Genomic DNA, 144,179 nt, shown 5'->3' with positions numbered 1-144,179 from the left:
CAGTCAAAGGCATTTGTGGAATAATGTTGATTATTAAAAAACAAACAAACAAACAAAAAAAACATCTAACCGTTCCTTCATCATCTTATTAAAAAAATAAATGAACAAATAAATACAATTACAGTGAGGCACTTAGAACTTAGAGTTAAATATGGCCACTTTTTGGTGGCTTTAAATGCAGAAATGTGAAGCTTATATACAGTATATATACTGTATACTATATTTTATAGTTGTTTTAGAGTTTTAGGCATTACGTTAACACGACAATGAAGTAAAAATGGATAGACCTTTATACAAGCAATTTTTTACATAAAAATCATATTGACATGCACATTGTTTACATCTTGTGGCTACCTACATTTGATACAGGGAGAATGTTTATAGATTGACCACTTCCATAATTGCCTCACTGACTTTGCTTTTTTAATAAAAGGAGAGAAAGTCAAAATTATTTTTGTGGTAATCAATACTATGCCACAAGTCCTGCTTACTGAGTTTAACTTGTATTAAACCTGAAATATCCCTTTAAAAACAATGAGTGAAAACATGTTTAAAGGTACCACTGCATTATTGCTACAGGCGAGACAATGAAGTGCTCTGCCATATCAAATGTACAGAAAAAAAACAAAACCATCTTCACAGGAAGACAACATAATTAAAAGAAGATTTCGGTCAAGTACTCAACAAATTCAAGGATCTTATTCTTCTCGATCTCTAATGAGAATCGCTGTTTTAGGGGAGAGCAGATTTGCTTTGACCTCCCTCACCTCTCAGCATTTGCTCTACACCAGAGCCAATTAAAATCACACCAAAGACACACTTTCTCATAGCACCTTCCCCCTTAGCAACAATTACTTCCTGAAAGTAAATAATACAACTCTTTTCACACCCCGAAGCATGGCCAAACAAATGTTCCTCTGTCTGTCCAACTATTTAGCTCATGGTAGGGTTGTTTTTTTTTCTAAACGCGCTGACTAACTGAGCTTAAGATCTCGCACACACAGTCTGTCTAATTTGCAGCACTATGAATTACATTGGTGACATAATGAGACCAGCTGCGTCTCTGTCAGTCCAGAACGTCCACAAACACACAGTCCAAAGCCGTTGCTGGACCAATACTGAAGAGATTAAATGAGGAAGAATTTTGAAAGAAGAAAAAGAACTGAGAAACGTTCTGCTTCAGTTGACAAAAGAGGTGAAAAAAAGTGTCAAATGTGTGAGGGCAAATCTCTTAAGATTAATTTGAAGCTTGCTGGATTGTGATTTCGTTTTTTTAATTAATTTTAGAATTATTTTAACTGCTTTGTTAATGCATTCCTAAAGGGATTGAGCTGTTAGCTATTTTTTTTTTCTCTTTACTTCCTTTTTTTTTTCCAAGCAGTGAACAAAAGCTCTACACATCTCTCTTGACATTCACACAACTCTAAATTTGCCGGTGTCGGCGTGCAATCGTTCATGTCGGGTGAAATTTGTCTCGCAAGAACACCGTGTTACTTGGAGATGATTTCTGTGTTCGGGTGAGACAACTTGACAGAAAATCTTTGAGATTTCGGGAATAATAATGATGGAAGCAGAATTAAGTGAGGGGTGTTGGAGACTACATCCCAGCACTTTGAGATACTTTTAACATATAAATTGCTCTTCATCCATCCACCCGCTCTGTTAAATCCATCAAAGCCGCCTGCAAAATGACACTGAGTTTGTGAAGACGTAAAAAAAGAAAAAAAAAAAAAATCAAAGAAACCACAATTTTACAATCACCTCCCTTTTTAAAGGATTCATCCAGAAGGTGCAGCACCCTGCAGTGGTCCGAGTCATTGTTGTTTCAGAGGTGATATTATAGCAGATGAGAAATATCGCCACTCAAAGTCAGCGTAAAAGCATTTTTCAGGGTTTAAGCCCATCATGTGTCTGTGTTAGTGACGATATAGGGGTAGAAGCCGTAGGACCAATAGGCTGATCCTCTTTCCCTCTAATGTGTTTTGAAAGGGCAGTTGAGCTCCATGCTGGAATGAGAGTGACATTTAGTTTCAGTCCCTCAGACACATGTTTTTGTCAGATGGCCCACACAGCGAAGCTCCTGAAAATCTAGACCATGCTGCTAAAGGTACAAAAATCCAAATAAAACAGGCTGGATACTTTTAAGGTGCTTCCAAAGCCAGCTCTCTGAATTTGTGGAGCCTGCAAATTAAAATAAAAATGCAATAATCATGAAAAAGGACCCCACAAGTATAAAAATGAGTGCTTAAAAGAATACATGAGACCACTGTAATTGTGAAGAGCTTTTGTAAGAGACATTAAAAAAGCAATAATATAAACTTTTCTCTTAATTCATTTCATTTTTAACACTATTTTTCACACATCCAAACACCTACAATAATTTTTATGTTGTAAAAAATGTTGTAAAATATACAGTATTGTAAAATATAAATAAAATTATTTTTATATTGTAGAAAATATACTCTATCCCCTATGCCTAAACCTAGTCCTCACAGAAAACATACTGTGTTTGAACATTTTATATATAAAAATAACAATAATATAGTATGATTCATTAGCAATTTCAGATTTTAATATCCTTGTGGAGACACATAAAAACACAATATATATATTAATTAATTTCAGGTAACACTGCACAACACTGCTTGTAATTTTATTTTACTGAATTTTATTTTATTATTTTATTTTATTGAATTAAATTTTAATTAAATTTATTATTTTTCGGTCATTATTTTCCATTAACTGACAATGAATGGTGACTGTGCACATGGTCAAATTATGCAGAATTACACTATGCAAAATCTCTATGAAATCATAATTAACACATAATTAAATTATAATTAAATAATATATATATATATATATATATATATATATATATATAAAAACTATAATTAAAAATCTTGTGTGCAAGTCTTCTGAAATAATATATATATTTTTAAATTATAATTAAAAACGCGTACCCGTCGACTGAAGCTATATGATATCTTTATGTGAGGAATAGACCCAAATGTAATTTTCACATATTTCATGTTTCTGTCTGTGTGTGTGCGCGTGTGTGCTTTATATATTAAGGAATGAATTGCTTTAAATTTCATGTCAATTTTAAAGAATGTCTTGGCAGTTGTTTTCCATTCAGTGACAATGAATGGTGACTGAAATGACTGTGTCAAAATGTATGCATAATCACTATAAAATGATTAGTAAAACAATATTGTGTATAGCTATATAATAGCTTTGTGTGAAGGAAGAGACCCAAATTAATGTAAATTTAATTGTTTGGAACATCAGAATTTTCTTTGTGTGAACTAATCCTTTACTGTTCTCTGATTGTCACTCTTATTGTAGCATCAAGCTAGTAGAGGTGTAATAAGTTCACCTTACATGAGCGATGTCATGTTGTGCGAGTAAATAGTGAAATAATTTGACCCTGGTTTTGCCCTGTTGCAATGCTCGCTGTGAGTGCATATTGTACATGAATCTTAAGTTACAACGTGCTCAGTAATTATGGCCCAAACTTGGGTGTTGGCCTGCTTCAGCTATGAGTAAAAGACAAGACGTCACCTTCCATGGAGGGTAAACCAAAGAAAAAAACACACATGGTTTTAAAATGGGATAAAGGAGCGATCTTAGAGCATCACATTACCAGCATATAGCGATTCCCCATCCAGGCCTGTCCTGCATGATGTACGTAACACGGCCGTATCTTCCTCCAGCAGAGCTCTGATTGTTTTGATACTTTTATTAACGTGTCCTCAATCATAAATCACCAGCAGAGGCTGCAGCCAACTGCAGCTCTCTGCATCAGATTACAGGTAAAAGACAAAGTTCTCTTCTCTGGCTCATGCAGCCATGCCTAACCCACAACACCCAAGAGGTGACTTGGTAATATTTAACGTACAAATATGCAGTGAAAAACTGTATTGAATTGTAATCCATCAAGTTTTTTTATTTAGATACAAATATATAAAAATGCGCTGAGCTGAGGAGGATTTTTGCGTCTGCGATGATTCAATGACATGCTTGCCCTCCGAGCTTCATCTGTTTTTATCAAACTCGGAGACAAAACCAAGGGGACAGGCTGCAAGGACTTTCTGCAACGTCAGGCCTCAGTGTCATATTGCTTTAAATGACCTCTACGGACATCAGCCCCTGTTACTGTGGATCTCCTGATGGTATCTGGGCAAGCCGTGCATCATTTTAGAACTGTTTAAATCGCAATGGCGCATCTATTTGCATCACAATAAAACTACAGTGTGCTCTTGAGCTCACCTGGTAAGCAATGAGAGGTCAGGCAATTAAATTTAGGATTTTGGAGGTGGTGGACCCTAAAATCTGACTTCTGGTTATTTTGGTCACTCCTTTGGTAAAAAAATACTTTTTTTGTGAAAATAATATACTTTGATAATACTTAACTAAACTAAAATTGTAATTTTTTTTATTTACAATACTGTTTTTAACTGTATTTTTAATCCAATAAATGCAACACTGTTGAACATCAGAGACTTATTTAAAAAACAAACAAACAAACAAAACAAAAATAGAAAGTAATGTTTATTCTTTTTTATTTTTAAATATAAAAGCTAAACACCATTCTGGATCATTACAGCCTAATCTAACCCTTGTGCACAGTCAATCCAATAAACTAATCTGACCATACATTTCGTAGTGCTCAGATATAATCTGTAATTCCTTCAACGCTGGGCCATGCAGACACGCTATCATTGTAGTAATAGCATGGCCACACAACCTCATATGCCTCTGTACTCAAACAGACACTGGGTAATTTGTTTAATTTACTCATACTGGACAGAGGGCCGAGAACAGACTGCTGGAAATATCACGTTGTCTTCCATTTGCATATATCACGCAACAATATGCCATGCACGTCACAGTTAAAGGTCAATAATGATGATTTTGTGGCCACTCATACATGCACATATTAACAGAGATAATGATACACATTTAACTCTATTACAGTAAATAGTTTTGGATGGCAAGCCCAGTTATAGCAGTGATGCTCTTCGACTTTTGTAGTGCTGGAGATCTATTTTCTAATTTATAGAGAGAACTTATATTAGAGAAAATTGCACATATATTTTTGCTATTATTTATTTTTTATTTTTTTATCTTATCTTAAACCTTTAAAACATGTTTCTAATATCACCATATTTTGGTAATAGCTTATATTGTATTTTTGTCAAGATGTGGTATATGGTTTATATGTTGTAACTATATATATATATATATATATGTGTGTGTGTGTGTGTGTGTATGTATGTATATATATATATTATAATAATTATAAGAAAAATTCTGATTATAGGGATAGTTCACTCGAGAAAAAAAAAAAAAAAAAAACTTATTTAGTCATTATTTAGTCCACCACATTTCATCTCAAACCCACATGAACTTTGTTTTTTTTCTTATAATTATTAAATTATATTATTATTATTAAATTGTAAATATTAATATATTATTATGAAATATTCATCACAATAAAAAATGAGAACTAGCCCTGGTTCTTTCCTATAAGGACTGTATTGAAAAGATGTGTTCATTTGTCATGTGTCAATAAGACCCTTTCATTCATCATCCCGTGAAACTTAATTATCCAAACCTTTTTGGTGTGAAATGACATTGTAAACAGAGGGCATAAACAGACTTTCTTTCTTTTTTTAACTATAAACCATTGTGTGGGTTTAACTGATACCTTAGCAGATCTTTTATCCTTCCTACTTTGTTTTTCGGAGATCTGGGGAGCTTGTCTGAGAGGATCTTCAAACACGTCAAACAGAATGATGGGATGCTCTTTAGAAAATCACTCACTTTATTTTAGTGCTGTGAGGAGGTTTTTGCTGTCAAGCCAAGCGGCAGGTCATTTGACTGAGATAGCCACAGGGTTTTACACATCAAATGCAAATGCTATCTGGCTTTTGTTTAATCCGCCTCATCAGGTAGCTGAGCACAGTGCAGATCAAAACTCCCCCACTGCCCTGGACATTTGGCACCGAGGACCCCTCTGCCAAATCTGCACTGAAGCTTCAAAGCGACCTGCTATGTCACCTGTGGTTTAAACACAGTGTGTTTGTCCACCTGGACCTCACAGGCTGTGCCGAGGTGGCCCTATCTGTTTATCACTGATAAACCCAGCTAATTAGTCTTAAAAGTCTAAAGTTTGCCCACTGCTAAGAGCTAAGTTACTTTAAATAGTTGTCCATATCATTGATCTTTTTTTAAATAACAAATCTGGCTTCAGTTATTGTTGATGATTCTATTTTACATAGATATGATATACATTTAATAGATATAAGTGACTCATTGTTAGCTTAAAATGGTGTTTACAACCTATTTTACTTCCATGATGTGAAACAGGATAGTATGATAAAATGAAATGGCTGAATAATAAAAATGGCTGGATATTTCATATATATATACAAATATAAAAATATATACAAAGCAGTATATGCTATACTGTGTGTGTATGTATATATACAAATATAAAAATATATACAAAGTTAATGCTGTCACGGATCAGTCAGGCCTTACACCCCACCAATCACAGCGTTCCACCTCACCAGAGTACTAACCAAGCACACCTGCACCTGATCACAGCCTCATCAGCACCCACTATAAAGATCCTCACCAACCACACCACACTGTCCGATCTCGTTTATGACAACGTGGACGCTCTCATCGCTGGACAAATTACCCAGAGTTATATCCTTCCAAGTTCACCTGTTCAATAAACGCCATTTCTGTTTCACCACTTACCTCCGTGTCCGAGCCTGAATCGTAACAGAAGATCGGACCGCATACATTCACTAACACGATGAGCACTCCGGACCCTTTTCAAGAGCTGGTGGATTCCTTGAAGAAGGTATTATTACAATCGCCCACACCAACGGCACCACCAGCTCCACAACCACCACAGCCCTCTCCCGCCTCTACGAGCACTCCTTCACCGATCGTCTTCGCCAGTCCCATGGCCCGACCAGCGCCCTTCTCTGGTTCGGCGGAGGAATGCGATGGCTTCATTATGCAGTGTACCCTGACAATAAATCTACATCCCCACGTGTTCCCCACGGATCAAGCCAAGATAGCGTTTGTTGTCACCTCCCTCACTGGTCCTGCTCTCAGATGGGCTGAAACCATTCTCAACCAAGCTGGACCCACTACCCACACCTTTGCAAACTTTATCCACCACTTCAAAGAGGTATTCAGCAGCTCGCCTGGAGATTCATCCGTGGGTGAAAGACTATACCAACTTCGTCAGGGTACCACCCCCATCCATCAATACGCACTACAATTCAGAACCCTTGCAGCCGCCAGCGGATGGAATGAGCCGTCGCTCATCACGGCCTTCTGACAAGGATTAAACCCCCGCCTACGTCTACATCTTAGTGCGTATGATGACACCTACGGTTTGGAGAAATTTATCCAGCTAGCCATCCAATGTTCCAACCGTATTCAGTCTTGCTCCCTGGATCCATCTTCAGCCATCGCCACTCCTCCTCCTCGCCGACCAGAGACTAACGACCCTCCAGAACCTATGCAAACTGACTCGACTCGCTTACCGTTACAAGAACGCCAAAGAAGGATTAACCAGGGATTGTGTTTATACTGTGGAGATAACGGACACCGCATTCTGGAATGTCCCCTACGACCACAACGAATCTTGGTGAGTTCAGTACTTCCCACCATTCCTAAACTCAAGCCTCTATCCACACGTGCTCTGCTTACTGCTCGCTCATATGTCCTTTCAGTTACCGTCCTCCTCGACTCTGGTTCCGCGGGGAACTTCATCTCGGGGAACCTCCTCCAGCAGCTCCGACTCCCTACCTCCAACACGCCGAATGCTTATGAAGCACAAGCCATAACTGGTCAACCACTAACACAAAGCTCCGTCCACCTCTGTACCGGACCGGTACAGTTACAAATTGGTCAATTACATCGGGAGGCGCTCCACTTGCTGGTTCTGGAGGGTTCTACAGTGGACATCATCTTGGGTCGCCCGTGGCTGGTGCAGCACGACCCACATCTGTCTTGGAGGACAGGAGAAGTCCTAAAGTGGGGTGAGAAGTGCTTTCCTCACTGCTTCCCAAACTTACCTCAACCTACCCATCAAGTGCCGGCACAGAAACCAGTTTACACCACTTCCATTGAAAGCCCTCAGGAAAAATTATCCATCGACATCCCTTCCTGTTATTCCCACTTTAGAGACGTCTTCTGTCCAAAGAGGGCTGCCCAGCTACCACCACACCGGCCATGGGACTGCACGATTAACCTCCTTCCGGGTGAGCCAGTACCACGGGGAAGAATTTACCCCCTTTCACCACCAGAACAAAAGGCCATGGAGGAGTACATTAAGGAGGCGTTACAACAAGAATACATCGTACCATCTACCTCCCCTGCTGCCTCCAGCTTTTTCTTCATTGCAAAGAAGGACGGCGGCCTACGCCCCTGTATTGACTACCGGAAACTCAACGATATCACCATCAAGTATCGCTATCCTCTTCCCCTTGTCCCAGCAGCCTTAGAACAACTACGCGGCGCCACCATCTTCACAAAATTGGACCTCCGCAGCGCCTACAACCTCATCCGCATAAGAAAAGGAGACGAGTGGAAGACCGCCTTCATAACCCCTACCGGCCATTATGAATACCGGGTGATGCCGTATGGGCTAGTCAACGCTCCCTCAGTGTTCCAGGGATTTATGCATGAGGTGCTCCGGGAGTTTTTAAATCGTTTTGTGATCGTTTATATAGATGACATCCTCATCTACTCCCGGAGCCTGGCCGACCATCGCCACCACGTTGCAATATAAAACCGACAATATTAATTTTACCTCAAAGCCGAAAAATGCACCTTCCATCGCATCCCGGAGGATCCCGGAGGATATTGTGTCAGACAGAGGACCCCAGTTCATTTCATGAGTGTGGAAGGCCTTCTCCCTCCTAGGTGTGACCGTCAGTCTCTCATTCGGTTATCCACAGTCCAATGGGCAGACCGAGCGCAAGATCCAGGAAGTGGGACGTTTCCTGAGAACCTTCTGCCATAGTCGCCAGAACTCCTGGAACCAGTTTCTAGGCTGGGCCGAGTACGCCCAAAACTCGCTTCGCCAACAATCCACTGGACTCACTCCCTTCCAGTGCGTACTCGGTTTCCAGCCTCCCCTGTTTCCCTGGTCAGGTGAACCATCCGACGTCCCCGCCATCAACTACTGGCTCCGGGAGAGCGAGAGAGTCTGGGACGCAGCACACCACCAGCTCCAGCAGGCAGTGCGCAGACAGAGAATAACAGCAGACGTCCGAAGATCGACAAACCCCAATTACCAACCAGGGCAAAAGGTCTGGCTGTCAGGGACATCAAACTGCGCCTGCCTAGTAGGAAACTCAGTCCCAGATTTGTTGGCCCCTTCACCATCCTGGAACGCATCAACCCAGTCACCTATAAATTACAGTTACCGCCACAATACAGAATCCACCCAACATTCCACGTATCACTACTCAAACCCTTCTCTCCTCCTGTCTCCACAGGGCCTGACTTGGACGAGGAAACCCCTCTCCCGCAAATCCTGGACGAAGGAGCAATCTATCGGGTCAAGGAGATCCTGGAATCCCGGCGTCGTGGTGGTAAACTAGAGTACCTCGTTGACTGGGAGGGCTACGGTCCTGAGGAACGCTCTTGGGTACCCAGAGACGACATCTTAGATCCAACTCTGCTCGAAGAATTCCACTCAACACACCCAGAGCGCCCAGCACCCCGAGGCAGGGGCAGACCACCACGACGCCTCACCAAAGATCCTCACCAACCACACCACACTGTCCGATCTCGTTTATGACAACGTGGACTCTCTCATCGCTGGACGAACTACCCAGAGTTATATCCTTCCAAGTTTACTACTTACCTTGTGTACCTTACCTCCTGTGTTCTACCTCCCTTGTGTTGTCCTCTCCTTATAGAGCGCCGATCGTCAGAGTGTGTGTGTGTGTGTGTTACGACGGATCCCCTCGTCTCGTCATCCCGAACGCTGTGGGAAAAGAACACTGTCATCATTCCTCATCAATTACTGAGTCACACACTTCAAGATCATCTACTCACCTCTTTATCAACTATTCACACTGCAGTGCTTCACCTGTTCAATAAACGTCATTTCTGTTTCACCACTTACCTCCGTGTCCGAGCCTGAATCGTAACAGATGCACTATGAACTAACGTGAACTAACCATGAATGACTGTATTTTTATTAACTAACATTAAAAAAATGAAATGTGATGGACTAAATAATGACCGATTTTCTTTTTGAGTGGTCTATCCCTATAATCAGAATTTTTCTTATAGTAACTGTGAGATTTTAATTTGATTGAGTTGGGGAGACGTGAAAGATAAGAAAATAAAGAGGAAGAGAGAAGGAAAAACAAGAGGTTCTCTGCTCGTCACACAAGAGATTGTCATCTGTGGGTTAACAGCTAGTTATGATGTCTGAGCCCATCCAAGACCCAAGCTGATTACATATTTGACCTGCAGTTTAATGGTGAGAGCATTTTTGTTACATTTCCAAGAGGAGAGTCTGCACTCCATGGAAATTGAAAAGCACTTGAGCCACATGACCAGTTTATCTCACCAGTAATGGAGGGGAATGACAATGCAGGTCATCCCGCAGAATTGGCCAAGAGACAATACATATCAAGCATGCTTCATCCTGGACACAAACAAGCTGTATGCTGCACATGTTCTATTTAATTACGATTCCTACAAATCACATTATCTGTTGTAGTACACACTTCACCAGACACAGTTTTGGCTTATTAAGTTGATAGCACAAAATTTAATTATATGGTGTATTAAAGTGAATGTATTGTTTTAGGAGCCAGAGTTTTGTAATAATTTAAGAACTTTAACGTTCTTGAACTTCTTGTCTAATGGACTCCCCACAGTCCTGTCAATTAATCACAAATTTAAAATACTAGGATTTACCTGTAAATATGTTGAAATAAAGATATGCATGACAAACTATTTTAAGGAAACAGAACCTTTCACACTTCCGCCAGGTATGAGACATAATCCTTATTATTCTTTTATTTTTATTCAGCCATTATCAGCCTTTATACTGGCAATAAAACGTTTATCAAGCCACGTTGCTTCAATCCCAGTATACATTTACCCAACTATTATTAAATGTATTTCTAAATAAATACAACAAAACATTCTTGTGACCTTACATGAAGTATTATGACAAAATGCATTATGAAGAAGAATTGGACCTGTTCTGCAGGTGCATTAGAGCTAATATTAGCATCATGTTTCATAAGAAAATTGATGAGATTAATAGTACACTTTTACTCAGAACTCACTTCAAACCACCATCGAGTGTTTGTAATAACTTCCTTTTGCGATCACATGTGGAATTTGGTCGTTTACTGTTGTTAAAATATGCTATTTATAGCCTTTTATATCGCTGCACAAATTAGCATAGATGTACACTTTAATCTCAAGAAAATCACATACAAATATCCTATCGTAATCGTGTGTTTATTATCTTATCTATAGCGGCTGTTATCAAGTTTATTTCTGCTGTGTAAAAGCCTTAACATGTATGCTCTGGCTGAAACTCACATTATTTGTGATGTTACAACCGCCTCTCTGTTCTTAAGTTGCCAGGGATACATTCCAAGAATAATACACATTAGTAAAAGTATCTATTTTAGTTTTTATTTGTCTATATACACCTTGGGTGGCCGTGGTACATTATAAAAGTAGCCCAAAAAACCGCAACCTACGGCTCTGTAATTTTTCCCGGGACTGTATTTTCAAAATACCACTTGTGCCGCAAACCCTGGCAACACTGATGCTGTACCCTAATCACACAATGATAGATAACCTTCCGCGATGCGATGACCTGGGGTCAAACCTTATCAAACGATTAGTTTGCATTAAAAAAATATTAACCCGTTAAAATTTTTAGATTAATCGCATGCGTTAACACGTTAACGTTGACACCCCTAATATAAAAGCAAAATTTCAAATTCCGAACTCTAAACAACTACATTTTCACATAAAAATTACATTCTGTAACACAACAACGATTATATTCATAAAATTTTAGTGGGTTTGCTCCTTCTCTTTGACTCTGCAAGCGAAAACCGTTCCCATGCTTATACTCATAGAACATTGCATGGCTATAAGACCTCTAAGCCAATCAAATTCAAGTACCAGTAGTATGTGTGGCTATATTTCTTTCACCGTAGCTCATAATTTCTGTTTCAAAGTTCTGTTTCACAATCTAAAACAGAATCTAAATCTTTCCAAATATCCTCTAGAGTGCACGTACCCCTGATTATGATTTACTGCTTTAGGGCATTAAAAAGGAATGTGCCTGTAATCAAAAATTAACACATCACTTCATAGAAGCATGACAATACTGTTCCTTTATCTGAGAATATTAAGGAGGTCAAAGGCCTGCTTGTTTAACTCAAAAGTAGTTAGGCTACCTCTATATAAATGGCAGAGTGCTTTGCAACGGTCCTGCGGCTGTAGTGGGGACATGTGACCTTTTCATTTGGCATTTGTGCCAGTGCCCTGCTGGAGAGCACGGCTGTCATATAGGCATCCTTGAAGAGGGGGTGGCAGCGCCCGCCCGCCTGCCTCTTTCTCCCGCCGTAGTCTGCTGTGCCATGTGGAGACCCAGATGTAGCAGGCAGAGTAATCCACGCTCACACACTCATGAAAGTGCCCATCTGGCCCTGTACGTGCACACTAAGCCCTGGGAGTACACACACGCAAAGCATGGGCGGACGGGAGACCACCATGATATTAGTGGGTATCCTGTGGCATTTACTGACCTCTGTAAGATGACTTTCTGATGCATGTCTACATATACAACAAGACATATACATACATATGTGCATTATTACATACAAAATAAGACTGTACATGGCAAAAAGTATGTAGACCCCTCCCTAGCAGATTCCATGCTTCTAGAAAGGCTTTCCACTGGATGCTGGAACATGGATGTGGAGATATACTCCAGACATAAGGATCAGTGAGGTCAGGCGATGGGGTCTGGCTTGCATTCGGCATTCCAATTCATCCCAAAGGTGTTCAGGTCTGGGCTTTATCTACAGTAGGTCAAGTCTCACACCAGCTGCGGTAATGCGGGAGGAGAAAACATTGCCACAAAGATAAAAGCGCAACATTTTCTATAATGTCACAGTTTGCAAAGTTTCTCATTATGGGAATTAAGGGGTCTAGATAAACTTGTCAAATAGGAGGGAACGTTGACATACTTGTGGTCTTGTAAAGTATATGTATTGAAAACAAGTGTGTGAGAATTCATATAGATTCAAGGGTTGTCCTTTATTTTTTGGCTAATTATATACGCTAATTAATGTCTTGAGTGTAAAATTCTATTCGAGTTTATATTAATTATTGGCACTTTATTACTATTGTTAATATATATATACACACAGTGACCCTGGACCACAAAACCAGTCTTAAGTAGCACGGGTATATTTGTAGCAATAGCCAAAAATTCATTGCATGGGTCAGAATTATTGATTTTTCTTTTATACCAAAAATCATTAGGATATTAAGTAAAGATCAAGTTCCATGAACATATTTTGTAAATTTCCTACAGTAAATATATCAAAACTTAATTTTTGATTAGTAATATGCATTGCTAAGGCCTTCATTTGGACAACTTTAAAGACGATTTTCTCACTATTTAGATTTTTTTTTTTTGCACCTTCAGCTTCCAGATATTCAAATAGTTGTATCTCGGCCAAATATTTTCCTATCATAACAAACCATACATCAATGGAAAGCTTATTTATTCAGCTTTCAGATGATGTATAAATCTCAATTTCGAAAAACTGACACTTATCCAGGGTCACATATATTAATCACTGCTTTTGCTGTATGTGTAAGTGCTTTGGCATTTGCATGTACACTGCCATTCAAAAGTTTGGTTTTTGAAATAATTCAGCTAGGATGCATTAAATTGATCAAAAGTGACAGTTTTGCACTGTTACAAAAATGTCTATTTTAAATAAATATAATTATTTTGAACTTTCTATTCATCAAAGAATTCTGAAGAAATGTCATGTTTTCCATAAAAAAACAAAAACAAACAAACAAACATTAAGAAGTACTTTTTTCAACATTAATAACAAGAAATTCATGCTCCTTGAACATCAAATCGGCATATGTGACCCTGGACCACAAAACCAGTCATAAGGGTCAATTTTTTAAAATTGAGATTTATACATCGGCCGAGATACAACTAAAATCTGGAATCTGAGGTGCAAAAAAATCTAAATATTGAGAAAATCGCCTTTCAAATTGTCCAAATGAAGTCCTTAGCAATTCATATTACCAATCAAAAATTAAGTTTTGATATATTTACAGTAGGACATTTAAAAAATATATCCATGGAACATTAATATCCTAATGATTTTTGGCATAAAAGAAAAATCCATAATTTTTACAAATATACCAGTGCGACTTAAGACTGGTTTTGTGGTCCAGGGTCACATATCAATAATGATTTTTGAAGTATCATGTGACACTGAAGACTGGAGTAATGGCTGTTGAAAATACAGCTTTGCCATCACATGAATAAAGTATGTTTTAAAATATTGAACTTAAAAAAAGTAATTTTTAATTGTAATAATTTGTATCATTAATATTTTTTACAGTAGTACTGTAATTTTGATCAAATGCATGCATTCATGGTGAACATTCAAAAAATAAAACATATTGACTGCAAACTTTTGAACAGTAGCATATCAGTCATGCCAATAAAGCACTTTGAGTAAAACTAAGTACAAAAACACACGCTGGAACTTTGGTGAGTCACATTACACTGGCCTTTCGGGGAAAACACAGGAGAAAGCCCTGTGAAATAGGAAGTACTGAAAGATATCAAATAAAGAGCATCCATTTAAAATACACACACTCTGTGATACATGTACACACTCTGCAGATATAGAAAAAAGATCACTAACTGCTCCCACTCAGCTCTCAGCACTTTTATTAACATGCGGGAGTACAGTAACTGAAGTACAGCGCTCCACCTTTCCTTTTATGAACAAGCTCAACACCTGTTACCATGGTCTCAATCCTCATTAGTCATGTCATTAGAATATTGCTACATTATTCAGTGCTGCAAGCATAGTTTAAGAATGTTACACTTGTTCTGAGTGCAAAGATGAAGGACAGACAAGAAAAAAAATCTTTATACATTTTGTTAAATTGTCACAGAAAAACAAAGTTTATTATGAGGACATTAGCACTGCTTGCTCTGGCAATTACATTTTTATAAGGAATTTGACTGGATTATTAAGTTTGTCTCTGGAAAGGTGAAAAAGAAGAAGATATTTTCATACCTATACGCTGGTTGAAGAAATACAAAAGCAATCCAAAAGAACAACAAGAAATGTATTACATAAAAAGTGTAAAAATGTTTACTGAGTAAAAAATACTTTTTATATTTGGATTGTCTCAGCACTGTTTCTAAAAGTCCTTGACAAATGGGCTCAGAAGTTCAGAAAATCAGAAAAAAGTCAGACCATTAAAAAGTGACATGTGCAATGAATTATATAAAACTATTATATGGCAAAAGTGCTTTAGGATATTGATAAAGTAAATTGATAAAGCTTGGTACCGACTCAACTGTACTGATTAAACACTGTTTTGATCATAACCTCAAAATCCATCCAAGAGCAATAGAGCATCCATTCATTTTCAACCCAGCAAAACAGAGCTGCAGCATCATCCATTTCAGTTTTTCTGCCGCTTATGCTGGGTTTTGTCTGCTCAAACTCTGCCTGTATTGGCAGCAGGATCTCCCCAGACGTTCAAATAAGTCAGTCTTTTTTCTTTTTTCTTTTTTTTTTTCTTGCACCACAGGTCTTATTCCCTCCGGTCATATTTAACAGTGGAAGCCCTGATCCTGTCCTCTCAGAACTTACAACCAAGTGGTTCCTCTCTCCCGCCGATGTCTGTGAGTCCTAACCTTTGACCCCTGCTGTGGCACGCTGCCTCAGATTGGCTTGGACTTCATGCTCCTCAGATCTGCGAGGCTGGAGGCTAAAGGAGCTTTGCTCTGCTCGCTGGAGTCGGTGGCTGAAGTAACTGCACAAGCACCTTTGCAAAAAAGAAAAAGGAAAACAAGAGTGTCAGCATGTGGAGGAGCATTTAGTAACAAGTTAACTAGATATCCACAAGTCAAACGTAACATTTCTATGCACTACTGTTTAAAAGTTTGGGATTGGGAAGATGTCTCTTATGCTTAATAAAGCTGCATGTATACATGTATACTGCAAAAATACAGTAAAACTAGCAATACTGTGAAATAATATTACAGTTAAAAATACCCTCTTTCTAATATATTTTAATATATTTTAAAATGTAATTTATTCCATTAGTCTTCAGTGTCACATGATCCTTTACAAATCATTCTAATTTGGCTTTCAAAAACCAAACAACAACAACAACAAAACACTTCTTATCATCAATTATACAGATTTTTGTGGAAAATAATATGACGAATAGGCATTTATTAGAAATAGAAATATTTTTTAACATTATAAATGTCTTTACTGTCACTTTTGCTCAATTTAATGCATTCTTTATGTAAGTATTAATTTCTTTTAAATAAATAAATAAATAAATAATGCTATATTCCAGTGCCCTTCCTTTTGCGGAGATTGCTGCAACAGTTTTGTTTAATTGTTGTTTTTTATTTTTTTATAAAATTAATTTTTATATTATTGTGGTACAAACTTTTTCAGATAAAAGCACTGCAAAATGGCACGTAAAAATAACTAAAAATAAAATTTGTTGATTTCTTTACACATCAGTCAGATGGTCTCATTCTTCCTTGAGCAGTTCTAAACCAAAATTGTAGTAATGAGGATTAGACTTTGGTTCTCTTAGTTAAAAGTCTGACTCGACTCGACTAGGGCCTACTACTAATGTAGAAATAATTGTTCATACTGATTGCATGAAGTTAAAACTAGCGATAATGCAGAAAGGACATGGTTCTGTAACAAATACAGTAACTGGTCTTGCATGTTTAAGCAACCTTAATCTCATTATTACCCAATTTGCCTTCCCTCTCTCTTACAGGTCCCATGGGAGCCCTGAAAAACCCTCTTGAGATCCATAAATGACCAGATATGCTTTTCTACAACTATTTATTCTCTGCTTTCTTACTTCAGGCAGAACGTAGCATATTGGATTTAGGCAAGCAATCGTCTTCAAAAGGCATATCGCGGACCTCTAAGTGAAATATCACCCAAACTGTCACTTTGCCACTTTTATGTAGCTGTATAATTACAGAAACAGTTTAGAAAGTGTTGAGGAGAGATAATAAGAAAGGTAGCAAAGCTGAAAGAATCTGCTCAGAACACCTTCAAAGTGAGACACATTTATGAAGTGCTATCAAAGTGCCAATTACTACAATGCTTGGATGACTTCAGTTACCCTGCAAACTCAAATATTTGAAAGTGCAATAAGTGAACGGTACATACGAGGCTGTTTCTTTCACGTTATACCTCTCGTATTTTCAGTGTGATCTGATATAAGCTAAGTTCTCGGTCAAAAAAAGAACTTGTACTAAGCATATGGGATCGCCATGTCACGAATTGTCGTAAAACAAGTCACCTTGAAGTCTCTGAGGCCTCAAGGGTGGTGACAACTAAAAAACATTCAGAGAAGCATTCTGAGATTCATTTCAACAGTCACTCAGCTCAACAATCAAGGGCCTCTCCATCTGAAGAGCCGGGCCACTCACATGTTGCCAGGCAACCTCAAAGAAGAAGTGGCAGTGTCACAATCGAGAAGAGTCATTTAGACACGATCACTCCCAGGTTACAGTGCACTTCAAAAGCTTTGATAAAGTGTTTACTTCATCTGAAATTGTAATTAATGGAGTGTCAATTTGCTATTCGATCACTCTTGACCCTGAAAAACATCGCCATTGCATTAGAATGTCTCTTTTCCCGTATACCCGGCCCTTGAGTAATGAAATTCACAGGGAAATTCACAAATGGCAAACCACATTTGAATAGAATCTACAGATGTCAGATCATAATTAGCACACATTAATTCACCCTGGCAAAATAAGATAAAAAAACGAAGCAATATGTTGCTGCATTTGAACGTCCATCTGTGTATGCGGATATTTGTCCTTTAAAAGGCGACATTGAAGCTCAGGAACGGAACTTTAATTGTTTCGCACATTTCTGTTGAAAAGTCCCCGGCAAACTTTGTAGCCAATAAATAATCCGAATCAGAGACCAAATCAAGTGTTCTTCCAAACTCATTTTCAAGGCCAGTTATTTGAGAGTTATCAGGTCCGATCGCACAATCCCGTAATGCAGGTCTATGGGGACAAAGAAGAGCTCCATTCTCACTGAATTGAAAAACACATTTCTTGTTCTTAACGGTAACTAAGCTGTCAACAGATAAGGAAGTTCACAGTATCGCCTCCCTGGTAATCCATCTCATGATCGCTCCCCTTGTATTTTCTTTCTAAACAGCTTGGAAATATGGTTTGAGGCCTTTGCCAAATGTCACTCCAAATGCTTCCTCCAAATGCTCCCACAATGAAAGATTTAAAATTGTGGAATGAAAACTGGAGCACACAGAAGGAGCAAAGGAACACAATGTAACTATATGCTAATGGCCGCCATGCCCATATTGTCACATTTGTCCCAAAAATATCTCAACTGCTCCCAGCAAACTTGCTCCTACTGTATATAGTAAATCCCTTGATAATAACTGCTTGATTATTTCACAAAAATAGTCACAAAATGTAAACATATAAAAAGTTGGTTTCTGTTGGACTACATAACTTTATCTGCATACAGTATACCCGCGTAAAGTATTATATACTATATAAACAATTTAGGCTGCCTAATTGTTTATATAAATTGCAAAATGTAAACCATATTATTGCACAGCTCTCTATATAAAGTTGGATATACTGTATATCAAACTTTATCTTCATGACTGTTTACATCGTCACAAGATGTAAACTATATTATTGCACTGCTGTATATATAAAGTTAGATACTGTATATAGTACATCCAACTTTATCTGCATATACTAAAATATAAACATACTATATAACAAATTTCAGCTTTGTGATTGTTTATACTGTTGCAAAATGTACACTATATTATTGCATAGCTCTGTATATAAAGTTTGATAGATCAAACTTTATCACACATGCATACATACAAGTACATATGCATAGTATATTCACAAAAAAGATATTGTACTATATACAGTAGCAAAATCTCAGCTGCTTGATTGTTTATATATTCGCGAAATGTAAACTATAGCATCACCCAGCTTTATTCCGCTAAATTCGACTGTAAGGCATGATGATAATAAGATATTTTAAACATTAAAGGGATAGTTTGCCCAAAAATGAATATTATGTCATTATTTCATTTCATTTCATCAGCAGCACTACATGCACGTGTGGCACACTCCTGAACATGCGTTGAAGACCAACACGGAGCAGAAGAAATTGTTGAATAAAGTCATTATTTTTGTTTTCTTTGCACACAAAAAGTATTCTTGTAGCTTCATAACATTACGGTTGAACCACAGATGAGGTTGACATGTCAATTCCGTTGCTGTCTATGCAGGGTCAGAAAGCTCTTGGATTTCATCCAAAATATCTTAATTTGTGTTTTGAAGATGACCTATAGGTGAACTATACCTTTACCATCATGATTTCTTGTAAAGCTGCTTTGTGCATAATCATATGATTCCATAAACTATTTACATGCTTTAAGGTTGTTGCTCTAAGCTTGTTTCTGTCAACATGGCTTGCATGATCAATAGTGGTAGACTTGGAATAAACTGAAAATAAATTTCTGTATCATTCTGTATATCAGACACCATCCTGTCAAATATAATACCTTAAGAGTAATTTATTCAAGTAAACAACATCAATTCCCCCCATTCCCACCCCCCGAGCACACATGCTTGCACACGCAGATCCGACACCAACCCTCCCCCTAGTTTGTCAGCTCCCCCCTCCAAACCACAAATGCTCACCGCATTATCTGTCAATGCTGATTAAATAATGTAATTAATGACTTAATTAACATTTCTATAATCTATTTTAATAAATCTCAGGCGGCGTAATGAGCGATTTTAACCTCCGGGCTCTGAGTATGAAAATGTGCAGCGCCGGTTTGGAGCGGTCGGGGGAGTTTTCGTGCATGACAGTGAGACAGTGGGACTGAGAGGGGGGCACATGAGCAGAGCTCAAGGCCAGTGTCATCAGACTTGCTGTCTGTGCAAGATGAGAAACCTGTGGCAGCACCCTGTCCTCACTCATCACAACTGACACAGAGGCCTCCCTCATGTGAAGTAAAACCTGCATCACCACACCTCAAGCACCATCATTTCTGTCTTGGTGTAATAGTATTTGAGCTCATCTAAACAGTTTGTGCTGAATTATCTATATTTTCCACTGTGGAGGACTGACAGCTGTCAGAAACACTCCCATACATGTATAATTGTCAACAAACATCCTATACAAATGCATTCGAAACAGATCTGGAGTGAATGTAGTGTGTACACAAGTTCTATCTATCTATCTATCTATCTATCTATCTATCTATCTATCTATCTATCTATCTATCTATCTATCTATCTATCTATCTATCTATCTATCTATCTATCTATCTATCTATCTATCTATCTATCTATCTATCTGTCTGTCTGTCTGTCTATCTATCTAGCTACCTATCTGTCTGTCTCTCTTTTTAACTTATATATATGTGTGTATATATGTCTGTGTGTGCCACTACAGCACTAATACTACAATACTACTAATATATTATATATCATTTATAATATACTTAACTAGTCATACTTATGACTAGTTATACTTTATAACCCCAAAATGTTGCAATGCAGTGCCCTTCAATAAAATATTATAGAAAATATTAGTGCACTCAACTTTCATTCAAAATATTCACACACAAAAAAAAAAAACTATGGAAAGAAGTATTAAGTGAAATAAATATTATATATTCCCATTTATACTGTACATTTTTAAGTTCACATGAGTATTATCACCCAGTGTAAGCAGTAGGTACTAAGCAATGATTTCCTATACTATATCTGATGCTATATATTTATAGCAACCAAAAATGACGTATAATATAAGAAGACCTTTCTCCCAACTGCAATTGGTATTTTAAATAGGATTTTAAAATTAATTTATGTATTAATATAGATGTGTGTTTTTTAGGGGGTGCATGCAATGTGTTGCTGTGATGGTTATTTGTATTGTTTGTGTGTTTTTGAGCCCTTTGTCTAAAGACAATTTTCTACCCCCTTTGGGGATAGACAATAAAGCTTTTGAACTGAATTGAATTAATGTTGTTATATGTAATCCATTTGTATACTGACTACATTGTGAAAAGTGTAAGTGTGCATCACTCTGTTTGTTTAAGAATCCCCATCAACCCTACACAGAAAACTAGAGCATGTACCAAATTTTCAAATAGTGGCTATAGAGCAGTGTTCAGGGAAACCTGTTGGAAAACAGTCATTACATGTACAGTTCCATTAGGTGACAAAAATCCAGATTACAGACTTCAACTAAGGTTTCACAAAATTAACAAATTATTTTTTGCCAGTAATTGATTGTTGCCAGCCTTGTTTTTTCTTGAAGATGGATGTGGGTTCAAAGAGTGAAGAGAGGGATGGAAAAGCCTCAGCCCCTTCAACCGGACCCTGACCATAACCCTGAGTAATTGGTTGTGATAAAGATCTGACTCTACTTGTTCACAGCCTGGGGACTCACGAGAACCTTATTGTTTATCTCTCAGTGCTGCCTGATCCTAACAGACCATCAGCAAAAGCATTACAATTACAGGCCTTACTCAAACAACATGTAGATACAGCGCAATGCAGTCTGTGTTTGTTCAGTTTTATGAGGTGGAATTTAATCACGCAGATCTCGGGATATTTTCTTTTATCATAGGGCTTTATTACTTGTTGGAGGATCAAACAGACGGAGTGGCCTCAAGCCTGGGGTGAATCTGTATCAGTTAGGACAATAGAATCAAACAACCTTTGTTATTCAGAAAGCCCAAGACACCGTTGATCCTAGACAAGAGATTACAGCAGATCATTCATTATCTTCAACCTGAACAGAAGTGCGAGGGTCAAACAATCCTGACTGTCACATCCCCATATAATGTCTTTCCAGATATCTTTAATGTCACTGCAATTTTATTCTGCCTTGGGACAAAATGTGCATATTACCACTACATCCCCCTACATTAATAAGCTATTGTGATAAATAAATAAGTAGTTTCCTAAAATGAGATGAACATAACAGGAAAAGGTCAAGAGACATGCAGGGAAGAGGGTGTTTTTTTCTTTTCTTTTGTTTTCCTAAACGGTTGTCTCCAAGCGCTTTTCCAAAGGTTAAGATGACAGAAGCTCAGATGAGACGCTGAGGGTGGGTAGGAGGGGCCGGTCCCTAAGCAGGGCCTCCAGTCCCCCAAGGGTCCTCGCTGACTGAGACGCACCCTGACAGTAGGCAGCAGGACACTGGCACACCGCGGGCAGCATGGGCACCATGGGGCAAATCCCCTTCTCTGTGCCTCTCTTGCACACACACACTCACACACACGCACAACACATCTCCCAACTGTAGACACAGTATGGAAAAACAAGACTGAAAATGAGAGGATAATTGTAGGGGAATGGCATAAAAATCCAAAATGACCAAGACGGGAAGAGTGCCAATGAGTGAAAGTTAAGGAGAGAAACAGATTGTGACAGTGTATCATAACCCAATAAAAGAGTGCCATAACACAGCCATCGGGAACATTATGGGGCCTGTTCCAGTGCCTTCCTGCTTGCAGCACCCATTCTGATATCTAATTCAACTCGATTGTTTGATGATGATTAGTTGACTGGAGTTTCATTTTCATACGGCAAGAGAGAGTTTAAAGTCAAGGTGGAGTTTCCTAGAAATGGAACTGCTCTAGAGCAGTGGGTTGTGATACAAAAATGAGTTGCAGGGCAGCAGGAAAAAAAAATAAAAAATTGATAAATGCAAATAATAAAAAGCAACTAACCATATAATTGTGTATAATTAGGACAGGCTTATTGGGTTTTAAAAAGGACGAGAAAATGTTTCCGGTACCTTTTGTTGTCGACATTGAAGGCCATATGTCTGATAAAACTCTACAGTGCATCTGTCACTTCCACAATTTAAGTAAATGGGTCAATGATGTGATGCTATGTGATCTATTCATTTGTTTAATTTTTTTCTTTCTTTTTGTATTAAAATCTATTATTAAACTCAAATGTTAAGGTTATACAACTGTCCTGATATTATAATTATGAAAGAATGAAACACTTTTGAACAGAATTATTAAGTAATCATTAATTTAGTGTAACTTTTTTTAATATATTTTTTTATAACAAAATGCTCTCAAAGGCATGCAGTGCAACCAAAAAATTAAATAAATAAATAAAAAAATCTCGGGAAAAAAATATATAATTCATTAAAAAAATGTTTGAAATGTACATTTTAAACTAGAAAGTTGTGAACACTCACATGTACTAAAATATATTTTTTTAATATTTGGTTGCATCTCATGACTTCTGTAGAGTCATTAAATTTAATCTTTTCTTTAAAAGTGTCTTGAAATGATACATAAAAACACACTTATACAGTATGTCAATATGCCAAAAGTTGCTTGACAATATTCATTATAAAAACCATGAACAAAACTATGGAATGAACAAACAAACAAACAAACAAACAAACCTAGATTGTAATCAATACGGGCTAAATTTTTATTTGGTGTTGGGCTGGTTCTAATTTACTAGAGTGCCATGGACAGTAAAAGCGAGAATAATATGTATCCAGAAAACACTGCACGCTCAGCCAGTAGAAAGATCTGTGGACATTTCAAGTTCCCAAAATAGGGGGCTCTTGCTCCATACAACATCCTTTATGCAGGCTGCACTTAATGAGATGGGATGTCAACTTGTTACACAAGGCTGATCTTACACAAGATATCAGATAGCTTTTTGGTAATAAATAACTCCCATGCAATTATTAAGAGGTGGAATTCGTTATATGAACATGCTACAATTGTCTGCTCATTTGCATAGATTGCACCTGGGGTGTAATGCATCAAAATGGCACTCCTTCTGCCCTGCTGGTAATCACATACATATGCACATGCAGATTGGTGCACACATATATAAATATAATTGCAAGAGAAACATTCTACACTTGCGTATGTTGTATTTTACATACTGTACAGGTACAAAGATACAGTATAAATCAGGTTTCCCTTTGAAAAAAGTATGTATGTTATTTTATTTATTTATTTATTTAATATCATTAAGATGAAATGATAAAATGATATAAAAATGATTATTGTATTAATTGTAATAATTTCAATTATTTTATGAACACAATTAATTAAAATAGCTGTTTAAAGGTAGAAAATTTGCCTCTTTAGCAGTAAAGAAACTGCAAGTTACTTGCGTTTTGCTCTTCAGCATGGATAAATATGATGGTTTGAGACATACCAGTGTACTCGCGTACTCAACCCTTTCTAAAATAAAAGCTGTAACATAAAAAAGAGATGCATATTCATAAATAATATTCTTTGAAAGAGTCTTTCATTGTTGCTTCAAAAAATAAATAATAAAAAAGATAACAGAAATTAGACCACGCTGACATTGGCGATTACAACATAACAAGAAGACAGTTCTGAAAACAATTATCCATACTGTTGTTTTAAATTAGTTTAAATTGTTTTAGAGAATACATGAATTGACAGTATTCCAAGTGTATGTTCTAAATGTAATACATATAGTGCTCTACATCACTGTAATGAGGAGACATCCCGCTTTATCTGGAATGTGAAAGACATTTTGAAAAGAATAAAACCAGACACATTCTTTAATACCAGTTCTTTTGAATTATTTCTACGCATTGAAAACACATTAAGCAAAATGCACGTCACTAGTTTGGAAGAATGATAGACCTACAGTGAAGGTGTTGAAATAAATGGCAATTTATATGTCAATGGAATAGATCTATAAGTTACATTGCGAGATATACATAAAGGAAATATGCAGTTTGGGAATGTCTTAATGAACTTTCTTTGATATGTTTGATGAAGGAAGGTATTTTCAAGGTTGTAGCATATATAGTCTAGATAACTTAAAAAGTTTGGCTGAATTTACTTATACTTTATGTACTAATATATATTAAAATGTAATTTATTCCTGTGATGGCAAAGCTGAAGTTCCAGCCTTCAATGTGATGTGATCATTTATCAATGAAAACAGTCGCTTAATATATATATATATTTTAATGCTTTGAAATATTTTTCTAATATAAATGTCTTTTGCTGTCACTTTTGGTCAAGTTAAGGAAAGGACGTGACGTGTGGCCAAGTATGGTGACCCATACTCGGAATTTGTGCTCTGCATTTAACCCATCCAAGTGCAAACACACAGCAGTGAGTAGTGAACAAACACATACACACACGAAGCAGTGGGCAGCCAATGCTGCGGCACCCGGGGAGCAGTTGGGGGTTCGGTGCCTTGCTCAAGGGTCTCACCTCAGTCGTGGTATTGAGGGTGGAGAGAGCGCTGGACATTCACTCTCCCCACCTACAATGAGATTCGAACCTCAGATTCGGTTACAACTTTGGGTTACAAGTCCACTGGGGCACGACTGCCCCAATTATACTGTTGTTCCAGCCGTTATCCACACTAACTAATTCTTATACATTCCTATATAGTTATATACACTATTATACATAAAAAAGGTACAAAAGCTGTCATTGGGATGGTACCTTTTAAATGGTATACCTTTGTACCTAAAGAGTGTATATTTGTAGCTTAAAGGTGCATACTGTATAAGTAAGCAAAAAGGTACAAAAGTGTACTTTTTGAAAATGTACTGCCCAGCTTTTGCACCCCCCCAAATGTAAAATGTACATATGCTGGCTCTTTATTCTTTATATTTTCTTAGGGTTTGATTTTACTGTTAGTAATTTTTAGACAGGCTGTTGATAATACATGAGAAAAAAACTACATCTCTAAGGTTTAGGTATAGCTGTCTGTTTTATTATTATTGTAGTAATATCCATCTAACATGGGAAAGTGTATAGAGGCACTATAAAATGTAAATGGGGTATTTGCAAATATATGCTGTAGAACAAATTACCAGTAATGTGTGCAAAAGGTTTTTTGCCGGCCTTGCTTTTTCTTGAACTAGTGTACATAAGTGTACTTATGAATATAGGCCAAATGTTTGATAACACCAAGATACAACATGTTGTCCCTTTGGTAAACCTGAACTTAAAACAACATCATAATATATTTTAAAAAAGCTTTCCTGGGCTAAAACATAAGGTGAGTTATATAAAGCAATGCAGCACTTCAGCCTGATGCTTCTCTCTAACAATTTAATGTGTTGTTTAAACATAAACCAATTTCCCGTTGTAAAATTACAGCTCATTACTAGTGTGGATAACGGCTGGAACAACAGTATAATGGCGCGAGAGCAAATTACCAGCCCAGCCACAATATTAATTACCAGTTCACAAGGCACATTCCATGCTGAAAAAGTGTTTAATAAGAAAACCTATGAGCATTATTTCCTTGATTACAAACAGCCCTGAGTTTTTTTTTTTTTCCCCAAACAATAAAGAGGGAGGGGGTGTGTTGGAACAATTACTGTACATATCACAAAATTTAATTTACCTCATTATTCTAAAAAGGCACCCGAGGTGATTTTGTATTTGCATCACTGTTTCCACAAATATCATCTTAAATGTACACATTTCGCTCAATGACTTGACTTAATTGTGGAAGTCAAGCAACGTAATTTTTTCCATTATGAGTACAGAGCAGTGTTGATCATGTTTATTTCAGGAGTTTAATGCATTATTTACAAGTCGGATGCTAATAAAAGCAGACTGCTCATTTACTAATGACTTGAAGCACCCGGAGCATTTTTCCAATTACTTATATTAAAACTGAAAAACACTCTTATAAAACCTAGCAGGATAAAGAGCGAGAGAAAGAGAGAGGGGGAGAAAGCATGTGTATCCTGTTTTTCGCTTTAATTGAAACAGTTCAAAGATTATTTCGCTGTATTAAACAGACAAACCTGAAGGAATCGAATACAAATGTGATAAATGAAGGCTTGTCTTCAAATAAAGGTGAAATGAACAGCGACGCTCAGGAGCAACAGGATGAAGCTGGTTCTTTTCACAAACACCGGGCCTCTCTTTATGACCTGTTCATTTCAGATCTTTATAAAGCGATTCAGAAACAGGCAAGAGAGCACTTGTCATAAGTTAGAAATGAATGTATTTTATGAACCTGTTCTCTGAGGAAAATAACACTTCAGATTAAATTTGTTTTCTTGTCAGTTGTTGACAGGACGAGGCCAGCAACTTATTACTGTTCGATCTGAAAATGGGCTTAGATATAAATTACAGTAATTTTTTTCAGGGAAAATGAAAGACATTACATAAACACAAATAGTGGATAGTCAGACAATCAGACATGAAAACGCTATCCACCGTTATTAGATTATGGATTTGTCACATGTTTTGGAATCAGAGGGGAAGCATGTGAACAGTTTTGCAGCCACACTGCCCAATTGGCTGAAACATAAAAAAAGGCATTTTTATTATTGTTGCAGCTTTTATAGTAATGGATGCTACTCTCATAGGTTTGATTGATTGTATGGATTGTTCTTTTTTTCTCGTTTTATTCTTCAAAAGAATAAAACATTGGTTTCATTTCTCTCCAGCTCTGAGGTTTTCAACAGAGAGCAACACAACACACTCCTCGTTCAAAGTGAGTCATTCCTAAAAGATTTCAAAAGACCTTATGCAACGAGAAAGTTCATTTCCCATCATTATTTTCAGACCAATCCTTTAATAACGTCAGTTTATGACACACTAGATGTGACACATCCCATGTGGACAGGAAACACGCTGCCATTTGTTTTTGTTTTTTTGTAACATGTTTAGATAGTTATGGAAAGCAATACTGTAATACATTATTATTAAAATGTTGCATTTGTGTTTCCCAATTTGTGACATATTTATAGGCTTTTTTTTTTAAAGCGTTTATCGAGCAGGCTCAGATTTCTTGTGAGCTGCATGTGTCATGTATTTTATCTAATGGCTTGTCATTACTGATAACATCTAAATGAGTTACCCATTAACTTCAAATGCTACACTCATTGGAAAATACAGAAAATTAGTTAAGCTTGGCTATCGAGTTGCCATATATATGTATAACAAATGAATGAAGGGGAAATGCGATCAATATAGCTTTTAATTTTACACCTCATTGATAATGTCAATATTTCACACACCTTCAGCAATCAGTGGGAAAACTGACTTTTTCCAGACTAGATTTCCAAGCTGACTCTGTATAACCTCTGAGAATGCATATGCAAGAATGCATATCTCCTTTAAAAGAAATAAAGATTGTATGCTCGCCGCTCATGCAATAATAATTTGGCTCTATAATGCTAATAGACAACAGCTGAAAACACACTCAGGGACCTCTTGTGATCTCATTTCCCTTACAGTTGGCTTATTGCTTTACAGATTATAATGGTAAACATAGAGAAGTAAATTAAGAGTGAGATAGTAAAGGGCTGATTGAAATCTAATCAAATTGATCTCAACTTTAATCAAGCATTAGTAATGACTTGAAGCAGCAGTGGCCTGTAACAAAGACGGCGTACACACACGCAAGTATACATGCACACATACATATAACAGTCTGAGAAGCCATCTGGCCATGATGAAATATGAAAAGCCTTGTTTAATCCAACACACACTCACTTTTAACACACACACACACACACACACACACACACAGATATGAATTGCTTGAGAAGAGCAAATGTGTTTGCTGGAACAAATAAAACAGCAGTGGTCTCGATCTCCCCTTCCCATTCTCTGATGTCACAAGGTAGTTAGAGTTTGCAAATGGTGTCACATGGTTTATTGTTATTTCTATAATTAGACAGCCACAGATGTGCACACCTCCTGCCAACTCTGAGCCTCAGTTCCTAAATTAATTTTAGTCTCCCTATTCATCTCTAAAACAGGTTGAACCGGAATAGGGAGGGTCGTTTTTTTTTAAAACTGAGAACATTATCAGTTAGGTGTTTAGCCACAAGACAGGTATCAACAAAGCCCAGGCGGTACTCACTTGATCAACAGGGCTTCACTAAGCAGGCCAAAGCCAATTGCAGCTGACTTGAAGAGCGAGTGTGGAGGGGGATTGTCAAAAGCAGTCATCATCCGGTACACCACGTATGGCACCAGAGCCAGCAGGAGAACAACGATGGCTAGAATGGGCCAGGTCTGCCACTGAGAGACCACAGTCCTCCAGGGTGCACATCTCTGCAGCTGATACTGAGGGAGACACGGAGAGGAAATCTCATTAATGAAGGATAAACAGGAAGGGGGCAATCAAAAGAGGAGATGCTTTATCTAGTTTAGAGAGTGGATTTGTCATAAACGTGCAATATTTTTGAAATATTATCTAACAGGAAAGGGACAAGTGAAGTGTTCAGGAAATCTGTTTAAAATCAGACATTATTTCGTATCGGTAGAGTAGTGTAAAAATTGTGAACGCTAAAGGGGTCAAGGTTTGGCTGGTTAGCATGACCCTGTTAGCCCCTGCTGGTAGATGCTGTAATTATACCATCTGGACTAAAAAAAGCATCTTCATTGATGACTACAAAAAATAACACTATATATACACTAACGTTCAAAAGTCTGAGGTCAGTAAGAATTCTCTTCTTTTTTTTTTTTTTGGAAATAAATAAATATCAGCAGGACAAGTATAACGTTCCTGAAAAGAATCCTGAAAAGAATCCTGAAAAACAAGTATCACAGTTTCCACAACAATAATAAGCAGGATAATTTAAGCTGCTTATTTAAAAAAATAAATAAATAAAAATAATAATAATAATAAAAATAAAATAACAATTGCTTGAGCACTATATCAGCATATCAGAATGATTTTTGAAGGATCATGTGACACTGAAGAGTAATGGCTGCTAAAACTTTTTAAACTTTTAACTCAGCTTTGCTATCACAGGAATAAATTACATTACTGTTATTATTATATTTTTATCAAGTATGCATTTTGTATTTTTTTTCAGAAATGTTTTTAATTTTACCCACACCAAATATGAAAACATGTAAAATGAACTTACATGGTTTCCTGTCTACTGACTGTGCACCCTGTTACTCCCTACGACAATCAAAAGTAAAGTTTTTAAGGTGTGTGTACATGTTTATGTTATGTCATCGGTCAATAATTGTTGTCAACTGTCTTGCAGCACCGGAGTGATTAATAACATGGCATTTACAATTGCCAGAAAAAAAATGTGTCTGAGTAGTAAAGCTCAAAGATGGCAGATTTCAAATGGCATACTTCCGGGGGTCATGTGCCTACCAACCAACTGCCATTGAGATAAGTGGGAACAGTTTTCTCCAAATATTACAGGGTCAGATCAGGCCCTTATCTATAAGAAAACAAGTACACATATTTACTGTTTACATTGTAAACCGTTGCTTGTTTCAGAAAATTAGGTCAAAATATTCAATGGCTATTTAAACAATAATTACAGGTAATTGTAACACAAGAAATTCTATTCATTTCAGCAATCAAAATAGTTCTGATAGCATATCAGAAAAGCTTGTATAAAAGTATGCTGTTCTGTTTTCATTCCGTATCCTGAGGCCTAGTCATTAGGGCTCCACAGAAAACAAACAAGCAGCCTTTGTGAGGCTAAACATCCCTCCTGACTACAGCTTGTGGCTTCACACCTGTTCTCTCTCTCTCTCCTTGGCTTCCGGCATGGAGAACTCTGTCACGGCCACACATTGCATGTGTATGTGTGTGTGTACACTCCCGCGCCCTCAGGCACTTTGTCGCTGACATTTTGTTTTATAGCCTGTTTTATTAATATTCTTGCCACTTACCAAATTAATATCCGAGTTGGTGAGAAATTTAATAACCACAAAATATTTTACAGGAAAGTATTTACTCTGAGGAAGTAGATGAATAGATCGCCACATCCTCAATTCATCTCAGAAAATAAACCAATCAGCTATTATTTTTCCAGTGGATTTTTGTAGGCCACACAGAATGCTAACCTACAGAGTACACTGTTAAAAAAAAAAAAAAAATTAATAAATTTAAAAAAAAAAATTCTTTGTAATTAATTGTGAAACTTAGTAGCAATTTCTGGGTGAAAATGGTTCTTTTTTTAGTGAATAAGTGCTAAAGTCATTCCTCCTACAACTTCAAATCTCGGTCCTCATGTGCTTTTGTGGATGAGGATTAAAAAAAAATTGCCTAGAAAAAACAAACTTGAGAAAAATAAAAAAAAGCCTGACAAGCTAACCACTCCTGGTGTGATATCTGGAACAGCATTTAATTAGTGTCCCTGCCTCATCTGCAAATGCATACCGCCGCCTCACTTGTGTTAGAACAGCCATTCATTAATTAGATTCTTTGTGGCAAGTGCCACTGAACTATCTGCAATGTTTAAGGTTGCATCAAGCCGCAGTAAGTGCTTTCCTGATAGTGGGACGCATCCATCTTCATTTCTCAGCCTCTATGTTTGACTCTGCCCTTCAGCCAGACGCAGAAAAACAGAGAGAGAGAGAGATAGGAGAGAAAGAAAGAGAGCTTCAGAGGGACCTGATACGATTCATCCCAGGCAGACCCTGAACTTTCACCTGCTTTTATTTCCACACCGAAGCTAATTAATTTACAAAGGTAAAGTGGGTGCCCACTTGTGGAGGCGTGCGAGAGCTGCCATGATCTGAGGCACATGCGGCAACAGATACAAACCAACATGTGGAGCTCTTCAGGATCTCGCCGGGAAAAAATCAACATCAAAGTCGGACAAATATAAACAGGCCAGATTCCTACAGCAAACAGATATGGGCCGTGAGAGGAGAAGCTGTCCCATAGCACACAGACACTTCCTGAATGGCCTTTTCTCCCTCCCTGTGGTTCGAACTACACAGTGTACCTACACAACCCCCATGCCTGCCTAATCTTCATCCAAACAGCCCTCTTTCACCTGAATGTAAACACTAGATTGTCTGTACATCATGAGCGGCCTTTGCTCCTCTGGGTGTTTTGCATTGCTGTTCTCCAGGTGTAATATTAGGGTTTATTTAGTCAAGGAAGGCATGTGACATTAGTAGCACAGTTAGACGGGTTTCTATATGTGGATGCATGATTGCCTAGTATTCCCACAAGAGTACTGATGGATAAATGGATTTATGTTTGACTTGATGATGGTTTGAATCTGCTGTTTTTAATGGGAGCTGTGTGTTTTGAGTACATTTAAGTGGGTATTTACATAACCCAAGAATAGGGGGCATTGAAAAGTTCAGGGCCTGTGTGGACCGTCATGCTCGCTAATACGCTCTGGAGTTTTAATTTAGCTGATTTCCTTCACCCTCATGTACCTCTTTCCCTAAGCTAAACTCGGGTTCAGTTTCTACATGTCATACCCAAATGTTTTTTTTTTTTCGTTTTCTTTTCTTAAATGTCAAGGTGGTCAGTGCGTTTCTATTTATATATGCACAGCATAGGGATTTTGTCTTTATTTTTTCACAGTACCTTTTCGACTTCAAAAATTAAGTGAAAAAAACAATTGCCTGCAAGTCTTCATTCACATTTCTTGTTTAGTCTCACATGAAATTAACAACTAAAATATATTTATTATACTGGACCGTTCAACAGTTTGGGGTCAGTAATATTTTTATTAAAAAAAACAAAAAAAAACATATATATTATTATGCTCAAAATATAATAAATTCTGGTAAAACCTTAAGGCTAGGTTCAAAATTAATAAATTATTATGAGATGGCAAAGCTAAATTTTCAGCATCCTTTACGCCAGTGTTCAATGTCCCATTATTCTTCAGAAGTCATTCTAATATGCCGATTTGGTGCACAAGGAACATTTCTTATTATTATTAATGTTGAAAAAAGTTTTGCTGCATTTTAAATGTCAGTATAATTGTCTTCACGGTTGCGTTTTATAAAAGTAATACATACTTGCTGAATAAAAGTATTACATTTTTTTCTATTCAAAAAACAAAAAAAAAGTATCTTACATACTGTATGTCTTACAATTTTTTTCTAACTTTGCATGCCATACCATTATTACCCAACCCTAACTTGAAGTAACCAAGATATTGCAGCTATGAATACATACTTTCTGAGAATTCTCAAGGAATTTAAATGAAAAACGTTTCACTTTGCTAATGCACTAGCATGACGGTATTGTCATTTTAAAGTATTATACACCAAAATAGTCCTGCTTTTATTTTTATAAACTCTAGCTTATTGAAGGAAAAATTCTGCCTTTGTGCTTGAGCTGAATAGATACCAAGAGCTGAGATGCTACTTTGTTAAAAATGAAACATAGTTTTCCATCATCTAAAGATAATGGACACAATTCCCAAGGTAAAAGCTTTTCAGGGCTAATATGTTGTTGAACAATGTGATACTTCTAATGGAGGGACAGTAAAAGAAAAGGGACACACAGAGGAAGAAAAGAGTAGAGAGAATTGGTCAGTCCCTTTGTCTTAAATAATCACAGGCAAGATGGCAAAGCCTGTTAAAAGTTTTTAAATGGGTGAGCACTGAAATGGAGCACTACTGTGCAGCTGTTACCGTTGTATCTCTGTCCTCTCAGTATATGCCCCTGGGCCCCTGTCATATTTGTATTTAAACAATACCTCTATTAAGGCTAAGGAGACGCGGTTTGGGTTAAAAGCACCACAAAAGGGTCACAAAGTACAGCAGGAAAATTTGATTATCCTGGAAGACCCAAAGAAAAGAAGCAGCATTATTGAGACAAGCAGTGGAAAGATGGGCTTGTGGGTTTCCATGTTTGTCTGTTTCTTCTGGAATAGAACTATTGGATGTAAACAAGATTTTTTGTGGAAAAATACTGTAGCTATTTATTAGACAGATAATAAAAAAATGCAATTGTATTAGCTTTTGTTAAATGAAAATGCAAAAAAAAAAAAAAATCTAAATAAAGAAATCAAAACACTTGACTGCGAGTGGGACATCCTCATATATACAGTCACCACAACAATAAACATCCCCCTTCTGTTACAACAGCTGGAGCCTCATACATGCTTAACCTTAATAAAGCAATTAGTTGCCTGTGTGTTTTATATCCAAATAGGACAAATTCAAACCATCAATAAGTTGATATAGATTAGCTCTTTAAGCTATAATTTGAATAATTTGAAAATTGTTCTCCCGGCTTTTGATACATGACCTCTTTACATGTTTTGAATGCATATGTGCAATAAAGTGGATGTAAAGGACAAATGAACTGGGTCAGGCATCTGTTTTGATAAAAGAGATGCTTTATATGTAATTAGGTATTCAAAACAGTGGTGGATAATTAAACATCATATTATCCCAAATGGTGCGAATTTGAAACATCTTTAGTAGGTAATTCAGTATAACTACATAGTTAGTATGCCTGTTGTAATAAATTAACTCTTGGTTAACAATCGCAGACAGCGTTGTGTTCATCACCTCCTAATGTTTTATGAAAATGACCTTTAGGAGCCATTCCAATCAATCAATTAGACGACACAAGGCCTATTGGGATTATTTAAAAGCCAACATCTCGGAAGTAGGACACTACACATTCTTCTACGATCCATATTAATAAGGCAACTCAAATATATTTTCTACATTTGTGCATTACGTATATATGACATAATTTTTGGAAATGCATTTCACCTGAGGGCCTAACTACACATCTATTATAAATTTGTTTCTATATTTACAAGACGTACTCTTTGCACTAGTGCATACAAAATCAAGCATGCAAACAAATAAAACTGTGCACAAGCTTTGACACTGATGTGGTACAAACAGCACAGATCCACTGGCAATAACACTGGGATACAGAGTCCACGGAAACAATCACAATAACATTTCTCTCAGGGGAAGCCATAATGACTGATCAAATCTACAAGAGGGCCACAGTTCATCTTTAACATGCTGTAAATGACATCGGCTGAAGAAAGGAAACAAAAAGCACAAACGGTCAAGTGAATAGAAAGATAAAAAACACCCTGGAAAGGACAGAGTTGGGGGAAAAAGGGTGGAGGAAAAAAGGCATGAATATATTTTGTCCTCTCCCTCCGGCTGCTGTTTTGCATAGACATTGCTGTGTTGGCGTGGGAGTGGAGGACTCTGTTAGACCAGCATTAGCATAAGTTGATCAGAGGGTCTGTCTAAATCTGACAGGAAAGAGGATGGGCCCTGAAGTGAACACTTTGTGACCACCATGAGATGCAGACTTTACTACAGCATCAAAGACTCATGCTCATTTCCTGTAGCTAAGTGAATACTGACAGCTTGCTGAGAGCTTCCACCTGTTTTACAAAGTTGGTGGTGGACAGAAAGAACCAGAACATTATCATAAAAAATAGCTTTGCCTAACAATAACATCCACATTTAAGTCATTATTCACTGATAATATTCCACTGGATTTCAATGATTTGAACTCGAAAACTGGATCAGTCAGATTTGTGAAAAAATCATTCAGGCTGGTTTTGTGCACTACTGTAGATCAACCATTCCACTGAAAAGATCCAACTCAAATAAACGATTCATTCACGAAAATTTTTAGTCAGTAATGATTTTGATCTATTCCCCAAACAAAGATGTTATATGGCTTCAGAAGACTTGGGAAACCGTATTATGGACCATTTTTTAAATATATTTTTATGGTTCTTTTTGGAGATTGACAACCCCAGTTCTCGTTTACTTTCATTGAAAAGCATGACCAGGATATTCTTCAAAAAAAACTGACATGATGGTAAATAATGACAGAATTTTCCATTTCTGGTCAGCTATTCCTTTAAAAACATTATATGAGAGTTATTTCACAAATATACACTTGACATCTGATTTAGCAGTGCAGTAACAAAAACAATGTCAAATGACAGATTTAATAAAAATGATGCTACAATAATAAGGCAGAAAATGTAGATAGAGCTCAATGAGCGGAAAGAAGTGATTTTTAAAAGATTCTTTCCATTTAAGCACTGAAGTGTCAATTTTGTTTTTATTTTCCACTTTGAAAAAAAAAAAAGAAAAAAGAAAAGAAACTGTTCTAAGCAATTGCTTTCCATAATGATTTACGGTTCGTTAGTCAATTTAATTTATAATTGAATCGGATGGTTGTGGCTCTGTCTAACTCGCTGTCTCCCAAGGATGAGAGCACGTTCAAACTGTTTCATTAACACCAGGGGCCTATAGAAAAACGACCCCAGAGCGCACCGGGCTGTTCCAAGCGCAAGTTGTTCTGCAAAACATACAGTGCTAATGGAACATATCCGAGTGCTGTAAAATACTACTGGGATCCAGAAATGACAAGTTTCATAACAGCTTTGCCTCTTTGGCTCACTCACAAGCAGCCTGTCATAAAAAATAAAAATAAACCTTTAGTCAAATTAATTCAACAACTGGCAACGCCTTGCTAAGCCACCCAAAAGCACCCGAAAGCTCCTCCCTTTGGCGAAAACCTACCACAATTTACCCATAAAAGCTAATTAATATAAAAATATCCTCAAAAATGTACTGCTTGCGTACAAAGGAAGCTTTATAGTCACATTACTAATTTAAGATTTTAGCGCATTTTCCTCAGTTGTGCTCCGAAACGGGCTTATGTGTTGTTTGCAGACCGACGGTCTAACGTTCCTGAAGCATGAGAGTAGAGTCCATTAACTAATAGAGATTAAAAGCCTGATGCCTCTCCCCCTCCCTCGGATTACACTTCCAAAGCACACGGCTGATTGATGAGAACCAGCAGGCTGCCTGGAATCTCCGCTTTCATTAAGGTTTCCCTCCCTCCTTCCCTCTTTCCATCCACCCATCCCTCCATCCGCTTCGCTATACCTCCGTCCGTCTCAGTGGGGGAAGAGGGAAGTAAACAGATGGAGAGGTCTGGAGGAGATAAGTGGCAGCACTTTAGCATGAGCACTATAAGGGTTCTGTGCACCGAAGGGTCATTTCTGCCACCTGATGTGATCTATTCTGACATGAAAGAACTCCACCTATATGTCATCATCCTCTTTGTGCAGGTTCTCTCATGAGCGGGGCCGGAGTTGACGGAGTTCCTGGACCAAAAGGCTTGACTTTAGGATCTTATAAGGTGCTCAAAGAGTCCACAAGACGGAAGATTTCTGGAAAAAGCAGTCTGAGATGGAGATGGAGGCACCTTGGTAGAAGTGGGTGTGTTTGAGAGGGGCGGTTATGTCATTCTCAGGAGGATAAGGTGCCCTGACAAGGCAATCAGGAGCGAAGTGATTCTGCAGCCACACGGCCTCAGTGCTCTCGTCCCTCACTCTGATGAGCTTTTGACAAATGGAGAGCAGCCGAAATTGGTTTTGTATGAGCGCTTTCAGATCTGTCTCTTAGCAGGATTATTGCCACCTGTCTTCATTGGCTACATGAGTCCGTCTATTGAGCGCACTCACAGGTTTAGAGGCTGGTCGTTCAGGATAAAATGGCAAAATGGCTCAAAAAAGCCCCACTAACCTTCCATCTCGGCCTTATAACTATTAATATTCAAGCCAGCCCTCCCCTCTCCTATCTGTGCCCAGGTGACCAAATTGCAGAGGTCAACAGCGCCACTCCAAACAAATCTGTTCATCGCATATCGTCCAAATGTCAAGCAGAAGCTGAAACAGGAGGCTTGTGGAAGTGTGGGACCTATTACCAAAGCCCCATCACAACCCTTACAATCTGCTCGTGCTCCCTATTAAATTAATGACAGATAGTGCATCGCAATCAAGTGAACCTCCATAATCGGATAAGTTACTCAATTCAGATAATGAAAGCTGAGGGAAAGTTTGTCTTGGGGACAGTGATATCTCCAGTGATCAATCAAGGAGCAGCTGCAGCACTTTAGAGATTCTCTTTTGTCTAATCATTAATACGGCAACAAAAGAGAAACTATTATTTTAAGCCTGGGAAACAGAATCGATAGTCATGATCGATAGGCAGATTCACAGACTGTGTCACATTTACAGGATGAGAGTGTTGGATTGCGGTGACTCAGCTCTGTTTTTTGTTATGTGAGTATTTCCACATCAGGGACTGGAGCGAAATAGGGGAACAAAAATACTGTAAGGATATAAACGGAGGTTTGTAACGTATACCATTGTACTGGGAACGCTGTCTCTCAGGGGCTCACCAAGTCCTATGAAAAACATTGTATTTATTTAATAACAAACATTAATTTGTGGTAGCTAACCTTTGTGTTATTCCAAAGTCATTAACTTTAATTAATCTTCAAAGCACAAAGGAAGATAATTTGGTTACACTTTAGTATAGGGACCCATTCTCACTATTAACTAGTTGCTTATTAGAATGTCTATTATTAACATACTGGCTGTTTATTAGTACTTATTAGTCTGCATGACCATATCCTACATCCCTAATCCTACTTAATACCTAAACTTAACAACTACCTTACTAACTATTAATAAGCAGCAAATTAGGAGTTTCCTGAGGCAAAAGTTGTAGTTAATGGTCCGTTAATGGCAATAATTGGACCTTAAAATAAAGTGTGACAGGTATTTTGGTAACACTTTAGAATAGGGAACACTTATTCACTATTAACTACGACTTTTCCCTCAATAAATCCCTAATTTGCTGCTTATTAATAGTTAGTAAGGCAGTTGTTAAGTTTAGGTATTGGGTAGGATTAGGGATGTAGAATAAGGTCATGTAGAATAAGGCATTCATATGTGTTTAATTAGTACTAATAAATGGCTAATATTCTAGTAATATGCATGCTAATAAGCAACTAGTTAAGAGACCCTAACATAAAGTGTTACCAATATTTTTAATGAAACCTGAGAGATTTCTGTCCCTACATTGAAAGTCCATTATACCCAAACGTTTAAGCTTCAAGAAGTACATGCGAACATTGTAAAAAAGAATATATATGAATCAAGCTGCTGAAATTAACATTGAGCAGCCACATATACAACATATGGTAACACTTTAGTATAGGGACCAATTCTCACTATAACAAGTTGCTTATTAGCATGCCTGTTATTAATAAATTGGCTGTTTATTAGTGCTTAAAGCACATATTCTGCGTGACCATATCCCCCATCCCTAATCCTACCCAATACCTAAATTTAACAACTACCTTACTAGCTATTAATAAGCAGCAAATTAGGAGTTTATTGGGAAAATTCGTAGTTAATGGTTTGTCAATGGACCTTAAAATAAAGTGTGACCCAAAATATTAATGTTCTAACTTGTTTTATGACATAAAACCAGTTAGAAATAGTCTATTATGACACAAATATAGTCTATTATGTCTTCACCTGAGACCAAGTGTGTGACAACATACCTCTGTTATTGTACTGGCAACACCCACAGTTAGTATATCAATGGTGAAAAACTAGAAGCTCCGCTTAGATACGTGATCACAAAAATGGCTTTGAACACCACTATAGATGGTATAAAAATAATAATAAAAAAACACTATGAAACACTATTTTTATCCGGCTTTTACATCTTTACACAAATTGCATTTGCAGGTGGCATGAAGGAGAGGGCCGCACTCATAGGTCCCAAGTGGCAGCCACCCAAAAGGACCCGAAAGCTCCTCCCTTTGCTCCCCCTTGCAAAAACGTACCACAAATGACTCATAAAGGCTAATTAATACATGGAAAAATTATCCATGGAAATGTACTGCTCGAGTACAAAGGAAGCTTTATAGTTTTATAGTCAATGCAAAAGCCAGTTGACCTCAGCTGAAGTGATATGTATAAACACGCAAAGATGAAAAGGAGTAGTATTTACTCAAGGTTAGTCTGACACCTGTGGCAGATTGTAAGCTCTGGGATTTTTTAATTAAAAAGGAATGCCCTCATAACAAATGGGACAGGACAGAAACATCAGAGATCCATTAATTAATATGCGTCAGTATGGTATGTTTGGCACAGACTGAGCTTATCAACTGTGGTGAAATGAGAGCTATTACACAACCTTAAGCTGTGGTAAAAACATCAGAGCTAGTGAAATGAAAGGTGCAGAGTGAACGAGAGATGTACTGTCTGTCTGTATATATGTGAGTGTAAATGTGTGTGTGAATTCAGTAACAGAGTGGAACAGGTTGTTCCAAAACTCTGGTTTATTCGATAGGCCCTTGTGTCTGTTCTGTGAATAGCTTAGCTTGGAATCCACTGTATTGGGAAGAAAATAAAACTTTGAGACATTTCTTAAAATATCTCTTTTATGTTCTACAGAAGAAAGAAAGAGTGCTTAAATGATGAAATAATATACATTTTTTGCATTATATTAATTATAGTTTAACTGTTCATATACTGTATTAAGTCACCAATATTAAGCCACAAATTTGTGAGTTTGATCTACACCTGACGATTAATATGTCCATACCGACTCCTAAATCAGAAGCAAAAAAATCAAAAAACAAAAGGCCTTTGTGTAGTGCTATTTCTATATATAGCCCTACAGTATTGTAGAATGTATTATTGCACATGCAGTGTCTAGATTTAAACATCCATACCCATCACTACAGAATAGTCTACACTTCTGTCCCAGAAACTTCTCAAAAATATAGTCTGCCAGACTTTAATTCATTCACGTTCGTAAAATAGAACTTACATCTGACATTTACACAAGTAAGTGGGACATCAATTATGTAAAATTAAACCAATCCCTTGTGTTTGACTTTGGATGAGTGCCTTTAAATACCTTATGGCAGTAATTTTGCAAATGATTAGGCAGATAACTCATGATGGAATGGTAATTTCAATGATTAATACAAATAAGGAGGGATTGGTTGGCGCCATGATCTAAAAAGTCATTCTTGCATTACTATTTTTTTATCATTTAATTTTTTCCCCCCTTTAGGTACACTTTTAATGATAAGGGATCTATAATATGGCCATGCATTAATGTGCTTTAGATGTACAAATAAACAGCCAATATGCTAGTAATATGCATGCTAATAAGCAACTAGTTAATAACTGGTGTTAGCATAAATGCTTTAGAAGCATTTTTCATTGTTAGTTCATGTTAACAAATGGAATCTTATTTTAAAGTGTATTGTTTAAATCATATACTAATCACACACAGAGTGAAATTTCCAACCTGGAACTAAAATACAAGATAATTTCAGCAATACTTAAGCAGCACTAACAATAACAGTTATCGCTCTAAACACAGTGTATTCTTCACCACAGACTACACAGATCAGTGATCACATTAATAAATAACAAAGCAAATAATGTTTAGCACAAATTTCCCTAAAGACTGTCAGTGAGCGTAATCAACTCTTTTAAGTATGTGTTGATTAAAGTAAAAATGAACTGTTTTGTCCTCAGGGATGTGTTTTCATACGAGGCAGACTCTTCTGTTCTCTCTCTCTTTTAACACATTCTCTTCAAACCAGAGCCCTGCTTTAGTCTTCCATAAGTATAATCATCCAGAAAATTAATAATCATTTTCTAACACCACAATGAATCATTACGCTTTGGACAATTAATAATGGAGGAATGAACCAAGATCTATAATTACAATGCTTATGATGCATATCATCAAAATTTTAATCCAACATTCCCCCGTTTAATTTAGCCCAGGTTGTTGGTCATTAGTGGCTTTTCCGGTTGACTTGAAGGTGTTTCAATCAGCAAAATCATTGCTCATTTCAAAAGCTGTATGTAGGTTGATTAATTCTGTCAAAAGAAGCCATTGGGAGTTTTTTTTCCTCCTCTTTCCCAAATAGAAAACTAAAGCCCTAGTTCTTATTTCTAAAATGTTAAATGATGTTAAATAAAATTAGGTGGGCTACTTTTGTGTGTACACTGTGCAGCAATATTGATTATAAGATAAAATGTAGAATATTGACTTAGCAATATTGATTTTTATAAGAAAAATCAAAAATTAATTTCAGCCTTTGAATTTCTTAAAACCAGTTAAACTGTCAACCCCCACATGAAAAATGTAAATACTGAGTGAACCTTTTAACGGTTCTCTTGTTGGGTGTGTCTTGAACGTTCATACAAGCTTTAGGGCAGAACAGTCATCCGTCCCCCATGGCCTTGAAAGTACCACTCAACAAATTAATTAACATTTTTTGATGAAATAGTTCAAGCTTGTGCTTACTTCAAACAGTGAAGGGCCTTTTGCTCTGCACCCAGGCAAATGGCATGTTTCTTCATTTACTCACAAGAATGACAGGATAAAAAAGTAGGGGGTGGGGTGGCACTTCCTGTTGTGGTCCTCTTTCTCAAGCCAATAGGTCAAGGCGAAAAGTAGCCTGAGATGCTGTGTCATTTCCATAAACTCGAGAGCAAGCCCTCACATTGAGTGCATATCTGTTCAGCTCAAAATATCAGCACAATTGCAAGCTTAATAAACCCATTTACTCAACTAATCATGAAGAAGAAAAGCAGTTCTTCAGCCTGGTTCAGAGGAATCCAGGAGCACTCGTTCTCAATGGGCTCATTACAAATTGTTGCCCACTCTTCTACAATTCCTCATTGCTGCTCCATGGTCAATGACAAGAATGGCTGCGATAAAGAAAAAAAAAAAAAGAAGAAAAAAAAAAAAAATTTTTAGAAATGCACTCTTTGTATTTAATTTTTTTTTAAATGCAATTTTCAGAGTAACAATTAACAAATGTCATCTGCATGGAGGAAAAAAAGTAAAGTAAAAAGTAATAATTAATTTTTTCTTACACCTTGAAATCATATGAGTGCACACATCTTAATCACTACTTAAAAAAATCAAAATCAAAAATCAAGGAACAGACTTTTTGTTTATTTGTTAATTTATTTACACATACCTGTAGCACGGACTATTCATTTAAAATAAAAAATACATAAAAAAGATTAAACTAGTTAATAAAGTCCGCTTTCTAAGAATGTTATTCATTTTGTGAGGCTTTTATATTCACTGTGATATGAGGACAGTTGAATCACCCTGGCATTTTTACTTTATGTTGTAAGAAGAAATATAGAGATATTTTTTTAATTAATTATATTTTCATTCCTATTTAAATTAAAAACATGCTAATCTTAGAATGCTGTATGTATAAATTGCATTTATCATTTATTTTTGAATTTGAAGTTAATTGATTTGACATAAGTCCATGCAAATGGCTGTACTCAAAGATCTTGAGCATAAAACACATGTTGGTAAGTTTCATTGCTGTCATGTAGATGTAAATATTAAAAGATAAAATGTTCAAGGCTTTGCTTTGTGTTTGTTTAACTAATTAGATAAACTTCAGGAAACAAGACGTATGCAGTTAGAAAAGCTAGTCATAATATATGACGTCTTTTTAAACACAGCCACTCATGATCAGTACTTGCATGTATGCGGGCACACACACACACACACAAAAAAATGTTTTAATCAGTATCTGGAGATGCCGACTGAAACATCTCTGCATTCAAGTGGATGAGGAACGTCCTTGAGATTTTGCAGATTTAAATAGCCCATTCTTGCAATGAGAGGAGCTTCATTAAACGAGCTAGAAAAATGTCTTTTAACATTCTGAAAAGAGGAATTCTCTTCTCCTCAGTAAAGCGGTGCGCTTTCAGAGGTCCACATATTCATTAGCACATAACATTACCGTGCCTTCTGACAAAATAGCAAGGTAATTTGGTCGCTTCTAGTGTAACAGAAAACTGATCCCTGAATTCCAACTAATGACCTCGTCTCCTTTTCTCCAGTAAGGCAGCAACCATTGGCACTCAAAAGTGCGCGCTAAAACTTACCGGACCTCGATGAATGACCAATTGTAGGTACAATATCAATGATATCATTGTTAAGTTTGATTTCAGCTGAAATGAACACAAGTGGCGCATTTACCAGAAAACCAGATGTTGTCTAAGCACAGGCAAACTGGAACGTATATCTCCACAACTGAAGACGGTATACATGTACCTACAGAAGTGATTTTGCAGTAAGCTTTCTCATGCATTCAAGCCCATCTGTTTGGAAGAAGTGAGCAGCACAGTCTTTAGCCTGTGATAACATACTGCTTTGTAAAGGCTGACTTGTTTTACCATCGCTGAAATATCCTGACAAGGAGAAACGAATATGACAACTATCAGAACAACACTTCATTAGATCTGCCTTTGCTAAAATTAATCAACGGCAGGCGGAGGGCTGGGAACGCGCGTGAAAGGCAGGAACATCAAATAGAGCGCCGTCCCAGAGCCTATGCCTTTGTAGAACTTGTTTACTCTCCCCAAGCCATTCAAAATGTCAAACTTATTTATTCTAACTTGAAGAGGCACTGCGGCCTTCTTTTTATATTTGTCAACACTGCAAGCCACCAAAGCATTATTTGAGGAGAGAGAGAGAGCAGGAACAGGAGAAAAAAAACAGAGAGAAAGAAAGCATTCCAGATAAAATCCTTTTATTTCTCCATTTCTCTTTCGGGAAAAACCACCCTGACCACTTCATAGTTCTCGCTCTGCCATGTCAGGGCAGAGTGTTATGCTGAAAGCACAAAAATACCAACGCAAATCATGACCACACACAATGGGCATGTGATTTATTTAAACACACTGTGACTCATTTTGTCCCCCCCCCCTGTAAGCAAACTCCTCCTTGCACTTCACAAACCTTTAATGAGCTGACAAAAAAGTAAACAGATCTCACTTTGCGAATAAATCTTTTTTTTTCGGTTTCATTTTGCTGATCTTTTGGTTCTTTTGTGTGTTTCTGTCTTACTTTGTGTCCGTGTTGAAATTCGTAGCGCTTGCATCCGCTATCAGCACTGGCCACACCTTGGCAAAGACAGCGAATGGTGAGCGCTGGAGAGAGCAGGCGGAACCAATACAACAGGCCATATGCCTCAACATATGTACTCTGAGCAGCAGGATGGATGAAGGAGAAAAGGAGAGGGAGGTGGGGAGAGCTAGAGAGACTTGAGGAATGGAAGAGAATAAAAAGATAAATGTGGAATATGGGTGAATGAGAAAAGGAGAGAGAAAGAGATGGAGGGAGGGAGGTGGGGGGGCAGGTATGTCCTGACAGGTCTTAGCTTGTCACGCTTTGAGAGTGCTCCTCGGCCATTAGCAGTGGCAGCTTGACAAACTCCGGCTCGTGATTTATTCTGCTAAGGCATGTTGCGAGGCTGTCGGAATTCGTCACGTTAAAATCCTAATTAAAACTGTTAATCACAGATTCCTGTTTGTTCAGCACACCGTGTGAAATGAAAAATGCATTCAAATTATTCACTAATGCTCTTTTTAGACAGGTAAGCCTGCATACCCTCAAGCGTCAATATGCACAGGAACTCTGCAAAGTTTTCAGTGAAGCTTATGAACACCTTGGGGCTTGGTTTTATAGTTTTTTCCCCTCTTTCTCATCACTTTCATGTGCACATCTGCAGTTTTAAAATTACTTCAAACAAAGATACCTTGTTTTTCAGTTAAACAAAAATCTGTGTCAGAAACGCAATGATTAAAAGCATACATAACTGTTATCAGCATGGACGTAACTAAACGTATCAACATATCATTTTCAGGATCCTTCAAATACATATGTGTAAAAATGATTTTAACAATGAATAGCTACATACAGATGGTATTTTCTTTTTCTTCAAGAGGCCCCAGTTGTCAGCCCTGTGTCGTGTGTTGCGTGTTTCCCGCCCTCTTGTGTCCTCATATGGTCTTTTTCCTGTCCTTGTTTAGTTTGATTATGATTCTGTTCAGCTGTGTGTGTTTAATTATCCTGTGTATTTAGTTCCTGCCTGTTTAGTTCCTTTTGGTCTGGTCTACTCGTTACGTTCCTTGTGTTCCTGTGTGTCTCAGCCTTGCCTTGTTTTGCCCTGTTTGAGTTTATTAAAGACTGTTATTTTGAAAGTTATCCTCGTCTCCGTGGTCCTCGTTCCTCCCCGCTGTGTGCACCATGACACCAGATCTGTGTTTCTAAACTTGTTCCTGCTATATTAGTGCATTTGCAAGTTTTGGTTCAATTTAAACCGTTACTGTCATATATGAACCATTTCCTAAATAATCTTATATTGCTTTTATTTTATATTATTATTTATATCATCAATAAGTAAACATTCAGGGCTGTTTCTAGCCAATTTGACGCCCAGGCGAAATCCCTATTGCCCCCATTATATATTATATAAAAATAAATAAATAAATAATAAATAAATTAAATAATTAAATAAATAAATATATATATATATATATATATATATATATATATATATATATATATATATATATATATATATACATATATATATATACTGTATATATTCTTTTCAGACACCAGTTTCTTGTTACATTCAAATTGGTTGTCATAGTAACGGTACTAATTTGTGGAGATTGAGTTCCACAAATCTGAATGCATTATTTTTAAATTGACTTAAGATAAACATTTTGCACAATTTATTATCTGTAATATCATTGTGTTGCCACTAGATACCTGTATAGCCCTATGTAACAATCCCTAGTAGCTAAGACATTGCACATAATTTACACATGAATCACACATAAATAAATTTTATTACATTTGGATTTGGATACATGTTTAGATGCTATCAATGGCTATTTTTTGTCTTTGTCTGTTTTTTGTTCAATTGTTTTGTTGTTGTTGCTGGAAACATTGATTTAAAGTGTCGGTTATTGCATTATTATTTCAGTCAAACCATTTGTTGCCCGAAACTACATATAAAAGCCTGATCAGTGGCATAAAAGTAATCAATGCAGCTACTTAATCCTTTGCTACTCATTAACGCGTGAACTTCCCCTTTAAATAACTTGACGCTCTGCCCTCTATGTGTGTGTGACGCTTCTCTCATTAAGTGCTGTGTTAGAAGTGAATGAATTGATCAGCATTTCGACACCTCCATAAGGATTTATTAAACTCAACAAAGCAGTTTAATAAAGGATGTATTGATCTCATGAATTAGCAAATTTTACTATACCAATATTTTTTAATTGGCTGTTAAAGTTTATATAGGAATATTACCTGACACGCTGATCCTTTAACAATGGTGCAAAAACGCACACTTTTTGGACAAATCTCGCAACACGATTTATCAACTGCCACAAATACTGCCTAAACAAAATACTGATTTTGTGCACTTTATTTACTGTACCAATATTTTAAATTGGCCTTTGAACTTAGCTTTATTGCATGGCAAAAAAACAAAAAGACAGAGCCCATTGATCTAATGGTGTTGATGAGCGCTCCAAATGCAAGCATGCAACGATCAGGCAGCAACTGACAGCGCTCTGATCCAATGGCATACAGGCATCGTCAGGTTGACAGTACTCTAGCCCAATGATGTTGGGGATCCAGTGGGGGCGGCAGTCATATTTCAGGGTGACCGTGCCACTCTTTATCACAACCCTGCTAAAATGTAGTACCAGTACGTGCGCTCATTGGTGCCCCTTCAGCTGGTGGCGCCCTAGGCGACCGCCTAGCTCGCCTATGCCTAGAAACGGTACTGTAAACATTACATTGAAAATTACAGTCTTTCATTACTTTATCGTATGTACACTATTGTTAAAAAGTTTGGGGTTAGTTAAATTTCTTTTAAATAAATTGATACTTTTATTTAGCAAAGACATGTTAAACTGATCAATGTGACAGTGAAGACATTTAAAATATTACAATATACTCTTTTTAAAATAAATGCTGTTCTTTTAAACTTTCTATGATGGTTTCACAAGAATATTAGGCAGTGCAACTGTTTTCAATTAAAATAGAAAACAGTAATTTTGAAAAAAAAAATGCAGCCTTGATGAATAGGAAATGTCTCTCAAAACATTTACAAATATTGCCAAGCACAAACTTTTGAAAGGTAGTTTATGTTTGTCACTCTCCTAAAATGTCAGTCCTATCACCATGATTTTGAATATTAAATAAATAATATTTGAAAAGTATAGATATTTGTAGAAATATCAGCATTAAATTCTTTTCCAAGAGGTAGCTTCGAATTAAACTATAAAACTGTCAACACTGTTATTGTCAACCCAGAAGTAATCTCTCAACATATGTTAAAAAGTGGTAATTTTGCTTATTCTATAAAAAAGGTTCTTTAAAAATCGTCTTATCAAACAGAATAAAAACTGTTTGTTTAATAAAATGTTTCTTCATTTCTGAGATTTTCATTCTTTCTTGTATATGTAATTTCATTCAGTTAGAATCAGTCGCATTTTCATGAAAACTTCACAGCAAGTTTGTTTCTTGGTTGGTAAGGCAGCAGAATTCTCAATATCTGAACTGACCACACAGCTCTTCCACAAAATGAGTAAACGAGGAAACATCTCTAGATGTTTGAATGAGGTGTGAGGTTACCATCTTCATGAGTAACATTTTCCACTCTATAAACAGAGAAGCTTTTCCACACACCAGCATCCAGAACATTCCAGGCCTCTACTGAAGCATGTTCAAATAAAGCAGACGAATAGAAAGGAGAATAGAAGGAAAGTTCAGACAGGTGTTGGGGTTAGTGAGGGCCTCAAGTTGAAACAATAACAGAATAAGAAAGATAGTCTTTTTGTTTGTTTTCTTTAGCTTTTAAAGACTCCCATGCAATATGTTTGACGAGTGTACACTGTTAGACATCTCTGTAATTTCTGCAGTTATTTACTGTATATCACCCAGTATAATACTGCAAATTCCCTTTACAGTAAATAACTGTAATACCCTTTGCATCATGGGAATTTTCTGTGACGTCAGACCCCACATACAGAGACTTACTGTATTTTTAAAATTTGCTGTATACTACTGTATTTGCTGTAACGGCCGCTTTGGCGCCATTTTATTGAGGTTGTTTTATTTTCCTCATTTCTTACATTTGGATTGACACGATTTGCCCAACACTGTGTCTATAACGCCGCAACAGCTTGGGACTGACTACTGGATGTGTTTCATCGCTTGTAATGATTGGAAAAATCCGTTTGTACTTCGTGTCAGAAACAGCGCGAGTGCTTGGAGTACATCTGTACATCAGAAATATACCTGGGCATCACTTTACTGTCCGCATTCACTGTAGATAGTATATAATATTACTATATAATGGGTTCTATATTGTTTTGTATCGAGTCGCACCGCGCCACGCCACTCGCGTCCGAGGAAGACACGGATCCAGGGTTTTTCCCGGGAATGAACCCGCGAGAGTGGGAGAGCTCCGGAGAACATCTGCGCTGTGTGTCGATGCACCTTACGAGAGAATAAGACCAGCAGGCAAGGTAAAAATATATGTACGTTTGTCTGTGTGTTTGTGTCAGATTTTTGCATACCAGTTTACCTAACGTTAGTAACATTTAACGTTACCCGTCAACATGGCGGTAACTTACTATGGTAAACTGCGGGCTGTTGTTTCAAACGACTTTTGTCAGCTTATTGACTTAAGTTACTGAATTAAAATTATTTTTAACGAGCAACGCTTATCTTATATTAACATTAGGTTAACTAATGTGAAATTATGTTCAGTGTTAGTAGTTAATGTTGGCCAACTATGGTTTTGAAAGGTTTGTGAATTCTATATGGAGTTTTCCTTTTAAAAGTGTGTCATTTCTACTTCTTGTTTTTCAGAGAAGACATTTCTGTCACTAACAAAGTGGATGGTGAGCAAAGATGGTGGCCACGTTTTGGAGCAGCACCTGGGTTTTGCAGATGTTTGTCTTTTTCCCCATTATGTTTCTGTTGCCTAAAGATTCTTTGTGAGGATGAATCCAGAGGACACAACATAATGCACTGCAAAACGTCCTAAGACAGGAAAAATGGTGAAGATGCACTGTTCCAGCATTGGAAGACTGTATTTTTAAGTGTTATACATGCAATGTTTTAAATAAAGAATTTGATATTTTGTAATTATTGTGTCTGTTTTAACTCAATGCCAGTAGTACCTATGTAGAGTAATAATAAAATGAATTCTATATAAAAATAATAAAATCTAATGAAATCTATATTAACATGAATAAATTACAGTAGCATACTGATGAATTGGATTTCTTTACAGTAATATACTGTAAAACAGTACAGTTTGCAACTGTAAATCAAATGCAGTTTGCTACTGTAAGTCTTAATTACAGTAACTTACTGGCAACAGTGTTGCCAGTAAGTTACTGTAAAAACCCTTTGAAATGTCTAACAGTGTAGTTTTCCTCTCTGCTTTTTCCTTTCTTCTTTCCTTTCTGCTTGGCCAGGACATACCATATATTTGTGTATCATGTATTTATTTTAAGATTAACATCATAGCTATGAACATGATTTGCTACTTGCTAGCCAGTTATAGTATTAGGGGAGGGACTTAATCATTCAATCATACATTTATCTTTTAAATTGTTACCTCATTGTTTCTATTATTTATTTTTGATTTCTGTTGTCTTGTCAAGCACCAAGACAAATTCCTCGTACATGTACTGTACTTGGCAATAAACGTGATTCTGATTATGATTCTTCTAAAGTCCATTTGATTGGATACAAATCAGTTAGAAATAGTTAGTATGAAAGAATTTCTGTATTGACTGTGATTGTGAGTGATTTACCCATATTTTGGAATTTGCATTACATTCCATAAACTTAACAGAAAACCTACTGGTAATTTTCTGACAGGACATCTGTTTTATATAGTTTTTAATTTTTATATATATATATATATATATATATATATATAATGTGTTTGATATTACATTCTACCGTTGAAGATGCCAGTCTGAAAAACCAGACCGTGAATTGAAGTGCCAAGTAAAGACAGCAGCAGAGAATGGGGGCGCCAAAGATGATTCTAGAGGGAGAGAGAGGGGGCGGGATAAAGGGAAGTAAGGGGGACTGGTGAAACACAAATGGTTCTGTGGCTGCCTGCTGTGAAGACCCCATTAAAAACAACAAGGGAAGCAGCAGGCAGTCGGTCCACACACCTCTGCGCAGCTCTATGATGTATCTGTCAGATAACCCAGCACTACCCAATGAAGGAACATCAGATGGAAGTTTGACTGGACAAGGAGCAAGGCAGAGGAGATTTGGAGGTGGAATTTTGGCATTTGGAGTGTTCGCATCTTGTCGTCATCCCTCTCTTTTGTTGTCGGATGTCATTTTGTGCCACCCACAGGAGAGTGTTTTTCCGTTCCCACTTCAAATGCTAATAAAGTGTTCAGGCCAGTGACTTTGCTCATATGATCAAATCTGATTCAAAGTTCTAATATAAATCCTAACCTTATCTCAATCCCCATATCATTTCTGTCCAAATTCATTTTCCCAAATCATTCAGGCCAAATGCCAAAGCGGCTGCACCATGACTCCTATCAAAATAGTGCCTCCATCTTCCCTCCTTCACTCGCTGTAATCCTCTCGCTCAGAGAAGCCCACCAATTTTATCAAGCCTTATATGATGAGCGCACAACAGCTGAAGCTTACAACTTAAACCAGACCAGCGGGACAGAGTTAAATCTTTCAGTTCCCATCTGAATTACACAATAGGTTACGAGCCCGATGGATTTGCATCACACAAGATGTGTGTACGACACTCGCTCTTAAAAGCATGATTTGTGGCTAAACATGAACAACATTCACTTTTAGCAAATATACTCATTTTAAATACTGGTAATACTTTAAAACACAATTTGTTGACATTTCTTAGTTTGCATTAGATATCATGAAGAATGAATAATAATTTTACTAATCTTAGTTAAATGTATGTTCTGCATACACAAATAAATCTTAACATTTAAAGTTCATTATTGTGGATAACATTAACCTAGATAAATTAAAAGTGTTGTTTAATGTTAGTTCATAACTAATGCATTAAGTGGTGTTATTTTTTTACAGTAAATCCTTTTTCACTGCTGTGACACAACTAAAAAAGCAAGAAAGCAAGAAAGAAAGAAAGAAAGAAGGGAGAGATGAGACCTTCAATATGTCGACCCAGGCCTCCTGTTTCAATTCAAAATGCATCAGCATAGAAAGAAAACTGTGCTCGTCAAGCAATTTCATAAGATCCTGAAATTAACTTAAAATGCATAATCAGAGAGTGATTTTCTCACTGCACAAATAATGGTGGTTGTTGGTTGGAAAGCATTTAAAAAAGGATAGAAGAAATTGAAAGAAAAGAGACTATGGGCAGTGTTGATTTAGGCCTGTGACAGGCTTTTGCTACACTTAAAGTTGCAGAATAAAAGGAAAACACTGCTTTACAGTCAGAGCAGGTGTGAAAAAGCCTTAGCATAATTCATTTGTCTGCCTAATTACTCCAAGGACAGGACTAGTGTTTCACCTACAGCCAACGCTAATGAGCAAACGTTACCTTCCACCAAACTAATTCATTCTTGTTAATGTGCGGGGAAGCAGCCCCTCCCACACTGAACTGCCTCTCAGATGAGCCCCCTCTTTTCAGTAATTGGTGGTCACCATCCCTCTGTAATGGTCACACTGACCCTGCGCAGTGCATAAGCTGCATCGTCCTGGCTGTGAAGCCCTTTGTTTAGCTAGATCAAGAGCACATTAATGCGGGAAGATGAAACGGAGCGTGCCACATTCACAAAGACAGCCCTCCAGCAGGAAGCAGGAAGTCAAGAAAGATACTAACTACACTGGCTTTTAGACATGAGCAAAAACCAGCAAACCACCTCTGTTTTGGACAAGAATATGTTCCAACAAATAGAGTAACTTACCATTGTAATATAATATAATATAATATAATATAATATAATATAATATAATATATAATATAATATAATATATAATATAATATAATATAATATAATATATAATATAATATAATATAATATAATATAATATAATATAATATAATATAATATAAATTATGTTATGTTATGTTATGTTATATTATATTATATTATATTATATTATATTATATTATATTATATTATATTATATTATATTATATTATATTATATTATATTATATTATATATATTATATTATATTATATTATACTTTCCAGTCAAAAATGCTAAAAGGTGTGCACATGCCACAAACTCAAATAGGGCTCAGGTGCAGGACAAAAAAGGCAAACTAAAGCAGCATACAAAAGAAATGTCTGCACACTGATATTACTGCCCAATAATTTATTTATATATTTTTTTTTATTGCAACGTTTCGACCATCAATTTTTATGATATTCAGTGGTTGTTCACACTCTTAGCCATCTGATATCGGTTTATACTAATATTTTTACCATTACATTCAACATGTTACCATAATGTAAGCTTACATAATGTAAAAGTTAATAAAAGTGTCTCTACAGTTTCCTGTGAAAATCACTGACAATCTGTGCTGCAAATACTTAACTCTGCCATCTTCCATCCCTAAAGTGTCTGTGAACAATTACAGCTGAATTTCTCATTCTCATTTTTTCAATTAACAAGGACACATGGGAAATCAACTGTTGCCCCACAACAGTTTGGGAAAGTTTGTATATTCATCCTCACACTCAAAAGCTCACACATGCTGAGACAGCCCTTATAATATGAGTAATGGACTAACTGACAGAGCGAGTAATTGATTTGAAATATCAACAGGGCTGAATAACCTCTACATGTAATTCGAGCCCATGTAACTTTAAGTGGATGGCACTTGAGTTGAATGCTCTGCGATATAAGAGCCATGCACTTGAATCATCTGTTGAGATGCGTAATGTTTACAGCTGAGGTGATTTATATTTCATATTTACTGTAAATATGCAGCCACATCATGATGACAGAATTTGTTTAGTATAAATGAATTAGGACTGAAGTGAAGTATGGAAGTCAGTGTTGCTCAGCTGGAGGTAGTGTTGGATGTGTGGTTGTGTTTTTATTAAAAAAAAAAAAAAAAAAAAATCTTTACCACTCCGCGTGTTGTCTGAAGTAGGGATGTGCCTGAAGCTGAATACCTAGATAATGACTTTAAAGTAAATAACAGAAACAAAAGAGAAAGTATTTGTAAGATGCAGTCACTCCTTGTTTGACAGTACAATAGTTTAGATAAACAACTAAAATTATAACATACATTTTATAAACACATTGAGTGTGTAAGTGAATGAGTGTAAACTCTATGAATGAAAATGAAAGCATTGCAATAGTGTGTGATGCCACAGCAGCCAAATACCTCATTGCATTGCTGATTTCCTGTAAGTGCTACCTTCACTCTAAAAAAAAAAAAAACCTGTAAAAAATAGGGCACAATATACAGTCTAATTTGAAGGAATTTTTCCGTATTTATTTGTTACAGGTGTTTTACCAGTATTTAGAATTTTACACTGCATTGCATTGTGTTTTAGAGTTAACAGAAATGTCTGTAAAATTAATGGATAATGTTGTGTGTAATGAGCTGCCAGTAATTTTTCTGTTATTTTATGGATTTATTTTTTACAGTGTTGAAAAGGTAGCTTGAAGTATGAAATATATAACTTAAAGCCTCATTCATTAAGATGTACGTATTAGGACTTCATCAGTGTCTCTTCTTACACACACATAGCACTAGTTTTGCAGTTCATCGGATCTGTTTAAACTGACCAATGATTCACCCACCGAAGTCCGGTGCAAATGTATTTTGTGTTACATGGATGAAATAAATTGTGGAGAATGAGGAATTGGAGATGCTTCTTGTGTTCTGTATGAGTTCTGCAAGCAAGAAGATTTCAAAAAGTGGTGGGGACAAAATCATGATTCGCAAACAACACTTTCTGCTAAAGAACTTTTCATTTTATTGATTTGAGTTTTTTTTTTTTTTTTGGCAACATTTTATTTCGATAGTCCACTTTAGACATTCTACTAACAGTAAGTAACTTTGCAATTACATGTCAACTAGCAGTCATTAGAGTATTAGTAGACTGTCTGCTTAATATCTACTAACACTTTATTTTGATGGGTCCACAACATATAACGTACTGAGTATTAGAAACTTTGCAAGTATATGTCAACTTATTCTACTAACCCTAAACCTACCCTACTGAGAGTTAGTAGACATGTAGTTGCAAATGAATGAGAATTAGTTGACATGTAGTTGACATGTCGTTACAAAGTTACTTATAGTTAGTAGAATGTCTAAAGTGGACTATCAAAATAAAGTGTAACTTTTTTTTATTTTTTATTTATTTAACCCAGATAACAAATTAGGATATAAAAATGTTGTGGGAACATTGTTTTGAAATGTTTCTGACATGTTGAAACATCCAGTATTCTTTTCAGAATTATAATGTTGTTTAATGGTTACACAAACTTTTCTTACAACATTCTACTAAATTTATTTTCACCCAAAATATAAACTTTAAAATATCCAGTTTTCTTGTTGTGATTACAACATTATTCAAAGGTTGCAAAAATGTTTCTTAGAATTCTTAGAAAGGACACTTTGAACATACTGTTCTAAATATTTTTCTCTCAACATTATGAGTATGCTCATCAAGTACATATAAGGACATTCAAAGAATGTTGATCTCAGAATATTTTCTCTCAAAATTGAGAAGGCATATCAAATTTTACTTATAAAAAGTTACGAGAATGTTCCATAAACATTTCTTTAAGAAAGTTGTGAGTTACACTTTATCTTAAGGTGTCCTTGTTACAGTTTAATTGTACATTTAAATACTGAGTAATATTAATTAACTACATGTTCTTACTATATGGTTAGAGTTAGGATTTGGGTTTGGTTTAGGGTTACTTGAAAGTAATTATGCATAATTTATTGTTATTATAATAGTAAGTACATGTAATGTGTAAAAAGGACACCTTAAAATAAAGTTTGTCCTAACATACTATAACTTTTAAAAAATGTTAGTGAAAGTTGAAAATATATTGAGCCTGTATTAACCACAGACCATATTTCAGGCATGTAACGAAAAACTGCTTCAAAAACCATCCAGAAGTGCTAAATGGCAACTCATTTCAGGGTTTTGGCCTACAAAAATACACTATAGCTGCAGCACTCTAATCTGTAGTTCAGTTAAGCGCTAAACTTGATGGTGCAGTGCTACTAACTGCAGTTCTCCTCCTCAAGAGGTGCATCCCGTGCTAACAGGCCCCACTACGCTTAGCTCCACTCGCTGACCTTTAATTCCACTCAGACGGTATACAAATGACTTCAGTCAAGCCCACTCAGAACGCGCACGCACAAGCGAAGATACTCTGAGTCGATTGTTGCCACTCCACTCTCGCTTTCTCTCTCTCTCTCTTTCCACGGCATTATCTCCTCGCCTCCGCTCTAATGACTTCCCGCCGAGAGAGGCCCTGGCGAGCAGCTCCGGCTCTCGGCCCCTAAGAATAGCATTAGACACAAGGTTATCTGGGCATTACACTCACTGTAACATGCAATTAGCTCGCCTCCTCCATTTTCATTACACAATTATTCATTAATGTCAATTTAATTTTATGCATTGTTCTACATGACCGAAGGCTGATTACTGGGCCCTTGCACTCCAATATCCCAAGTTAACCGGTGGCAGACTCACTCGCCGGACAGCTAATTGCAATTTAGCCCCAGACAGCACCTCCCCTCTTTAGTCCGGCTTTAATGGAGGAACTGATTCTGAGACAGGTAACGATTGGAAAGACAAAGTGCCTCTAGCTGAATGGAAAACAAATGCCCCGCTGCTAAGCTGTTTTCTTTGCGATAGCACATGAGGTAAAGCCTTTGTATTCAGAGGGTGAGGGATAAGAGAGTAATATGCTCGGTGTTTCTGGCTTGATACCCTATTCGTCTCTTCCCTCCTTCCGACTGTAATATGACTCAAACTGGGAAAGTGTGGCCGGAGTTAATATGATAGTCAGGTGAGGCCACACTGTGGAGTGTCATCTGCTACGGCCATAAATTAAATACTGCTTCGTATAACTGTCGAAAGATTTAACAATGCAGCCAGACGAATGAGAGAGTCCACAATGTATTATGACCAAAACAAATTCTTGGTAGATTAGAGGAGCAGCATGTGCTCGCTGCATGCTGACTGCATAGTGCTGCTCAATATGTTTCAGGAGCATCAGCACACCTTTACCTTGCTGTTGGATAATGTAAAGAGAGTTTCAGGAGGTCGAAATAAATACAGCCTTGTATATTGATTAACAATATGTAGCTCAGCATGAGCATTTGGTTTGTATTGTATGTCTTCAGGTCATTCTTGACTTGTTTTCTGTAAAGAATGCACTGTAAATAACATAAAATACCATTTTTGATATTGGAAACAAGCTTTGTGACTTTGTCTAGAATATCTATAATAAAAATCATTTTTTCCCCCAGTCAAATCAATTTCTTTGCCAGTCAAATCTCTCAGTAATTGATAATTTAATACAATAATACAATAATGTAAATTTATACGTAGAATGTGGGTTCACTGATCCAGTCTAGTTCTGATGTTAAGTAGTTCAAATAATAGCTGCAATAAAACACACAAGATGTGATGCAATGTCAAAAGTGAAATCCATGCACCATGGAAAGGGTTTAGCGAAAGTTATGTTTGAAATATATTAATTATATACGATGAATTGTATGCACCATTCAAAAGTTTGTGGTCTGCAAGATTCTTTTTAATCTTTTTAAAATTTTCATGCTCATCAAGGTTTATTTTATTTTATTAAAATTTAATTTATTCCTGTGATTTTCAGCAGCCGTTACTCCAGTCTTTAGTGTCACATGATCATTCAAAAATCATTCTAATATGCTGATTTGGTACAAAAGAAACATTTCTTTTTATTATCAATGGTGAAAACAGTTGTGCTGGTTTATATTTTTGTGGAAACCAAAAAATAAAAAATAAAAAAATTTACTACTGCGGAACCATCAAGAAGTCAGAGGCTTTCATTTGACCCGAGAACCACAGGTGGGATAAGTTTCTTAGAACAATGGTGGGACATTTTAAGTACATTGAATCAAAACTGGCATTGCAAAAAGTGTCAATAGTTTTTAAGGTGGATTGTTCTAAAAAGAGAAAATGTCTTAACAGTGCTTCATTCAAGATCAAACAACAGACACCTCAGTGAGCTCATGTTCCTATGGCATCAAGACTGTTCCGCAATCCTCTCTTCTCTTAATGATTTAACTATGCAATTCAGATAAGTGGCCAGCTTCAACTGACATAAACAAGAGTTTGTTTCATACATCAGAGAAAAGCAGTTCCTCACCTGCCCGACGTTACCGAGGGCAGAGCAAAACAAACCACTGTGCATTGCTTTGGGTGTGGTATGAGGCCAGCAGAAATCTTATCAGTACAAAATAGATACTCTCTTCTTCCTCCTCACTCTCACTATATCAGAAAAGGGGCATCATTAACCTTTTGCTTCTCTAAAGCTGATGGTAATCAGGTTCTGCCATCTTTGGCTTTAATAAAGCATTAAAACAACAAACCACCTCAGATTTTCCCCACAAAGCCCCTTCAGCTCATCTCTCCGCTTCGTGCTCGCACAAACCCGCACCGGAGGGGGAGAAGGGTGTGTCGCGGTGATAATGAAATCTCCTTTCTAGAGCAAGAAATCGTTTCACACCATTCTGTCGCGGTGAGTTAGGAGACTCCTCATCCTGGAAATGATAAACTAAACGGGGCGGTTTGCGCTTGACACACACCTGGTGGAGCAGGCGAGCGTGCGATTATAATGTGTAAATATCAGCAAGTACCTGCGGGCCAGAGTGGACCCGTCTTTCATGAGCTAAGATCCACATCAAAGTGACTCCGGCAACAGAGCTCCAGGCCAACCTGTTCAAAGCATGAGGCCTCCTCTGAATTCTGTTTTATGCTTGTTGTGCGTATTATGTCTCTGAATAGAGCATGTATGATTCACGGCGTAAGGGAAAGGGTAAAAGGGTTTAATCCAGAGGAGAGATGTGTATTGGGAGCACTGAAACGAGACACGGCAGAAAGAGATTCATTTGCCTGCTTTGTTGTTCCTTGAATAAGAATGATTTTGGCCTCTTTCTGCCGCAGACCTTTTGTAAGCAGTGGGGCAGTAATTACTGTCCATTTTCAGACGAAGTGTAATCAAGGCCTCAAAAAGAAAATTAGATAATAAGCATCAAATGTGAAAAGGAGGGAACAGCGAGAAAACTAGAATCTTAATTTGGAATAAAAGAAGATTTGATTAGCATGACCAAAGGTTTACAACATCTTGTTTGAATATAATAGATAGTAATTACTTTCATATTGAATCAAGTTCACTTCAGAGCAAATTATTTAAATGAGAAGATAAAATGTATCTGGATTAAAATGAGTATGACAGTCATGTGCTTTCAAGTCTTTCCTTTTTTCAGGGCTTGACCAAATTAGGCTAATTTACAGACTACGCACATTAGAGTGCATCAGCTTTATGTAGTTTATCTCAAAGCACTGTGTTGAAAAGGAACGCTGGCTAAAGCAACATCCATTCTCTTATTATTGTATCTAGGAGAGAGCTTTGTTTTCGCCATAGCCAGCGAATGCTGCCGTTTTAACGTCAGAAACTCCCGTGAATGGAGGATGTGATCTTTCTTGATGCCCTGACGAAGATGAAAATTAGATGCATCATCTATTCTCAGGTCATTTGATCACATACACTACCATTGACAAGTTTGGGATCAGTCAAATTTGATTTATTTATCGATTTGTATTAAATTGGTTAAAAGTGACAGTAAAGTTACAAAAAAATATTTATTTATTTTATATATCAGCATATTGGACTGATTTCTGAAGGATCATATGATACTGAAAACTGGAGTAATGGCTGCTGAATATTCAGATTTGCCATCACAGGAATAAAGTGCATTTAAAATATATTTTAAAATAGAAAACTGTTATTGTAATAACATTTAACAATGTTACTGTTTTTTTTTTTTTTTAAATAATAATAATAAAAAAAAAAACTTACTGACCACAAACTTTTAAACCTCAACTACATTCATGTAGCTCAAAGAGAGCACCTCACCGACCAACACTTGAGCCGTTTTACCTGTTTTATATAGAAGTTTAATACAGAAGGAGTTATGACTCACTTTTTAAAAGCTTTGTAAAGTGAACTCAGGTTAAACGGATTAGTCGAGCGAAAAAGATCGTCATAATCCCTGGCCCACCTTACCTTTCATATTTCCATAAATTATCCAATAAAAGTGCTATTATCAATCTCATAATCAGTAGTACCTAATTGACTTGCATTTGGGTCTCATGAATTATTAAGCAAGATGATATTGAAATAATGAATATTCTGGGAAAAAAAAGGTTGGATAAAGACATGGAGCATTAAGATGATTAGAAGGAATGAGAGAATCTTCATTATATTGTCTATTTAACCTCTAAGTCTCATGTCAGGCGAATCATTTCCACAGTATATAGCGCAGAACGTGTTCAGCAATATGCAAATGTCCAGTATGGGCAGCTTTACTTCATAGATTCATCAACAAACTGACAGTTTAAACTTCCAGGTCTTTGCTAAAAACATGGCTCCATAAATAAGCGGCACCAGGAAAACGAGGGCCTGTGAAATTAGCTGTTTGACAGGCACAGCAGTTTGGGGAGGTTAATGTCTTTAATTCATTATGTCATTATTTGCGTGCCCTGTTTGCAAAACAGCGAGAATAACATCAAAAACTTTTAAATGACTATTGTAATTGCACCTGTTGCCAATTACAGCACGCAGGATGCATCAATCATCGCACATCATTGCCCAGCGAAGCAGCAAGTGTGTCGTTCCTGTTTGCTCATGCAGATATCTGCGTGCTTATCAAAATCTCTTTTAATCAATCCAACTCCTACATGAGGAAACGTGATGGAACTCCTTGAAGATAAACCAGTATTGAGCAGCAGGTTACATTAAACTCCAGTGAAGGCAATCCAACATCACAGGCTTTCGGTACAGAGCCGGCAGACCCCAATTCAATGGATGCTGACCATCGAGAACATGTACTTGAAGATCAAGAGAGACAGACATAGCCTTACTTTCAGAACCTTGATAAATTCATTAGTCAATGGTCTTGTTCTGAATAATTAGATTTCCATCTCACAGAATGTTCTTAGGCTATAAAGCTGAAACAGTCTTCACTGTCAAAACTTGAGGGGACAGGAAGAGGACATTAAAATACTGAAACACACAAAGTTCATATCCTTTCCCTCACTGTTATTATTATTAGTCCTCTTTAATAGTTGAGAACCTATTCATTTTGTTTAAAAAAGTGCATTCTTCTGCTGATGAGGACAGAACACCATTCATAAATACTGAAAAAAACATTCCTGCACTACTTCAGTAGCACCGCAACACCGCTAATGACGTTACAGCCACAACCTTGTAGTCTGATTCCCAAATGAATGAATCTTGAATAATTTATTTTGTAGTGAATCAAAAAATAAATAATGTAGTCCAGATATAGAACGAATATTAACCCGTTCTTTTTAGTGAATCACAAACACACTGGGCAAACAGTGTAGTCCAACTCACAGGAAATTATTTGCAGTAAATCCCAACATAAAACGCAAATAATAGTCTGATTCCTAAATGAATGACTCTATGGAGCTGGTTCATTTTACTGAAACAAACATGTGCAGTTTACAAACCACTGGAGGCCTAAATCAGCGTAGTTATTGACTTGTTGTTAAATATGCACATTCTTACAGTTTTAACAGTAATGGTTTATACATAAATAAAATAAAATAAATATATATTATATATTTATACAGATTTCCACATTTTTTGTTCAGTATTTCTGTTTAATATAAAATGAATGGTCCCTCATTATATTAAGTGGCCTTGACTACTTGTATCAAAAAAATAAGTACAATGTACTTATTGTGTTCATATTGTATTGAAAAACATGGTAACACTTTATTTTAAGGTGTCCTTGTTACAAGTTACGTGTACTTAATACAATAATAACAATAAACTATGCATAATTACATGCAAGTAACCCTAGGCTAAACCCTAATCCTAACCCTTACCACATTGTAAGTACATGTAGCTAATTAATATTACTCAGTACTTAAATGTGTAATTACACTGTAACAAGAACACCTTAAAATAAAGTGTAACCTAAAACACTTTTGCTGCTATTGTGCAATACTTATTGAAATGTGCAACGTAAAACATATTTGTACAAAATAAATGCATTGTATCAAATGATTAATTTAAATGTAAGTAGTAAGTAGTAAGTAGTAGTTAAGGCCACCTAATATAAAGTGGGACCCAATTAATTACCTGGATTGCAAATATAGAAAAGATTGTGAAAATTCACTAAAAAGTGTATTTAAACACCTTTTAAAAGCAAGTTTTAAAAATGAATTATTAGTAAAAAAAAAAAAAAAAATAGCTTCATCATTTGTAATTGAAATTGCACTACTTTTCAGAATATTTACTCTTTAAAAAAAGTAAAAATTTGAAAAGTACAATTTATGGAACCACTAAAGTTGCAATTTAATGAAAGCAACAGATATTCCCTTTCTTATTGTAATGTACATCCAAGTGAAATGGAAAAAAAGCAGAGCGGGGACTTGGTACTATTCATTGGTTGTTGATTACATGGAGGCATATCTGAATACAAGCTTGAGGCGGATTTTAAGAAATGTGTGGGGTTTAAGCAGACTAAATTATTGGAGAAGACTTATGTCACCAGATCTTCCACATTTTACTGGAAGATCGAGCTTATGACATTTTGATTAAAAATTATGAGCTAAAAAATAAAAACATGCATGGGCAAATTGTTCTCAATAAAAGATGAAAATAGGTGAATCGGAATTACAGCAATCTAAATTCATAAGAAAAATCAGAACCAAACTGAAACTGTTACTATAAACTGTAAACCCTCCATGAACCCAATACAACATGAACTTAAGCCTGAATGATATAAAAATAGAAATAACCAGGACATGCTCAGTGGCATGGGAGGGATGACGCCTTCAGTTGGTTTACTTTGTGATCCTCAAATCATCATTAGCTCAACTTCCTCTCCAGGCTGTTGACGCACATGCAGTTAGCGAGCTGGACTGTGCTGGATTGTTGAGCGAAATAGCCATCCATTTCTTTCACCATAACCCCCATCATTGCTTCAAGGGTCAATTTGGAGAACAAAATAAAAACAAAACATGTGGTTCGTTCTCCTGACAAGGCCCAGTGCTGGTGACGAGTCTAATCATTGTCATCCAAGAGATTCAAATTAATCTACCTCATCCTAGTTTAATTTCTTTCTGTTTTAATTAAACGCTTGTTATATTTACCCCTGACTGCACAGCTTTGAGTGTAGCAAAATGAATGGAGAAAAGCCCAAGGGTAAAAATCCTCAGAAGAAACTTAATAATAAGGAATAAAAGGACAAGATTTTGTTCAACATGCCTATGTGATATGTAGATTCACTCTTCCTTGAACACTGCTATGCCCTCCTGCTAAAAGTCTTGACATCTGAGGACAAAATGTAATCTAATGTTCATGTTACAACTTCATGTATGAAGAGCCCACTGGGAAAAGCAACCTAGATAATCACAGAGAATTCAAAATGGCTCAAAGAAGTCATTACATACTTCAAATGCATATGCAGTTTCTTTGCAATTTGACGTTACAAACAAATGGCAACATTTCCACCAAGAAAAATGGTTTGACAGGACAAAAGACATACGTAGGCTCCAAAGATCCTTTCATCAGCAGACTGACACAACCAAACGGAACTTCTCCCATCTGCTGAGGGCTGGACGCAATGATCGTCCACTGAGGGTTGTTTACATTTCTTCAAAAGCCCCATTTAGTTTCCCCTGACAAGGTAGAGTAAGAGAGTGAGGCGAAGATGGATGGAGGCACCTGCCCTAATGGAGGCTCAAACTGTGCCCACTAGTGCACGTTACATTGATAAATTGACAACAGTTGGGACATGCTCTACTAGTAGGGAGAATGAGGCTACTAGGACACTGGCTTGTTCTCTCATTTGATCCTTCTGTTCCTCTCTCTCTTCCTCTGTACCTGAGAATAATCCTTTTCAATGTCACGTGCGGTCTGGGTTGTACCACAATGCACCAAACCGGAACCTCGTGCCCAACTGTATACCAAGAAATTGGATTTTGTTTTGGGAATTTTTGGCCTAAACAGAACGGCAGTACATGTATGAAGGAAAATCGTTTTTTGAATGTCCTGCTGAAAAAACTAGATTATGCCAGCATGAATTTCTATTCAGACTGGTTTGTTCTGATTAGTGATTGTTTAGTGCTGATATTTATGGAAGCCTGTTTCCAACTTTTTCTTTCTTTTCTTTTTTTTTGGTTGTTTTATGAATGAATGAATGAATGAACGAATGAATAAATAAATGTCAAATTTCATAGCTGTAAGCTTATGCAAGTTAATTATGCAAAATAAAATCTAAATTTTGAGAAAGAAACTTGTAAATTTTGAATTTATTTCTCACAATTGCAACTTCATAACTCACAAATGTAATATTATTTCTTATAATTGTGACAATTGTGATTTTTTTCTTTTAACTGATTTTTATATCCAATTGTGAATTTATTCTCCTAAATTCTGACTTTATATCTTGCAAAAGCAATTCTGTTTCTCACAATATGACTTCAAATATCGTAATACAACTTCATATCTCACAATATAATTTTATTGTAATTTCACCTGTATTTCTTGTAATTGTAACTGTATTGTATCTTAATTATGACTTTATAATTGTTACTTTATAACTCACAATTACCAGTTTACTCCTAATTCAGAATTTTCATCTCATAATTGGGAATTTGTATCTCACAACAGCAACTTTGTGTAATGAAATATAGTTTTTGTAAATACTTTACTGCATAAATATGCATGCAAATTACAGCAAAAGTGCAACAGTTACTGTGAATTGTTTGGCAGTGGGCAAAAAAGGATTTAAACAGTGAATTTTGAATCGATTTCTTCTTGTAAACTCAGAGATGTGGATTCAGACAGCAATTGAATTACCACACTACCTTGGTTTTTGTCAAAAAATAGTAGGTAATTCGGCTGGGGATTTTTACGCGGGTGGTGAGAGAAAAGCACAGACATTCTGGATTCGGACTGCAATAAAATCACTGACTAACTCCTGTCATCTCCATGAGAAACAATAAAATGCCCAAATCAGGTGACTTCAAATATCACAATATAACTTCATATTTCTCAATATAACTATTTATTGTAACATCACCTTTATTTCTCATAATTGCAGTTTTGTATCTTGCAATTATGGCTATTTCTTTTAAATGTGACTTTATCTGACAATTGCCACTTTACTCCTAATTTTGTAATTTTCTCCTGTAATTGTGAATTTATATCTCACAACAGAAATTTCGTGTCTTGCAATGAGACTTAATATCTAACAATATTACACATCTAACTCCTTGTAATTTTGACTTCCTTGTAATGGCGACTTTATGTCTCGTAACTGCGCCCTTGTTTCCATAATTTCAACTAATTAAACAATTATTTCACATATTATTTCATGACTGTACTACAACTTTTTTTCTCATGATTTTCACTCACAATGCAACCGTAAAACATACAATGTCACCTTATAACCTACGTCTTTTAAAACTGTATCTTACAATTACCTGTTTTGTTTATTACTCTGAGGCAGAAACAGTTTTATGAAGAACAAAAATGCTGCTCAACAGGGTTTTTAGGCTCAAGATGTAAGATGAGCAATCTTCAAAATGAATCAATGTTCTGTCATCTGAGTGCCGCCTACTACGGCATCTGCGAGGAATTAGTGAGGGGAAATACATTTAGTTAAAATAACACTGGAAAATTTCCTCACTCCAACTGCAGCAGGCTGTGAATAATAAGTATGGTAATTTTAGAAATAAATGGAAACAGAGACACTGTCGATCCCTTCTGAGGTCAGAGGTCAGGAAACTGTTAAAGCCCAGGCTGAATGTGAGAATGCAAGGTAAACACATATACAGAGACACACAGCTAAAGGCTGTGGATACCGTAAGCAACTGTAACCACTCCAACTATGTCTCATTACTGTTCTACAGAGTTAGGGCCACATTTACTCAGTCTGGATCTGAAACAAGAGAGTGAGATGACAAGAGAGAGAAATCAAGGCTACGCAGGGCACATACGCACACATTAAAGAGTTATGTGTTCGGTTTTAAGTCTTGCCCAGCACATGTTGTAACAGCTCTTCGGGCCTCGCTGCGAATCCTTTTCTAAGTTCGTACCTAATAAGCAACATTTTGCTTCCCTCCCCAGCTGAGCTGTGGTAAGTCAGCTCCTGGCTCCGCTCCTCTCTCTGACGTCTGGTTTGCCTTAGTGTGCTCTGGGTTTCTAAACAATCAGCAATGGTCTAATTAGTTTTGGCACTCGTACTGCTCTCTGAAGGGAAGAGGACCAATTTAAGGACCTTAAAAATGCCTAGCCTGTTTTAAAGAGCCAATTAGTTAGAATATCCAACCATGTAGCCTGGTATTACTTGGCATCGGTGTCACTTCTCTGCAAAGCTACCAATTATTTACAATTATAGAAAATATTCTCTAATGCACATGGGTTGAATCCAACTGTCTTGGTTTCTCCTACTGGTTTTCTCACTGATCATATTGAATCTTCATCCCCTGCTGTCACATGCTGTCTGCTTTAACATGATCAGAGAAAATACTCTAAACCCCTCTCACACTGATAGGAAGAGGACAGTCTAGGGAGAAATCGAAAGAAAAAAAAGTGGTAGTGAGACAGTAATTGCTGTATTGCAACAAATTTCATCAAAATGGCTTTTATTTTTTAAGCACCTGTTTAGATCTGGTTCTGGTCTTTCTTTGGCTCATTCCTGTCTAATTGCCTTGTAGAAGCTATGCAGGTCAAATGAACATAAATAATGTTATAGTGCTCTGAAAACAATACCAAGATATTCACAAGATGATTTCGCCCTTGAATTCATAACAAGCAAGTTTAAAAACATAATTCTGTATTAGTGTTGCAGAAGCAGCAAGGTGTGACTGCTTGTTTTACCTGGCCTGACTTGTATTTCATCAGAACTGGAATGTTCTCGAGCTGTTTGTTCTCATCACTCAGTGAGCTCACGGTTTAGACCTGGCACTGATAGGTGGGACAAATTGTTCTTGAAATCCCAAAACCAAGACCCATCTCCCTGAATTATGATTAACGCCCGACACATGCTGATAGCTATGACATGAGTCTGTCAGAACAGTGATATATGGCCTTCCCAGCTCCACTATTTAGGGCACCGAATATCAAATGTACCTAATACCAGCATTATATAAATTGTAAACATAAAGGTTAAATTGAACATTAACAAATTACACATACTGTATATTTTAGATTTGATGCATTTTGCTTTACATTTCAATTTAATGTTTGGTTCATTTATCTAATACCTTTTCATTCAGTAAGTAAGTAAGTAAATAAATAAATAAAGGCTATACTTGTGCATTTTCAGGAAGTATTTCTATAAAAGTTTATATTAGACTTTCAAAAACAGGGGCACTTTATTATTAATGTTATTATTATTTTACATTTATTATTATTATTTATTTATTTATTTATTTTTACTTGGTTACTTACAGTGGTTAGGGGAAAAAAGTTATTGAGAGTTAAGTAATTTAGCTTATCTCAAGTTGCACGTATGTGTGTTTTTACTGAATTGGTAAACAATCCTGCCAAAATTTCTACAAAAGTTAATTTCAAAGTACATTTCATCAGTACATTTCATTCATAAGTAACTTGCACACTTGTGCCAAATAATCATAAACGTAATACCAAATTATGCCATCAAAAAAAAAAAAAAAAAGCTTAGCCAGCTCAGGCTTGTTTAATATGTTTTTTGTTGTTGTTGCTTTTTCCAGCAAGGTATTAAGACTTGAACACATTTTAATTTCCTTCAAACCTCTGAAAGTTCCAAACAACAACAACAACAACAAAAAAAAGCAAATCAACAAAAAAAAAAAGTGCAAGAAAATGAGCTACTAAGAAAATGTTTTCCACTCTCACTTCTCTACAAGCCTCGATGGTGCAGAGGCTGGAAGGTTTGCGACTCCCCCAAATGATGTTGTTTTGAAAACCCGCTCCCCGCAATTATCTCACATCTGTGATAGTTTACCTGAGTTACTCTAGCGATTACTGAGAGTCCTGCAGCCTTATCCAGATCAGATCCAGATGGCCTGACTCGCTCGCAGCTGAGGAAGCACAACCCTGTTTCAGCACCCGAGTCTCAGCTATCATCAGCACCTTTATTAGGTGTAATCCACTCCCTTTCCTGTGATAGATGAGCAAAACAATCCCAGTATATGGGCGTGTTGCTGACTGTGTGATGAAATGAGCTATTCAGAATGCGCCATGAAGTTCCAAAAGACCCTATATCATTTTCTTGATGCCGGATATGTGACTATATTTGTACAGAACAAATGTTGTTGCAAGGAAGATGAGATAATTAGATCAATTAAACACCAAACTTGATCAAATTTCAGTGTCTTCGGCAGGGGGTGCTGATGAGACCCTGATCAGAAGTGGGGCAGTACATGTTGTCTAAGCCGAGGCTAAAGTTATACTGATTAATCTGCTATTTAGAACAGTACAAGATGCCGAAGAACACCCTTGTAGTTTAAACCAAGGTCATTAACAAAACTGAGGGGTCATAAAAATTAGGACACCAGTCCTCAGGGAACACCTGCTACCTGACTAGCAGATCACAGCTTGTACAGAACTGACAGAGAGGCTGCTAATGGCTCCATCTCATTTTCTGTTTCTTCATCTCACAGTTCTACACTTTCGTACAGCCCACCGAAGGAATCTAAGAGCACTTTTGTCCTCTTCACTCTCTGTCTCTGCTGCCATGCAAATCTGCACCTTTTTAACCAAACAGATTAATCATGGTATGTTTGAGATTTAGACAGCTCAATTTGTGGCCAGCTTGTTTCAATTGCAGGGGCCATTTTTATCTCGGCTCAACACCTCCGGTATCTTGAAAAGCTCTCAGATTGGAAATAAATCACAGACATTATCTAGGTATTTGAAATGCAATCTAGGTTAAAGTAACGATAGCAAACTTAAATATGAAACAATCAACTACACCATATTTTCAGTTTTCAAGTTGTGAGTAATATATTAATCTATAAAAACAAAACATAATAGAAGGAAATACATATACTTAGATTTTTTTCTGTATGATATAATGTGTTAAACTACACGAAAAAAAAAGTTAAATATTACAGGAACATTACTGGAGAATAGTTCATGTTTAATTTATTTAATATATTAATTTAAATAAATACAATTTCAAAGTGTTCCAGCAACTTATCTTTATATTTTCTTATATATATTGCATTAAATTCCTTTCACAGCCATTCCATAAACTATATATATATATATATATATATATATATATATATACAGGTGCTGGTCATATAATTAGAATATCATCAAAAGTTGATTTATTTCACTAATTCCATTCAAAAGTGAAACTTGTATATTATATTCATTCATTACACACAGACTGATATATTTCAAATGTTTATTTCTTTTAATTTTGATGATTAGAGCTTACAGCTCATGAAAGTTAAAATCAGTATCTCAAAATATTAGAATATTTACATTGAGTTTGAATAAATGACCATCCCTACAGTATAAATTCTGGGTATCTCTTGTTCTTTGAAACCACAATAATGGGGAAGACTGCTGACTTGGCAATGATCCAGAAGACGAACATTGACACCCTCCACAAAGAGGGTAAGTCACAGAAGGTCATTACTGAAAGGTGTGGCTGTTTACAGAGTGCTGTATCAAAGCATATTAAATGCAAAGTTGACTGGAAGGAAGAATTTGGGTAGGAAAAGGTGCACAAGCAACAGGGATGACCGCAAGCTTGAGAATACAGTCAAGCAAAGCCAATTCAAACACTTGTGAGAGTTTCACAAGGAGAGAACTGAAGCGGGAGTCAGTGCATCAAGAGTCACCACGCTCAGACGTCTTCAGGAAAAGGGCTACCAAGCCACTTCTGAACCAGAGACAACGTCAGAAGCGTCTTACCTGGGCTGTGGAGAAAAAGAACTGGACTGTTGCTCAGTGGTCCAAAGTCCTCTTTTCAGATGAAAGTAAATTTTACATTTCATTTGGAAATCAAGGTCCCAGAGTCTGAAGGAAGAGTGGAGAGGCACAGAATCCATGTTGCTTGAAGTCCAGTGTGAAGTTTCCACAGTCTGTGATGATTTGGGCTGCCATGTCATCTGCTGGTGTTGGTCCACTGTGTTTTCTGAAGTCCACAGTCAACGCAGCCATCTACCAGGAAATTTTAGAGCACTTCATGCTTCCTTCTGCTGACAAGCTTTATGGAGATGCTGATTTCATTTTCCAGCAGGACTTGGCACCTGCCCACACTGCCAAAGGTACCAAAAGCTGGTTCAATGACCATAGTGTTACTGTGCTTGATTGGCCAGCAAACTCGCCTGACCTGAACCCCATAGAGAATCTATGGGGTATTGTCAAGAGGAAGATGAGAGACACCAGACCCAACAATGCAGATGAGCTGAAGGCCACTATCAGAGCAACCTGGGCTCTCATAACACCTGAGCAGTGCCACAGACTGATCGACTCCATGCCACGCCACATTGCTGCAGTAATTCAGGCAAAAGGAGCCCCAACTACGTATTGAGTTCTGTACATGCTCATACTTTTCATTTTCATACTTTTCAGTTGGCCTAGATTTCTAAAAATCCTTTATTTGTATTGGTCTTAAGTAATATTCTAATATTTTGAGATACTGATTTTTGACTTTCATGAGCTGTAAGCTCTAATCATCAAAATTAAAAGAAATAAACATTTGAAATATATCAGTCTGTGTGTAATGAATGAATATAATATACAAGTTTCACTTTTTGAATGGAATTAGTGAAATAAATCAACTTTTTGATGATATTCTAATTATATGACCAGCACCTGTATATAATTTAAATAATAAAATAAAATGTAAATACAAAAATAAAAATATTAATAAAATACAACTATTATTATTATTATTACAACTACAACAATGTTTGTTTTATTTTATTTTATTTCGCTTCAAATGTTAGAAAACAACAAACCTTTAAAAATTACAAAATTATAAATTACTACCAGGAAGATGTTTGGCATGTTGCATTTCATGTTAATTTTATATATGTGACCCTGGACCACAAAACCAGTCATAAGTAGCTCAGGTATATTTGTAGTAATAGCCAAAAATACATTGTATGGGTCAACATTCTAAATTTTTATTTTATGCCAAAAATCATTAGGATATTAAGTAAGGACTTAATTTAAACAACTTTAAAGACAATTTTCTCAATATTTAGTTGTTGTTTTTTTTGCACCCTCAGATTCCAGATTTTCAAATAGTTGTATCTGATGTATAAATCTCAATTTCAAAAAAAAGAAAAAAGAAATAAGAACCTTATGGCTGGTTTTGTAGTTCAGGGTCACATGTAAAAATTAATTTCATTCATTGGTCCAGTTGTTTACAGAATTACTGTTGGGATGGAAAAGATAGATAATAAGACTCAATGATATTAAAAACTATTCTACAGTACATACTGATTAGAGCTACATAAATAAAGGCCCTGAAATAAAGGTCTTCATTAATTTATGCATCTACAATCTATTGTCTCCCAAACCAAACTTGAACTAAACCTGCATGAAAAAACAGCCCCCTTCCACCCTGCGTTCCTCCCACTCCCTGCAGGGTCAGAGAGCTCGAGAGAAACATGTTGTCGAACTGTTCTTTTCCCAAGCAGTGAGCATGTTATTGGACAACAGAGACTAATCTGTAGTTGACAAGCCTGACCCAACTTCATTTAAATAAACGCTGGGAGAATGCTTGCGGGCATCGTCTCAGCTAATTCACTGCATTATTTAAAGACAGTCTGCAGGCATCTCAATCACCCAGCATTCACACAAATGTGATTGGGCTGAACTTTCTCTACAGCTTGTCTTGTTGGATTGCCCTCTTATCAGCTCACACTTACATATTGCCTTTTTTTTCTTCTTTCACTCGCAAGTGAAATTACTTAGGGTCTGGTTTTCAGACTTCCAAATTCACACATGGCGTTCTCTTACCTTTCTTGAAGCTTATTTTCAGTAGTGAACCTTTGAGTGGTGCCTGCCAATCATCTCCATCAATCAGCCTCTTTAAAACGACAGAGAGCCGAGAGCCATAATCGCTGGATGAAACAAGAACCCAGAGTTCTCCTAGAGTGCAGGTTGTTAAGTGAAAGAAAAATATACCAAAGAATAACATTCTTCATTATAACTGTCCTTTTCTTTCCGATGGAAAAAGACTGACATATTTTTGAAGTGCCTTAAGTTTGAGATTTAATTTACAAAAGTGGAAACTCTGAAGTCCTTATTGTATAAAAGTGCTGTGAGATATATACAGTATGTATATGTATATATAACCCGAATTCCGGAAATGTTGGGATGTTTTTTAAATTTGAATAAAATGAAAACTAATAGACTTTCAAATCACATGAGCCAATATTTTATTCACAATAGAAAATAGATAACATAAAAAAATGTTTAAACTGAGAAATTTTACAATTTTATGCACAAAATGAGCTAATTTCAAATTTGACGCCTGCTACAGGTCTCAAAATAGTTGGGACGGAGGCATGTTTACCATGGTGTAGCATCTCCTCTTCTTTTCAAAACAGTTTGAAGATGTCTGGGCATCGAGGTTATGAGTTTCTGGAGTTTTGGTGTTGGAATTTGGTCCCATTATTGCCTGATATAGGTTTCCAGATGCTGAAGAGTTTGTGGTCGTCTTTGACGTATTTTTCGTTTAATGATGCGCCAAATGTTCTCTATAGGTGAAAGATCTGGACTGCAGGCAGGCCAATTCAGCACCCGGACTCTTCTACTACAAAGCCATGCTGTTGTAATAGCTGCAGTATATGGTTTTGCATTGTCCTGCTGAAATACACGTCATCTGGAGGGGAGCATATGTTCCTCTAAAACCATTATATATATATATGTAAGGGAGCCAGTGGTGTGTCAACTGCAGAAAAAAGAGCCACAAAGATGTTCTGAAGAGCATACTGTAAGCACCACTGTTCCAAATGTACCGGCAGATGGAGGCGTAAAAATAAAGTGACGTGACAATGGAGTCAAAAATTCAGAGTGTTTATTCCCAGGAGTGCAAAAATGAAAGTTTCCCTCTAGTGTCAAATATATTTACAATGAAGAAGAAGAAGAAGAGGAAGAGGAAGAGGAAGAGGAAGAGGAAGAGGAAGAAGAAGAAGAAGAAGAAGAAGAAGAAGAAGAAGAAGAAAAACTGTTCAAACAACCATTTGGCTATGTCAAACGAATTGACCCAAAAGACAGCGACTCACAACTCACTCTACGAGTTCCGCAACAAATCTGAGAGGCCATCTTAAAAAGACAAAGCGCCTCCTACTTGGACTAAACCATTTGGTAATTAAAGGTAATAAAGAAACTTAAGAAAAACAAATAAATGTACCCTAACAGTAACAAAGAGGTAAACTGTTATAATAACACAAAACACAGAAATTTGGAACAAAACAAACTCAATTAATTATTAATGCTTAACAATGCTCAACCCAGAGTTAAGCAGATCACCAACATCCCCCTTCCTACATGAGTACAATGAACCATGCCATCTATTGGCGGGAATGGGATCTTCAAAATGGTGAGCATTTACTGTGACCGGGTTTTGTCTGTTTGGCATGGGAAACTGTTCCAGTACGTAAGTATGACTATTTATAATATGTAATTTGTTATACAGAACCAATAAACATTTAACCTGATCACCGGTCTCGCTTTACTTCTTAACACAACACAATACATAAATAAACATAAAATTTATGAATCATTAAATGTCCAACTTAGAAAGAAATGACAGGAACAGCATTACATAACACATGACCAATGACCAACATATCTGTGTTAACTGGCGTTCAATTTGCGCAAAACAGACAGGGAAACGTATGCATATATGTTCACAGTCCCATGTCAATGTAAGAGTCCTTTTCATAATACAAGTCTCTAGTCACAGAGCCTCACTGTGACAATATACCTTTCAGCATAATGCCTTCCAAAACATGGAAGCTGCCCATACCGTATGCACTTATGCACCCCCATACCATCAGAGATGCTGGCTTTTGAACTGAACGCTGATGACACGCTGGAAGTTCTCCCTCCTCTTTAGCCCGGAGGACACGGCATCCGTGATTTCCAACTAAAATGTCAAATTTGGACTCGTCTGACCATAGAACACTTTTTCACTTTGAAACAGTCCATTTTAAATTAGCCTTGGCCCACAGGACACGACGGCACTTCTGGAGCATGTTCACATATGGCTTCCTTTTTGCATGATAGAGCTTTAGTTGGCATCTGCAGATGGCACGGCGGATTGTGTTTACCGACAGTGGTTTCTGGAAGTATTCCTGGGCCCATTTAGTAATGTCAATGACAGAATCATGCCGATGAGTGATGCAGTGTCATCTGAGGGCCTTACGCACAGAGATTTCTCCAGTTTCTCTTTGTTATGTTTCATGCTATGCACTGTAGATGATGAGATTTGAAAAGCCTTTGCAATTTGACATTGAGGAACATTGTTTTTAAAGTATTCCACAACCTTTTATGCACTCTTTCACAGATTGGAGAGCCTCTGCCCATCTATACTTCTGAGAGACTCTTCCTCTCTAAGACTTCCCTTTTATAGCTAATCATGTTACAGACCTGATGTCAATTAACTTGCTAGATGTTCTCCCAGCTGAATATTTTCAAAATGTCTTGCTTTTTCAGCCCTTTGTTGCCCCCATACCAAATTTTTTGTGACCTGTAGCAGGCATCACATTTGAAATGAGCTCATTTAGTAGATAAAAGTGTAAAATTTCTCAGTTTAAACATTTGTTATGTTCTCTATGTTATATTGTGAATAAAATATTGGCTCATGTGATTTGAAAGTCTTTTCATTTTATTAAAATTTAAAAAATGTCCCAACATTTCCGGAATTCGAGTTGTGTATATATATATATATATATATATATATATATATATATATATATATATATATATATATATATATATATATATATATATATATATATATATATAAAAGTAACACAGACTATGTGACTGTGAACTCAGTGTAATATTTTATGCAATTAAATGAAAATGCATGATAGTTTTAATTTAGATTAAATGCAATTACTTGAGCTTTACAGTGTTTTTTGACCCACTTAAGTAGAACTGAAGTACATCTTTATATGTAATTTCACAATTACTTCTATTGTCCATTGCTGAAATAAGGATAAGTGTGCTGTCATAATGTACTGACAAGCATTTATTGTAAACTAACATACAGGTGCATCTCAAAAAATTAGAATATCGTGAATTTTTTTTTTTGTAACTTATTTCAAAAAGTGAAACTTTCATGTATTCTAGATTCATCACATGTAAAGTAAAACATTTCAAAGTTTTTTTAATTTATTTATTTATTTTATAATTTTGATGATAAGAGCTTGAAAGTCTCATGAAAGTCAAAAATCCAGTATCTCAAAATATTAGAATATTTACATTTGAGTTTCATTAAATGACCATCCCTACAATATAAATTACGGGTATCTCTTGTTCTTTGAAACCACAATAATGGGGAAGACTGCCGACTTGGCAATGGTCCAGAAGACAATCACTGACACCCTCCACAAAGAGGGTAAGTCACAGAAGGTCATTACTGAAAGGGGTGGCTGTTCACAGAGTGCTGTATCAAAGCATATTAAATGCAAAGTTAACTGTAAGGAAGAAATTGGGTAGGAAAAGGTGCACAAGCAACAGGGATGACCACAGGCTTGAGAATACTGTCAAGCAAAGCCGATTCAAACACTTGGGAGAGCTTAACAAGGAGTGGACTGAAGCTGGAGTCAGTGCATCAAGAGTCACCACGCTCAGACGTCTTCAGGAAAAGGGCTACCAAGCCACTTCTGAAACAGAAATAATGTTTCATAAATAAGATAAAGCATCTTACATGGGCTAAGGAGAAAAAGAACTGGACTGTTGCTCAGTGGTCCAAACAAAGTCCTCTTTTCAGATAAAAGTAAATTTTGCATTTCATTTGGAAATCAAGGTCTGGAGGAAAACTGGAGAGGCACATAATTTGGCCTAGCTCTGTCAGGCCAAAGAAGATGCTTACAGAAAGGGGGATAAAGTCTTGTATAAACAGGCCAAATACACACTGGAAAAGGAGATCATAGTGGCAAAGAGGAATTATTCTGGCAAGCTAAGGAACAAATTATCTTCCAGTGATTCTGCTTCAGTGTGGAAAGTTATGAAAGATATCACCAGTTACAAGACACCATCCCCCAGCACTCTGGAGAATCAACAACTGGCAGACGATCTGAATGAGTTCTACTGCAGGTTTGAAAAAAACACCCCACACCTGCCCTGAACACCTCTCCACACAACCATTAACACCTCCAGCAACCCCCCTCTCCCCCAGCGAAGATCAGCGAAGATGACGTGTGCCAGGTCTTCAGGAAAAACAAAAGAAGGAAAGCACCAGGCACAGACGGTGTGTCACCAGCCTGCCTAAAATCCTGTTCTGACCAGCTGTCCCCCATCTTCACACAGATCTTCAACAGATCACTGGAGCTATGCGAAGTCCCTTTATGCTTCAAACGCTCCAAACGCTCCAAACATCATCCCCGTCCCAAAGAAACCCAAAATTACTGGACTTAATGACTACAGACCTGTGGCTCTAACGTCTGTGGCCATGAAATCATTTGAAAGACTGGTTTTGGCTTATCTGAAGGACATCACTGGATCCTTACTGGACCCCCTGCAGTTTGCCTACAGAGCAAAGAGGTCTGTGGATGATGCAGTCAACATGGGACTGCACTTCATCCTGCAGCATCTGGACAGACCAGGGACTTATGTGAGGATCCTGTTTGTAGACTTCAGCTCCGCTTTTAACACCATCATCCTGGACACCATCCAGAATAAACTGACACAGCTCGCCGTGCCCACCTCCGTCTGTTAGTGGATCACCAGCTTCCTGATAGACAGGCAGCAGCTAGTGAGGCTGGGAAAATACACATCCAGCACCTGTACGATCAGCACTGGAGCTCCTCAGGGATGCGTTCTCTCCTCACTGCTCTTCTCCCTGTACACCAACAACTGCACATCTAAAGACCCCTCTGTCAAGCTCTTGAAGTTTGCAGATGACACCACACTGATCAGTCTCATCCAGGGTGGTGATGAGTCTGCTTACAGACAGGAGGTTAAGGAGCTGGCTTTCTGGTGCAGTCTTAACAACCTGGAGCTCAACACGCTCAAAACAGTGGAGATGATCGTGGACTTCAGGAGAAATCCCCCTGCTCTCCCCCCACTCACCATCATGAACAGAACTGTGACTGCAGTGGAGTCATTCAGATTCCTGGGCACCACAATTTCTCAGGACCTGAAGTGGGACAATCACATTGAGTCCACTGTGAAAAAGACCCAGCAGAGGCTGTACTTTCTTCGCCAGCTGAGGAAGTTCAACCTGCCACAGGAGCTGCTGAAACAGTTCTATTCTGCCATCACTGAATCCGTCCTCTGCACTTCAATAACTGTTTGGTTCAGCTCAGCTACCAAATCTGACCTCAGAAGACTACAGAAGGTAGTCCGGACTGCTGAGCGAATCATTGGTACAACCCTCTCCACTCTCCAAGAACTGTACTTATCCAGAGTGAGCAAAAGGGCTGGCAAAATCACTCTGGACCCCTCACATCCAGCACACTCCCTCTTTGAACTGTTACTGTCTGAGCTCTGAGCACCAGAACGACCAGATATAGAAACAGTTTCTTCCCTCAGGCTATCCATCTCATGAACACTGGACATTAAACGTGGAACACACAACACTATTATTATACATTATTTATTCACCACACATACTTATTTTTTTTTTATTTCAAATTTGCACATATCAGACCTGTACACACATAACTGTCTATATTATATATTGTGTTGTTGTTTTTTTGCTATTGTGTACATTGCCTATTTGATTTGTATATTATTCTTTTTTTATCTGTGTCGTGTCCTGTCCTGTTGCTGTCTTTCTGTTGCACTGTAGAGCTTCTGTCACTATAACAAATTCCTTGTATGTGTAAACATACCTGGCCAATAAAGCTCATTCTCATTCTCTCATTCTCAATCCAAGCTGCTTGAAGTAACAGTGTGAAGTTTCTGAAGACATGTGATGATTTGTGGGGTGCTGTGACGTCTGCTGGTGTTGGTCCATTGTGTTTTATCAAGCCCAAAGTCAATGCAGTCGTTTACCAGGAGATTTTGGAGCACTTTATGCTTACATCTGCTAACAAGCTTTATGGAGATGCTGATTTCCTTTTACAGCAGGACTTTAGCACCTGCCACAGAGCACTTCCAAGTGGTTTGCTGATCATGATATTACTGTGCTTGATTGGCCAGCCAACATGCCTGACCTGAACTCCATATGGGTTCTATGGGATATTTTCAAGAGAAAGATGAGAAACAGTCGATCCAACAACACAGACGAGCTGAAGGCTCAATAGTGCCTCAGCAGTGCCACAGGCTGATCGCTTCCATGCCACACCTCACTGATGCTGGAGTTTGTGCTAAAGGAGCCCCTACCAAGTATTGAGTGCATAAATGCACATACTTCAAAGAACTTGAACTTTTCTGTTTTGCAAATCCTTTTTTTTATTATTGATCTTAGGAAATATTTTAATACTTTGAGATACTGGATTTTTGACTTTCATGAGCTGTAAGCTCTAATCATCAAAATTAAAAGAAACAAACAAACAAAAAAACTTTTGAAATGTTTTACTTTATATGTAATAAATCTACAATATATGAAAGTTTCACATTTTGGAAATTTTCAGTTTTTGAAAAGTAAAAAAAAAAAAAAAACCTTTTCACGATATTCAAATTTTTTGAGATGCACCTGTATATTTGAATATGATTTCGATTGAAACCAGTTAGTTACCTACTTTTTATGGGCAAATATTAACTATTAAAAATGAGTAGTTGCGCAAGCCTTATTGACACCTTCATAATTTTATGCATAATTTTATTTTTTTTTATTTTGTATTAATATTAGTGTATTTATAATTATATAATTGTATAAGAACACACAAACACACACCGTTCTTATACAATTATATAATTATATTAATAAGTCTATAATATTAAAGACACACAGATTTCTTATACTGTTATATAATTATAGTAATTGTACAATATTAATTTCTTTTTCAGAAGGGATTCTTATAAGAACTACTTCCAAATACGGTTTGTTGTCATTTAGATTTAGAAACATGCCGTGTTTACTAGCCAGTACAAAACTAACAAGTCAATTAGCAGTGTCGTTTCAAAGGACACAAAGTAATATGCCAAACCTTAGATTGTTTTTTTTTTGTTTTTTTTCATCTTTGATTTTTCTCCATTATTGGACTGGGAAAGCACCCCATTAGATTAGCATGCTTAGGTTACATCTCGTATTAAAGCATTAAATAGTTCGGCTCGTAAATGTACTTATCTCTAACAGAGAGATTCACCTCTTACAACACACAGATGGGATCATCAGGGATCAACTAATGCTTCCATGTATTTTGATTTCCCCCTTTTTTCTCCACATAAAATAGAGTTTAATAAAGTCTTAATTTCCTTAGTACATCATTATTATCTTTTGATATGGATGTGCCATCTGGCAAATGTTCAAGTGAAAGGAGATAAGAATGCGTAATGAGGACGTGGATGACTCTCACAGAATCACAGGTGTATTGTGGTTAGTGGAATGAGGACACAGGCAAATGAGATCCTCATATTCTCAATAACAATAAAACGTGCACTTTGCTTCCAGAGGTAAAAGTTATGCGTTACACATAACCATATGTTATTGTGTTGGACTCAAAAATCAAAAATTCAAGAGATTAGCTGGCAATCCATTTTGTGGTTTTGACAGCTGCTTTGACAGAATATGATGTTTCTCTGACAAACTCTTGGTTCTAACAGCAAACAGATGATAGCATTCTATGTTTATAAATTATTACAAGCATGAAATAATGCTCACAGTAGGAATCGAGTGAAAAATATTGCAATCCTTGAACAACAACAAAATGGTTTAAAGGGATAGTGCACCTGAAAATTAAAATGAAATGACTTTTTTCATTTGTGAATGTTAGTGACCAAACATTTTTGGTCACCACTAAATGGACAAAAACACGTTATCTTATTTCATGTTCCAATGAAGAAAGTAAGTCATACAGGTTTAGAACGCCCTGAGGGTGAATAAATAAATACAGAATTAAATTTTTAAAAAGAAAAAAAAAATTATTTATTTTTTTAATTTTTTTACCCTTCAAGTCATCCCAAACCCAAAGGAACTCACAGTTTTGGAGAATAATTATGCTACTCACTCCTAAACAATAAAAGTGGATCAAGCTCCAAACAGAACAAAAAATATGTACCATATTCCAGTTTGACACCATATGAGAGGTTTGAGAGGTGAACGAATTGAAACCTTAAAAATGTTGCTTAAGCACCGTGGTCACCATTCAAATCCAGTCCTGGAAAAGAATAGCTTGGGCATTCTGATAAATAGCTCTTTGTGTATTCCAAAACACATGTGTGTGTAAATTATGACAGAATTTGTATTTTTAGGTGAACTATTCCTTAAATGTTACATAAACAACATCATCGTCCAAAAATAATGCATTTTACTTAAGTAGAAACAACAGACACCCCGCAAGGCTGTGTGATGCCACGGTAAAAATATTTACCTAAATGTACTGTATAGCGGAAAGAAAATGAATCTTATCTTTGTGTCTCTGTGACAGTTGTTACCCTGCTAGGCCTGTCTTTGGCAGGATATTCATAGTTTTATCAGAGGAAACACTTGCAAGATGGCGAGGGCTTTGTTCTTTCATCAACCTCCTTTAATTAAATCTACCCATCTTCAGGCATTTCCGTGATCTTAGCAAATAAAACAGAAAGTGAGCACACCTAATTAAAGAAAGTCACTGTTAAAACAACCCGTCAAGACTGTGCAAGCGTTTGCAGACACACCGTGCTGAAAGGATGGCGGCTTCTTTCCTGTCAAGCTGCAGAATTTTCCCTCTTTCTCCCTCTATCTCTCTCTCTTGAAGTCAGTTCATGCTAAAATTATGTGTCATTAGCGAATTACACAGGTGCCAAAATGAGTTTATCATCTTCAGTATGTAAATCTTGCCTGTAACCGGAGGTGCTGCTTATAAAAACGTCCTATCTCTTAAGCCAAATGAGAACGCCACACTGATAGGAGATTACCCTGCTATGGTGCAGGCTGCTGCTGCTGCCCCCCGGGCTAGGAACTGAGTTATGACGTGCTCGTTTCCTTAATCTTTATGCAACCCTAACGAGGATACACACAGGGCCAAACAAAGGGAGGTGGAGGGGGGTAAACAACAGTGCGTCTGTAAGTGATGCTGCTGCTGTTGTTAAGCGGACAAACTTGGCTTATTGTGTTGCATTCGTGTCAGGAACATAGCGATGATTGCCCAGATGAATCGTTATCAATATCTCATGATGTCTGTCATGGATAACTTTGTCAGAGTCTGACTGGGTGAAAGGTTATATCTATAGGCCAAACATATATAAATCACCTCGAAATGCAGAGCTAATGGCAAGCCATTCGAATTTGGAAATGTAGTAGTGTAAGTGTTGCCCATGCGTTTTTTTGAATGACTATTCGTTGCTCTGTTGTATTTGTCAGATGGGCATCCATAGCTCGAGAAGGTCAATTCATAGATCTGATCTCAGACTAATGAACCTGTCAACATGCCCAGTTCATCTTGGACCTGTGCGGAGTGCTGCTATGCTGTTAAAGCCTGTTGCCATTTATAGGAAACACATGCTCATGACAAAATCCAGATTTTCAGAAATAGTGCAGAGCTGTATATAGTACAACATGTCAAGCGATTAACTGCAATTAAAAAAGGTAATGTGTAAACACATTAAGGAAAAAGTATTTTGGGTATGGTTCACTTATATCTGATATGTCATAATTGTTCAACTTTGATGATAATTAGATTGTGCTATATTAATGACTTCACTTTAGTTAAATATCTCATCTGGATTTCATTTATAAATAGATTTGCTATTAGATCTTTTTCAGGAAGTTTCTCAATGATTAGTACTGTCAAAACTTACTTTGAAAAACTGTGAGGGACAAATAAGACAATCTTGTGTCTCATTACAGAGAGCAGAAGCTACTTTTTTCACCCACATTAATTTTTACTTTCAAAGTGAATGATTGGAATCATTTTAATTTAATATCCCGTGTAATATGAGTTACAAGTAACACATTTCTGGTTCGGTGTTGATTTTCACTCGCATTCATTTTTACTTTGAAAGTGAATAACGCATTTCTGTATTGGTGTTGATGAAGGGGTATTTAAACCTTACTGTGCTAGTGCATAAGACGAAAAAAAAGGAATTAGATTGAAAATGACATTGGTAATGTACTTCATGTTTGATTGTGATTGGTCAGTCGCGAAATTCTGAAATCTGTTGTTCCCTGATAATGAGCGTCATCAATAGTATCTGAAGCACTGCTTCTTCTGCATCTTTCACATCACACCACCGACTCGCTGTCTGTTGTTTCATACAAACTCAGCTCCTGCCGTCTTGAGTTATTAACTGCGTCATAAAATTAATTTGGAAAACTTCCAATAGTATTAATATTGTATTTTTTACGGTGGCCGAGAGAGCTCAACACGCTGCAAATAGAAAAAACACCTGCAAATTAAGAAAATAACTTCATCAATTTTACAACACATGCGCTGAAAATGCTCACAACACAAACAAATAAAGAAACGCAGTGCAAATACTCACAACACAACCAAACAAAGAAACGCGCTGCAAATAAAATTCTTTATTTGGCTATGTTGTGAGCATTTGCAGTGCGTTTCTTTATTTGTTTGTGTTGTGAGCATTTACAGCACCTGCTGTCAAATTGATGAAGATGTTTTCTTGATTTGCTGGTGCTTTTTCTATTTGCATGTGTTTTCTGAAGTTGCAGTGCGTTGAGCTCTCTCGGCCACCGTAATACTTGCTAGAATGACTGTTTTTTACATTGTAATGGATTATACGATTATAAAATAGGTTTGATTTTAAAACAGTTTAATCTGAAATCAATATGTCCTTGTAATTATTAATGTGGTGAAAAGAAACTGTTTTCATTAGGTCACAAATTAAAAGTCGCAATGAAATTTTTTGCCATAGTGTGATGTACATCCAATTGTAACAAATCATTGAAAAAGAGAAAAATGCAGAGTAGGGAATTTGGTTTGATCGGTTGTTGATTGAGTTTTGAGATGTGAGAGTTGCAATCCAAAATAGAGGCAGCTTAATGGAAACTTGCTAGGTTCGCAAGTAGATGATTGAAAAAGTCTGGTATACGTCACTAAAGAGAAGTCTGTCGATTCAATACAGTTTTTTTAAAAAAATAGATGTTATAGGGTGAATAGGATTATTTTTCATTTCATACTGACTTTAAAGCTGGCTGAAGGGGTGCTTAATTCTGAGGGGCTTTTATTGTCAATAGAGGAACTTGAATTGTCCAGGAATTATTTATTCAAATTATGATTAAGATTTAAAGAGGTAGTTAACCTCACCTTCATGTTCTTCCAAACCCGTAAGACCTGTGTTCATCCTCAGAACGCAAATTAGCATATTTTTTAGATCAGAGAGCTTTCCGACCCTGCATAGACAGCGATGGAACTACCACATTAAAGGCCCAAAAAGGTAGTAAGAGCATCATTAAAATAGTGCAAGTGACATCGGAGAAGACTGACACAGAAGAGAAGCATTGTTGAATAAAATAATTATTTTTGTTTTCTTTGTGCACAAAAAGTATTCTCATAGCTGCACTAAATTACAGTTGAACTACTGATATCACATGCACTATATTTATGATGACCTTACTAACTTTCTGGGCCTTGAATATGTCTATGGAGGGTCAGAAAGCTCTCGGATTTCATCAAAAATATCTTAATTTGTGTTCTGAAGATGAACGGATGGCATGAGGTCGAGTAATTAATGACAGAATTTTTATTTTTGGTTGAACTATTCCTTTAATGATGCATTTTGATGCAATGAAATAGTTTGCGTTTATACTTCAACTAAGCATTCTCATTTATAGCCACATATTTACATTTACGCATTTAGCAGACGCTTTTATCCAAAGCAACTTACATTGCATTCAAGTTACAGTTTTTACATTTGATCAGCTCTTGCTTTCCCTGGGAATCGAACCCATGATCTTGGCGTTGCTAGCGCCATGCTCTACTATTTGAGCTACAGGAAAGCTGTACTGTACTCGGAAAAAAATACTGCATGAACATGAGCATGAACTTTCATTGTTCTACAGCTGAGAGGTCAGAAAACTTCTTGATGCTTCAAACGTACTGTAGCTTGCCTAAGAGCGAATGCGTTCTTTACTGTCACTCAGTTTACAACAACAAAAACCAACATGAAGCTTCCCCCCATGAACGAGACCATCAGCATCGACCTTGAGAGGGGACAGCAGTCGTAGCGATACTGTGCAGGCCTGCTGTCACGTTCACATGCTAATGGAGCAGTGAGTGTCTGCTGCCCCACTTCCCCTTGCTCCTGTAAATGCGCAGATTGTCATTACCCGTGTTTATATGCAGAGATAACACGCCCAGAGTTAGATATCAATACAGAGAGTGAAAGGAGATTATGAGCAGCATTTAAAAGGGCGTCACTCACAAAAGAATGCATTAGGTAAAGGTCCGGATATAATGGATGTCTGCAGAGTGCCCTTGGTAGGGTGCGCTGAATAAAAGCATGCAGATCGTCGCCACTGGTGTCCCAGACCGATCCGTGAGCCACTCCGTGATACACAGACAGTAGCTATGAATTTTAAAACTGGATTTATACAAAATACAAGAGATGGACAAGCTGTGGTGAAATTAAAATTCGCATCCCACAAATATTTGAGGTGACAATCAGAATCATTTTTCAACTTGACAACCCCATGACCTCCTCTTTCAAGTCACAAATGTAAAATTTGCCAGTGTTTTCTACATATTTTCTCCAAATTCTGTTTTAATGATTTAACAAAATTTTAATAATCAGAAAGAATGTCATTTTCGCACACACACACACACACACACACACACACACGCACACTCACACACACACACACACACACGCACTGCTGTATACAAGAATTATCCTGAATTATTGATCTGGCCTTTCATTTACATCTGGAAGAGAATTTCATTGCATTTTCATATTTGCTGCACTTGCATCATAGGAGAAAAAGTGTAAGAAGGTTGAATCCATGCTTGACAAGCTCCTGTCTCAACATCTCCACAGGCCTCTTCCTTTGTGACTGGTGATGTTATTGTGGACCACCATGTCAACAATGCTCCTGCTCCATTCAAAATAATCTTGATTGTCCACCTGAACGATCTCAAACTTAAATTCTGAAAAATGTTTGGACATTTACAGTAAATAACAGAAGTTGTCTAAAAATCTGTACTATCAACAATCATAGCACAACCCTTTATAAATGTAAAGAAGAGGCCATGATTTTTTACATTCTCAATTAGGCTTCATTTGAAATTCATCTGCACCTTCTACCACTCCTTCCACCCTGTTGTCCACTTCCTCCTTGTCTTCTTACAGTTTCTCCTCATGCTCTTCCACTACACCAATGCCCTCCGAAAATACACCATTCTCATTTGATATAAGGACAAATGACAAAAAGTTTTGTTTGTTGTGTTTGGACAAATGGTACATAAATGTTTGTGATTTGTGTAAAACCTTTTTTCAAATGTTTTAAAGTATTGGTTGGTTGTATTAACTATTATGAAAACATTTGAGAGTTTTGTGCACATTGTTTTGAGAAAATGATTTGCGTGATTTGTAATTTGTATGAAATGAATGAAAACGTACAATCTGTTTAGGACAATTACAAAGTGTTCAGATCACTGTGTTAACTGTTTTGAGAACAGTGACCTGAGTTTAGAGAAATGTGTCAAATCGATTGAGAAAAACTGTAATATTCACAGACACTAGTCCATATCACGTTTAATTTATTCATCCAAATTTTGCCAAATTGTGTAACGAATCACGTTATACAGTAAATTCCGTTTTTATGACTGGATTCCTCAATTCCGTCCTCATTTCCTGCATCGTGGAAACATAGGGCCCTATACAGAATATGTGCGTGTAAAGATGAATGGTGTGATATTAAGAGTTTATTTGATGATGAATGAAAGCTGTTGGCTTTGGGAATAAGCAAGAGCAGAACTCATCATTAATGAAGAGGGGCCAATAATGCCAAGCTGCTAGGAGCCCCAGGGCCTGCTGGGAATTGGGTGGCCCATTAGCTAAAGCCCTAAGGCTAACAACACCAGACCAAAAGTGCTCTCCATAACCTACATGCGCTAACACACTCCTCACACTCTCACACATACTCTTCACTTCCACTTTCAGACCTCCGTCGGCTAAGCGGACGAGACCGAGGGGTTAAATGTTGACCAGAGTTGGACTCACTTAGTGTCAAGGTGTATTGTACTCTATCTGTCAAACTCATTTGGATGATTGTGTCCCTGAAACCTGAGCAGCGATCGAAAAAAAAAAGCACCTTCCTTCCTTCTGACACATTCACGGTAAGAAAAAGTTGAGTATTAGAGCATAGTAATCCCATAATTGATGTCAGATATGCGCTGGCCCTTTGAGAGGAGCAGTGCTTCTCCTTGAGGGTTGAGAGACGATACTGAATGAAAGGTGGAAATGAAAGGAAAGGGGGTTGAGTAGAAGCTGTAGAGCTGTAACAGTATCCATTTGAAAGAGCATTGTGTCAGAAATTTGCTATCCAACCTAGCTGACACAGACATCCTTAAGGCTATTAATGTTTCAAGCCTGTGACCTGAGTAAAAGAGCAGGACAAAACTGCTGCCCTGATAGAAATTCCGACAGACTTTGTCAAGCTTGTCCAAAAGTCCACATAAAAACGAAATGATTATGGGGCATCATCAGGGGGGATCCCACTATTACAGTCCGGTACATCATACAATACTATCTAGATAGCAAATAATAATTAAATAGCATAAAAATTGCTCTAATTAAATTAAGTTCATATTTCATAATATTTATTAAATAAATGAGAAAAAAAATCATTTGGAAATTAATCAATTTAGAAAAAAACTTAAGATTTGACTTAAAATTAACTAAAAAAAAAAAAAAAAAAAATCAGCAAATTAAACAGATTTATACATGGAAACTTGTTGATTCTGTGATCAAACTATGTCATTTTCAAAAATAAAGACTTTGAAAATATAAAGACATTGTAACCAACAGTCTGAGATAGGGATTAATTTCAAAGAAAGGCCGGGCAATGCTAATTTTGCATACAGTACAGAGTGGATTTGACATAAATATGACAGCAGCAAACTGGATTTAGCACAGCATAGTTTTAAGTTGCTTGCTCTTGCATGTCCAATGACAGCCAAAATTGACTGTTCACATCCAGTTTACACGGCTTGGATCATTAGCACAGATGCACTGTCACGCACAGAGTACATGCATATAAGATACAATGCACTCTTTCACTGGATTCAATGAAGCGTGCAAAATTTATCGGTATTCAAAGACTTTAAAGGACCAAAATATTTTCTTAATGCCACTATACTAAAAAGGTATTATAGTGTTTACATTTATATTGTGTTAAACAAATACTGTAAACTAATTAAGACCGAATGAGAGCTCCCGTGCAGTTCTCGGCTCTGTCAAAATAAAAGTCCCACTCATGGAAATTATCAGCCACACAGAAAAGATTATTAAAAATGAAGCAGAAAAAAAGTGGGAAAAAACACAGAAAATCTAAATTTTCTAAATTAAAAATGTCAAATGTCAGCTGGTATATCAACTTTGGCTTTATATTGGTTGACCACTAACACAATAAAATATCACAAAAATGCAAGCTCAAAGAAATACTGAGAGGTCAAAGGTCAAATTAGACATAACTCAAGGTTTATTTAATCTCATTCTACTGTCAGGCACATTATCTTTATGATGAAACAACACACAGTATTTTTGAGGCCCTAGCAACATTACAAAGCTACAAAACCATGTAAAACATTTCAAATATTTAGGTAATGCATTGCTTTAATGGATAACTGTGACAGGAAAGTACAAGGGGAGATTGTCAGAAGATTATAGAGATGAAATGGTCTAATTCATTATCCTGACAGCTGGAGATTCAAGTTCCCTTTTAACACAGCACATGTAAATTTTCCAGAATGCAAACACATTTTAAAGGGGTTCTTGAAATCCAATTAAATCAGATACAAGATTACCAAATTACCATTTTTATTAACCTGCAGGTTAGCAGTTTTGTGATTTAAAATTCCTATTAGGAAGACTATTAAAACAGCCTCACCATGAATGTGGAGACAAGGGTCATTTAAAGAGCAGAGAAAAAAAACATATGTAACTTCACATTTTCTTTTCAATTCATTATCCACCTCCCTCTTTTAGTTCCATGTCTTCTGGAAGCATAGCAAATGAGACGGATTAGGGTTTAATGAAAGCACTGAGACCAAGCAAAGAGCAGAAGTGAAGAAAATCAATGTGGGCCATCTTAGGGGCCGAGCTTAGAAATGGAACCTGAAATATACCCCACCGACTTACACAGTGGACATTCCTCCTTTTCTCAAACTGAATTTGAACATTTCAGACTTGTATACCCTCAGGAATCCCCTTCTCTTTCGCCTGTAAGTCTGTCTGAGGAGACGGAAAGAAAATATATATCAAAAGGACATTAACCTTTACCACCCATTCAAAGATGGGACCTCAATTAACAGAAGTAAATAATCCTTGTAATTACCCCTTGGCCATACTCAGCTGGCATAAAACCTACTAAATGGACCGTTGCAACATAAAATGGGTATCTAATTAAAAAAAAGAGAGAGAGAGAGAGATTGTGATAAAGTTGTGACCAGTCCACATACTGCAGCTCTTCTCGTGACCAAAGCAAAATCTATTGATATTTAGATGTAATACATGAGAGGCTTGGACAAGTTGTCACATGCCAGAGCAAGGCATGTTATTACTATTAAGCTTATTCATTTAATTTTTTCATTCAATAATTTAAATCATACATATTAGTTGGCCAAAACAATGGTTTTATATATTGCTTTTATACAATGGTTTGTACATTTTCTGCAGTTTCATAAAATGTTTTGCATTTCATAGTTGTTTTCCTGTTATAATTTTTCTGGAAAAAAATGAAATAAATGAAAAGCCTATTAATATCAGGTTCCACTGTGCCAACTTGCCTCATAGTGTGACAACTTATTTAGTTAGTTATTAGCCAATATTTTGAGGTATGTGCATGGCTATACACTGTAAAAAGTGAAAGTTGACTTAACTTAAAATAAAATTGACGAAACTCGTTGCCTTAAAATTATTAAGTACATAATAATAATCAAAAAAAAAAAAAAAAAAGTTAAGTGAACTTGACAATTCAGTTAACTTATTTTTTTAATGATCATTTACTTAAAAATTTTAAGGCAACGGGTTTCCTCAATTTTTTAAGTTAAGTCAACTACAGTGTAGAGTTATTTGACCAAAATAAATAAATAAATAAAAAGATTAGAAAAAAACCTACCCTGGAAAAATAGTCACTAGCGTAAAAAGTGTAACAACTACCCCCAGTCTTCTAAAAAAAAAAAAGAAAACACTTCATCAAGTCAAAAATATAATTTAATATGACTAAATCAAGCTGACAATTTTGAGTTACACCAATTAAATGAAATAGGTTTTTAAAGGTCATGTTAGATAGAAATATCTTGTTAAGTTAACAATAGCACATCTATTTTTTGTGTATATAATTGCATGTTGTAGACCGAAGAATAAATTTCAAAACTATTTATTTTTGTATTTATTTTTTTTTTTTTATGGAGGTACTGTGTGCCCCTGAAATCATTGATAAGTCATTGAAAGACAGAACAGAGTGCAATAAGATAAAAAAGGTGAGCCTGTTCACAATTTCTGTTCATTTGTGGGTCTTAGTTAAGATAATCATATACATCAACACTACCACTTCATCATCATCAAACGATGACAATAGAGAGAAATAGAGGCGTTGACACAATTCTCTGAGCCTGAGGAGGACTCTAAATTCAAAGCTTATGCAAATATGTTTGCGGTATTCAATCGAAGACTATTTGAGCTAGGGCAATTCAAATGGAGATTGAGGATAAATATGTTTTCATTGTGCTCAGACAGTAATACATTCATTTCCCTTCATTATTTGTAAGAATCACTGGCAATATCCTTCTGAAATAAGTATGACATTAAAGGCCCAGTGGAAAATCAGGATGGAACAAAAAGTCTTTAATTTAGTTGGTGCCAGAAGGCAAAGAGTAAGGATGAACCAAACGGAGGGATCCTAAAGTTAAAACTTGCTTCCCAAAATGTGCCTCTTTTCCCCTGGAACGAGAAAGTAGATCATATCCTGTGCATTCATAATATACAAAATGTAATCACAAATTGATTTGATGCAGATGCTTTGAATTGAGTCCCCTCAACATAAACCTTGTTGCCAGATATTGTTAATTCACCAACAATAAGAATGTGTTACATTTCTGTCCAACCACCAGGGAAGAGATTCAGCTGGCTTCAAAGTCGCTGGTAATACTGGAAGTGTGACTTTCATGAACAGCAAACTTTCTTTTCTCTCATGTTTCTCTGTACTCTCTCTCTCTCTCTCTCTCTGTCGCTCTCCCTCTCTAACTTTTTGTTATTTTTTTCTGTTCTGATATTAACATTTTGCTTGTGGCAAATGGAGCTAATGTGGATTGGTATTTTCATTATAAGTCACCCCAAAGCCATGCTCAGCTGTATCTGTGGTTTCCAAATTGAGCTGTAAATTTTGAGAGCATCTGACACCCGTGCCCCAGGCTTACATCAGAATACTAACAAGATGACGACGACATTTCCGTCTCCGTAATTCGAGTCGCACCGTATATCAGGTCAAGCCAGAACACCGTCCGCTAGAACACAGCAGAGCGTGGGACAATCCAGACATAACACTCTTTAAGTATCCCGGCCCCACCGCAGAGAATAACGAATGAACCTATTTAGACTGGATTTACTGCCACTTTAAAACCTGATTGCTGCGAATTCAGAATAATTCATAAGACTTTTAGTGCCATTCATCATGTAGCCTAGGCTGTTTCGATGTGAATGGATGCTTTCTTTGTAGTTTATCAAATAAACTCCTTCTTATCTGCCAGTGGAATATGCAATCTCAATGCATATGTATCAGTTCTGCCTTTAATTAAGGAGCATGTTACCACAGTAGCAAAATGTAATCTTCACTTCACCACAATAAAGCCTGAAACCATATGAGAGGGAAAGTTGAAAACACACCTATTTATTTGGTAAGCAACAAAACAAAAAAAATGAAATAAAATGTTGCAAAACTCAGATTTCAAATTTATAGATTTCCTGTAGCTCAACTGCCAACACATAGTGTCAAGGTTTAATGCCAGGTTTATTGTTGTACCCAATAAATAAATAAATACATACATACATACATACATAAAATTAAATTGCTTTGGAATAAAACTAATACAATATATATATATATATATATATATATATATATATATATATAAAAAATGAATTGATAGTTTTCATTTAAATTAATAGTTTTATACCGCAAGAACTCATTAAATTGATCAAAAGTGACAGTAAAACATTTTTAAAGTTGCAAAAACAAATCTATTTTAAATAACTGCTGTACTAATAATAAGAATGAATAATTAATAAATGCTATCTGAGCACCAAATCAGCGTATTCGAATCATTTCTGAAGGATCATGTGACAAATAGTAATGGATGCTAAAAATTCAGATTTGCCATAACAAGAATAAAATACATTTTAAAACATAAAAAATACAAATAATTTATTAATAAATAATCATTACTTTAATTATTTTAAATAGTAATAATATTTCACAATAGCACTGTTTTTACTTTATTTTTGATTAAATAAATAAGTATACAAGACGTATTTCAAGACCACTAGAAAATCTTACTAACCCCAAACTTTTGAATGGTGTAATTTGCAGTTGTTGTTTTCTTTTTTTTACAATTGCTAACAAGCGTTTATCAATACTTAAAGTAGGCTACTTTTTCTAAACTCTTAACACAGCAACACACCTACATCACACAATTAGCCAATTTGTTGATTTTCTGGACAAAACCAAATTTTGTTAAATAAATAAAAACTCTACATTTCAAAATGCTGAATACCTTTTTCTACATATACTAACTCTATCAAAACACAGCAAACACGATTCAAAATCAAGTCATTCGGTCAAAACATTGGCGCTGGTTTTCTATCCAATAGGAACATACAGTCAATCATAGTGCATAGACTGTCAAAACGATAACAATTAATGGCATTACAAAAACTGCATTACTTGTCATGTCATAATAAGACAATTGAAAAATCCATAATTTTTTGTAATTTAGCCTTCAGTTTACCTTCATCTGAAAACCATTTTACATTTTTTAACATTGTGTTTTTACATTTTTACATCGTGTTCATTCATGGCAACATACTATCTAAAACTGAATGAGTCATTACTTTATAGAATGTACAATAGAAAAAATAGGGTTTTTTTATCTTGCTGTTCCTTTGTGTTGTTCTGCATCCACAAAACCAATTCAAAGAGGTCTTTTTTACTCTATGTTGTTGATGTAATGGAAAGAGCTTCAACACCTGACTATTCCTCCAACTGAGACAGGAATCAGCTATTTCTAAATATTTCAGTGATCTGTTACTTAATAGTGCTTCTCATTTGTTACAATATTTTATATAGAGAGATTGTTTCAGTACTTTTGAGCTGCTGTTGTAGCAAAAGTAGAAGCTTTATACAATATTTAAAGTTTAGAACATTAGGTCTTCAATTCTGACATGCTGTGTTTAAGCATTTGTAAATATGACTAAAGAGATCCATGATTTTGGTTTTGGGTAAGCTTGTATGAAAAGAAAATGTAAGCATTTTAGAAACATGGTAATTGACTGCATTGTTAGCAATTGAAAAAAAAAAAAAAAAAACTGTAAACCTCTACTCTACTTTAAGACAAAAACAACAGAGCAAATAAAACACTTGTGCTTTTTTCCAGTCATGACAAAAGATATTTTGTCTTTAATTTACACTGAATTTAAGTGGAAACAGCGATCAGCAGTTGATCAAAGCCTGTTTCAGGGCTCTAAAAACACAGCTGGGCTCAACAGAAAGCGACAGATCCCATGGAGCACCAGCCTCCACCCAAACACCGCAGCCGTGGGTTCTCGGCATGGTTTAGTCAACGTCTTATCTTAGCACATGGAAATTACAGTACATGGTCTACAACAAGCAGAGCGTTTATTTGCAGAGCCCCACGCAGCTGTGACCATAAAGGACATTAAACTCCACTTTTTTATGACTGAACTAATTTTGTGGTTTGCGCTATTGTGTATTTTTAGAAGACAGTGGTTTGTTCAGAACACACAAAGGACAAGTACCAAAACACAAAAAGTGCATAAGCCATGAACTGAATTTCTCATTATAATGATGACGTGAGAACATTATGTCAGTTAGGTGAAGGATGGATACTACAAAATGAAACTAATAAAGCCAGCTTGTAGATGTTTTCCACATTCATATCCCTGACTATTGGTGCTCTTCAGTCACTTTTGACTGAAAAATGTATCGGAATGATACGAAACTTGGTGACTTTTATGGCATTTGGAATGTGAACACACAAAACAATTGAGGGCATGATTTGAGCAGGCTCAGTGGTAGTAAAAAAAAAATAGTCACACTTGTGGTCTTCGGTCAAAATGACCGACCATAAGAAATGAATGGGAAATCGACAAAAATTTGGAGAATTAATAATTAATGCATAAATATTAATTAGTACCATGAAATGATCTCAAAATAAAAAAAAATAAAAATATTATAGAACAAAAATATGTTACATTGATTTTACTGGGGCGGAAAAAAGTAAAATTTTAGGTGTCCGGTCACTTTTGACTCCCAAATGAGGAGCACCAGAGGGTTAAAGCAAGCTCTCTCACAAACCCTGTTTTTTTTTTTTTTATTATTATTATTAGTTTTTATTATTAGTTTTAGAGCCACACTTGGATCTGTGTTGTGTATGTAATGAGGGCGTATGAGGACTGAATGCCACAGTGCATCTGCACCAACAACACTGTAGTGACAGACACTGGCTGGACACATAAATTCACACAACTTATATGAACATCCACTCACACACACATCCTTCAGGTCCCTGACTCTGATCTGTCAGGTACGGTTAGGGCTATAAAGGGCACAGACTCCTACTGAGAGCAAATTAGGAAGAGAAGAATTAAACCTGAACTTGTGCACTGATAGGATGAAATCAGCCAACATTTGCATATTGTTATAGCCCTTTAAATTATTAAAGCACTGAAAAAGACAGCTTAAATCGGGTATATATAATGAATAATGTGTATTTACAGTTTTGGACATGTTCATATACCATGTATTGCACCATATATTTTTGTAATTTTTCTGAAAGTCATGAATATTTCTGTTACATCTCAAATTATGTATTGTGTATGAAAGCCTTCTGTGGTGGAAATGACATTTTAAATATTTTTTATTCTTATTTAATGTGCACAAAATAGACACAGTTTAATAGTATCTTTACACATTTAGCCAAAAAAAAAAAAAAAAGAAAAAGTATGCAATATAAAAATAAGTATTATTTTATACATTTTAATATAATATAATATAATATAATATATAATATAATATAATATAATATAATATAATATAATATAATATAATATAATATAATATAATATAATATAATATATAATATAATATAATATAATATTCACAAAAAAACTATCACTTGAGAAAAGAAAGTATACTTTAGCATACTTTTAAAAGAGTAAATAATATTAAAAGAATATACTAATTTAGAATGTACCATTCAGTGTGAACTAAATGCATTGTTTAATGACAATTAACTGCATGTTAATTGCAATTAAATAAAATGTGTAATAGTTCAAATTATTGTTAAATGCAAATAGTTGAACTTTACAGTGTGTTGTTGTTTATATATATATATATATATATATATATATATATATATATATATTTACATATATTTTCACAGTTACTTTAACTGTCTCTGATATATCTTTCAAGTGTATTGCCAAATGTACTGACAAAAATTTATGGTAAACTAAAATATATTTTGATGTAATTTCAATTGAAACTTGTATGTCGTATATTTCAATTTATGCGTGATTACAGATTTGTAATGAAGTTACAAATGTATTATGTATTATTCATATTTATTAAATATTATTATGTGCATTAAAACAATATTAACTGTAAATGTAACACTGAATGACACACCACAGTGAAAATAAAGTTAATTTGACATTATCACAAAGTGCATTTTTTAGTGCTACTTCAGTGTTTTTTTTTTTTTTTTTGCTTTGTTTTGTTTTTTTTAGCTCTAAGTACACTAAATTTATTTTATTAATATTATATTATCTGCAAATACACTTTTAACATGAAACATTTTAACAAGTGCACATTCAATACAATTAAACACACTTTTTCACAAGAGATACCATGGTAGGTATATAAATATGGTAACAATTAAGTGCCATCATATTATATTACCATGGAATAAAATTTGATACAATCAGTGTAACATGGTACTGTAGTTATTTGGTGTATCATTGTTTGCTGTTGCTATTGGGATTAATGGGATTAATGATATGATATATGATTTCAGGACTATCTCTATAAACTTAAGCATCCTGTGAGTTCTACCATCTGCTGGTGCAGCTTTCCAGACAGATCAAGAGGTCACCACCAGCATTTAGTAAGAATGCTTTGCTCGTAAAGGCCTCATCTTCCTCTCACCATCATGCATCTACCACCCTTTCATCCGCAGTTGTCAAAACACGCAGTGCAATAATGGCTGCGATGAACTCGGGGCTTTTCAATGAACTGCTTTTGAGTAAACATTAGCCGCAGCTCAGAGTGTGGGACGTGTCTGAACTGTCTGTTAAAACTGAGAGAAGGCCCCTCTGAACACCTGCATGGGTTCGTGAGTGTGTGTTTTCATTTGTCTACATGACTGAGAGGTGGAAGGTGATGACTTGGCGGAATGGACCGGAGGGCAACACACACACACACACACACACACACACACAGAGAGACAAACTCATATGGCCACTAGAAATTCCAGTCACAGTCATGTTACAAAATCACTCTGAGGTCGTGGAAACAAAGAGAAGCCCTCGGGGTGTGTACATGTGCGTGTGTGCCTATATGTGTGTGTGTTTAATGGTTCTCTCAACCAAACCCACCAAAATCCTGCCTACAATTAAAAAGTGCAGCACTCTGGCACCACAACTAATTTTCCCTCGGTTTCTACAGCTACAAACCAGTAGGGCAATTGTTATTAGTTCTCCATCGGTTTCAATTTGAATGCCTGAGAGCCAATTAAGGCTCCGACTGATTGAATCCGCCCCAGGACCTTCCCATGCAGGAACCCAAATGAGTTCAGCCTGAGGTGGGGAGGAGTGGAGAGATGGAGGAAGAGGGGCACAGGGGTTAAATAAGAGGAGTTAAACTAGCAAATCCCAAACAGACTGCGCTTGGAACAATGGCTGGCTGCAGTACTGATGTAAATTGAATCAACTATCCCAACTTATTCATTCAGTCCAGTAGCTTCGTTAGGCTCGAATTCCACCAGTAACCTTGTGACCTCCTCTAGTCAGACTGCATCGTATTGGCGGAAGGTCTTAGCGATACAAATTGCATCAGACTGCTTAATTAGCCAATGTAATGCACTTAAACGGCTAGAAATGAAATTCCTTTGCTTTCCAGCACTTTCGTTCTCTTTATTTCGCAACCATCCAAAACTGATAGGATTCAAACACAATTGCTCTATTTCATTGCTACCTTACTATGTTCTCAAAGATAAGCATATTTCATATATAAGCATATATAAGCATATCATTACTATCTCATTTTAGTTAAATTCAGTTGCAGGATCACATGTATCCTTACAGAGAAGAAGCCCAAAATTATTGACAAAAATATACCAATATTATTTTATATAATACTATTATTTGCTATTATTATATTAACGCTACTATTTTATATAATACGAATACTATTTTACTTTATCTTCTACTAGGTTGGCATGTTGTTGTTGTTGTTTTTTTTGATGATAATGATGATGATGATGATGATGATGATGATGAGACTATTAATGATGACTAAAGGTGACAGTATAAACATTTATAATGTTACAACAGATGTTACAATTTTCACAATATTTAGCAACACTGTTTTAATAATAAGAATAATAATTGTTTAAAAACCAAATCTGCATATTAGAAACATTTTTAAAGGATCACGTAACACTGAAGACTGGACAATTCCAGGAATAAATGACATTTTAAACTTTATTTTAAGGTGTCCTTGTTACACGTTACATGTACTTACTTATATAATAACAATGAATTATGCATAATTGCATGCACGTAACCCTAATCCTAAACCTAACCACATAGTAAGTACATGTTGTTAATTAATATTACACAAAAATGTATAATTACACTGTAACAAGGACACTTTAAAATAAAGTGCAACCTTAAACTGTATTAAAATAGTAAACAGTTATTTTCAATTGAAATATTGACAAAATTGCATCTGTACTACTACTGTAATGTTTTTACTTATCAAGCTGTTAACTTTGTTAACTTATGCCAATGTAAAACAATTTAAATCCGTTGCAAGTTGATTTTTTCCTGTATTTGCATTGTGGTGCTGCCTTTGTAGAGTGTTCCAAACTGTTCACTTATGAGATTCCATGATGGTTGCAATGTTGCCTTATGAGGAAACTGCCTATAGGCAGTAGGCAGCTCACTAGATAATAGAACACAGCTAATTAACAAAAACAGACAGCAGTAGAATCCTCCAATATCTGAAGTTCAGAGCATGAAATAACCTCTGTTAAGTTATCTATTTGTCTATTAAGACGGAGAGAGGTGTAGGTATGTATTGGACAGACTCATTGTAGAAACATCACATACTGCTTTTAGTTAAATGGCGAGGCAAGCAGCCACTGGTCTCATCCACATCACAGGATAAGCTCCTTTCCATCTGAATTCAAGTAATGATTAACATTTTTTCCCCAAAAGTGGAGGAGAGATGAGAGAAAAGCGTGCTCACTTTTAAGGAGACACTTGACAGACAGAAGGAGGGGAAAGTTTTAAAGGGTGTCAGTGGATAAGAACTAGAGGAATTAACCCTAAAGAGAGTTTTAGAGGAAGACCTGGAGATTTACGCCTTGAGTGGAAGAGGATGAGTCTAGGTGCCAACCTCTTATTCAAAGACAGCCACCAAGATGATGAAGACAGTCCTGAGGAACGTCAAAAGCGCAAGTATTGAGCTGACAGAAAATATTATCTACTATGATAAAGTTGCTCAGCGATAATCAAATGGCTGACACTTGATAAGTCACTTCAATGTCTGTAAAATATGAGGAACAGTAGAAAATGTTTTATTAATCGGTAATGGTGTCTTGTTTTCCAGTAAATAAATAAATAAATGAATAATGTTCTTTATTCATTAAAAAACACAAAAGTTGCTTGTGATTTTAAGACTTTCCCTCAGACAACATATCTTGAACAAATTGTGTTTTTGATATGTTTGTTGTTTTTGTCTTTAAGCATATATCTATGGATGACCTTTGTTGTAAAAAAATGAGTGATGTCAAACGATTAATCACGATTAATCGCATCCAAAATAAAAGTTTTTGTTTACGTAATATATGTGTGTGAATTGTATATATTTATTATGTATATATAAATACACACACATACATGTATATATTTAAGAAAGATATGTTTATTTATTTATCATAATTAAAACATTATTTCTCACAATTATAACTTTATTCCTTAAATTATGACTTGCCACAGTATGACTAGTTTTTACCTTTTAAGTTTTAAATAATAATAATAATAATAGTTAACTTTATTTCTTAAGATTTTGTCTTAAAACTTTATTCATCATAATTGAAACTTTATTTCTCACAATTTCAACTTTTATATCTTAAAATATATCTTGCCTGGTTCTTACCGTTTACGTTTTAAATTTAAATAGTAATAATAATAATAATAATAATAATAATAATAATAATAAATTAATTTATCTAGTTTATAATTATAATTTTTTTAAAGCCTTTTTTTACTTATACTATTTGCTGTAAACCTACAGCCCTTGCTGTTTGTCTATAATAACTCAAGAATCAGAATGTTTTCCCCAGTCTCCATTGGCCAAAGCACAAGGCAATGACAGCTAAAGAGAAGCATTTCCCCTCCTCCTCAAGTGGACTCCAATCAATGGGAGCAGAGACCGCTTCAGTAGCCCCTGCCCTCCTTTCTCTTATAATTATACCCCTCTGGATTCACTGAGTACCAGCTAGCCCTGTGCTATTTGCGGTAATTAGTCCAGAATGTAAGCTGTCAACATGCAAACCAACCCAAGCCTACCACCCTTCCTCCTGCCAACTCCCTCCTCCCCTCAACACAACAACACGCACCTTACCTTAGCTGCTGGAGAACATTAACTTTCTTCCCTTCTTCTTTCTCTCTCTCTCTCTCTCTGTCTCTCCTTCGGCTACTCATGTCAAATCTAGGTCTCTCCGAACAAAATCTTAATAATTAACTGGCAAAATTTAACATGATTGCTTGTGACACACCTACTCTGGTAATTATTGCTTTGAGGCCATTTGCTAATGAAATTAATGCATTCGTTGCCCTAACAAATTAGCATAACTCATGCAAATGGCCCACATTTTAGACCCACTTGCGAAGATGGAAAAAGACAAGGGGAAAAAAAAATAATAATAAGAAAAAGCAATGTCAACAAAATGCGGGGGAAATTAAATTGCACATGCATGGAATAAAGAAATTGCATTAGCAGAATTGCAAGCGGTTATTTTTTTCTGTAGCCATAATGGCTAAAAGCTCTTCATTTTAACCACCGGTGAGCACAGTAATGCAATGCTTTAAGATAGTGGCTTATGAGCGCATGATTATCATTATCATCATTACAGTCATGGCTGATCTACATGCGCATCTTTTCTGAGAGCAAATATTAAATGACCGCCATAATACAGACATTAAAAGGTTATTAGACTGATGCATTAAGTGATCTGAGAGCAGGCGCCGCTGAAACTCCATCAGTGAGTGAGAAGGAAACTCTGCACAGACACTGTCCCACTGCCTGTCACAGTGCTACTGTACATCAGCCCACCATGATTTTTAACACACTGACTGGCGTTATTAATATTTGATGACATTACCCCAAACTGGACACAAAATGAGGGATGTAGTGAGTGTATTTTTTGTGTGTGTGTTTGAGTGTGTGGGTCATGTATTTCAAGCATTGTTTCGGCCTGATATCCTTGCAAGTGTGGTACAACATGACATCCCCTGCAATGTGGGGTCCATTTCAAAAAAGTGTAAATAAACTTGCTAAATTATATCTAAATACCAATTCTCATCTTGTTCCAAATTTGTATGTTTTTCTTTCTTTTGCTGGAACACAAAATAATACATTTAGAAGAAATGCCTATAACTCTAGATGGCACAGGCTGATGGGTTCTTAAAGTAACTGATGATATTCACAGCATTAAACAACTTGGCACAAGCTGATTGGTTCATGTTGTATACGCAACCAATGAGCTTGCTGCTTTACATTTAAATGGCTGGTTAGCATCCACTTGAGCATTTTGCAGCGCACTTTCAGAGCTCCTCTGAAACCCTCCACCCTCCCCAGCTCCACCTGTATAGATCTGCTACGGATTATTTTATATGCTATTTGTGCAGCAGCAGTATGTCTTAAATACAATGCCGTTTGCATTGGCAGTAGCAAGTTCCTGTACTTGCTTGCAGCAGCAGCAATAATCTACAACTACAGCGATAACCAACAGCAACAGTGTAGCAGATCTATTCCACCAAGATCAAATACATTAACATTGTCATATCCATTACCATGCTAAAATCTTCCGAGAGTTGCCATGATAGAACTGTTTTGGATATGAAAGTCAATGGAACCCAAAACTTTTAAGATCCAAAAAGAACATAAATGTAGCTTTTAGTTAATTCATAAGACCAAATCAAAATATTGAGAAACTTCAACATCAAATATTGTGACACAAACCTCAAAGGTGATGATATTTGGTCATGTGACATTTTATATTACCATATTTGATGCATGCATTGATCAATGTTTTGGTCGATTTAAAATAAAGTGTATAAAGGCTTAAATTTTAATCCGTTTTTCAGAAACATATTAATTTCACACTACTTTTATATCCTTTAGGGAGCTTTTTTGTTACATAAAAACTGCTTAAACATTTGTTTAACACTTTTGTGTTCCACAGAAGAAAGAACAATCAAAGGGTTGCAGGTGAATAAATGATCACTGAATTTTATGGTGGCCGGAGAGCTCAACGTGCTGTAAATAGAAAAAACACCTGCAAATTAAAGGGATAGTTCACCCAAAAATGAAAATTTGTTTATCTGCTTACCCCCAGGGCATCCAAGATGTAGGTGACTTTGTTTCTTCAGTAGAACACAAACGAAGATTTTTAACTCCAACCGTTGCAGTCTGTCAGGCCTATAATGCAAGTCAATGGGCACACAATCTTTGAGAGTAAAAAGAACATGCACAGACAAATCCAAATTAAACCCTGCGGCTCGTGACGATACATTGATGTCCTAAGACACGAAACGATCGGTTTGTGCGAGAAACTCAACAGTATTTTTATCATTTTTTATCTCTAATACACCACTATGTCCAACTGCCCTGAGCGAGTGCACGGCATCCGGTGCGTGACGTCTGTATGTGCTCTGGCGTAGTCTACGCAATTTGAAAAGTCAACACTCCCGGATGAGTTTGCGCGAGCAAACGTAATCTTTTAGGTTTAAGTCAGGTTTAATCCTGATTAACAATCAGGATAAGCGCAAGTAATTACCATTTTGATTAGCCGTCATACCCACAATCTCTGTGCACTGTGTAAACAATGAGTGACGTATACACGCGACAGATCGCTTCCGGCGCTTGCGTAAACTACGCCAGAGCACATACAGACGTCACACACCGGATACTGTGCACGCGCTCAGGGCAGTTGGACATAGTGGTTTATTAGAGGTAAAAAAAATGATAAAAATACTGTTCAGTTTCTCGCACAAACCAATCGTTTCGTGTCTTAGGACATCAATGTATCGTCACGAGCCGCAGGGTTTAATTTGGATTTGTCTGTGCATGTTCTTTTTACTCTCAAAGATTGTGTGCCCATTGACTTGCATTATAGGACTGACAGACTGCAACGGTTTGAGTTAAAAATCTTCGTTTGTGTTCTACTGAAGAAACAAAGTCACCTACATCTTGGATGCCCTGGGGGTAAGCGGATAAACATCAAATTTTCAGTTTTGGGTGAACTATCCCTTTAAGGAAACAACTTCATCAATTTGACAACACACACGCAGCAAATGCTCACAACACAACCAAATAAAGAGACGCACTGCAAATAGAAAAAAACATCTGCAAATTCAGAAAACAACTTCATCAATTTGACAACAAGCGCGCTGCAAATGCTCACAACACAAACAAATAAAGAAACGCACTGCAAATGCTCACAACACAACCAAATAAAGAATTTTATTTGCAGCGCGTTTCTTTGTTTGTTTGTGTTGTGAGCCTTTGCAGCGCGTTTCTTTATTTGTTTGCGTTTGCTAGCATTCGCAGCACCTGCTGTCAAACTGATGAAGATGTTTTCTTGATTTGCTGGTGCTTTTTTAATTTGCATGTGTTTTTTGAAGTTGCAGTGCGTAGAGCTCTCTCAGCCATCGTAGAATTTTAATTTTGGTACGAACCATTCCTTTCACAAAAACCAAAGAAAGCAGAAAGTTTTCTATGAAGTGCAAACGATTCAGTTCAAAGGGAAGTCTCCACCATAGTACTTTTATAGTACACCATAGTACACCATATGTTTGTTGTTTTTCAGCATAAAACAAGAGCAACTGTGCACATGAGGGCACAGAGCAACATATTCGTAAGAGCGAGTCGGTAAGGTGTGTTGTTGCGCGGCAGGTGAGGAATCATAGGGATAAGTTGCAGTTTAACAGGATTTTAAACTGGCTGGCATGGATTGGCGGGCTGGAGCTGTGCTCACTCAAGAGAGACAGAAGAGCCGCTACACTTCCCACTAAATTGTTTTCCTCAGCGTCCTCAGCTTCCCTCGGTCGCCCCGAGGCTCACCGTGGTAACAAAAGCTGAAAATGACTCCCATTTAAACGGTATTGGGTTGCATTACCATGGTCAGGTGGGAGAGTCTGGAAGCCATTATGGAGGTTGGCAGAGGCCACTTGGTGCTGCAAGGCGCAAAACTAGACAAAAATAAGAAAAGGCCAAGGAGAGAGCTTGAGTCTATATGATCACTCAGGCTTCATGTATACTGCCCAAGAAGCTAGATTTACATCTGTTCTGGGAAATGGGATGAAGTCTTTGGATGGATCATGTTGTCCTATTGGGTCTGACATAAAAAGCGCCAAAAAGTAACCTTTTAATGCATTCATCTGTTAATGCTGTGGAATCACAAACAGATAAAGAGGTTTAAATCGTGATAATCAGATGATGCCCTCAATACTAAAGCCTGGCAGCTGATATATCCTGACAGGGAAAATGGGAATAATCAATTTTAATATATACTACTACACTACAGTGCAATCAAGACTAGATACGCTGGCTTTTTAAATGCTACTGACTCAAATAAAATACCACTGATTCTCAATACAACAGTACCTGCCATTATTCATTATCCACATTGTACACTTTGACATTAATCAGAGATGATAACTAATATGGTCATTAACAGAAATGTATTTCATCTGTCTATTTCTTTTTTGTCCTTCATTTTGTCACAATTATGACATTACATTATCTCTCTCTCTCTCTCTCTCTCTCCTTAAAAACACGTTCTCTAAACATAATACTTTATATCAATTAAAATGTATAAGAAATGAATGAAAAGTGAAATATAAATATGTATCTTTATAATTAACAATTTTACTATGCTCTGGCTGACATAACAAAGGTGTTAATTAAGTTTAAATCAAAATCATTTAAAAATATATCTTTCATGAATGTTTTGCTTAATTTTGATTATAATACCAGATGAAAACTTCAAAAATCATCCTTCATATTGAAGGTCCACTTTTTGCAATTCATATGCATTGTTAATTTATTTATATATATTTTTATGTATTTACTGCTGGGAGGTATCTTTCTTTCTTTCTTTCTTTCTACCCCATTACTCAGGAATCAATTTAAGTCATCTTAAGGTTATCTACAGCAAATGTGGTCTCCCTGTAGCTCAATAAAAGAATAAAAAAACAGGAATATGAATTTAAACAGGCCTAAAAATGGGGTAGGGTTTGCTTAGGTGTGGCAAAAAGTACTAAAAAACAACATGAAAAGCATCCAGGAGATTGAAGTGAAAATGAGCATAAAGACACAAGAAAAATAAATCAGACTTTTTATTCTCTCCACGATCAAATGTAAAGTTGAGATATAGCGTTTGTATGAATACACAGCAAACACCTAAACGCAAGAGGATGGCTGAAGCGCACGTCTAAGCGGAGAGCTGACCCCCTGTGTGATGCCACATCAACATCCACCATTTCACACAAATGAGCTCCCGCTGCGCCGGGCAAGATGGCCACACAGAATTAGCATTGGGAACACATCGGGGAGAAAGCGTGCTAAATTTGAGCTCACAGACTGAATATGGATTTGGATATTATGTTGTCCGTCTCCCATGCCAAATATTATGACCGTTTATTTTTCCCACAGTTGGTGTCTTGGCATATTATTAATGTAATAAAAACAGGCTTTTATATTCATCGACCAAACCAATGACACGGGGAGAGAGATGGAGACTGAGAGAGAGAGAGAGAGTGAGAGGGAGATGATTGCTCATTAGTAGTATTTGTGTTCTGGATCCTTTGGGCTTCTATCTGTTCCAGGAGCTGATGTTCTTCTAATGAGTTAAATACTATCTGCTGCAAGAGGGCATCAACCTATTACACATGCACACACACTTACACAATCACGGACATACACTAGAGGTTTAGGAGTTTATAATGTAGAGTTTGTTCTCCATCAGAACTGCTTTTCAGTAATGAGGTATGAACCCCAGCAATGAGAAGGAACAGCGCAGCTGCTGTCCTTTCACTATCAATATTGCCATATTAGGGAAACAAATAGCAAACAACTCTGCACTTCTGCCTTAACAGTGAGCACTACAGAGCAGGACAAAGATCAACGCAACCAAGTGTGAGCTGGAAAACGATGTTCTCTTAATTTTAAACTTGGTGTACACTTATAAAGAAACTGTAAATACTATAATATTAATAATAACAACTATAATGCATACACTTACCTCAGCATTGCAAACGCTACATCTGAGTCTCTCCTCTCGTCCAAGACCCTAAACAAAAATGCAAAACATTTATGATGTATGAGTATGAGTATAATACTCATTTGCATTTAATCTTTAAACAGGTATTTTTGTCCAAAGCTTATTGCCAAATTGAAATTTACTGTAATTTGTTTAAAAACTGTTTTATGATTTGAACTTCTGATTGGATGCTAACTGCATTTTATTGGCTTTGTGATACAATGACTTTGTGACAAAGTTTAATATAATCTAAATGAGCAAAATCAAATCATTCTAAGCAAAGTATCTAATATAAATTAAAGTTTCAGATTTTCTTAGAAAATAATAAAGTTTGAGCTTGTGCAGAGATGCTGTTAGCTTATTGAGCTATTTCTACCTGTTCAAATGATTAAAATTTACTTCTATTCATGCAAACTGATGTAATGATTCAGACATATTAAACACTTTCTATTACATGGACAAAAAAGTACTGAGACATAATATATAATATCTCAAAATATATTCTTTTATGTTAAATGTTGACAGAATTTTCAACTTTGGAACAACTTTTTAATTCAAACAAAACAAACAAAAAATAATATATCCCAGTTGATGAAACTGTTTTTAGGTTACCAGAGAAAACATTTTACAGTGTGTAAAATAGATTTAGCAATCCTTTAGTAGCTGTTAGAGATGTTTATTTAAAAAAGATGAACACTAATGGAACAACAGATGTTCTCAACGGTGAACGGCCACTTTTCATAATCAACACGTTATGTATCATGCATTTGATATAGCTCAGCTATTCCATATAAGATAATTAAGTGTGCTTGGTTCATAAAATGGGGTACAACTAGAATTAATTATCTAAATAATTAAGGAGCCCATCGTACAAATATTACACATTAGCAATTAGCCTATTTTATCCCAGTGGATGCTGGTCTCCGTAATGGAAAGATGTAGAGAGTGGGGGAACACAGTTGCTAAATCCAGAGCTTATATGCATGACATGTGGGAGCTCATTTTGATAGATGTTAATGGCATATAATTATAGAACAGTGCTATTAAGCGATGTGATTTTACAAGAGGCCTGGTGCCCCTGGCGCTATGGCCTGATTGCTAAGAGTGTTTGGCTAATGAATGGAAATGCATGTCTGTTTGCAATGATGGGAATTATCAAACCATGAGAGAGAGAGGGGGAGAGAGAGAGAAATGGTATCTAAACTCAACCACTTAAAATTACTTTCACACACACAGAACCCACTTAACTGCACTCATATGTCACACACACGCACCAAGAAACAGGCAAGTCCTTGAATAGCGAAGTTACACATCAACCGTATTGGGTTTGAGAATAAATCGGACACAAATCTGCAACAAATCGCCTTATAATGCATAATAAATTAAGCCTACCATATCACATTTAATGTGCAAATATATATATATATATATATATATATAGTGAAATCTTTATTGATTTTTAGAAAGAAAACATAAGAAATAAATATTTATTGTTATTAATATTCCCCGATAAACACTTTATTTCCATTAGTTTTACTATTAGATTTATCCATATATCATTTTTTTTTTAGAAATATCATGTTAAAATGTGAGTCTTAAATATGATAAATCTCACTGATTTACAAGAAGAATTCCATCTTACTTTTGGGCCATATAAATAACAACATCTGCATATTTTTCCTCAGTTTGGGCTTTGAAATTAAATCAAGGTGTTTTTATTTTTCATTCTGAAGTGCGAGCTCCATATTCTCACTATATTATAGTAGTCATAAAACCCTGATGTATCAAATACAATATTTAACAAAAAGCAAACTTTTCAGAATTTTTTTACATTTATTTTATTTTTTTCTCTGACTATTATTTGATATGTCAGGCTTTACAGGGTTAATGATGCACCCAAATATAACAGCTTTTGTCACTAAAAAGTAAACTTTTTTTTTTTTCTTAAAGCCATATTTCAACCTGCACTGTGAACAGTCCAAATGCAGCTAGTTGTTAGTATTTTAAAGACTCTCTGTAAACCATAATCATATCTACTTTCTCCTGTCATTTGCTCCACAACTACTAGGGTTATTTCATATGGATTAGATTACATATTTGGAAAGCTTTTTTTTTTTTTTGTGCAAGATCATTTCCATTAACTGCAATAGACTGAAACCAGATGGCGGCCTTTCATAAAAAAAAATAGAAAACATATTTATGTGGGTATATGGAGCGAGTGATTGCGGTGGTTTTGACATGAGCTCTGCGCGGAGCAGTAATAGATGACATTGTCCTTGATCTGTGGTATCTCAATAGCCACTTTCTTCCACTGTTCTCTCTCTCTCTTTCTCGTGGGGCAAGCGCTGTGAGTAACAACGGGCCCTGTTCTGGTGTTGGGCTAGTCTGACGTGGTCGTTCTGATTCCTCTTACGCCCTTGTACACCACTGAGGGCCTCATCTTACCAGAAATGCCCTCTGCCTAATGAGGGTCAAAGGTCAGCGAGCGGTGTGCCTTGAGGGGGCAGGATCTCCCAGGCACACTCAGTCACTGACTCTGGCCCTATATTTAAATCAAGCCTCGGGCTCCCGGCTTCCTCTCTCAAAGGCCATTCTCTTAACTAGTTCCCGCTCGCTAATTAGTTTTTGTGCCATGTTATTTGTCTCTCTGAGCTTAAACAGAGGAAGAGGGCAGTGTTAAAGATTGCTGTCCTGAAAAGCCTCTTCTCTGCCTTGTCACAGACAATAGGCGCAGCTACATTGTTACAAACCAGACCGTATTTGAAGTATATATTAGCCAGGAAGAGAAAATGAATTATGAGCATTTTGTTTTCTTCAGCCACTGCAGTTGCACTGTAAATGCTCTTCATGAAATTAGATAAGGACCTGGAATTTGCCTTTGTTCTCTTTCCTTTCCCTTTTTTACCTAAGCTGCTTTTAAGAGTAGTATCGTTCCCAGCCGCCGAGCGTAAAGCACTCATGAGTCAAACGGTTATTGGATTACATTTTCTGGCTTCATAAAATGTGGTTAAGAGGCACTTTAGGCGTATGTGCCTGACCTTCTTTCAGGGAGATGGCAATCAGACAAGAAGTGACAGGTCGATCACTGATTTCAGCTCCACTGTCAGAGGCACACCGTCTCGCCACGTCTCCTCTCCTCTTTCCTTTCCTTCTCTCCTCTCCTTCCATTTAAAAGAAGCGTGAGTCATTGTGTGTGTGTGTGTGTGTGTGTGTGTGTATTTTCAGAACAGGGTCTACTGTCCCACCAATCTTGGTCAGAAAAAAAGGCTTGTGCAGCAGGATAACTGCTCTTTTTAAGAGAGTAAAAATATCATCAAACAAGCATGCCGTATTTATCATCATACAGCCATCTACCAATTATATCAGAGTAAAAAACATTGTCTATACGGCAGGGCGCATAAGTCTGAGGCCAAATTGAGATTTAAAATCTAATTTTAGCCTGACAATAAATAGCAAGTTTAAGGATTTGTTATGATGAAAAATGAATAAGAAGGATTTAGTTACACACGATCATAAGTTCTTGCTTCCAATGAAGAACAATATGCTCTTTGGATCATTCTTAAACTATGCTAGGTAACATAATTTATGGGTTTCATGCAGCTTGAGTTCTATTGTCAATAAAGAAACACCAAATACTAAGAAATTCTAAATTAATGTAAATTTTTCTGTGAAATTACTATGCTTTTTATTTATAATGGAATAAAATTCATACATTTATCTAATTGGAATATCAGAATGATTTGTGGAATTCAGTTAACACTTAATAAACACTTCACTTCACTGTAGGTATTACTGTACAAATGCATTACGTGTATAACTTTTTTATTATGAAATAATAGTTATTTTAATCTCAAAGGAATGCATTGCTTTATAGTATATTCAATGTTTTATAAACATGAAAATATCTGCACTACTATTTTATTTAGTATGTTTTTAATGTGCTGCAAGGGAATTGCTGATTATATTCTACAGAAGAGACATGCAGTATAAATACTGTATATTGTAAATATTGCAATGCAAATAAATATGCATAAATATTTAGAAACAAACCGGCTTCTGGTACCATGCATAGAATGAAATGAGTAGAAATGAAATGGATTCTACCTATTACATATTTCAATAAAAGACACAAAATCTGTCATGTAAAAAGCAATTTCTCTCATTCATGGAATTCTATTTATTCTTAATCAACTTAATCAAACTTAGATGTATAGGAAAATGGAGAACTAAAACAAGACAAGATCAGACTTCCAGTGTGGAGTAAGTGAACTGTAAAATGAAGACAAATCCTTCAGCAGTCTTTGTCACATTTGAAAAATGCGTCTTTTGATCACTATAATCTCACTGTGGATTTGGACGCTCTATTTTGGAATACTTTAGGCATGACGGCAGGGGAAATCTGCTGGTTTCAATTTCGTCCTGGAAAACAATAAGCTTGGCTTCTGTGTGTTTGCATGCGTGTATGTGTTTTCATGTGTATGTGCATATGTCTGTGGGCGTCTTGGTACAGTGTGCTGTTTTGGAAAAGTGCGGTGGGGTCTGTGGTGGACTCAGAGATCCAGTGTTTATGGAAAGGCCGCTGAATAAACAGGGTTTAGTGGGACTTTCAGTGCATCCAGCATGAGAAGACAAAAACAGCATTAACTGTCATTAACTGTTGGGGCAAGTGATCACACTGCTGGCAGCTCGCAGTTGTAGTCTAAACAGCGCAAAACAGAGACAGACACAATCAAAATGAGCTTTGCTGTTGTGTTGCTTCATGCTGGGAGGTCCGGCTAATTATGACCATTACTTTGAAATACAGCGGGATTTGTTAGTATTTATTCGCCTGGTCATTTTACTTCGGAAATCATAAAGAGGCGACCAGAAATTTTTAGGGACCAAGGACTGTCAAGTTCTCAAAATGACAAAGGCACCATAAAAATACCATTTCAGGGTATAATTTGAGTTCTATATTCCAAGTCTTTTGAAGTTATATGATAGCTTTGGCTGAGGAACAGACCAAAATTAAAGTCATTATTCCCTGAAAAGTTTTCCCCTCCATAGCTAAAAAAAATTAATAATAAAAAAAAAAAAAAAATATATATATATATATATATATATATATGGAAACATAATGGTCCTTATGGAAAAATAATGGTCCTAATGACAATTATATAATTTGTTTGTTTATTTAATTTATTAATTATTATTATTAAGTTATCTCTCTCTCTCTCATAATGGAAGTTTGGTCCATTGTTATTCTGGACTGACATTCATAAAATAATTGTAATGACATGAGGGTTAGTAAATGACAGAATATTCATTTTTGGGTGAACTATCCCTTTAATGGGTGATGGCATGAACTCTAAGAATGTTTCCTTTCCTCTGCTGTAGAATCCATTTGTGCTTGCACAAAGCATGTTTTAATTAAAAAGAACTAACTACAGGAAGTATCGGCTGTTATTAATCATTCCAGTGGGCTATTGATATCTGGAGTGTAGTGATGATGTACGACGAGCCGTGTGTATTTATCACTTTGCCCACTCACACTGTGTCTGCCCTGGGAGGCTGGGGTTAGGGAGGCCCCCTACCACCTCCACCTCCAGGACTTAATGTAGCGCAAAGCCAGAGGAGGGCATATGCACAGTTCAGGATATAAGACAAAAGACGTCCAGCTACACCCCTGCAAAAGACAGAACGCTCACCCAACCAGGCCATCTGAAGTCTTAATTAACAAGAAAAATTGTGAGGATGCAACAGAACAACTTTCTGTATAGTGTGGTACATGGCCTTCACTAGGGAGAGAAAAGAGAACAGCCCGGGTGGTGATGAGATGAAGAGAACAAGAGGACTTTTGTTTATTGATTTAAACACATCTAGGCAGGCACATGCTTCAAGTTGGCTACAGTCTGAGGCCTTTTGTCCAGATTAGTCACAGAATGACAACTTGAAAGGGTGACGAGCCACGGTTTTGTAGTGTATGGTTGGCTTAAAATGCTGATGGTACCTTTTTGATCCAGGTTAGCAGACAGCTGTGGTGAGCCACAAGGTTCTTGCAGTCGCAGAAGGTTCTCAGAGGATCTTCACCCACCAGGCCAACATCTCTGCAAATGAAGCACTCAGACTCCTCTGCCAAAAGAAGAAGTGAGGGAGTTTTAACACAGAGTATAAGAGCAGAGAGTTGATCTATGAGCTTTAGATAAGACAAATATATATGTTTGCATAGTACTTTTGAATGATTAAAAATGCACTGTTTTTTTTTCTCTCTATCTCTAATTTCAAACATCCAAAGAAGTTAATCATATATATATATTTTTTTTAAATAATGCACATTTATATTAGACAAGGAACTAATATTAAATGGTAGCCCAGTTAAAACAGTAAAATATTTACTTATTTTAATTTAATAATTTTATTCATCTTATTGTAGTTCTTCTTACATTGGCCATTCATTCATTCAGTTCCTATATACTTTAAACTTAAACTTAATACTGAAAGTATACAGATAATGACTGACCAGAAGTATTCCACAAAAAGTCTCATTCTGACATTTATAATAAGGTGGATACTTCAAAATTTACTTGAATACATATTACAGTGTTTTCTACTTTGAGATAGATACTTGAGAATGTTGTAGATAATAAACAATTAAGGTAAATGTACTTTATTGTTAGAGCTTTAAGGTCTACCTGCTTCAATCAAGTACTGTATGTGTCCTGCTGTATTCGCTTTCACCACAAAATCTATTCCAGTGTAGGACAAGTCATCTGATGGAGGACATTATATAAAAGGGACACTCCACCCAAAAAGTCATCATTTACTCACCCTCGTGTTGTTCCAAAACTATGACTTTCTTATGTGAGAAGAAATCTTGGGAAATTGTCTTTGTCGATACAATGGAAGTTAATGGGTTCCAATGTTGTTTAGTTTCCAATGTTCATCAAAATATATTATTTTATGTTTCTCAGAAGAAAGAACCAAATTATGGTGAGCAAATTATGATATAATTCTCACTTTTGGGTGGAGTAACCCTTTAAGATCACATGATATTTGCTTTTACATGATACTTCATCCACCTCACAATCATATTGACCAGCACAAGATTAAAAAAAAATCCTGAGTGCACCTTGACACTTGATTGGAACATATAGAGAGTCACCTCCTTGAAAAGTGTAACATGAGAACCTCTAGTGCTTAGTGGTGTGCTGCGAAACAATTTAGATATCGAGTGTATGCCCATTACTGAATTTGTGTGGGCGTAATAACAAATTTCCATAACATTAGGCATGCACTGGATAATTATTTGATGATGACAAGAGAGAAATCAAGGTGTTTGTCTTTAATGCCTCACCTAATGCTAGCTGCTTATTTACTTGTCACTTTGACACTTTGTCACACCTAACAGTGATTGACAGAATTAGTTTTTGCCAAGTCATTAATGCGCTCATTCTCTCAAAGTGCTGCCGCAGGTTCAATCTGAACAGAAAATTACTGACAACTTCCATAAACAGGGAACAAAACGAAGGCAAAACAAGCAATCACATCAAGCAATAGTTAACCCGTAATGAAGACTTAATCAACCATTAACACCTAAGTGCTTGCAGGGAAAATAATTATCTCAGCTTAATTTGTTGTGCAAAGTATTTATTAATAAATTAATTATGAACCATAGGAAGGATAAGTCTCAATACTTCTAAAGAAATATATATTCCAGACTTCCCACGAGCCATTATCTGAATGCTCACCCCACATATCATCGTGTTTAATTTGACTAAATATATATGAATCTCATAATGTTGTCCTCCATTTTTTTTCTTTGCTTTGTCTGCAGGGTATCTGTGGGTGAAGAGGAAAGTTCCTCCAGTATCTGCAGTGGAGGAGTGTGTGTCTGGATGTCTGCTTTTTGTCACGCTAGCAGACACTTCTTCATCCATACCCAGACTGCTCGGCTGCCCAGTATTCGCCGCCATATACATCAAAGTTCTGCAAGACGCTGGAGGTTAACGTCCAAGAAAAAAGCAATTAGAAGATGTCTATAAGATCCAGCCAGGCTCTCGAGTGTACTTAATGCAAGGGTAGTACAGAAAGCAAAGGTTTCGTTATGAAAACGATGATGAAGCCATTATTTCATTTGTTTAAATGCAGCATTCCCCAGTCGTCTGTCAAATAGGATTTAAATGGGGAAACGAAACATCCCATGGCATTCAGAGTCATTCATGAAGGGGAAAGTCATTCTGTCTGTGGTATCAGCATATCAGTGATAGTCTTATCTTTACAGGGCTTGTACAGGACAGGAGAACATATGGTTCTAATCATCCACCATTACAAGCCGAATCTATGAGAAGGAGGGAAGTCAGATTACTAAAGCTTTAATCTTGGGCGAAGACACTGACAATTAAAGAGGACATTTGTAAAGCTGAGAAGTCAAATCTATCTATGAGTCATAGTGGACAATCCCAATGTACACTGTGAGTCACTGTACACTTAAAAGTCCCTTGAAACAAGTTTTTGAAATGTTGTGATAATGTAGATCAGCTTGTTTTTCTTTTTTTTTTTTGTTATTTACTGGACCAAATCGCCCACCATAATATATCTTATTTAAGTAATTTTATTCATTTCAGAGTTAAATTAAAATGGAAGCTACATTTGGCCTATATAGGGAAACACAGATCATGTCACCCAAATTAGGAAATCAGAATAATGCAACCAAAGATTAATAATCAAAAACAGAAGTGATTACTTTAGCATTCCAGTAGAAGACGTAGAATGGAATCGAGATGAAATATTAGTTGTTACATGACCTATGCTGCTTTCACATGACAAATGAACAAAAGACATGGACTCGGGAGGTGAATGAATCATTTCTGTTTCATACTCTACAAGCGAAAGGATGTTGTGTATATAATGGCAAAATAATCAAATCACTCTGAGACATCTCCTTATCAAAATGAACGAATAGTTCTGAGCGACACATCACTAAAATCACTAAAACGTGCATGTTTTAAAAATGCCAACTTCTGCATTCCTAACACTGATTGCGATCTCAGTTATAAAAATAGTTTTAAAGAAAAAAGGAAAAAAAAAAGGAGAGGGGGGATGTATTTCAGTATCTGTACATTTTTCAGTATCTGTACTTTACTTTAATATTTTTTTTTTCTGAAAACTTATGACTTCAACTGCACTACATTTGAAAGACAAATATTGTACTTTTCACTCCACTACATTTCTATCAAGGTTCTCGAAGTAGAAAGTCATTACTATGTAGCATCTTTGAAAGTTAGTGGGTTATTTTTTTTTCTTCTCTAAAATGTGATTTTTTTTTAACAGCCTATCAGTAATCACTCTTCTAGGGCTACCTGAAGTGATTTCCCAACATTTTTTGAACACTGACCAGTTGCAAATGTGATATTTATTTTTCAATAATTCAATAATAAGAAATTTATATTATGGTATATGCTAGACACAGTATTGTACTGATTTTGCAAAATTGTGTAAATGAAAATATTGCATATAAAGCCATTGAACAACTGTTGTGCATTTCCTAACAAAACACAGGTGTTTGACTTGAAGCAGCACTGCGTAGACTATTCTGTGTATGATCAAGATGAAAAGAGCAATGAGGTCAAATAAATCTTGCTGTTTTGCTTTTTTGTTAAAGTGTCGCTGTTGTACAGTGGGGAAAAAAAATATTATTTGATCCCCTGCTGATTTTGTACATTTTGTACTCTAAAAGGGAGTGCTCCTAATCTCAGTTTGTTATCTGTATAAAAGACACCTGTCCACAGAAGCAATCAATCAATCAGATTCCAAACTCTCCACCATGGCCAACACCAAAGAGCTGTCCAAGGATGTCAGGGACAAGATTGTAGACCTACACAAGGCTGGAATGGGCTACAAGACCATTGCCAAGCAGCTTGGTGAGAAGGTGACAACAGTTGGTGCGATTATTTGCAAATGGAAGAAACACAAAATAACTGTCAATCTCCCTCGGACTGGGGCTCCATGCAAGGTCTCACTCATGGAGTTTCAATGATCACGAGAACGGTGAGGAAACAGGCCAGAACTACACGGGAGGATCTTGTCAATGATCTCAAGGCAGCTGGGACCATAGTCACCAAGAAAACAACTGGTAACACGCTACGCTGTGAAGGTAAGGTCCCCCTGCTCAAGAAAGCACATGTACAGGCCCGTCTGAAGTTTGCCAATGAACATCTGACTGATTCAGAGGAGAACTGGGTGAAAGTGTTGTGGTCAGATGAGACCAAAATCGAGCTCTTTTGCATCAACTCAACTCGCCGTGTTTGGAGGAGGAGGAATGCTGCCTATGACCCCAAGAACACCATCCCCACAGTCAAACATGGAGGTGGAAACATTATGCTTTTGGGGTGTTTTTCTGCTAAGGGGACAGGACACCTGCACCACATCAAAAGGACGATGGACGGGGCCATGTACTGTCAGGGCCAGGGCATTGAAAATGGGTCGTAGATGAGTATTCCTGCATGACAATGACCCAAAACACATGGCCAAGGCAACATAGGAGTGGCTCAAGAAGAAGCACATTGGCTAGGCCACTCCAGGACCTTAATCCCATAGAAAATCTGTGAAGGGAGCTGAAGGTTCGAGTTGCCATATGTCATCCTCGAAACCTTAATGACTTGGAGAGGATCTGCATAGAGGAGTGGGATAAAATCCCTCCTGAGATGTGTGCAAACCTGGTGGCCAACTACAAGAAACGTCTGACCTCTGTAATTGCCAAAAAGGGTTTTGCCACCAAGTACTAAGTCATGTTTTATGAAGGGGTCAAATACTTATTTCACTCATTAAAATGCAAATCAATTTATTAACTTTTTTTGAAATGCCTTTTTCTGGATTTTTTGTTGGTATTCTGTCTCTCACTGTTCAAATAAACCTACCATTAAAATTATATATAATAAATGATCATTTTTTTGTCAGTGTTTAAACGTACAAAAACAGCAGGTGATCAAAGAATTTATTTTTCCCCACTGTAAAGTTATACAGCTACAGTTGTGTTTCTGGGTTTTAAAGCAGGTTTGATTTTTTTTTTTTTTTTTTTAAGTCTGTATTTACAGCAATTTCACTCTCCATTCGATTCAAATGTGAATGAATGGCTACACATAGATATGTGCACACACTGTCAGAACTGTGTGAGGTCACTACCATGCTGCTTTTGTGGAGGTGGGTAGGGGTGTAAATAAAATATTTTTTTGTCAACTCACTTGTTTTATTTCTATACATTTTTAACATTCTAAAAGCTCTTTACTCCAAAGATACATGATAGTGAGTGTATTCAGTAGGTGTAATGTATTGCAAGTTGCTTCAGAGGCATAAGGTATTGCAAGTATTACATACAATAATAATAAAACAGTGCATTGATATAAGGACGTTTACTTTTGATAGTTAAGTGCTTTCAAAAGCAAGTACTTCTGTGCTTTTACTTAAGTAAAAATCTGTCTTTACAACTTTCGCTTGTAATGGAGTAATATTTAATCAGCAATCTCTGTACTTTCACTAAAGTAATGGAGTGTATTTGTCCGTCTCTGCTGTCTCCTCTCCCATTTGTAGCGTAGGAAAATCTAATTATTTTTCATGAGTCAGTTTGTCCTAAACTGTCCCTATGAAGCATCTTCAGTCTGATTCATTCTAATGAATCGATTTGTCCTAGTAGGTCCTGAACCACTGGAAAGTCTGATTCATTCAGTTCAGATGATTCACCACAGCATTTTAGGCTGTATTTTTCTAAATTCTGCTTTCCATAGCTATATTTTAGACTAGATTTCTTTTTTTAACTCCAGTTAAAATATTGTATGTACATATAATTAGTTACTTAAAAGTTAGCTATTTAAACGTATATTTTCTGTGTCCAAATATACCTACTTCCGTAATATTTAGTAGATTAAAAAACAGCATGTGGAAAGAGTCCGAATTCATAGTATTTGTACTGTAAAACAGTAGGCAAAAAGTACCTGGATGTCCTATTACTTCTGTTAACATTCTGAAGTATGCATCTAATGGAATGAGGCAACAAAAGTGGAGTTGTCGATGGCAGTAAAGCAATGCAACTGACACGGTCATGTGACAATGGCAACATGGCGATTGTACAAGTCTGCATTTCGTTTATGCTACAGTACACACATTCCTACTATATACTTTTCAAACAGTTCTTTGTAATCAAATGTAGTACTACCTACTCAGAGAGTATATGCAATTCGGATGTAACTATTTCGCCTTCATCAGGTAGCTTTTTCTTAAATCTTGTAGTGTACTAATGATTCCCCCTTCGCTTGCCAATGGTGGCACATGTATTTGTAGACTGAACTGTGACTTTTATCATTCTAGAGCACTTTAAACACTTTTCCTTTTTTCAATAGGCAGAGTGTTGTTTGTCAAGCAGGAAAGTTTAAGTCATGTCAAAAAAAGTTAATGCTCTACCTTGACAGTACGAGAGTGTGTGTGTGTGTGTGTGTGTGTGTGTGTAGGCGTGTGCTCACATTGCAGCGAGAGAGAGGAAGTGTGTGCCACTCAAGCTGTGCAGTAATGAGAAGACTAACACGCACGTCTCATCCCATGACTGAGAAATGACCCTTCCCTCCCTCTCTCTTCCTCTTTCCCTCTCATCAGATCCTCCCTCGCTCAGTGAGGTGTTTATTTAATGCCACTGTGACTGAAGCTTTTCTTAATTATGTTAAATACTGTCAGCCTTGATCAGACTCCACACTTAGCAATCACAGGTCCTCCCCTTACCCCCATCAGAGAGGGTCCGCGCACACACATGCTAATGAATACAGACACAGAAGTGCTAATGAAGGCACTCGTATGTTAATTGTGGAGACACACAAGCACTGACAGATTCGCTTAGTCTAACTAACCCAAAAACATGATGAACATATAACAAAACAAACTTTTTTTTTTTTTTTTAATTCACCATATTATTACTCGATAAAGAAAAGAGATGAGAAAGTAAATGCAAGGTCAGGCCCATTGGACAGCATTGTCATTATCAATTATTGGACATTTTGCACTTCCAAACCAACAGAGTTTTAATAATTATTAGACTGTATGGTCACAGGTATGTGTTTATCATAAATTTACATCATTAGAAATTGTCTGAAAAGATAATAAATTATTATATGTTTTGCATATTACATTAAAGGGGTCATATGATGCAATTTCTATTTTTCCTTTTCTTTAGTGTGGTATGTAGCTGTTTGTGCATGTATAAGATCTACAGAGTTACAAAGCTCAAAGTCTCCCGCAAAAGTATTTATTCTATCTAAAAGAGAAGGCTGATCCAGACTGGGCTGAAACACCTAATTCAAACACGCCCCCACATGTCAACATCACGATGTGGAAATATTTGCATAATGCCGCCAAATGTTCACGCAAAGAAAGAAGGCGTGGTTTCAGTAACCGCAGTAGTGTTGGTGCTGCCATGGCAGGGAGATGCTGTGTGTTTCTATGCGAATGCAAAAGCACTTTATTTGGCCTTCCGAAAGTAGATGCAGTTAGGAATCATTAAGATTACTTATAACAGAACAGCACAAACCAAATGCCTGAATTTTGTGCAACGCATCTTATGGATGACAGTTTCGTGAACCTTGGAGAGTTAAAAAAAAAAAAAAAAGGTAAATTCTTACTTTGCTATGTCAATCTGGCGCTTCTGAATCAGCTTGTGAATCAGTAAGTATGTTTTGTTAATAGTTTAAGTGTTTGCTATTGACTGTTCATATGCCGAGTTTTGCGCAGTGTAGAGTATCCTGTCGTGTGTGTGTGTGTGTGTCAGGGTCACATCACAGTGGAGTCAGCTTCCTTAACTGCAACTTGTGTACTGCAAATACACAATAATGTGTTTTTTGAACGTTAAAGCATGTCAACATATTTTGTTACACCAAATACACAAAATAATGATCTTTATTTACACCGCACATGTGTAGGAAAACATATTGGATCCGTAGCCTCCTGCAAATAGTGACTTTGGAACGTACAATAGCACGAATCAATGGGGCCAAGCCTTCTACCATTGATGCTTGGCAGTGCTTTCTCTTTGATATACATGATTGTATAAAGGAGTGACTTTTATGTTTTTCTTGTCCTTCCCTCTTTCCCTTCCTCTGACTGGACTTTGAGATATTGAGTATGTGTCTGTTGTGTTTTTTTTTTTTTTTGTGTTTTTTTTCTTTTCTTTTTGGATGTTATGTATGGAAAAAATAAATTAAAATGTTGATAACAAAAAAAAATAATGATCTTTAAAATAGCATCATATGAAAAAAATAAAAATAAAATAAATAAATAAATAAAGTAGGCCTAGGCTAAATTAATAGCTCTTCAGAAGCCCAACAAATCTGGGAGGATCAAAGGCCCCCAACTATTGCTACTATTATGTAGCCAATCAGTTGTGTTACAGTTTTTCTCAGTCGCTTTGGTGCATTTCTCAGATCAGAAATAAAATTCTCAAAACTACTTGTTCAACCTCCACATCATCTAGTGTGCACATCATAAAAGCAGTTTCTCATTCTTTTGAACAAATTGCGATTGCTTTGGTACATTCATGCAACTGATTATATACATTTGTCTGCGGTATCCTACATTTTCAGTTGCTAATATCATGATGCTCAAAATGTATTATATAGTTCTCCGTGCAATAGTCTTACCCCTCAAAACATCTAGTCATTAGTTCATCGTATAAGTCATTAAATGCAAAATGGTTGATCTAGTTGTCATAAATTGTCAAGCATATTTTCTACACATTTCTATTAGACTTTTTGTAAATTTGTCATGAATTGTGCAAGTGAATCTTGACTTTCACTAATGAAGAGAATATAGATCAACCAATTATAAACCAGTTCTCTGAAATACCTCAAAAGGTACATATGAACCTTCAATTGGAAGCATAGACAGAGGACAACACAAGAGTTACAAATTCTGACAGTGGATGAACATCCACAAAACGATCAGAGTCAACAGCTGAGAGGAAGAAGAGGAGTAAGGATGCTTGGTGGAAGGGTACAGAGGTAAAACAGAGGAAGAGGCAGAAGAGGCCAAGGACAGAGGCGCATATTACAGTAGATGAAATAAGGGTCACTGTTGTGGACCATGTTGTCAATCATGGCCTTACAATGGCTGAAGGGTGCAGCTATATATTGGGAGATCAACCATAACCTCGATAATTCAAACATCCCACATACAGTAATGTGTAAATTTGTACAGTTGAAAGGCTATATGGCATACATAAGAAGCGCAGCCTTCTGCATTTCAGTACAGTTACTGTCATCCAAACTGTTGCCATAGTTTACAGCAGGTAATACTAACAGAGTACACTTTTATATTGACAACATGACTAAGCATTTTGACTATCTTGTTTGTGAACAATGCACAAGGACTTTTCATTCTGATGACATAAATACTTACTTTTGAGAGATGAACTAACGATTTTGAGTAATTACAGGCTTTTGTAGGAAATCCATTGCGCTGTGCTGTTTGTATGAATTGTTTTGAGAAATGCCTACTTCTTTGCAAATATTAAGGATGATTCAAGAAATGCACCAAAGCAACTGAGAAAAACTGTAAAAAAGTAAAATGGATTCATCCCACCTACTTCTGTCAGCCTTGGCTTAACATAAAAGAAAATGTAAATGCAAAGAAATCTCAATTCAAGACTTATCTTTCCTCAGTAAATCCGCCAAGAAACACAGTTGCTTCCAAAATATTATAATATCTACAACTCTGACAGACTGGTGGAATGATAAAATCACAGAATTCACCCTGGCACCCTGCGTACACACCCATCTGTTACAATCCTGACTTTTTAATCAACAAATTACAGATAAAAGGAAATAAATTGAAAGTAAAACGTATCACTCACTTGCAGCACCTCTTTGAAATGGATAAATTACTTTTACTATTTGAGCCAAAAGTTCAGTGCTGCAGCAGTATCTACAATACATTCAAATAAGAAGTTCAATAAAAGCCGAAAGCCAAAACCAATATATCAAATAAACACAGATTTGGTAGTTAACCTCAACAACCTTTTACAAAAATATACAGAATCTTGGCATCTTATGACCCTTCCATATCACTTCCCATCAATAAATGGGACAGTTTCTCAACCAATGCCAACTTTTGGAAACAAATATGCAAGCCTTCGCATATGCCACAAATACATAAAGTTATTAATAATGCATACAGTTATTACATACAATCCAATATAAGATTGTTCATAGAATCACAGAAGGCAAGTTCCACATTGATATTTCAAATGTACACTAGTGACAACTAGATGCATGCACTCAGTTCTCACAATTATTGTTCTGAACTAGATTTTGTACTCTGCTCAACAATTGTATAGACAGACAGACAGACAGATAGACAGATAGACAGATAGATAGATAGATAGATAGATAGATAGATAGATAGATAGATAGATAGATAGATAGATAGATAGATAGATAGATAGATAGAAATAAAGAAAGAAAATATTTGTACATATATCAGTTTATACAGTTTATATAAATATATCAACAAATATATGTGTGCACATGCATACTGCATATATTTACATATACTTTCACAGAGAGAAGCATCATCAAATTGGCCCTGAGCAATTCATGTCCTTCCCTAAAACATCAATTAAATATGGAGTCTTGAGTGATGACATTCCCTGTATTAATCTTATCATGTGTCATAACCTGCTCTCTTGGCAGTGGAGCAGCATCATTTGGAAACATATTAAAGTTGGCTGTGGTAAAAAAAAAAAAAAAAAAATTACCTTATGGGCTAAATTAGTATGCCGTTTAAAAAGAAATTAAATAAAATAAAAAAATAAAAAAATATATATATATAATCTGAAAGGATATGTGCAAAAATAGGATACTTATAAATTGTTATAGCATTCAGATATCATTTCTCCTTCTAATATTAAAGTGGTGTTTAAGGGAAGCAACAGGGTTCAATTCTCCTCAGGCAGTTCCAGCCTGGGGATTCCTTGATTGCAAAATATCCCTTCAACCCCTCCTCCCCATGCCGCCTTAAACTGATCACATCATGGTCTCTAAGGAAGTTCCTACACATGCTCTGACACAGACTGGGCAGAACTGCTGATTTTTAGCACTCTGTTTTTTCCCAGTCATCTCTTCTCATTTCCTGTCCTCAAATGAGTGTGCAGAAAAACATGTTTTCTTTATTGGCTCTCAGTACCAATTCACTTCAACTAAAATGTGTCTACACAGCAACAAGGCCAGGGAAGAGCTATAGGTTTCACAGGAATTTCATCAGCTTTTCAAGCAAACAAACATACAAACACACACAGCAAGAGAGAGAAAAAGAAGGCCCTTGCAAAGCCCTGTCCATGTCTCACAAATTCCATGTGTGTTGTGGCACAGATTAAGTAACACAGATATTGAGTGTGTGTGTGAGAGAGAGAGAATGAGAGAGAAAATAACATAGAGAGTCCAGAGATGTAATAAAGGCAAAGATTGTCCCTCAGGGAATCATGGTTGTGTGCGACCAATATGCTCTATATTTCTTCTTCGCTGTCTTCTATCATCACTTTAATCCCCAAAATTACCAACAAAGCCTTTCTTGAAATTTGAGCGTATTTTCCATGGTATAATCATATAATATACGGCGAGGACAGAAATGAACATGGCTGAGCTCAGAGTAAATATTTGAGGTTTGTTTTTCAGCTGTTTTATAACACTGAGTGTGACTGGAGATGGAACAGAATTTAGGGCGAAATGGAGGCCTGGTGGGTCCCTAGCAAATCTGAGAAGCAAATCTAAATTTGTAAAATTAAATTTCCTCACACAGTCGTGGTCTGAATATGTGCCTTTTGAGACAACTTAACGGGTACGGAAGTTAAATGAAATGCTGTGTGAAGGGTTTATATTTCTTTCTTTTTTTCCCATTGTGAAATGTACTATTTTGAAGCACTGCTTAATACTATCTTAAAATTTGTATTAAGTAATTATACATATATATATATATATATGTACATATACATATACATACATACAGTCATGGCCTAATAGATATAGAATCAGAAGGGGAGTCGTGGCCTAATGGATAGAAAGTTGGACTTGTAACCCTAAGATTGCGGGTTTGAGTCTCAGATCTGGCAGCTATTTTTGTCGGTGGGGGGAGTGAATGACCAGCGCTATCTCCACCTTCAATACCACAACTGAGGTGAGACCCTTGAGCAAGGCACCAAACCCCCAACTGCTCTGCAGGTACCGCAGCACTGGCTGCCCACTGCTCTGGGTCTGTTCACGGTGTGTGTGTGTGTTCACTGCTGTGTGTGTGCACTTGGATTGGTTAAATGCAGAGCACAATATTCTGCGTATGGGTTACCATACTTGGCCATATGTCACTTCACTTTCACTTTCTGTCTGAAAGTTTCATAACATTAATATTTGTCTGTTTTTTTCTTATTCTGTTTCTCAGTCCGTTTCTCAGATGGTGGATCAGCACCAAGAGATGATGTCTACAGCCCTGATCGTCAGCGGAGACCAGGACACCTAGATGAGCCCCAGAGACATATCCCCAGTGAAGACCTCGACTAAAATACAATAAAACTAAAAATATAACAAAATAACTAAAAATATAATAATATACCTAACTACATAATACTATTATTATTAGAAATTGCAACAATATAAAATAGAAATATAATACATTTGTACATTTAAAATTTTAATTAAAACATAATAATATACAAATATGAAAAAATGTATAAATACATTCTAAAATAATAAATAGTATATACTATATATATATATATATATATATATATATATATATTAGTGTCAACGCGTTAACGCATGTGATTAATAAAAAAAATTTTACGCGCTAATATTTTTTTAACGTAGATTAATCGTTTGAAAAGGTTTGACTCCAATTTGCCGTCATCGCAGCGGTTGCGGTTTTTTGGGCTACTTTTATTATGTACCGCGACCGCCCAAAGTGTATATAGACAAATAAAAATTAAAATAGATCCTTTTACTAATGTGTATTATACTTGGAATGTATAGCCTACCTGGCAACTTAAGAACGGAGAGGCGGTTGTAGCATCACAAACAACGTGAGTTTCAGCCAGAGCAGCAGAAATAAACATGACAACAGCCACTATAGATTATATAAGATAATAAACACACGATTACGATAGATATGGTCTGTATGTGATTTTTTTAATATGTGCAGCGATATAAAAGGCTATAAATAGCATATTTTAACAACAGTAAAGGACCAAATTCCACACGTGATTGCAAAAGAAAGTTATTACAAACACTCGATGGTGGTTTGAAGTGAGTTCTGAGTAAAAGTTTACTATTAATCTCACAAATTGTCTTATGTAGCATGATGCTAATGTTAGTTTTAATGCAGCTGCAGAACAGGTCCAATTCTTCTTCATAATGCATTTTGTCATAATACTTCATGTAAGGTCATAAGAAATGTTTTGTTGTATTTATTTAGAAATACTTTAGATAATAGTTGGGTAAATGTATACTGGGATTGAAGCGATGTGGCTTGGTAAACGTTTTATTGCCAGTATAAAGGCTGATAATGGCTGAATAAAAACAAAAGAATAATGATAAAAGAATAATAAGGATTATGTCTCATACCTGGCGGAAGTGTGAAAGGTTCTGTTTCCTTAAACTAGTTTGTCAAGCATTTCTTTTTCAACACATAAATCCTAGTATTTTAAATTTGTGATTAATCATGATTAATCACAATCCACGACTGTGATTAACGCGATTACATTTTTTAATCGATTGACAGCACTAATATATATATATATATATATATATATATACAACAGAAATATATTAAATGAATTAAATTATAAATTTTAATTATAATAAACAAACAAATATATATTATAAAAATAGACCGAGAAACAATAAATGCATTAAACTATACATTACAATTATAGCAAATTAATAAATCATATAAATGAAAAACTTCAAATAATGAATAAAACACAAATATAACAAATACATTAAATTATAAATTAAAATGCTCCATCGGGACAAGACCACGGGAATCAGATAAGCCCTTTACACAATCTGACATGGCTGCGGTTGGAATTGAACTGCGGGTTTCATCTGGCCAGAGGAGAACTGGCCCCCTGACTGAGCCTGGTTTCTCCCAAGGTTTTTTTTTTCTCCATTCTGTCACAGAGGGAGTTTTGGTTCCTTGCCGCTGTAGCCTCTGGCTTGCTCAGTTGGAGACACTTAATTTCTAGCGATTATCGTCGATTTGACTGCACAGATACTATTTAAACTAAACTGAGCTAGACAATGACTTCTCTGAATTCAATAATGAAAGGCTTTTAACTGAAAATTGAATGTTTAATCTTGTCATTATACATTACTGACACTATCCTCCAATTTGATACTGTTAAGTGCTTTGACACAATCTGTATTGTTAAAAGCGCTATATAAATAAAGGTGACTTGTTTATTTACATACACATGCATACATGCAAAAATACAGCAAAAAATATGACGATTTGGTGCTCAAGAAACTTGGTGAAAACTTTTTTATTATCAATGCTGAAAACTGTATTGCTTTTATTTTTGTGGAGAACGTCCCAGGTTATGTATGTAACCATGGTTCCCCGAAGGGAACAAGACACTGCGTCGAAAACCCTATGGGAACGCCTTCAGCCTGACCTCGCTCTGAACACTTGTGTAATCTGTCCAATGGATGGGCAAGACGTCACGGACGGGTGACATAATCGACCAGGAAGCTTAAAAGCACGTGCGGTGGAACCAGCGTCAGCTTCCAGGAATGAAGCAAACACTCGTAGGGATGCCGGAAGTATGGCTTTGAGACGCAGTGTCTCGTTCCTTTCAGGGGAACCATGGTTACATACGTAACCTGGGAAATTCCCCTTCAGGAACTCGAGCTGCGTTGAAAATGCTAAGGGAACGAGGTGCCCACGCCGCCAGAATTTCAAATCCCTGCCTAGTGTGGATGGCGCACAGCTAGGGCGAGAGAACAGAAGATCCAGGGTTGGCTGGCATATCTAGGCCATAGAACCTGACAAAGGTTAGGGGCATGGACCATCCTGCAGCACTGCAGATATCCTGCATAGGAACACCTGCCAAAAAGGCCATGGAGGCCTCCACACTTTGGGATTGAGTGAGCCTTGACCCCCAGAGGCGAGGGGAGATCAGAAGACTCTTAGGTAATGCAAATGGCATCCACAATCCACCGACTGAGGGTCTGCTTAGAAGCAGGCAGACCCCTCTTAGGGGGACCATAGCATACCAGCAGTTGGTCTGCCCTTTTCCACAGGGCAGCTCTGTGGACGTATGTGTCCAGTGCTCGCACCGGACACATAAAATTAAGCTTCTGCTGGTCTGGCTCCCTGAGGGGAGGAGGACAGTAGGCCTGGACTATGACAGGCCATGGTGTAGAGGAGGGGACCTTAGGGACATACCCCAATCAAGGTTTGAGGAAAGCATTGGCCAGACCGAGCGCAAAGTCGAGATAGGAAAGGGCCACTGAGAGGGCCTGCAGATCCCCAACTCTCTTAAGAGAAGATATCGCCAGAAGAAAGGTAGTCTTCAACGTGAGATGGCGATCAGAGATCTCCTCAATAGGCTCGAATGGAGGCCTACAGGGAGCTTCTAACACCACAGCCAGACCCCACGGGGGGACACGGGATCGTACTGGAGGCCTCAGCCTCAGCGCACCGCGGAGGAAACGTGTAACTAGGGGTGTTTACCCACTGACTGGCCACCAAGAGGGGCGTGATAGGCCGATAAAGCTGCCACGTAGACCTTCAGGGTGGAGTGGGTTAACCTTAAAGAGAAACGGGCCTGCAAGAACTCCAGAACTGTACCAATCGGGCAGTTGACTGGGTCGAGCTGGCGGTCTCCACACCATGAAATGAAAAGCTTCCACTTCAGGGCGTACAGTTTCCTTGTAGAGGGAGCTCTGGATTGGAGGATGGTCTCAACAACCTCAGTTGAAAGATTGGAAGCTATGAGTTGTGCCACCTCAGAGGCCACACACACAGCTTCCACAGCTCTGGGCAAGGGTGGACGATAGTGGCCCCCGCCTGTGAGAGGAGATCCCTCCTGACGGGAATCTCCCATGGAGAGCCGTCAAGGAGAGAAATCAGGTCCAAGAACCATACTCGGCCCGGCCAGAACGGGGCTACTAGCAGCAGACGGACCCCGTCCCGGCGCACTCTCGTCAGAACTCCCGGGAGCTGAGCGATCGGGGGAAAGGCGTACAGACGAAGCCTCGGTCAAGTCTGTACCATAGCATCCAGACCCAGTGGAGCTGGATGAGTCAGAGAGAACCAGAGGGGACATTACGATGTCTCCTGAGTCGCAAAGAGGTCTACCTGAGCCTGGTCAAACACTCTCCATATCTTCTTCACCACCTCAGGGTGAAGCATCCATTCCCCGGACCTCGGCCCCTGTCTCGACAGGGCGTCTGCTCCCACATTGAAATCCCACCCAGGAATGTAGACAGCCCTCAGCGAGAGGAATCTGTCCTGGGACCACACGAGGATCTGGTGCGCCAGCTTGTACAAGGGGCGCAAACTCAGACCTCCATGGTGGTTAATGTAAGAGACCACCACTGTGTTGTCGGTGTGCACCAACACATGGCGATCTCTTAGGTCTGGGAGAAAGTGTTTCAGTGCTCGAAACCAGCGGTCTCCAGGCAGTTGATGTGCCACGTAAGATGGCGGCCGCTCAACAGACCATGAATGCTTCTCAACCGGTGAGGGATGTGTCCGTCGCTAGCGTTACGCGTTAAGGCGACCGGGCCTGAGACAAGAACCAAGGTTGTCTCCACATGCCTAAGGCACGTAGGCATCGCCGTGTGACCTTGATCATGTGAAGTGGGTTTCCCCTCTGGGAGAACCCTTTGGTCTTGAGCCACCGCTGTAGGCGTCTCATTTACAGCAGGCCAATAGGTATCACGTTGGATGCAGCTGCCATCAGACCCAGCAGTCTCTGAAACTGCTTGACAGTGAGTGACTGGCCTTCTCTCACTCTCTTGACTGATGTGAGGATCGACTCGATACGAGCAGGGGACATACGTGCCTGCATCATGGTCGAATCCCACACCACGCCCAGATAAGTGGTTCTCTGTACTGGAGAAAGCACACTTTTCTTGGAGTTTAGTCTTAACCCCAGCTCTTTTATGTGGGCGAGAACAACATCCCGATGTCGAATCGCCAACTGCTCCGATTAAGCTAGAATCAACCAATCGTTGATATAGTTCAGTATGCGGATGCCCTGGAGTCGCAGAGGAGCCAGAGCAGCATCCACACACTTTGTGAAAGTGCGGGGTGAGAGTGCAAGGCCGAAAGAAAGAACCCGGTATTGGTATGCTTTGCCCCCGAAAGCAAACCTCAGGAACTTCCTGTGAGAGGGAAGGATGGAGACGTGGAAGTATTCGTCTTTTAGATCGATCGTGACAAACCAGTCCTCGGATCTGATCTGAGACACGACCTGTCTGAGTGTGAGCATCTTGAACTTCAGTCGCATGACTGAGCAGTTCAAATGACACAGATCTAAAATGGGACACAACCCTCCATCCTTCTTTGGAACTATGAAGTACCGGCTGTAGAACCCGGACTCTCTTTCGTGAGAAGGGACCACCTCGATGACCTCCTTCCTCAAGAGAGTGTCTACTTCCTGTTCCATGACCAGAGCCTGCTCGGGGCCCACCAGTGTGGGAATCACCCCATTGAAGGGCGGCGGCGGAGCGCCTTACTGAACGCGATAGCCTCTTTCTATAGTGCGCAGGACCCATTGAGACACATCTGGCAGTAGTTGAAGACAGGTGAAGCATCGAGCCGCGTCTCCGGGAGAAAGAAACCGCAGAGTGGGCTTCCGATCCCAGAGAGCAGCCGCTGGATCTAGCGGGTGAGGAAGGAGATAGGGACTCACCCGTCTCCATTCCCTCCACCAGATCCACCTGCGAACCCCACGAGTGCAGCCACCGCTCCACCTCGGCAGAAACGGACCAGCACCGCAGGGAATGCTGGCGAAGGCTCCCTCGCAAAAGAGAGCCTTCCGGGAGCGAAGTTCCCAATCAGACCACACACACTGCTGTGTATCCCCAGCAGTGCTGTAGCGTTTGCAGGGAAGAACACACAGCCTGGTGCTTAGTCTTTCCTGCACTTTTAGACATTGTGGAGCTTATTCTGAGTGATTTTGACTGGACAGACAACACCAAATAAGACTCACAACAGAGAACGACAGACACACACAGAATTTTTGTAACACTGTAACACTGTCACTTATTTTGAACTTAATGCTGAATAAAAGTATTAATTTCTTAAAAAACACAATTTTGAATGGTAGTGTAAATATATGTAATGCAAATTTGGAATGTAATGTAAATGCATTATACAGTAAAATGAATGTAAATTACTTTGTTTATATTTAATGCTTTACTGTTAAGATATCCCCTTTTTTCTTTCCACATTTCCACACACTTATCCCTTCATAAGCAAATCCAAAACTTGATACACACACACACACACACACACAATATCCGCCCCAGGGGTGTTCACCAAATGACTGCCCACAGCCCTGACTCTGATGTAACCGAACATCTAATGGGCATAAAAGGTGTCAGAAAGCAAGCTACCATCATTTTCACCTCTAGCCTGAAGGGCCTCTGCTATAATAGTAATCAAGTCTTTGATTCAGCCGTACATTTTCCAGCTCACATGCCTTTCGATTATCAGCTTAAACCAGGAGCTTTGAAGCCCAAACCTGAACCCATGGCTCTGTTTCCTCCGTGGGAGACAACCTGTCATCAGAGCACTCATCTCAAGCTCTCATAAAGCGCTGTCTCAGGGCCTGCTGTCTCTCTCAGCTCAGTTCTAGATGAGCACTGTAGCCTCAGGTCCTGCAGATAGACCCTCGCTGGGCACCAAATCCATTTAATTACACGTACAGGCTTTGATTGGGATCTTCTCGTGCCTTTGTAAGCAGTTATTGTTACTGACCAGGCAAACGTGTCTATCTGTGCTTCTTTAGATGTCTACAGTCATAAGACATATTACCGGTTCCTCACAATGTTTCCTTTCATCCTAATTCTGTCAAATCGGGGTTGAACCAGACTTATAATAAGGCAAGAGAGCTTTGTCGCTACAGGCCAGGGACTGTGAAATTTAAGCTCTTCTAGAAGATTTTAGACAGTTATTTCCCTTACAGGCATGGTGGTCATTTGTGGTCGATTGTGTATATATATGTGTGTGTGTTAAACATGAGATGCCACAGCAGCCTTTATAAAAGGATGATAGGAGATTTTAAGTGTGTGACAGTGTGAGGAGGATATTGACAAAAGAATGAATTGCACTGTTGGCATTGTTTATTTCCTCTGTGTGTTTTAGCACACCATTGACTAAAGGAATTATGTAAATCAGCTAACAGCGCAAACATGCCCATAAAAACAAAAAAATGTTCATTTAAATGTAAAAATTTAAGCAACATAAATCCTTTAGAGGAATCTCCCGACTACCACAATTTGTCACATAATACTGGGACTGTACAGAAAGTGTCTTGACTATATTGTCATCTGGATACAAATACATTTACCATAATATCACTGCATTAATTTTCCCAAGCAAATAGCAAAGAGTTTTGTGAATAAGGTACAGTCTATAATAATTCACACAGAAAGGAGGGATGTCTGTGCCATAATGTATAATATATGTCACTCCATAATGTATAATATATAACATAATGACAAAGAAAAAAACAGTGGTGAGTTTCCAAAAGCAAATACGGTCGCAAGTTCCATTGTTACCAACAGAGTTCAACAGAACTTGCGACCATAGTTGGCTTTTGGGAAATGCAAACCAGATCTGTAATAACGCTAAAATATCATATTGCATACGTATTCAGACTCAGTATTTAGTTGAAGCACATTTGGCAGCAATTACAGCCTCTAATATAACTTTATATCAACGTATATAGATTAATATGCTTATTCTACATTATACTATACAATTTTAATAAAACAATAAATAAAAAAATAAAAACAATAAATTAATAAAAGTTGATATAAATAAATATATACTATTTCAATTTAAAATTAGTTTGTATTAAAATAAAAACCCTTTAAAAAAAATAATAATAAAATAAATAAAAAAACATTATATAACGGTTATCCATATATAATCCAAATTATGTCCAAATGAAGTTCTTAGCAATGCATATTACTGACGAAAAATTACATTTTCATATAATTACGGTAGGAAATTTACAAAATATCTTCATGGAACATGATCTTTACTTAATATCCTAATGATTTTTGGCTTAAAATAAAAATCTATCATTTTGACCCATACAGTACATTTTTGGCTATTGTTACAAATACACCCGTGCGACTTATGACTTATGGTTTTGTGGTCCATGGTCATATGATTATATATTTATATATTCATTAATGCACAAACAATACCAATCTATTAAACATTATACTATGAAAGTCAATTACTTTATTCATATTTAATGTGTTTTGGGTTTTGAAATGCACACAAGTTTAGTTAACTCCCACCCAAGAGTTCTGAGAGTATGAAAAAAATTGCATCAATGGCTGCAAACCAGTAGAAGTTTGAGTACATTCAGAGTGTTTAAAAAGTCTCCCTGGTCTCCATCACAGCAGAATTGACTGACACTCCTCCATCTTTCACTGTCTGTCTCAGCATTTCCAACCATCACACTCTGTCTCTTTCATTACCTCTATCTGCCTCTCAGTTTGTCTCCATCACTCTGTTTGAATTAAACACATTCTTCTCTCACTCTCTGTCTTTCACAAATTGCAGTGATGCTTGTATACGGATTAGTTAGAATAATTAAAATTGATTTTAAGGGCCTCTGTATTGCATTCCGAATGAAAAATACATTTTCACATGTGATGAGAGCTTCAGTGTGTTCGCTTTCCACTGCCCTATTCAGTTGCACTAAATGTGAATAGAACATTTACTGTATGTTTGAAAATAAATACCCAGCACTTTTTTTCTATAGGCTATAGTAATTCTCAAGGCAATGCTGCATGTCACAGTAAAACTGCAGATACAGAACAGAAAGAAGTGCAGAGGTGGTACAACAGTGCAGGTTAAATGAGAGGAGGACTGTGGGTAATTCACTCATGAACATATCAGGTCACCTTCACCAATTATTTCCTCTCCCCAAACAATGCAGTTATCCTCCCTCACTCTCGGTCTCTCTCTGTCTCTCTTCCTCCCCACAGTTCAGGATGCATTCTCTTATTACCATCATTATGGCAAGCCCCGGGGCCCTTCTCACACGTTGCAAAATAGACTCATCTAAGCAGCTCCAGAAAACAATGGAGCAGCATTGAAAAATAAACAAGTTGCGAGTCAATCGGCATACAGCTGACAAACATGTCTACAGCGATCCATGGCTCCTATAATTAACTGTCAACTGTCTCAGTCTCTGTATGTGTAGCCTCATAATACAAGGTTAGCAATGAACTAACTGGATGAAGTCAGTCTCCAAACACCTTGTGACAGGGAACAAAACTTCCCGATGGATGTCAGTGCTGTTACTCTGTTTGTATTACACGAGCAGAGAGGGAGAAAGAGATATGCTACCATGCTGAACACTCCGTTTTGATGTTCCTTTCCATACTTTATGCGCCCAGCTGAAAGAACTGCGATACGTTGTGTCAGAAGTGTAGAATATTCATGACTGCAAAGAGACTTAAAATAGCAACTCTTTCAAGCATTTTGGTGTTTCTTTTAGGCCAGTGACAAGTTCTTACAAGTGGAAAGGGAAAAACAAACAGTGTAAGTTTCTAAGTAGATACAGCTAGAGCTTTCTGTGGTTGGAAGGTTTTGGACTACCTAAGCAAACTGTCAAAATATGTCACCCCCTCCTCAAGCTTAAAGCATAAACATACTTTCCACTTGCAGGGTAGGTGTCGTTTTGACAGTAGATAGTTTTTAGGTTTTTAGCCACTGAACAATTCAAAAAGAATTAAAGAAATAAATAATTTAAGAAGCTGTCAGTTTAACCTGTTATTTTCTGTGATTAACAATATGTATATTTTTATCAACTACTTTTAACACTAATTATAAAAATGTTAAATAAAAGAATCATCAACTGAACTATCTTTAACTTGAAACATTGCCTTACATCTCTGAATAATCTTCATTTGGCTACTTTTATCAGCAGATATTGATATTATAAATTCATTTTAAAACTAATAAATGGTAAACCCATTATTCATCAGTTGAACTCTCTTTAGCTTAAAACATCTTGGAATTACCTAGAATTATAATTTCATCATTATTTTATTGACATTTGCATTTAATTGCAGTTCATTTGAAAACATGGCATATTAATAATTGGCATATTGATTTTAAAGTTTTTAAATGATAAACAGGTCTACAACCATGTCATATTTATATTATATTCCCTGCATTAATTTGACACACAAAAGTTCCAATTATTTTAACATTCTACAATTACTGTATATGTCATTCTGTTGCATACTGTATGTATTTTCACTGTGTGGTGGTATATTTTCATTCTTTCAAATATATGTGACCCTGGACCACAAAACCAGTCTTAAGTTGCTGGGGTATATTTGTAGCAATAACCAAAAATACATTGTATGGGTCAAAATTATCGATTTTTCTTTTATGCCAAAAATCATTAGGATATTAAGTAAAGATCATGTTCCATGAAGATATTTAGTAAATTTCTTACCGTAAATGTATCAAAACTTAATTTTTTATTTGTAATATGCATTGCTAAGAACTTCATTTTGGACAACTTTAAAGGCGTTTTTCTCAATATTTAGATTTTTGTGCACCCTCAGATTCCAGATTTTCAAATAGTTGTATCTCAGCCAAATATTGTACGATCCTAACAAACCATACACCAATGGAAAGCTTATTTATTCAGCTTTCAGATGATGTATACATCTCAATTTCGAAAAATTGACACTTAAGACTGGATTTGTCATCCAGGGTCACATATGAACTACTGAAGACCAGTAGCCCAGCAGTCTGCAATCGTTTGTGTTATCGATTTGGTCAAATCGAAAGGAAGCACCTTGAGACTGGAACTTGCAAGAACAGTCTCGGATGTGCCCTATTCGCCATTAAAACTCCAAAACGGCCCAATCGAGGGAAACTTTCAATTCAATTATCAGTGATGTTGTTAATGGCCCCATTAGAGAAAGAATAATGGCAAATTAGGCGACCGTGGGTGAGGAATGGCTTGTGTGACAGCCATCTGGCGAGAACAGGAGGCAAAAAAGCACAAAAAGAAAAAAACACCATGGCCAGCAAAACCTTCCAAACATGGGTCCGGACCTCCACCATATGGCTACATTCATCTTGTGTCTAAAAATGTGGCATCTCTGTCAAAATCCCCTCTCAGTGCTGACACAAAAATCCGCCTCTGAAAAATGCCCTCTTATACTTCTTAAAAGTGAAATGTACCCTTTTAAAAGGCCTACTATTTGCGACTCTCACAGTGGTGACATCAGACAATGACATTTTGGTCAAACAGCATGTTCGTTTCATAATAAATGACTTTAGAGGTCACACCGTTAGAAAAAAAGTTGAGCTTTCAATTTACAAGAGAACTTTTTCTCCCCTTCGAATGACTCCAGGCAACACAGATTTAGCAATCCTGTTCATTTATTTCAAATCTTGGAGAATAAAACCACAACGTCATGGATCAAGAACAAGGCGAGTTGCAAAATGTTGACAAGGCATTGCCAAAGAATGTAATTTCCAGTAACGCATTCAATAGGGAACAACAGGAAGCACATTGTAACAAAAATGGTAGACCAGAGTGATAGTCCCAGAACATTAGTTCAGGAAGCTCTGAGCCAGAGCACAAGAGATATACTCGCAAACTATAATTTTTGACTCCAGGGCAAAGAGAATGTAAAATCTCAAAAGGAATGTTGTTGCTCAAGCGAGTTCTGTATGAGTAATCTATGTACAAACATAATTTCACATCACATTCAAGTCAAACATGAGGTGAGGAAAACACCGTTTTACTCTTACAAGATTTTGGAAGCTCCTGCTAGTTTACTTCACCTTAAAATAAAACATGTTTAAATGAGGAGAATCAAATATAGGCTCTTGAATACAAAAAAATATATATAAAAATTGGACAAAATGATAAAGAATTATTAATGGATGCATCTGTAATTTCCCTGCATGAGTGGAAGAGTCTCAGTCGTCTTTCGATGTTTCTCTTAATTAAGGCTTTCATTACTATGTTTAGCAGTCAAGCTAATAATTAGAGAATTGATTTGATTTGCAATTGATATGGTTTTCACTGGCTATGGATTAGCAGGCTTAGATAAGCTAGCGCAATCAGTCTAAGCATTAACATTAATGATATTCATGATGTTCAAAATTTCATCATATTTCACACCCCAAAGCTGTGATTTTTGAGCATGTGAGGATCTATTACACATAATAATTTGGTTTTGTAGTTATAGAAGCTTTCTGTTGGTGCCAAGACAACCTTTTCTGCTTCAACTAGTGATTTGTAAAATAAAATGTTTTTGTACATATTACACTTTAAAAAATATTATTAAACACAAATATAATTCGACGGTTTGCTACCCTGAGCATAGCTGTCACTGACAGAAGGAAATGCAAAATAATAACCTAATGAAATGTTGTTTTAAATGGAAATCCTAATGAAGGTATGAAATTTTCATTTTTTTGTACTGTGAGTGGTGCAGTTTTATTGTAGCATTTTTATATACTATTAGGTTTTTTTTTCAGCTGCTTACACACATTTTCAAAACTTTGCCTCTTTTTTTTTTTCAAAACTTTACAAACAAATCCAAGAATTGCACACACAATTGCCTCAAAAATCTCTTGCAAAATGAAGCACTGCATTCAAAATATCACAAACACATCTCAAAAGCAAACATTTGCAAACACCTTTGCCATAATATTAATTCCTGTTAGATTTTTTTGTGTGTTACAAAAAGTGTTTTATGAAATTGAAAAATTAGTGTATGGTTTTGCAGATTTGGTGTGTGTCAGGTTTCAGAAATTGTGTGACAAGTAAGATTTTGTGCGTAAGCAGTTGAAATTATTTTTTTTATATTTATTTAGTTTTAATTTTAGTTCAAGTTTGAGGTATTTCGTTTTCTAGTCATCTATCTTACATGTTTTATATTTTTAATTTCTAATATATTTCTAATTGTAAAATATTTTATATTGATACAATTAATTATTTTCATTTCAGTTTTAGTTTAGCATTTTTAGTACTTCAATTTAAATTTCTTTATTTCAGTTAGCAAAGCAACATTTTATTTCTCTCTCTCTCTCTCTCTCTTTTCTCAACCAGTATTTTTTATTTTATGTTATTTCAGGTTTATTTCAATTACTGAAAACATTTATATATATATATATATATATATATATATATATATATATATTAAGTTTCAGCTAATGACAAATACACTAACATGTTGGTCTCTTCACACGAGAAAATGAATGGTAGTCTAGGCACAAAGCACAAGTATGTGCCGAGTTTGCTGAATGACACAGGATGCTTGTTCACACTTGTTCACACACATCTGTACTTTTGTTTACCAGTGAGGTCATTGCATTTTCTGCAGTGTTTTGACTTTGCACATATATTCTTACAGAAAATTCAATGGTGCTGTTTTAACTGCAAGTTGAATTAAGTTTCAAAACATGCTCACTTAAACTCATATCGAGACTTTAGTTTTTCCCAGAATAGACTGTAAAACTTTAGAGCAGATGGGATAAAGTAAAAACAAAAGAACCATGAAGACTCTACATACCTGTGATATTAACACTGACAGTATTAGTATACGTGTTATTTGAGAGAATCTCATATCCTTTCTCCATCATCCTTCTCAGTAAAGTTGTTGTTTCTTGTGACTCCTCCCAAGAACTTTTGAATTTCCTAACAGTTTCACTTTCTCTCTTCCTTTCTGAAATGCCCCCTCCTCCCTCACACGGCAGATTACATCCAGACGCTCTGTCCCGTACACACACAGACAGTGGAGGAAGGTGGAATCCCACTGAGGTGTCTTTTAACAGCTTCTTCTGCAGTTCAGCTCTGGGCCAAAACCAGTCCAGCTGTTCTCCTCTGTTTTTGTTTATTCAGGAAGTAGCCCAAACAGGAGCCAATACCAGCACTGCTCTCTCTTTAACTGATCCCGCCTACTTTTACAGGAAGGAGCAGTTGTTCTTTTCTCTCTGCATTTGTTTTTAAATTCCACTGCGTACATTGGTTTTAACTTGTCAGACATTCCCGTCCTGATATTTTCAGGTAAAAAGAGGCTTGTTGTGGTTTGGCAGAGAGGATGCTGTGGTATTTTTTATACTTGCACTACTTCTGTTTATCAGAACCCATGTGGTTTTCTGGTAAATGAACATTTCTGACTAACTTTTTGAATGAATCATGACCTGTATAGCAGATTGTTTATTATATGTTAAATGTGATGCAAAGTTTAACGAGTACCTGAGAACATCTTTACATTATTGTATTTATATCACAAGTAAAATGTCTCTCCTCTTTAAAATTAAAAATCATTAACTAATATCTCAGATTGAGGCAATTAAAAAAAGGATATTTTGCCTTGTTAGCCAAAGAGTACATCAAATAAATACATAATACATCATATTTACAATGCAATAATAAATAAAAACCTCTGACAATTACAGCACATGAGGACCAAAATAGTTTAATGTTGAGACTTACGGAAGAGCCTCTTGATAAACATTAGGTTTTGACTGATGGTGCCTCTCCTCCAATTTCAAGGTTATGTGACAGATTACATCTCCCAAAACATGAGCTGAAATTTGATTTAGGTGGACAGGTGCAGGATGTGTGCTCTAGTGTGGACATCTGAAACAGCCGTTCACATGGACGCCGAGTTTAATATACATAGAAAATAGGTATATGTTTGATATATTAAAAACAGGCTATTTGTTTTAATTTAACACTGGAAATGCATTGTAAATGATCTGACAAAAAACAATGATGAAAACCAGAGAAAATGATTTAATAATTTATCTTCAAGCAACGCATATTTTATCTTTACATGCCTTATTTACATATAGTCATTCATTTGCATTCAGAAAAAAATATATAAAAATACATTCATCATTTGTGATGGCTTCAGTAAATGGATAGTAAATTATGTGATATTTATGGATTTGTTTGCAGCATACTGCTTTACTGTAATAAAAAAATAATGATGTCTGATGCCTGCAGGATATCATCTCAGTGTATTCACGGAAAGTGCAGTAAGTCTGTGGTCTGTAATCATGTATTAAATAAGTCTAAAGATGCCCCAAACTGTTTGATGACCACTCGGCAGAGATTGTACACTGATGCCAAAGGAACATATTTTCAGAATATAGCTTCACGGCATTCTGTTGTCTACATTTTAACATAAAATGCAATTACAATATAATGAAAGTATAGATGCAAAATAAAGAAGAAAAAAAAAAAAACTTTGATATTCAACATAATACAATGTCACAGAAATTGTGGTGCAAAGCTATCAAAGCACTTGTCCCTGTCCTAACCTGCTTCAAATAACAGAGGTCAGAGTAGTGCTTAAACCTTAGTTAAAAATTTGCTCTAAAGACAGAAAGAACTACATTAGCTAATGCATTGGTTTAGCCAATAAAACCCGATTCTGTTTATTTTAAGTGAATTTGAGTACAAAGCAATGGCAGTTATGATGTCCAAAACTTTTCAAGTCAAATCTGTGTAAGCATTTTTCCTGCAAATGTAAGAGAAGATTATTCTGTCATAAGATAATTTGTCATTTTTATGTTTAAACACACTGATTCCTGTTCCCTTGGAGAAATAACTTAAGAATTGATCAAACAACAGACCGAGAGAGAAAATGGAGGCAGTGTTTCTGTGCCCATTAGCTTTCTTTACCATCTGTGGAATGTCTGCAGGCTTGCAACACAAAGCCACTGCCAACGCCTAAACTGCTTCGCTTACATAATCATTCTCCAGTGATGTAAGAATAACTAATCCAGCCTGTTGTGAAGCTTTCAAAATGCAAAAAAAAAGTGAGGCACTGAAGCTGTAGGGGGTGGACTTCATCCAAGAAGAGATGGCACACCAACTCTTCCAAAGAAGGTGAGGGAAGAGTGAGTTTGAGGAAAATTCTTCCTACCCGCAGTAATTTGTTTGATCTAGGGTTGAGAACGCCTTCCCTTTGGATAATTAAATGGTGAGTCTCCTTGGTTTTCATGAAGTGCACTCTTATTAAAACAAGCATCTCCAGTCATTCCGCTAGATAAATGACTTAACGCCAAGTGCCATGAAGCCCATTAAATCGCTTCTTTAGAGATGGATCACATCCAAACTCACAATCAAAGGATTTGACCAGGATTATCTCCGATTAGAAACACTCATAGACAAATGAGGAGATGACAGGATATCATACACTGAAATGATAAATTAGCAGTTACATACCAGCACCGGTTTTGTAATGCCTGTTAGGGAGGAAAATTGAACGAGGAAAAGATTTAGCGAAGTTGTGTTTCTCTGGAACACACAAAATGAGATTCAGCATGTTTTATACCTCTCTGAAAGCTTTTAGCCTCTTTCTCTTTGTACATAAAGACCTCATTTCTTGCACAGCCGAAATGGACCGAGAAAGGCAACAAAACAAGACAACCCCCCTGAAGAGGTCAGCTGGCATTAGCCCTACTCCTTTTAGAGTGATGTATGTATTAAACATTGTTCCCCAAGTCAACAAAGATGTCCATGAAAACCTAAAAGAAGGCAAATGGTAATAAGCAAATCGGCTGTTACCTTTTATCAAATATATATAAAGATTCATTATGTATCTCTCCTTTGAAGTTCCCATTTCAGCCATAAGAGCTGATGAGCACAAAGGTAAGAGGATCTTCAGTCAGTGCAGATCATGATAAAATGATGACCACTTTGATTGACCACCTTGTCTTGAGTTTTCCAGTGCTCCTATAGCTATTACAAATTCAGATTCAATTTCATTAAAAATGCTGAGGAGGTGCTTCAAGAGCATGGTTGAGAACCACTGCTCTAGATGTTTCAGAACTCACCAAAGAAACATCATCAGCCATGAACTGGTGCAGTTTCCCTAGACTTTAACCACATAGCACACAATGACATCCTAATAGGGTGCAACAGGCCTAAAATCCAACCTTAAAGGGATAGTTCACCCAAAAATGAAAATTCTGTTATTAATTACTCACCCTCATGTTGTTCCAAACCCGTAAGACCTTCGTTCATCTTTGGAACACAAATTAAGATATTTTTGATAAAATCTGAAAGCTTTCTGACCCTCCATAGACAGCAACGCAACTGACATGTTCAAGGCCCAGAAAGGGAGTAAGGACATCATTAAAATAGTCCATGCGACATCAGTAGTTCAACCTTTATTTAATTGAGCTACGAGAAAGAAAGCAAAACAACAAATTTATTCAACAATTTCTATCTCTTTAATGTGCGGTCAGATTTTCTATTATGCAAATATACATGGGCAAAATCCAGTAATTTCAATTGGAATCCACTGGAATGGAAATTCTGTGTGACGGCGAATGATTTGCCCATGCAATTTTGCATCAGGTTCAAGTACATTATACAAATTTGCTGTGCTTGGTTTAAAAGTGACGAGCTGTGCTTCATACAGCAATGCATTATTTAAAATGCACAACTGCCTGCAAAATGTTTCCAAAACGCTATTTTCTACTAAAATGTCTAAATCCTAAATTTATGACTCAAAAATATATTTCGCTTTTTTTGAATACACATAGACCTATGTGTATTCAGGCATTATTTGTGTTAAAAGGAATGATAAAAGGAATTTATTTGGAATAAATGTCACACTTTTTATTAGGTGGTCTTAACTACTATGTACTTACATCAAAAAATAAGTACAATGTACTTATTGTGTTCATATTGTATTGCAAAACACATTTGCTGCTATTGAGGTGGGATATAGGTAAGGTTAGGGACAGGTTTGGTGGTATGGGTAGGTTTAAGGGTGGGTTAAGGTGTAAGGGATGGGTCAACAGTGTAATTCTAAATGTAATTACAGAAATTAATTACAGATGTAATTACATATAGGTATTTTTTTAAATATACGTACAATGTAAACATGTATGTACACAATAAGTGCATTGTACCAAATGATTAATTTAAATGTAAGTACATAGTAGTTAAGGCCACCTAATATAAAGTGGGACTGGAATAAATCATGTAAATCATGTAAAAAGGGGCAAAAAATAATTTAGCAAAATATGTCATATTTTTATCTTTACATAACATTTAAGTACAATGTTATTCAAAATAACCACTTTAGCTAACGCTGCACCAATTTTCCATTTATTTAATCAATTATTTCATGACCTTTTATACTAAGTATTTTATATGTGATGCCATTGTGAGTGATGACTAAAAATGCTAGGCATTTATTTGGAAGTCTGTCCTAATACATGGACAATAACAAGCATTGATGTGATCTCTGATAGTATTTTAATATTAATACATGTATGATTAATAATAAATTTGACTCTTAAAGTATGTTTCTGTGCAATCCAAAAGTATGTGTTACAATGGAAAATGACTGTAGATTATTCACACTAAGAGGATTTTGGACTCTAAAAAGTAGCAGAGGCTCATTCTATTCTAACTGAAGTGTGTCAGGATTGGAGAAGGGACTAAATAAAAAGCTTCTGAGCAGCATAAATATCCCAGGCCTCTTCTGGCTTTCACAGATTGATACTAGCTCACATTAAGTATGTACGTAATCATGTGCTTCTTTACATATTTTAAAGAGTATTATAGCTCTCTTTCCAGCACGCTAAAGCCAGGCTTTGAATTTCTACCCTACAGGGACAAAGGGAAGGCCTGCTTGTCCTGGGGTTTTGTGTGCTTAACAATTGACCCATGTACTTGACAGAGTTTCCAGCTTAGTCGACACCTCTGATTCCCTCTCGAGAGACTTTACTCTCTCAGTCTTAAGACGTTATGTTGCATTTGCGGTTTAAGATATTCTTTACCTTCAAAAATGGTAATGGAAGATTTCATTGCTATCTTGCCATCTTTTATAAAAATGACAGCTTCCTTCATGTGGGATTAATATTTTAAAGGAATAAACCATGCAGACAGGGATAAGCATTATAGATCTACCCTGATTCATTTATCTTCTTAGGCAAAGACTTCAAAAGGAAATATGTGCTGTAGATAAAAGGTGAGAACAGACATTCAGGTGTTGAATCATAGTTTGCAGTTGTGCACATTAATTCAGAAGTCAAGTGCAGAGGATCTATATTGGTGTAGGTCAAAAATGTGTTTTTAGAATAAATGAATAGATCAAGTCTGTGTTTCTGTCCTTCATGAGCTCCAAAATTTATGGAAACCTATTTACACCTTATAGAAAGTAAATGGATTAATGTAATTATAGCTTTATTTCTCTGACTTTATTTATTTTTTGCAAATTGATATCTCACCATGTGACTTTATGTCTCACAAGTCCAACTTTATTTTTTTATTTAAATTGTGACCTCACAGATCTCTCATGGTGTAACTTTACAGTACAGTATATCTCACAATTATGATTTTATATATCCCTGTTGTTATTTTATATCTCACAATGTGACTATAAATCTTGCAGTCTAACATTTTATTTTACATATAACTTTTATTTCTCATATTTGCAACATTTTTCTTTTTCTTTTTGTGACTACATAACTCACAATGCGACTATATTTCGCAACTGCAACTTTCTTTTAATTGTGACGATATTTCACAATGTGACAAAGGCACATTTTGCAATATACAGGTGTATCTCAATAAATTAGAATGTCGTGGAAAAGTTCATTTATTTCAGTAATTCAACTCAAATTGTGAAACTTGTGTATTAAATAAATTCAATGCACACAGACTGAAGTAGTTTAAGTCTTTGGTGCTTTTAATTGTGATGATTTTGGCTCACATTTAACAAAAACCCACCAATTCACTATCTCAACAAATTAGAATACTTCATAAACATTTTTAGTGAATTGTTGGCCTTCTGGAAAGTATGTTTATTTACTGTATATGTACTCAATACTTGGTAGGGGCTCAATTCGGCGTGGCATGGAGGTGATCAGTTTGTGGCACTGATGAGGTGGTATGGAAGCCCAGGTTTCTTTGACAGTGGCCTTCAGCTCATCTGCATTTTTTGGTCTCTTGTTTCTCATTTTCCTCTTGACAATAGTTCAGGTCTGGTGAGTTTGCTGGCCAGTCAAGCACACCAATACCATGGTCATTTAACCAACTTTTGGTGCTTTTGGCAGTGTGGGCAGGTGCCAAATCCTGCTGGAAAATGAAATCAGCATCTTTAAAAAGTTGGTCAGCAGAAGGAAGCATGAAGTACTCCAAAATTTCTTGGTAAACAGGTGCAGTGACGTTGGTTTTCAAAAAAACACAATGGACCAACACCAGCAGATGCCATTGCACCCCA

Source organism: Onychostoma macrolepis, chromosome 06 (genome assembly GCF_012432095.1).
Source record: "Onychostoma macrolepis isolate SWU-2019 chromosome 06, ASM1243209v1, whole genome shotgun sequence".
In the NCBI taxonomy this organism is placed as follows: Eukaryota; Metazoa; Chordata; class Actinopteri; order Cypriniformes; family Cyprinidae; genus Onychostoma; species Onychostoma macrolepis.
Note: the sequence above shows the minus strand (reverse complement) of the source record.